The 144,179-nt window shown below is 34.6% G+C and overlaps 2 protein-coding genes and 3 long non-coding RNA genes across 5 annotated transcripts in view; 3 read left to right on the top strand and 2 right to left on the bottom strand.

Moving 5' to 3' along the window:
* The first annotated feature begins 6,749 nt into the window (after nucleotides 1–6,749).
* Nucleotides 6,750–80,460, top strand: LOC145269673 (uncharacterized). The gene is made up of 4 exons (XR_013865169.1): nucleotides 6,750–6,971; nucleotides 22,380–22,652; nucleotides 65,060–65,148; nucleotides 78,663–80,460. It is a non-coding gene; the product is annotated as an uncharacterized LOC145269673 (long non-coding RNA).
* On the top strand, nucleotides 22,970–31,922 carry LOC145269671 (uncharacterized). The gene has a single exon (XM_080125380.1). The coding sequence runs from the start codon at nucleotides 24,184–24,186 to the stop codon at nucleotides 24,895–24,897; it is 714 nt and encodes a 237-aa protein (XP_079981506.1). The 5' UTR covers nucleotides 22,970–24,183; the 3' UTR covers nucleotides 24,898–31,922.
* On the bottom strand, nucleotides 58,967–75,273 carry LOC145269672 (uncharacterized). Its single transcript, XM_080125381.1, has 2 exons — nucleotides 74,293–75,273; nucleotides 58,967–60,956 (listed from the first exon to the last, which is right to left on the bottom strand). Exon 2 carries the CDS (start codon nucleotides 60,872–60,874, stop codon nucleotides 60,329–60,331), a length of 546 nt encoding a protein of 181 aa, XP_079981507.1. The 5' UTR covers nucleotides 60,875–60,956; nucleotides 74,293–75,273; the 3' UTR covers nucleotides 58,967–60,328.
* A 37,226-nt stretch (nucleotides 80,461–117,686) lies between the features above and the next one.
* LOC145269691 (uncharacterized) lies at nucleotides 117,687–134,534 on the bottom strand. The gene is made up of 2 exons (XR_013865171.1): nucleotides 134,399–134,534; nucleotides 117,687–122,172 (listed from the first exon to the last, which is right to left on the bottom strand). It is a non-coding gene; the product is annotated as an uncharacterized LOC145269691 (long non-coding RNA).
* Nucleotides 134,535–134,965: 431 nt separating this feature from the next.
* The window catches only part of LOC145269690 (uncharacterized), a 35,647-nt gene continuing 26,433 nt past the window's right edge, over nucleotides 134,966–144,179 (top strand). The window contains exon 1 of the long non-coding RNA XR_013865170.1: nucleotides 134,966–135,103. This is a non-coding gene — a long non-coding RNA (uncharacterized LOC145269690). The remainder of the gene's footprint in view (nucleotides 135,104–144,179) is intronic.

Consider the following 144,179-nt stretch of genomic DNA (forward strand, 5'->3'; position numbering starts at 1 on the left):
CAACAATAGACTTTCTCCTTCTCACCAGTAAACAGCGAGAGACGAACACGGACATGAACACGTGTTGTACCCTTTTCTTTCACTTGTTTCTTCACGAAATAAATCCTAGTTCGTTTAATTCAAGTAAACGCGTTGTTCGTTCCTTCCTCAAAGCAATTCATTTTTCCTTTCCCAATTCAAATCATTTCTCATATTTCGTACGACTGGGGGATATATATAATATATCTGTAGCAGACACAAATGCACCCCTTTTCTTCTCGCGCATTCGCTTCCTCTGAGTGAGTGATGAGGCGCTAGACTGTCCAATCTGAGGACTTGCGCACGAATACAAATTGACCCCTAGGGACCAGACAGCTTCCGGTCCCAGAAGAAAACTCTCTCTTACGCTACCAGCCTTCGTCGGGGCTAGACGCCTGTTCTCTTCGCTGCTCCTACAAAAGGTATTGACGACAGCCGCGGGTTGTAACTACCTCGTAAGGCAGTGGAGACCCGACTCTACTTTCTTCCTTCAGTACGCTTTGCAAATAAACCTTTCCCTTGTTAAGTTGAAGAAGTTGTTTGTCATTGTTCATAGAATTGTGTTATTTTATTTTATTAGGGAAATTCCCTAAAAATGATGACTCCGTCGTGATAACACATTTCCGAACAGACACTTCTTTCGCTTTTTAACAGGGTAAGGCGCGCATTTTAAAAACCAGCACATGGTTTCCAACCACACACATAAACAGACAACGGATTCGGGAGAGCACATTTAAAACTTAAAAAAAAAAAAAAAAAAGACGTTATTTCCCTCTCTTCCTTATCGTTTTTTTCCCGTTATATATATATATATATATATATATATATATTATAAACTAAGGAGCATACAAAAAAAAAAAAAAACAAAAAAAAAAAAAACAAAGAAAAAACACCCTTTTCTTTCACAACGGCGGGCTACACATAAAAAAAAAGAACGCCAACCTACAAAAAGAGGTGACACTTTCTTGGTGTACGAAAAAGAAAAAACTCAACAAAAAAAAAAAAAAAAAAAAAAAAAAAAAAAGAACTTTCACGAAGTTTTTCCGCATTAGCACTCTTCGGCCAAAATGTAAGTACTTAAAGAGTTCATTTATCTTCAGGTTCACACACATTTATAAAAAAAAAAAAAAAAAAAAAAACCCATATTGTCCACATTTTTTTTTGCTTCACGGCTCTTCCTGATATAATTTTGTTTTAGCTTTATTTCATGGTAATTTTGTTTCTTTCTTCTCCTCCCCCATTAGCCTGTTAAAATTTTTTTTTGTATTGTCTCTGTTTAAAGATTTTCTCCATATTTCTCCTTTCTTCTCCACGTGGTCCATATTCGGCGTCCTTTCAGATTTCGGATACATTATATATATATATATTTTTTAAAAATGTTTGGTATCTACTTTCGGTAGTGACGATGACAACGTTGCCTGCCTTCGCTGGGGACGTCCGGGTCTGGTTTGCTCAACTCGAGTCTTATTTTGCGGCGAACAACGTGTCAGAGCAAACGAAGCTGCACATTTTATTCAGTGCCTTCCCCGCGTCATTGACTCCTGCGGTCAAGGACTTAATAACGGACACCCCGTTAAACTCCACTTACGATAGCATAAAACGGGAGGTGCTACTACGGACGTCCGTGTCGGCGGAAAAGCGTTTTCAAACGCTGGTCCATGACGAGCACTTAGGTGACCGCAGGCCGACGGAACTACTCCGTAGAATGAGGGAACTGGCAGAGGACGTCCCTCCTGACAGTGCCTTAATTAAGCAGCTCTTTTTCTCAAGGCTGCCGGCGCAGGTAAAGGCCATACTTGCGCCAATGTTTGAAAAACACACCGTCGATGTAGTAGCAGCATCGGCGGACAAGGTCATGGACTTTGTGAGGGGGCCTACCACCGCGGCGATTCCACAACAGCCTGCTGAGGTACCCGCAGGCACCGCAAATGTAAGACAGGATGCTACATCGGTGGCTATACTAACGGCCATCGAACGCCTCACTAGAGAGGTGAGCAAGCTCAATATGGGCAGGTCGCACTCACCCAGACGCCGCTACAAAAGCCGCTCATCTTCCCCGCACCACCGTCGCCGTGCAAACATGCCGGGACTATGTTTTTATCATAGTCGCTATGGCGCTGAAGCACAGAATTGTAAAATGCCCTGCACTTTTAACAACCAGGGAAACTAAATTGTGGAAAGACGAGCACGGCAAACTTTCCACAAAATGCAAATAACCGTGCCTATTTCGTCACTGACGTAAAATCTCAAGCACGTTGCTTGGTAGACACTGGCGCTGTTTGTAGTATATGGCCACTTAGGCTACTTAAAGAAAGGCCACCAGTGTCATTGATAACACTGCAAGCGGTGAACCATTCACCTATCCCCACGTACGGTCAAATTTCACGTTCTCTGGACTTGAATTTACGGAGAGACTTTACGTGGGTTTTCACTGTAGCAGATCTACCGTACCCCATACTAGGCGCGGATTTCTTGCATAATTTTAATTTAATGGTCGACGCGCAGACGCCGGCTGATAGACGCTAGCACGGAACTTTCCGTCTCTGGCTCGTTATCTAATGCCCCATCTATCAGCCCGGTATTTTTCATTGCCGCTGCGAATGACCCATACCATGAGGTGCTACACTCCTACCCGGAGTTAACCAATTTAAATTTTGTGGTGAGCAAACCCACGCACACCACAAAACATCATATTGAGACCACAGGTGCTCCTGTGTTCTCACGCCCTCGTCGCCTTCCTGTGGATAAACTTAAAGCAGCGAAGGCAGAATTTAATCATATGCTACAGTTGGGAATTATACGCCCCTCGTCCAGTCCTTGGGCTTCCCCTCTGCATATGGTTCCAAAACGAGACGGAGATTGGCGTCCAACTGGGGACTATAGACGACTCAATGCCATGACGGTACCTGATCGTTACCCAATCCCGCATATTCAGGACTTTGCTTCCTCTCTGCATGGCTGTAAGACTTTCTCTAAGCTAGATCTGGTTAAGGCTTACCATCAGATCCCGGTGAATCCGGCCGACATACCCAAGACTGCGGTTACAACCCCATTTGGAGCGTTTGAATTTCTTACTATGCCTTTCGGCCTACGTAACGCTGCCAGTACTTTTCAGCGCTTTATGGATGAAGTAGTGCGTGATTTAGATTTCGTCTATAACTATATAGATGACATTCTCGTGGCTAGTGCCTCACCTGAGGAACACGTCACTCACCTCCGCCTACTTTTTGAACGGTTTCAGCAATACCAAGTGAGGATTAACCCTGGTAAATGTGTTTTCGCTGTTACGTCACTAGTTTTCCTGGGCCACATTATCAGCCCAGACGGTATATCTCCGTTGCCGGAAAAGGTGAAGGCTCTACAAGACCTTCAACCGCCCACTTCACTTCGCCAACTTAGGCACTTCCTTGGTCTGTTGAATTACTACAGACGCTTTATCCCACACTGTGCGGATCTCTTAGCTCCTCTTTCCGACCTGTTACGTAACAGGAAGAAGAAAAACGAGCAGATCTCACTTAATGAGATCCAACTTAAAGCATTTGCGGAAGTGAAAAATAAACTAGCGACGACATCTTTGCTGGCACATCCTGTACCCGATGCCCAGTTTTCACTGGTCGTTGATGCATCGGGCACAGCTGTAGGTGCAGTGCTGCAACAGCAGCACCAACAACAGTTACAACCTCTAGCATACTTTTCGCGACAGCTGAAACCGGCCGAACAACGTTACAGCACGTTTGGCCGCGAACTACTGGCAATGTACCTCGCAGTGAAACACTTCCAACATTCACTCGAGGGCCGACAATTTGTGATCTACACCGATCACCGTCCGCTTACATACGCACTGCGTGCTAAGCCGGACAAATATTCTCCCCGCGAAACACGTCATTTGGACTTTGTTTCGCAGTTTACTAGTGATATCCGACATATCGCGGGTGAGCAGAACGCAGCAGCAGACGCATTGTCTCGCCTGCCCATCAATTCTCTGTCCTCACCATCGGATATCGATTTGCAACAGATGGCCTTGGACCAGCCAAGTCTGGACACGTTGGATCCATCGTCACCTGAATTCGGGACTTGCAAATTCGCATATCTGCCCGTGCCTACTTCTGACACGCAGATCATCTGTGACACCTCAACGGATTCACCTCGACCATTCGTTCCAACGACCCACCGTAGAGTTGTTTTCGACACTCTACACAACCTGGCACACCCCGGACGCAAAGCCACAGTAAAGCTGATTACAGCTAGATTTTTCTGGCCTAACATGAGGCGTGACATCATTGCTTGGTCACGTTCCTGTGTATCCTGCCAAAAATCAAAGGTGCACGAGCATATCCGCGCACCCCTTGGAACATTCAGCACCCCAGACGCTCGGTTTAGCCATGTTCACATTGACTTGGTTGGACCATGGCCGGTCAGTCAGGGATTCACTTATCTCCTGACCTGCATAGACCGTTTCACACGGTGGCCAGAAGCCATCCCACTTAGTGACATTTCGGCTGAATCTGTAGCGCGAGCCCTTATATCAGGCTGGATATCGCGCTACGGAGTTCCCACTACAATCACCACTGATCGTGGTGCACAATTCGAATCCCACCTATTCCGGGAACTGTCCAAGATCCTCGGGATCACTCGCATTCGGACAACAAGCTATCACCCTGCTTCAAATGGGATGATAGAACGCTTCCATCGCCAATTGAAAGCTGCATTACGCGCTTACCCTGATCAACAGCGATGGAGCGAGTACATACCGGTCATCCTTCTTGGCTGTCGGGCATCAATCAAGGAGGACCTGGGATATTCCGCAGCCGAACTGGTCTATGGAGCACCTCTATCGTTGCCAGGTCAGATGCTGACCCCGATAGAGGATATATCAACTGACACAGCTCTATATGTCAACAGACTACGAGCTTATCTCAGTAAGCTACCGCCGATGCACCCTAGGGAACAGACCATTAAATCTTTGGTTCCGAAGGACATAGCGACATGGACTCACGTGTTCCTTAGAAAGGACGCAGTAAAAGCCCCCCTAACTCCACCTTACACTGGCCCTTATCGCGTGCTTTCACGCACTGATAAAACTTTTATCCTAGACATTAGTGGTAAAAAAGAGACAGTATCGGTAGATAGGGTAAAAAGAGCCTTTCTGGACACATTAACACCTGAGCCACACATTCCTCCAACATACACACAGCATAATCATACACCTGAGGTAAATGTTCCACGTGAGAACAATTATGTGACCACTACACGTAGTGGTCGACGGGTACATTGGCCGAAGAGACTTTGCAAAACAGTGTATTTCTGTTGAAAAAGAACATTTTTTCTTCTCTCCTTTTTAGAGCAGAACGTTTTCTGCAAATATTCCATCTTTTCACAGAAAAGTAAGAACATTTTTTTTCTGCAAGAAAATAACCTAAAGAGACGGACATTTCTTATTGTATTTTTCTTTCTGCTATTTGTTATGCTACCTTTCTCTCTGTCGGCTTTCAGCCTAAGCAAGGGGTTATGTAGCAGACACAAATGGACCCCTTTTCTTCTCGCGCATTCGCTTCCTCTGAGTGAGTGATGAGGCGCTAGACTGTCCAATCTGAGGACTTGCGCACGAATACAAATTGACCCCTAGGGACCAGACAGCTTCCGGTCCCAGAAGAAAACTCTCTCTTACGCTACCAGTCTTCGTCGGGGCTAGACGCCTGTTCTCTTCGCTGCTCCTACAAAAGGTATTGACGACAGCCGCGGGTTGTAACTACCTCGTAAGGCAGTGGAGACCCGACTCTACTTTCTTCCTTCAGTACGCTTTGCAAATAAACCTTTCCCTTGTTAAGTTGAAGAAGTTGTTTGTCATTGTTCATAGAATTGTGTTATTTTATTTTATTAGGGAAATTCCCTAAATATCCACCAGTCCACTACAATCTTATCTTGCCTTTGGTAACATTTATTGGTTATTTGTTTTTTGAACATTTTTTTAAATCTATGTGTATAGAAACACAGACCCAATTTGCGATGTATTTTTTAAATAACTTTTTTAATTGTTTTCAAAACGTTTTGAAATTATTTTTTGGAATTGACATAAAATTTCTGAGAAATTGAAAACTTAATTACGTCCCGTTAACTCACCAATTCGAATCAGTAGGTTTGGAAACCAAATCGCTAGCTTTTTCAAATGTCCTTTTTATGACTAATTAATTTGTACCTTATCGTTTTTCGTAATTTTGGATATGCTACTATTTTAAACCTGATAATTGCATAGTTACCATTTGTTTTGAAATTCAATATTTTTTCGTTATTTATACTAGTGCTTTCAAATAGATAGTCTGTAATAATTAGTTATTATATTATTGCTTTCAAATAGATTATTTTTAAAACATTAAAGGAAAAGGTGCTAATGCAGAGAGTGCCGCGCTATTTTTTTTTAAATCGTATTTCCAAGTTTAATTAAAGTTTTATGATTTTTTTTTATTCAATTGTAAGGTTAAAGCACAGAATAGGTACACAACACCCTCCCCATGTTAAGAATGGCTTTTTAAATAACGTTATTATTTCAGCACGTATCATCACTCTCTGCATGAGTGCATGAGTAGTGACTAGTACCAAGAAAAGGCCGTAGTTAAGACTACTACGATATTTGAAGAGCAAACTGCTTTTAAAAATTATTATTACGCTTTTTTTTTTCTTTTTTTTTTTTTTTTTTGACAATTAATGTCAAATATTTTTGTAAAATAAGCAGAAAAAAGGCCAGAATTAAAGGCAAAATATATATTTTTGAAGATTAAAAAAAAAAAAAAGAAGCCAAAACCCTAGAAGGCTGCGAAGAACGGAAGTGGATTATGAATTATCTCCCCTGCCATTATGTCCGTTAACCGTTTTGGTGTGTTTTTCTTTACTACGAATGAACAAATAATCTTTTAGAAGTAAAAAAAAAAAAAGAAGAAAAAAAATTTAATGTAAAAGTAAGTATTTCTTTAATTTCATTTTTTTTTTAAACTCAAATAATAGAATTTAATTTCTATCTTTTGTAAAAAAAAGTTTTGATTGATTTGGCTATTTTGGGTGCTTGTAACAAAGGAAGGCGACAGATATTGTTACAACATCATGTTGTACCTATTTACAATGCCTCCCCACGGGGCAGAGTTAGACACCAGGGTCGTTTTTTAACGCGGAGAAAAGGTACAAAAATAAAAAATTGTCTCAGTCGTGAAGGATTTCTCCTCGACTGAAAGAGAACGAGAAATGGAAGTGTCGCATCTGAAGAACAGATACTACACTTTGATCTTTGCCAAAAGGCGACAGATGTATTAAAAATATTGCAGAAACAAGGGACATAGCCCAGATTGCTTATTTAAAAAAAAAAAAAATATTTGAGATTATTTTCAGTTTTTATTTGTTCGCTTTTCAATTAAATTACTTTTGTGGAGTTTGTTTTTTTTCAATCTACAGAGATTCGCAAAAAGTGGTCGAAAATTAAAAAATATAACAAATGTTATTACAGGCTAGGTACGGACAACAATGGAAGCATAAAGATTGGGGGTGGGAAATAGTTTTAAAAGTTGGGTTTTTGTAAGTTTCCGACTACTTTTTGATTGTATTTGAAAGACTTTTAGGGAGTTGAGTATTAAAGTCTAAAGTTACCCCCCCCAAAAAAAAATATTTGTACATGTGAAAAAAAAAAGAAGTTATAATGAAAAATGTGGGTTTGTATTACTGTACACATAGATTCGAAAAAGTTGTCAAAAAACAAATATATAACAAATAAATGTTATTAAAGGCAAGATAAGTTACTTTTCTACCAAACTGGATATAATTTTCGTGTTTTTATTCAATGTAACATGTTTATTCAGCTCAAAAACATGCAGTGTTTACCGATGTATTGGAAAATTCAAAATGGCGGCCGACTCTCTCTCTCGGAGAGGGTAAGTTTGGGAAAAGGTATTATAAATAATAAACTAGACAAAATACTATTAAAAAACAACCGAATATATGTCAACTTATGTCACGGTAACATATATTGAGCGAATTTCTAACAGTATTTTGTCTAGTTTATTATTTATTACACCTTTTTCCAAACTTACCCTCTCCGAGAGAGAGAGAGTCGGCCGCCATTTTGAATTTTCCAATACACATCGGTAAATACTGCATGTTTTTCGAGCTGAATAAATATGTTACATTGAATAAAAACACAAAAAATATATCCAGTTTGGTAGAAAAGTAACTTATCTTGCCTTTGATAACATTTATTTGTTATATATTTGTTTTTTGACAACTTTTTCGAATCTGTGTACAGTAATACAAACCCAAAGATAAATATTAGTATTCTGGCTCTCCCACTGATTACGGACACGCAATAACCCCCCCCCCCCGAGTGGCTTCCGGGTGAAGTGGTGATGTAAAAAAAAAAAAAAAATTAGTAAAGTTCTAAGATATTGAATTAAATAAAAAAAAAAACACCTTGTTTGTACAAAAAAACAATATCTTAATTATCCCCCCAAAGCGAGCGATTCTCTCTTCGTTCAACCAAAACAAAAACAAGTGTGAGAAAATAAAAATAAAATAACCGCCCCCTTAAGTAAACACTTCAGCAAATCTCCTCACTAAATTAATGTACTTGCAATAACCCTTATCCCTGAGTAGCTTCCGGGCCTTGATAAGTGGTGATCACTGTGTAAAAAAAAAAAAAAAAAAAAAAATACTGAAAAATTTCATTAAAATTGGTTGATTTCCTGATTTTTGGTGAATTTTTAAGTAAAGGGAGGAATCAAAATGTTTATGCATTTTAAACATCGGCATTAATTTTGCACATACCTATAATAGAAAAATTAAGTCTGTTATTGACGAGGATTCACAGAAAAAATAAGAATACATGAAAAGGAATTGATTTTATGGCGGGGAGGGGGACGACTCGTTCAGGTCCACCAAAAAATGTGTCAATTAACTTCTTTGGTTAATTTCCTGATTTTTGGTGAACTTTTAAGTAAAGGGAGGAATCAAAATGTTTATGTATTTTGAGCATTGGAATTCATTTTGCCCGTGTGTATTAAAGGCAAGATAAGTTACTATCTGGAAAAGTTTTAAGTGGTTTTATTCACTTTAAAACGTTTATTTGGTTTGAAAAACATTCGATAAAAATCATCCACTACTTGATTGATTTTTGTAAATTTTAGAATATGACATCTTTGTTCTGTAACGCGTATGTACATCATAGAGATTTTTCTGTATTTTCTTTATTTTTTATTGCCACCATAAGTGCGAGTCTGAATAAGCACTCGAAAATGTAATATTCTAAAAATTTTCCAAGGCGATAAAAAATGTGGGTGCTTATTTTGAATGACACTTATTTAAAAAAAAAAAAACGGAAAAATCACATAAATTTATCAAATAGTTTCTTTTTTTTTTGTTTTATTTTTAAGAAAATAAAAATTTTGAATTTTTAGCGATTTTTGATACTAGATGATTTTGTTCTCGATAGTTCAAATTGAGTTGTCTCCTCCATTTTTATTCATCATGGCCAATCAAATTACTACGCCTTGCTTAATTATAAAATTTGTTTTTCTTTATTTTTTTATTGTGGACTATTATCCTCATCTTTTCTTAGTTATTGTTTCATGACGTTTCGGCCAACTATTTCTCTGGCCTTCGTCAGGTGGTAACCGCAACAGGATAGGAACTCTGAATCTCCTGACTGCATTCTCAGCAGTAACTACTTTCCATAGTTGTCGTCTCACCACGATTTGGCCAAGTAAGCCTCTGGCCGACTTTGGGTAGGATTGAAACTGTTATCTTCAAACAATTCTCATCTGGAACCGTAGAGATTCAATGTCTCTATCAACTGTGCCACGGGCCCCGAAGCGCGATCAAGGTTGGGTTTTTAGGTCTTATAAATCCACGTTTATTTATTATCTGATCTTCCATGGTTGGGTCCGTATGGAATGGTATAAATATTATTTTAATTAGGATTCATTATTGAGATGAGTATTATTTATATTAATTTATTTATTACGGACTATTATTCTCATCTTTATTAGTTGTTGTTTCACAACTTTTCGGCCAACTATTCCTCAGGCCGTTGTCAGGTGGTAACCGCGACAGATAGGAATTTTGAATCTCCTAACTGCATTCTCAGCAATTACTGCCGTCTATGGTTCCAGGTGGGATTTGTCTGAAGATAGTTTCAATCCTACCCAAAGCTGATAAGAGGATAATAGTCTGCAAAATGATTCTCATCTCAATAATGAATTCCAATTAAATAATATAAAATATTAAATTATTCTATTTTTTTTTTTAGTTAAGAACCATTTGGAGTTAAAATCTGTTTAGTACTAGCAGGAAGATCCGACATTGTCCGGGATTGAATGATCAACAAATGTTCCACATTCCCATATTTTTATTGTCATCACAATCAGTGAAATCGACTATTTTTCAACCAAATTTTCCCCAATTCAGATACAAGCGAGTTGGGGACACACCGTGGTGCATTGGAAGGAAGCTTTGTAGGTTTTGTGAATACTTTCAAGAGACTAGATAGGCCTACAAAACTTAATACACTTGGTTTTTATCTGTTCATGTACTCCCTTATACTAGAAGGATGATTAAAGTTGATCAGATTCTTTCTTCAAGTTCACCAGGATCAGGAAAAGACCTCAATACGCTTCAGCAGTTATGCAGAACATGAACCGCACTGGAACAATGGTGTTATGTAGAAATCCATTCTTTACTGTTCTGTATCTTCATCGTTAATAAACTAACGCACAACAAAAATTGGATCCAACTTGAAAAATTAAATCCCCCCCCCCCAAATGTATGATATAACGAGCCGACTTACCAGAGTATAGCTGCCCGGGGAGGGGGGGGGGTGACGATGCTCTTCTAATTTCCAAAACGAACGATTACTTTCTTGCTATGCTAATAGATGGCGGTTCTTTTATTTATTTTTTTATGGCGGCTTCAAATAACCAGAAGTTTTGGACCAATCCGAAAACAGGTTAATTATTCTATTTTTTTTTAAAGCTTATTATCATTTATATATAGATACATTTTTATTTTTAGTTTATATTTAATAAAAATATCAGAAATACGACACCACAGCTTCACCTGCCTCCCTGTAGTGACTCTACATTGTTATGTTGAAAATGTATTTTTTTTTTTTTTTTTTTTACACAGTGATCACCACTTATCAAGGCCCGGAAGCCACTCAGGGATAAGGGTTATTGCAAGTACATTACGTTAGTGTGGAGATTTGATGAAATGTTTACTAAAGGGGGGCGGTTCATTAGGAATTTGTTAACATTAGACTTGAAGACATCCAAGTTGTAGTCCAGAGGGAAGAAGGCAGACGGAACAGAGTTCCGCAGGCGTGCAGTTCTAAGAAAGAAGCTTTGTTCATGGAATCCACGTTTTGATTTAGGCACAGATATAGAGTGGGGGAAATTTTTCATAGTGGATTCAGCTAGACGGGTGTTTTTCGTGAAAGATGTTGATTTTATAAAAAAAATTTATATAATGGCTTGAATTAAAGTTTAAAATGCAAAAGTCAAGTATCATACTTCAATTGTGCTCTAAACAGAAACATTTTTTTCGAACACACCCCTGTTTTTTCAAAGAACCTACTGATGATTTTATATGCGTGACCTTACTGCTGTGTGGTAATAAAACTTCTCAAATTCACTTGTGATGTTATAAGGGTGTACTAATGGTTCTATAATCCAATCCTAACTGGCCCTTTCTCTGCAGCATTTTTTTCATATATTAAGGTTGGCTGATCTCAAAAATCTTCGTAGAATTGTTAGACATATTTCCTTTGTCTTAGACATTCACTCTAACATAATACTTATCGCATCAGAATGGACCTTTTCCTTTCATATGGAGCTGGCTTTATTGCCTGTACAGGATGGAAAGAAAAGACCACCTGATTCCATTTCCATTTGATAAAAAACAGTTTTCTTTTTTGTTGCTGTAGACCATCTACTAGTCGTCAAGTTGTGTACAAATCCCGAGAGCGATAGAAACCTATCATATCTGAAAGTGACACAATGTTCAACGAGCAAGATCAGAGATGCGCCACTGTACAACTCATGCTCTCTACTGATCCAAGTTATTACAACAGGACCATTGCCAGCACCCTCAAAATGCATCACTGGGTTGCCACAAATAACAGGGACGTACCCAGGGTGATGAAAAAGATTCTGGCCACAGTTATTGCCTTTGGTGTGGTTTTAAGTGATGGTCACATCATGCCACCTCACATCTTCTAAGGCTGGCATAAAAGTCAACACCAAAGTGTACCTTGATGTGCTGAAGAGTGTAGTGATCCCCTGATAAAATCGGGTGGCCACTGGCAGACCCTGGGTGTGGCAGCATGACTTTGCACTGGCCCATGAGTCCAAAGAGATCCCAGCTTGGCTTTAGAAGGAGTCATACGACTTTATACCCTTCTTTTAATAGCCACCAATCCTCCTCCGGCCTGAACCTGCTGGACTATTTCGTTTGGTCATACATCAAAAACATCACCAACATGACCTCCCACAGCACCAAAGCCAGCCTGATCGTCACCACCTGCTAAGTATTCACCAAGCTCCTGCCAGTGCTTGTGGAAAAGACATGCTTCCAGTTCCAGATCAGTGTTGAGGTGTTGATTGAGGCTGAAGGCGGTTACATTAAATAGATGTCAGCTCTACTACATAATCAAGTTACCTGAATTGATTTTTTTCAATGCTTAAAATAGAGCTGTAATGTTGTTTGCTTTAAGGCGACACTTTTAGCATTCCACTCTGTAATATTGGCGTTCCACCTGTAATATTAGCGTTCCACCCTGTAATGTTAGCGTTCCACCCTGAAATGTTAGCGTTCCACCCTGAAATGTTAGCGTTCCACCCTGAAATGTTAGTGTTCAACCCTGTAATGTTAGCGTTCCACCCTGAAATGTTAGCGTTCCACCCTGAAATGTTAGCATTCAACCCTGTAATGTTAGCGTTCCACCCTGTAATGTTAGCATTCCACCCTGAAATGTTAGCGTTCCACCCTGTAATGTTAGCGTTCCACCTTTTAATGTTAGCGTTCCACCCTGTAATATTAGCGTTCCATCCTGTAATATTAGCTTTCCACCCTGTAATGTTAGCGTTCTATCCTGAAATATTAGCATTCCACCCTAAAATATTAACGTTCCACCCTGTAATGTAAGCGTTCCACCCTGTAATGTTAGCATTCCACCCTGTAATATTAGCGTTCCACCTTTTAATGTTAGCGTTCCACCCTGAAATATTAACGTTCCACCCTGAAATATTAGCGTTCCACCCTGTAATATTAGCATTCAACCCTGAAATATTAATGTTCCACCTTGAAATGTTAGCGTTCCACCCTGAAATGTTTGCGTTCCACCCTGTAATGTTAGCGTTCCACCCTGTAATGTTAGCATTCCACCCTGTAATGTTAGCGTTCAACCCTGAAATGTTAGCGTTCCACCCTGTAATATTAGCATTCCACCCTGTAATATTAGCGTTCCACCCTGAAATGTAAGCGTTCCACCCTGTAATGTTAGCGTTCCACCCTGAAATGTTAGCGTTCCACCCTGAAATGTTAGCGTTCCACCCTGAAATGTTAGTGTTCAACCCTGTAATGTTAGCGTTCCACCCTGAAATGTTAGCGTTCCACCCTGAAATGTTAGCGTTCAACCCTGTAATGTTAGCGTTCCACCCTGTAATGTTAGCATTCCACCCTGAAATGTTAGCGTTCCACCCTGTAATATTAGCGTTCCATCCTGTAATATTAGCTTTCCACCCTGTAATGTTAGCGTTCTATCCTGAAATATTAGCATTCCACCCTAAAATATTAACGTTCCACCCTGTAATGTTAGCGTTCCACCTTTTAATGTTAGCGTTCCACCCTGAAATATTAACGTTCCATCCTGTAATATTAGCTTTCCACCCTGTAATGTTAGCGTTCTATCCTGAAATATTAGCATTCCACCCTAAAATATTAACGTTCCACCCTGTAATGTTAGCGTTCCACCCTGTAATGTTAGCATTCCACCCTGTAATATTAACGTTCCACCCTGTAATATTAGCGTTCCACCCTGTAATATTAGCGTTCCACCTTTTAATGTTAGCGTTCCACCCTGAAATATTAACGTTCCACCCTGAAATATTAGCGTTCCACCCTGTAATGTTAGCGTTTCACCCTGAAATATTAGCGTTCCACCCTGAAATATTAGCGTTCCACCCTGTAATATTAGCGTTCCACCCTGAAATATTAGCGTTCCACCCTGTAATGTTAGCGTTCCACCCTGAAATATTAGCGTTCCACCCTGAAATATTAGCGTTCCACCCTGTAATATTAGCGTTCCACCCTGTAATATTAACGTTCCACCCTGAAATATTATTGTTCCACCCTGAAATATTAGCGTTCCACCCTGTAATATTAACGTTCCACCCTGAAATATTAGCGTTCCACCCTGAAATATTAGCGTTCCACCCTGTAATATTAGCGTTCCACCCTGTAATATTAACGTTCCACCCTGTAATATTAACGTTCCACCCTGAAATATTAGCGTTCCACCTTTTAATATTAGCATTCAACCCTGAAATATTAATGTTCCACCTTGAAATGTTAGCGTTCCACCCTGAAATGTTTGCGTTCCACCCTGTAATGTTAGCGTTCCACCCTGTAATGTTAGCATTCCACCCTGTAATGTTAGCGTTCCACCCTGAAATGTTAGCGTTCCACCCTGTAATGTTAGCGTTCCACCCTGAAATGTTAGCGTTCCGCCCTGAAATGTTAGTGTTCAACTCTGTAATATTAGCGTTCCACCCTGTAATATTAGAATTCTACCCTGTAATATTAGCGTTCCACCCTGAAATGTAAGCGTTCCACCCTGAAATGTTAGCGTTCCACCCTGTAATGTTAGCGTTCCACCCTGAAACGTTAGCGTTCCACCCTGAAACGTTAGCGTTCCACCCTGAAATGTTAGCGTTCCACCCTGAAATGTTAGCGTTCACCCCTGTAATGTTAGCGTTCCACCCTGTAATGTTAGCGTTCCACCCTGAAATATTAGCATTCAACCCTGTAATATTAATGTTCCACCTTGAAATATTAGCGTTCCACCCTGTAATATTAGCGTTCCACCCTGTAATATTAGCGTTCCACCCTGAAATGTTAGCGTTCCACCCTGTTATATTAGCGTTCCACCTTGTAATGTTAGCATTCTATCATGAAATATTAGCATTCCACCCTGAAATATTAGCATTCCACCCTGAAATATTAGCGTTCCACCCTGTAATATTAGCGTTCCACCCTGTAATATTAGCGTTCAACCCTGTAATGTTAGCGTTCCACCCTGTAATATTAGCATTCAACCCTGTAATATTAATGTTCCACCTTGAAATATTAGCGTTCCACCCTGTAATATTAGCGTTCCACCCTGTAATATTAGCGTTCCACCCTGAAATGTTAGCGTTCCACCCTGTTATATTAGCGTTCCACCTTGTAATGTTAGCATTCTATCATGAAATATTAGCGTTCCACCCTGAAATATTAGCATTCCACCCTGAAATATTAGCGTTCCACCCTGTAATATTAGCGTTCCACCCTGCAATATTAGCGTTCCACCCTGTAATATTAGCGTTCCACCCTGTAATATTAGCGTTCCACCCTGTAATATTAGCGTTCCACCCTGTAATGTTAGCGTTTCACCCTGTAATGTTAGCGTTCCACCCTGTAATATTAGCGTTCCACCCTGAAATATTAGCGTTCCACCCTGTAATATTAGCGTTCAACCCTGTAATGTTAGCGTTCCACCCTGTAATATTAGCGTTCCACCCTGTAATATTAGCGTTCCACCCTGTAATATTAGCGTTCCACCCTGTAATGTTAGCGTTTCACCCTGTAATGTTAGCGTTCCACCCTGTAATGTTAGCGTTCAACCCTGTAATGTTAGCGTTCCACCCTGTAATATTAGCGTTCCACCCTGTAATGTTAGCGTTCAACCCTGTAATATTAGCGTTCCACCCTGTAATATTAGCGTTCCACCCTGAAATATTAGCGTTCCACCCTGTAATATTAGCGTTCAACCCTGTAATGTTAGCGTTCCACCCTGAAATGTTAGCGTTCCACCCTGTAATATTAGCGTTCAACCCTGTAATGTAAGCGTTCCACCCTGTAATATTAGCGTTCAACCCTGTAATGTTAGCGTTCCACCCTGAAATGTTAGCGTTCCACCCTGTAATATTAGCGTTCAACCCTGTAATGTTAGCGTTCCACCCTGAAATATTAGCGTTCCACCCTGTAATGTTAGTGTTCCACCCTGTAATATTAGCGTTCCACCCTGTAATATTAGCGTTCCACCCTGAAATATTAGCGTTCCACCCTGTAATATTAGCGTTCAACCCTGTAATATTAACGTTCCACCCTGAAATATTATTGTTCCACCCTGAAATATTAGCGTTCCACTTTGTAATGTTAGCGTTCCACCCTGTAATATTAGCGTTCAACCCTGTAATGTTAGCGTTCCACCCTGAAATATTAGCGTTCCACCCTGTAATGTTAGCGTTCCACCCTGTAATGTTAGCGTTCCACCCTGTAATATTAGCGTTCCACCCTGTAATATTAGCGTTCCACCCTGAAATATTAGCGTTCCACCCTGTAATGTTAGCGTTCCACCCTGTAATATTAGCGTTCCACCCTGAAATATTAGCGTTCCACCCTGTAATATTAGCATTCCACCCTGTAATATTAGCATTCCACCCTGAAATATTAGCGTTCCACCCTGTAATATTAGCGTTCCACCCTGAAATATTAGCGTTCCACCCTGTAATGTTAGCGTTCCACCCTGTAATATTAGCGTTCCACCCTGAAATATTAGCGTTCCACCCTGAAATATTAGCGTTCCACCCTGAAATATTAGCGTTCCACCCTGTAATGTTAGCGTTCCACCCTGAAATATTAGCGTTCCACCCTGTAATGTTAGCGTTCCACCCTGTAATATTAGCGTTCCACCCTGTAATATTAGCGTTCCACCCTGTAATATTAGCGTTCCACCCTGAAATATTAGCGTTCCACCCTGTAATATTAGCGTTCCACCCTGTAATATTAACGTTCCACCCTGAAATATTATTGTTCCACCCTGAAATATTAGCGTTCCACCCTGTAATGTTAGCGTTCCACCCTGTAATATTAGCGTTCAACCCTGTAATGTGAGCGTTCCACCCTGAAATATTAGCGTTCCACCCTGTAATGTTAGCGTTCCACCCTGTAATATTAGCGTTCCACCCTGTAATATTAGCGTTCCACCCTGTAATATTAGCGTTCCACCCTGTAATGTTAGCGTTCCACCCTGTAATATTAGCGTTCCACCCTGTAATGTTAGCGTTCCACCCTGTAATGTTAGCGTTTCACCCTGTAATGTTAGCGTTCCACCCTGTAATGTTAGCGTTCAACCCTGTAATGTTAGCGTTCCACCCTGTAATATTAGCGTTCCACCCTGTAATATTAGCGTTCCACCCTGTAATGTTAGCGTTTCACCCTGTAATGTTAGCGTTCAACCCTGTAATATTAGCGTTCAACCCTGTAATATTAACGTTCCACCCTGAAATATTATTGTTCCACCCTGAAATATTAGCGTTCCACCCTGTAATGTTAGCGTTCCACCCTGTAATATTAGCGTTCAACCCTGTAATGTTAGCGTTCCACCCTGAAATATTAGCGTTCCACCCTGTAATGTTAGCGTTCCACCCTGTAATGTTAGCGTTCCACCCTGTAATATTAGCGTTCCACCCTGTAATATTAGCGTTCCACCCTGTAATATTAGCGTTCCACCCTGAAATATTAGCTTTCCACCCTGTAATGTTAGCATTCCACCCTGTAATATTAGCGTTCCACCCTGAAATATTAGCGTTCCACCCTGTAATATTAGCATTCCACCCTGTAATATTAGCGTTCCACCCTGAAATATTAGCGTTCCACCCTGTAATATTAGCGTTCCACCCTGAAATATTAGCGTTCCACCCTGTAATGTTAGCGTTCCACCCTGTAATATTAGCATTCCACCCTGAAATATTAGCGTTCCACCCTGTAATATTAGCGTTCCACCCTGAAATATTAGCGTTCCACCCTGTAATGTTAGCGTTCCACCCTGTAATATTAGCGTTCCACCCTGTAATATTAGCGTTCCACCCTGTAATATTAGCGTTCCACCCTGAAATATTAGCGTTCCACCCTGAAATATTAGCGTTCCACCCTGAAATATTAGCGTTCCACCCTGTAATATTAACGTTCCACCCTGAAATATTATTGTTCCACCCTGAAATATTAGCGTTCCACCCTGTAATGTTAGCGTTCCACCCTGTAATATTAGCGTTCAACCCTGTAATGTTAGCGTTCCACCCTGAAATATTAGCGTTCCACCCTGTAATGTTAGCGTTCCACCCTGTAATATTAGCGTTCCACCCTGTAATATTAGCGTTCCACCCTGTAATGTTAGCGTTCCACCCTGTAATATTAGCGTTCCACCCTGTAATGTTAGCGTTCCACCCTGTAATGTTAGCGTTTCACCCTGTAATGTTAGCGTTCCACCCTGTAATGTTAGCGTTCAACCCTGTAATGTTAGCGTTCCACCCTGTAATGTTAGCGTTCCACCCTGTAATATTAGCGTTCCACCCTGTAATGTTAGCGTTTCACCCTGTAATGTTAGCGTTCAACCCTGTAATGTTAGCGTTCAACCCTGTAATATTAGCGTTCCACCCTGTAATGTTAGCGTTTCACCCTGTAATGTTAGCGTTCCACCCTGTAATATTAGCGTTCCACCCTGTAATATTAGCGTTCAACCCTGTAATGTTAGCGTTCCACCCTGTAATATTAGCGTTCCACCCTGTAATGTTAGCGTTCAACCCTGTAATGTTAGCGTTCAACCCTGTAATGTTAGCGTTCCACCCTGTAATATTAGCGTTCCACCCTGTAATATTAGCGTTCCACCCTGTAATGTTAGCGTTCCACCCTGTAATGTTAGCGTTTCACCCTGTAATGTTAGCGTTTCACCCTGTAATGTTAGCGTTCAACCCTGTAATGTTAGCGTTCCACCCTGTAATATTAGCGTTCCACCCTGTAATATTAGCGTTTCACCCTGAAATGTTAGCGTTCCACCCTGAAATGTTAGCGTTCCACCCTGTAATATTAGCGTTCAACCCTGTAATGTTAGCGTTCCACCCTGAAATATTAGCGTTCCACCCTGTAATGTTAGCGTTCCACCCTGTAATATTAGCGTTCCACCCTGTAATATTAGCGTTCCACCCTGTAATATTAGCGTTCCACCCTGAAATATTAGCGTTCCACCCTGTAATATTAGCGTTCAACCCTGTAATGTTAGCGTTCCACCCTGAAATATTAGCGTTCCACCCTGTAATATTAGCGTTCAACCCTGTAATATTAGCGTTCAACCCTGTAATATTAGTCTTCAACCCTGTAATATTAGCGTTCCACCCTGTAATATTAGCGTTCCACCCTGTAATATTAGCGTTCCACCCTGTAATATTAGCGTTCCACCCTGTAATGTTAGCGTTCCACCCTGTAATATTAGCGTTCCACCCTGTAATATTAGCGTTCCACCCTGAAATATTAGCGTTCCACCCTGTAATGTTAGCGTTCCACCCTGTAATGTTAGCGTTTCACCCTGTAATGTTAGCGTTCCACCCTGTAATGTTAGCGTTCAACCCTGTAATGTTAGCGTTCCACCCTGTAATGTTAGCGTTCCACCCTGTAATATTAGCGTTCCACCCTGTAATGTTAGCGTTTCACCCTGTAATGTTAGCGTTCAACCCTGTAATGTTAGCGTTCAACCCTGTAATATTAGCGTTCCACCCTGTAATGTTAGCGTTTCACCCTGTAATGTTAGCGTTCCACCCTGTAATATTAGCGTTCCACCCTGTAATATTAGCGTTCAACCCTGTAATGTTAGCGTTCCACCCTGTAATATTAGCGTTCCACCCTGTAATGTTAGCGTTCAACCCTGTAATGTTAGCGTTCAACCCTGTAATGTTAGCGTTCCACCCTGTAATATTAGCGTTCCACCCTGTAATATTAGCGTTCCACCCTGTAATGTTAGCGTTCCACCCTGTAATGTTAGCGTTTCACCCTGTAATGTTAGCGTTTCACCCTGTAATGTTAGCGTTCAACCCTGTAATGTTAGCGTTCCACCCTGTAATATTAGCGTTCCACCCTGTAATATTAGCGTTTCACCCTGAAATGTTAGCGTTCCACCCTGAAATGTTAGCGTTCCACCCTGTAATATTAGCGTTCAACCCTGTAATGTTAGCGTTCCACCCTGAAATATTAGCGTTCCACCCTGTAATGTTAGCGTTCCACCCTGTAATATTAGCGTTCCACCCTGTAATATTAGCGTTCCACCCTGAAATATTAGCGTTCCACCCTGTAATATTAGCGTTCAACCCTGTAATGTTAGCGTTCCACCCTGAAATATTAGCGTTCCACCCTGTAATATTAGCGTTCAACCCTGTAATATTAGCGTTCAACCCTGTAATATTAGTCTTCAACCCTGTAATATTAGCGTTCCACCCTGTAATATTAGCGTTCCACCCTGTAATATTAGCGTTCCACCCTGTAATATTAGCGTTCCACCCTGTAATGTTAGCGTTCCACCCTGTAATATTAGCGTTCCACCCTGTAATATTAGCGTTCCACCCTGTAATATTAGCGTTTCACCCTGAAATGTTAGCGTTCCACCCTGAAATGTTAGCGTTCCACCCTGTAATATTAGCGTTCAACCCTGTAATGTTAGCGTTCCACCCTGTAATGTTAGCGTTCCACCCTGTAATGTTAGCGTTCCACCCTGTAATATTAGCGTTCCACCCTGTAATATTAGCGTTCCACCCTGTAATATTAGTCTTCAACCCTGTAATATTAGCGTTCCACCCTGTAATATTAGCGTTCAACCCTGTAATGTTAGCGTTCCACCCTGTAATATTAGCGTTCCACCCTGTAATATTAGCGTTCCACCCTGAAATGTTAGCGTTCCACCCTGAAATGTTAGCGTTCCACCCTGTAATGTTAGCGTTCCACCCTGTAATATTAGCATTCAACCCTGTAATATTAGCGTTCCACCCTTAAATGTTAGTGTGCCACCCTGTAATATTACCGTTCCACCTTGTAATGTTAGCATAAGGGTTATTGCAAGTATATTACGTTAGTGTGGAGATTTGATTAAGTGTTTACTTAAGGGGGCGGTTCATTAGGAATTTGTTAACATTGGACTTGAACACATCCAAGTTGTAGTCCGGAGGGAAGCAGGCAGACGGAACAGAGTTCTACAGGCGTGCAGATCTAAGACTAAGTTCGTAGACTCTTGAAAATTCAGTATGTTATTTGCTATACAGATTACTGACTAATTTTTTATTTCAGCTTCAAATGAACAGCTATAGCAGGACTTGGAATGCACTCTACTAAAGCCTGATCATCACAGTTGGTGAATTTCAAAAATGCAGCCTGGACATGAAAACCCTATAGAAGAACAATATGCAATAAAATTCTGTTTTAAACTTGGAAAAATATGCCACACAAACGTATGGAATGGTTCAGACTGCTTTTGTACTGTCTTGCATGAATCGAGCATTAGTTTTTTTCAGTGGCATAAGAAATTCGAGGAAGGCAGGGAGTCTGTGAGGGATGATGAGAGGTGTGGAAGGAATAAAGAAGTCAAAACATCGGAATTGACTGGCCGAATAAAGAATTTCATGGATAAGAGCTGTTGTGTGTCTATAGAGACAATAAGTGCACAGTTTGATGTCAGTGTGAAAGCTGTATACCCAATTATTCACGAGGAACTAAAGATGTGGAAAATTTGCGCAAAGTTTGTCTGAAGGGTGCTCTATCCTTGTCACAGACTATTTCATCAAAATGGGCATCTAGACAGTTTCTTACTCTCCTTATAGTCCAGACCTTGCTCCTTGTGACTTTTGGTTATTCCCTAAGCTCAAGGAAAACCTTAGAGGCTGTCGTTATTAGACAATTGAGATGGAAGGGGCTGTGCTGAGGGTCATTGATATGCTTACACAAGAGGACTTCCATAGGTCATTCCAGAAGTTGTTGGAATGGTACAAAAAGTGCATTGCAGCCAAAGGAGATTACTTCAGTTTCATGTGTGTGTACTATCAATAAAAGTTCCCATACGAAAAAGTCTGGAAACTTATTGAAGGCACTTTGCATGTTTTGTTATGGATAAATATTGAAATAGTGAAAAAGCATTTGAAAACTTGGAAAATGAAACGTTTTCCTAAAATAAATGGGATAAATGTATGCATTAAATGATTATATTTGCGGACATTTCAAGATTGCATATCTAAAGTTTATTTTCTGTCTTTTTACAGATAACCAAGAAAGAAAGAAATGTATGGTCGAAACATATAAAAAGGATTTCAAACAAAAATAACAAGCAAATGGAAAACTTTAAAGATTGAAATATTCATAAACTTGTGAATGTGAAAAGGAAATTTAATTTGAAGGCAATAACAAGAGTCCATATGCATCTGTGAATTTTGAAAAAAAAAACTGCTTTGCATCAAAACAAAAAGTAATTTGGATGAAAATCATGTCTTGCATTTTTAATATGTAGTAGTGAATCCTTGCAATTGCTCTTTTATGTAAGTATATTCAATATAGTTTATGTAAGTATATTTAATATAGTTTATGTAAGTATATTCAATATAGTTTATGTAAGTATATTCAATATAGTTTATGTAAGTATATTCAATATAGTTTATGTAAGTATATTCAATATAGTTTATGTAAGTATATTCAATATAGTTTATGTAAGTATATTCAATATAGTTTATGTAAGTATATTCAATATAGTTTATGTAAGTATATTCAATATAGTTTATGTAAGTATATTCAATATAGTTTATGTAAGTATATTCAATATAGTTTATGTAAGTATATTCAATATAGTTTATGTAAGTATATTCAATATAGTTTATGTAAGTATATTCAATATAGTTTATGTAAGTATATTCAATATAGTTTATGTAAGTATATTCAATATAGTTTATGTAAGTATATTTAATATAGTTTATGTAAGTATATTTAATATAATTTCTGTTCAACACACTAAGGAAAAAAGTTATAATGATTAGTGAAATATCCAAACTATAGCATATCAAATGGCAGATGGAGAAGATGGTATCAGATCTACGTATGAGAAAATATATGCACATTTAAGATGTGTTTTACAGTAATCCAGACAAAATAAGCATTTTTTTTTAATTACGTTTTTAGAGATTAATAAAGAATTAGAATCAGAATTGACAATTGTATTTGAATTGAGAAAAAATAATAGAATCGACCAATCACTAATATATATATATATATATATATATTTCAGTTAAAATTATATTCAAATTTCTTGAACTAGTGAAGCGTCTCGTGTGTAAAAAAGAAATATACGTTTTTAACTTAAGAACGGGCTAAAATAAATGTACAACGGTTTCAAACCTGATTTACAAAATGGTATAGAATTTACAGTTTTTTTTATATAATTATAACTTTACAACATATATATAGATATATATATATGTAACTATATATGTATATATACACACACATATATGTATATATATGATGGACTCTCCTGTCGATTTCGACATATGAGTTCTGCTACAACTAGTAAGTTGCTCAGAAATCTGCACAGATGATTTTTTTATAGTGGTGAAGGCTTTGTGTGGAACCAGCCACACATTTCGGTATTACTATAACCTTTGTCAGTGCAGATGACTGCCACAGGATAACGTATACAGTAGATTGCAGGTTTTTACATCAATTTCTTTCTCTTAGATGCATGTCTTAACGAAGACTGGGGTACATCTCTCCCAGTGAATTAACGTGCCCTCAGATACTAACCTGAAAATTTCTACAACTCATTTGAAAGTTTTTACAACTTTTAAAACTATATATGTCCATTGTATATCATTTTTTATGTATGTCTAACATTGTTTCTGTTCGACGCACTTAGAAAAAAGTGAGGGAACTTGTGAAAGCGAGTAAATGATCTAAATTCTACCCAACCTACACCTTTGGCGATCATTAACCCTTATCCTCGAGTGGCCTTTGGGCCTTGATAAGTGGTTACTCTCGAGTAAAAGACAAACACAAAAAAAAAACATACATTACACTAAAATGTCTGAACTCGAACATATTGGAGCGCAAACAAGGAAGACATTTCCATGTGAGATATGTGGAAAGTCATTTTCTCATAAAGGTGGCTTGAACCGACACTACCGAACTCACACAGGTGAGCGCCCATATTCGTGCAACATGTGCGGCAAGTCCTTCACACAGAATGCGCCACTACAGGTGCACCTGCGATCGCACTCTGGAGTCGAGATCGTGAAGCCGTTTTCGTGTGACATATGCGGAAAGACATTCTCGCGAAAAGCCGATTCGCAGCGACATGTGCGAACACACTCGGGCGAACGCCCATATATGTGCGAAGTGTGCAACAAGTCGTTCACACAGAAGGGACCATTGAAAATTCATTTGCGATCACACACTGGAGAAAAACCATATTCCTGCCAGTTGTGCGAAGCCTCATTCTCGCGGCTGTCGAGCTTGAAAATTCATCTGAGGACGCATAGTGGAGAGAAACCATTCGCTTGCGAAATGTGCGACAGATCGTTCTCGGAAAATCGGATTTTAAACGAACACGTCAGAACACACACCGGGGAAAAACCATATTCCTGCATATTTTGTGAATCTTCATTTGCACAGAAGTCGTCACTGAAAAATCATCTGAGAATACACACTGGAGAGAAACCATATACATGTCAAGTTTGTGGCACTTCATTTCGACATAACGGCACGTTGAAGGATCATATGAAAAGGCATACTTGAGAAAGACGATATTTTTTGTGAAATCTCTCAGACATCCTTTACATAAAAATCGCATGTCAAAGACCATATGAGTTAAATGTAATGTAAACCAACATCTTGTTAATCTTTCTTAGGCATCGTCTCAAATAGTTCCCTTACATCCAAGTAGCGATATGTCTTGTTAGGGGTGAATGTGAGTAAAAAACAATGGAGAATTTGAATGCCTACTAGACACTATCTCTGATTGTCTAAGGTCGTTCTGTACAAGTGTTTGTCAGGACAAGCTGGCATGAGGAAATTTTTTTGTGACCTCATATCAGGTTGTCCTTACAAATATTGTCTAGTAGGCATTTAAGTTCTCTCCTGTTGGCATTCAAGTTCTCCCCAAAGAGAGAAGCCATATTTTTTTTGCAGAAAAGTAATTTAAGTAAATATACAAAATTAGACTTACAAACACATTGTTTTGCTGCCCAGCGTGTGTATTTGTGTGTGTATGTGGAACGACACTAACCCTTTTTGGGTTTAACCATCCAAGATCACATAGTATTCGCAGCCAAAATAAGATCGCAATATGCCTATTTAAAGATCATATGTGTGAAATCTCTCTGACATCCTTTATGCAGAAATCGCACATCAAAGACAGTATGAGTATATACAATATAGACATTATCTGCCTACTAGACACTATTCTTGAGTATTTAAGGTCTCTGTACAAGGGTTTATAAGGAGAACCTGACCTGAGGTTACTTTTCCTTACAAATAAACGCCGACTAAATATTCAAAATCACATCGTATTCGCAGCCCAAATAAGATCTAGATATGACTATCTACACAGTTTTTTTTATAAGAGGAACGAGTGCACCTTTCCAAGTGATGTTACCTCAAGTAGCAAGACAAAGCTGGATATTCCACCAGACTATATCAATTTTTGTACTGGAACCCAGTAAGACTAAGAGACCAAAAAATAAAGTTATACTATAACATATTAAAATAGTTGGGGAGAGCAAAATTAAGTTTTCAAATTCTTTACTAACTCTGTGTTTGCGAGATAAATAACGTTAACGTAATATTTGAATATCTATGTATCTCGTATAGAGTTCAAATGTCAGTTACTCTTGATTTCTGAGAACTTCGCCTGAAGGAAAATGCAATGTGACTAAGAATGGAAAGTTTGATTGTAGGGAAAAAGTATCCTCACATCAGGTTCTCCTGACAAACTCCGAGGACAGTGTCTGCTAAGCATTCCAGTTGTCTTTATTTTTTAAATTTTCTTATCAGTTTTTTCAAGCTGATAATGGGGCATCCTACCCGATGCCAAACATTCAATTGCTCTAAATTCCAACCCGGACATCTTTTTAAGATTCTGACCATCCATTTAAGTGCAATTATTTGAATCTCTCTTGCACTTGGTTCATCGGGTATATTTTCCAGGTAGTTTTTAAAATTATTTTTCATGAGTCTTGTTACTGGAATAATAGAAATCTTAAGATTCCATTTTTTTCTTCTCCCTAATTGACCATTTAAATGTGTTATATCTTTGTTTGTGATCGTTTATTCTTACCAAATTCCAGGGCAAGAATTCATCTAGTCTGGTGGAGTGTCCAGCTTTGTGTTATTACTCGAGGTAACATCACTTGGAGAAAGTGCACCATTCTTTAATGATGATCCATACCGAGGAGATCTTATTTGAGTCGCAAATTCTAAGCGAGTTGAAATATTTAGTGTTTGCGAGATAAATAACGTTAATGTAATATCCGAATATCTATGCATCTCGTATAGCATTCAAGTGTTATTTCCCCTTGATTTCTGATAACTTTGACTGAAGGAAAATGAAATGTGACAAAGAGAATGGAAGGTTTACTTTAGGGAAAAAGTATCCTCATATCAGGTAGTCCTTACAAACCCTTGTACAGAGGGACCTGATACACACAAGGACATTGTCTAGTAGGCATTTAAGTTCTCTCCTGGAGGCATTCAAGTTCTCCCCAAAGAGAGAAGCCATATTTTTTTGCAGAAAAGTAATTTAAGTAAATATACAAAATTAGACGTACAAACACAGTGTTTTGCTACCCAACGTGTGTGTGTGTGTGTGGAACAGCACTAACCCTATTTGGGTTTAACCATCTTCCTCCAAAGGAGGAAGTTCCATGGGAGTATGAAATTCACAATCGGTCCCCAGTTGCATGTATATCTCCATTAGGAGAGATAACAACGTTAGGTTATTTGCAACTTGCAGGGAAGTGTCTGTGTCCTCCTACATACAGTGTCTGGTATTCCCCAAAATTGGTCACCCATTTTAGTAATGACCAGGCTCAATGTTGCTTAACTTCAGTGATCTGTTGGGAACGGGTGTGTCCATGTGCTTATGTTACCCAGTGATTAAGGCCAGAATCACCTAATATCTGGATGCCAGACGCTATTGATAGATGTCCTCACTTGCACGCAAAGGAACAGTTAGACTCTTAGAAAGAAAACTGGTATTTTTGTACAGTAAATTTTAGAGTTTCCATATGGAGTCACTGAAATAGTAGGTGAATATCTAGAATCCGGATGAACGCCCCATTCCCAGCAAAACCAAAATGATAAAGAAATTAAAATAAAGAGAGAAAATTCATATTTTATTTTAGTAAATGATTTGGTAAATTGTTTCATCTAAACAAAAAACCAATACAAAGTCATGTTGAAGAGAAACATGTTGTCAAGTTAAGTAAACAAATGTTCCTAAAAGAACAACACTTGCGATAATAATTTTACAAATATAAGTAACCTCCACCCCTGAATCACATTTCTATAATACATATATACGGGGTGATCCGAAAGTAACTCACTATTCTAAAATAACTATAATATAAGAATTACGTATATAAATGAATACAGTTACAAGGCTAGACAATACATTTCTTTTTATATAAACAAATTTATTTGCTTAAATCAAATCAGATTTCAATGCTAAACATTCTTAAGTGCATGCCTGTCGAACTCTTTTCCGTTTGCCTGCTTCCCACCTGACTACAACCTGGACGTCTTCAAGTCCAACATAAACAAATTCCTGATGAACTGCCCCCTTAAGTAAGACACTCTATCAAATCTCCAATACTAACGATTACTACAATACTATCCCATTGATTACTGTACACGCAATAACCCTTATCCCTGAGTGGCTTCTGGGCCTTGATAAGTGGTGACTACCTTATAAAAAAAAAAGAATGAAGAGTCTATTTTTTCTCCTTTTCTAGTTTGCATAGTGTTATTCTACAAGCGATGGTGTTAGTCCATGGGTCTTGGTAATGGTTTGATTTAAAAAAAAAAAAAAGTAAAAGTCATCAGCAGAATATCACATTATCTGCGCAAATTGAATTAATGAAAATTGTAACTTGCATATCATTCAAAATAATTCAAAATAAGAATTGCATATGTAAATAAATACACTTAGAAAGACAACGCATTTTTTTTTTAATACAAATTTGTTTGCTTAAATCAAATCAGATATATTTGATTTGATTTAAGCAAATAAATTTGTTGATTCCCCCGACAAAAGGAGGGTGAACCTCTAAATTCACCCTTGTGCATTCACCCGTTCGTCTGTCCACACTTTTCTCAATAACTTTGCCTTGGAATTTTTTAAAATTTCGCACAAACATTAAACATGATATGAGTAAAAAAAAGTAACAGAACAGATTTTCCGGGAAAACTTTGGTTGCTCGCCTAGAGGTGCCTTTCAGGTTAAAATGGCTAAAATTGATACTTTTGTGCTTATTTAAAAAAATGGATGCCTTGGATTTTTATAAAACTTTCTTAAAAGTTGTAACTAACTGATTTCTATATAATTTTGTTTGTCTATACTTTGCGATAACTCTTGGGTGTGCCCCAGGAGCTCTTTTAGGGCTAATAAAAACACTCCATTTCTGGGACTATTTTCCCATATATGTCCAAAATTTTCTGTGTATGTCTATTTAGCAGTTTTGCATGGTGCTGAACTCAAATTTGAATATGTTAAGGCCTTAGGGACTTTTAGGGCTAAATGGGAGGGGGCAAATGATGGATTTAGTCATTCTTTTTTTTTTTTTGCATGGTGCAGAACTCAAATTTACATATGTTAAGGCCTAAGACTGCACCATTTATTCATTTTCACCAGAATTTGATGTTCCCTGGGAACTTTTGAGGCTAAATGTGGGGGGGGGGATGCTGAACTTAGTCATTTTTTTATGCCTCGTTCACTGTGCACTCACTGTGCTCCACTTGTTTCTATCAAAAAAACAATGTTGTCTAGCCTTCCAAACATATTCGTTTACATATGTAATTCTTATTTTCAACTATAGTATATTTTTGAAGTATAATTTCTCCAATTAATGAATATAAGGAGAAAGTAAATTACATGGACATTTATTTAAAATTCAATATGGCCACCATCATTCGCTACCAGCTTTTCAAGTCGATCATGAACCGCATCAACTGATTTCACAAGAAGCTCTTGCGAGATGAAACTAATAACTTCACGTATTCTCCTTTCAAGATTTAAAAACCAAATTTATATAACAGATCTGAAAAGAAAAGAAAAACGCAGATTTAAGTACCACACATTAATTAAGTAACCTGCACACAAAAACTGAGAAACATTACTGCATTTGATTAAATTATAGTTATTTTAGAATAGGGAGTTATTTTAGAATAGGGAGTTATTTTAGAATAGGGAGTTATTTTAGAATAGGGAGTTATTTTAGAATAGGGAGTTATTTTAGAATAGGGAGTTATTTTAGAATAGGGAGTTATTTTAGAATCACCCTGTATATTAGAAGGAAAGTTGAAAATGTTGTAAATTAGAATTTGCAACATTTTTAATTTTGACAAAACGGATAAAGGTTAAAAATTGAAATGTCCTTATTCCATAGTTTCAAAGAATGGCTCTCATATCCTTAGAGGAAAAAAGGTTTAAGTAATTAAAATTTATTTACAAACAAACAAAAAACAAAATTAAAGTATATATTAAGCTTTTTAATTAAATAAAAAATTTTGTGAATAAATATATTTTCATACACACTTTAAGGCACTTGTGCATTTTAACACTTTTGTTTTTATTTTAGGATAGTGTCGTCTGCAACAAGGACTTTCTTACTCCTATCACCCTATGTTAAGAGTTATCTTACATTTTGAAGTTTTCAACTGACAACACAGACTCATTATCTGAAAGTACTTCTTTTAAACTCCTCGGCCTAACGTTCACAGGAACCATGAGTTGGAACAATTACATTGAGAGTATTGCCAGGACTGCTGTGAAGAAATAGGCTCTCTCTACCGTGCTAGAAAGCTATTAATGCCCAAAAGTATCCTGTACCTCTATAAGGCTACCATTCGCCCATGTATCGAGTATTGTTGTCTTATTTGGGCTGGTGCATCTGCTACTAGTATCTCGCTCCTAGACAAGGTTCAAAAGAGAGTCACCAACCTAATAGGTCCTGAACTGTCATCTAAGCTTCAACCTCTGTCCCATCGACGAAATGTTGCATCCCTCTGCCTGTTATAGAAGTATTATAATGGTGTATGCTCCGATGAACAGCAAGCACTTGTACCCCCTCGACTTAAATATCCCCAACAAACCCGACAAGCAGCTAAATCCCACCCCTTCACAGTAGAAATCCCTAGATGTAAGAGAGCTTTCTACTCCAGTAGTTTCTTCCCCAGAACTACTAGACTTTGGAATTCCCTTCCGGGTCCCTGCTTCCCCAACTGTACTGACATGCAGAAGTTCAAATGTAAGGTGAACCAACATTTGCTGCCCAACTCCTTACATAGTACCCCTGTAGCTTAGGTCCCTGATAGTAGCCCCTACATCAAAGTGGCAATGTGCCTTGTTTGGGGTGAAAATGTAATAAAAAAAAATTATTTTGCTAATTATTTTTTCCAGCTGAGGATAAGAGTTGTTTGATCTCCATGGAATAATAAAATTTTAATATTCGACTTGTATTTCTTGTGTTGAGCAATAGATGTTGTAAATTCTACTTTACAAAATGTTTGATTTTTTTTTTCTGATGTCTGTGCTTTATCTCGAATATTAAGCTTTTTCATCTGGTTAGAATTGTCCTGTAAATATTATTTATATACCCACTTTAAGTTTTCAAATTTATTCCTTTTGTAAACTTTAATTTTTGAAATATATGTATATTATAATTCAACAATAATTATTTTTATACCTCTGAAACACTACTGTCTCAGTTCTTATGCAATCAGCAGTGTAGAAGGTGACAATTCCTGCCAGTCATGAGATTTGAACCCAGCCACAAAATCACCTTTTGCTCCATTTGCTAAGCTTTTACCTCAGGGCTGTCAAACAATTTCCACACAGAATTATTAAATGCCAAATTATATATATATATATGTGTGTGTGTGTGTGTGTGTGTGTGTTGTTTTATTATTTCAACCTCTGGTGTATTAACTTAATTCATTATAAGTTTCAATAGGCAGAATAAAAATTATCTGCCTATATCGTCAGATGATTTAAGTAAAAAAAATCTTTTTTAACTATCTCGTGTATTGAAACAACTTGTAATGAATTAAGTTAATACACCCGAGGTTGAAATAATAAAAAACATTTAGCTCTACTAACATATTGAGCACTTCTGTTTTTTTAGCAAATATACCTGTTATATATATATACATATATATATATTGTGTGTGTGTGTGTGAAATTTTTAAAAAACGGCACCAAACTTCTTAAACAAGAATTTTATCCAAACGATCACAGTTTTTTTCTGCATAAAAAGCAAACCTTTCTTTTTGCAGGAATTTGAAAGTTTTTAAACTGGCGGTAAATTGTTTGGTCTAGAGAATTGTCCTCCGGCATATTTTATTTTATTTTTTTAAACATTGGAATTGCTTTTCTCATTTTTTTTGTATTATTTCATTTGCTGAAAATGTCAGAATTGTTTGGAAAGCAATCGTTTTGTCTGTTTGTACACGTTGTGGTAGTTGTTTCTGAGCACATTTAATCGCTCGCATAGAAATCATGTTTCAGATTTATTCCAATAAATTCATGTTTTTTTTGCTACTTTACAACATCTTTTTAGTTGTTTTTTCTACACTTGCCATTTTTTATTATTTTAAATGTGAGTCCTTTTTTTTGTGTGTGTTTTTTCTTTGTTGTTTTCTATGGACGAGGATAAAATTCGACACTTGTACAGTTTAATCAAGACATTAAAAAATGAAATGGAAATATTGAAAAATATTATATCGTACGTACTTGTTATAGAATTAAGTTCTCATAAAAAAAAACACTCAATTTGATCAAGTATTTTTTTTTCGGAGGAAAATCAAATTTTAATGAAATCAATTGTCTCGTGGCCATTTTTGATTGAAAAGCAAAAGGTTGTATAATGATGACGAAACATACCGATATATATTAGTGAAAGAATGTAGATTTATTTACATAAATTTAGATGAGAAATAATAAGGATATAGATCGAAAGAATAAGAGTTTGTTTAGAAAGGAGTAACGTTACTTGCGGTTAATCAGGAGAGTTGGTTGGGTGGCCATGCCAACCAGGAGCGGGCTCTGTCACATCTTGGTGTGTTGAGAGTTCAGCGGAAAAGAGGGAGGGATATAAGAAACAGGAAGTCCCATGTGTCGCTCTCCGGTTATCAGAGTTAAAGGGAAACAATCGAGTTAACCTGGGAATTTCAATTCCCACATAATCAACTATGGTATGAATTCAAAGTTGAATGAGACCAACTACTGTATAAAACCAATGTATATGTGTGCTTTGTAGATTCAATGATGTACATGCTAGATGAAACTTCAAGTTTTCATGGAAAACAATTATTATGAAAGTTACTCGGCAAAATTAGGGATAAATTTACAAAATTGGTGGAAAAAAAAATGAAACAATTACTTTTTTTTTACATGGAGTTCACCACTTATCAAGGCCCAATGGCCACTCGGGGATAAGGGTTATTGTGTGTACAGTAATCAATGGGATAGTGTAGCAATAGTATTGGAGAATTGATAAGGTGTCATTACTTAGAGGGGCAGTTCATCAGGAATTTGTTTGTGTTGGACTTGAAGTCATCCAGGTTATAATCAGGAGGGAAACAGGCAGACGGAACAGAGTTCCACAGGCGTGCAGTTCTAAGAAAGAAGCTTTGTTCATGAAATCTACGTTTTGATTTAGGCACAGATAAAGAGTGGGGAAAATTTTTGACAGTGGTTTCAGCTAGTCGGGTGTTTTTTGAAAAAGATTGGCGAGGGGGAACCAGTGCTTCCTGATTTTTAGCACACTATAGAGAACATGCCTACTGGAGAGAACTTGAATGCCTTCTAAACACTGTCCTCGAGTATCTAAGGTCTCTCTGTACAGGGGTTTGTCAGAATAACCTGACATGAGGATAATTTTCCCTAGAAGTAAACTCTGACCAAATATTCAAAATCACATAGTATTTGCTGGCCAAATAAGATCTTGTTTCTATAGCTAACCCACATTTGCTTTTACGAGGAATCGTGCACCTTATCTAAGTAATAGCACAAAGCTGGATACTCCACCAGACTAGATAAATTCTTGTCATGGAATCAAGTAAGACCAAGAAACCAAAATAAAACATATACCACAACGTATGTAAATGGTTAATTGGGGAGAGGAAAATTATGTTCTCAATTTCTTTACTAACTCGGTGTTTGAGATATAAAGAACTTAAATTGAACATTCGAATATCTATGTATCTCATATAGACTTCAAGTGTTAGCTCCAGGTAGTGGGACTCTTGATTTCTGAGAACTTCGACTGAAGTAAAATAAAGCAAAAAAATTAGGATGAAATTTTGTAGTTGATATACAGAGTTTTCAAAAAAATTTTTTTTTTATCAATTCTAATTCTTCTTTTTCTTTGCTTCTAAGTATTCTTTACAGCTTGGTTTACCAGGGATTGCTTCTAAGTATTCCTTACAGCTTGGTCTTCCAGGGATTGCTTCTAAGTATTCCTTACAGTTTGGTCTTCCAGGGATTGCTTCTAAATATTCCTTACAGTTTGGTCTTCCAGGGATTGCTTCTAAATATTCCTTACAGCTTGGTCTTCTAAGGATTGCTTCTAAGTATTCCTTACAGTTTGGTCTTCAAGGGATTGCTTCTAAATATTCCTTACAGCTTGGTCTTCCAGGGATTGCTTCTAAGTATTCCTTACAGCTTGGTCTTCCAGGGATTGCTTCTAAGTATTCCTTACAGCTTGGTCTTCCAGGGATTGCTTCTAAGTATTCCTTACAGCTTGGTCTTCTAAGGATTGCTTCTAAGTATTCCTTACAGCTTAGTCTTCTAAGAATTGCTTCTAAGTATTCCTTACAGCTTGGTCTTCCAGGGATTGCTTCTAAGTATTCCTTACAGCTTGGTTTACCAGGGATTGCTTCTAAGTATTCCTTACAGCTTGGTTTACCAGGGATTGCTTCTAAGTATTCCTTACAGCATGGTTTACCAGGGATTGCTTCTAAGTATTCCTTACAGCTTGGTTTACCAGGGATTGCTTCTAAGTATTCCTTACAGCTTGGTTTACCAGGGATTGCTTCTAAGTATTCCTTACAGCTTGGTCTTCCAGGGATTGCTTCTAAGTATTCCTTACAGTTTGGTCTTCCAGGGATTGCTTCTAAATATTCCTTACAGTTTGGTCTTCCAGGGATTGCTTCTAAATATTCCTTACAGTTTGGTCTTCCAGGGATTGCTTCTAAGTATTCCTTACAGCTTGGTCTTCTAAGGATTGCTTCTAAGTATTCCTTACAGTTTGGTCTTCCAGGGATTGCTTCTAAATATTCCTTACAGCTTGGTCTTCCAGGGATTGCTTCTAAGTATTCCTTACAGCTTGGTCTTCCAGGGATTGCTTCTAAGTATTCCTTACAGCTTGGTCTTGCAGGGATTGCTTCTAAGTATTCCTTACAGCTTGGTCTTGCAGGGATTGCTTCTAAGTATTCCTTACAGCTTGGTCTTCTAAGGATTGCATCTAAGTATTCCTTACAGTTTGGTCTTCCAGGGATTGCTTCTAAGTATTCCTTACAGCTTGGTCTTCTAAGGATTGCTTCTAAGTATTCCTTACAGCTTGGTCTTCTAAGGATTGCTTCTAAGTATTCCTTACAGCTTGGTCTTCCAGGGATTGCTTCTAAGTATTCCTTACAGCTTGGTTTACCAGGGATTGCTTCTAAGTATTCCTTACAGCTTGGTTTACCAGGGATTGCTTCTAAGTATTCCTTACAGTTGGGCTTCCAGGGATTGCTTCTAAGTATTCCTTACAGCTTGGTCTTCCAGGGATTGCTTCTAAGTATTCCTTACAGCTTGGTCTTCCAGGGATTGCTTCTAAGTATTCCTTACAGCTTGGTCTTCCAGGGATTGCTTCTAAGTATTCCTTACAGCTTGGTCTTCCAGGGATTGCTTCTAAGTATTCCTTACAGCTTGGTTTACCAGGGATTGCTTCTAAGTATTCCTTACAGCTTGGTTTACCAGGGATTGCTTCTAAGTATTCCTTACAGCTTGGTTTACCAGGGATTGCTTCTAAGTATACCTTACAGCTTGGTTTACCAGGGATTGCTTCTAAGTATTCCTTACAGCTTGGTTTACCAGGGATTGCTTCTAAGTATTCCTTACAGCTTGGTTTACCAGGGATTGCTTCTAAGTATTCCTTACAGCTTGGTTTACCAGGGATTGCTTCTAAGTATTCCTTACAGCTTGGTTTACCAGGGATTGCTTCTAAGTATTCCTTACAGCTTGGTCTTCCAGGGATTGCTTCTAAGTATTCCTTACAGCTTGGTTTACCAGGGATTGCTTCTAAGTATTCCTTACAGCTTGGTTTACCAAGGAGTGCTTCTAAGTATTCCTTACAGCTTGGTTTACCAGTGATTGCTTCTACGTATTCCTTACAGCTTGGTCTTCCAGGGATTGCTTCTAAGTATTCCTTACAGCTTGGTTTACCAGGGATTGCTTCTAAGTATTCCTTACAGTTTGGTCTTCCAGGGATTGCTTCTAAGTATTTCTGAAGGTTCTTTTTTATTAGGCTAGTTGCTCCCATCACAACCGGTATAATGTTTATTTCTTTGAGAGACCATGTCGTTTTTAGATTATTTCTTAGGTTCTGATATTTTGTTATCTTTTCCCGTTCAGCTCTATTAAGGCCAAAGTCATTGTGAACTGTGGTGTTGATAATGAGTGTAGTTCTTTCAGGCTTCAGTGTGGCTGATTCAGTGTCGCCGTACAGCTTGACTGATTTTGATGGTGTGACCGATGCGGCAGAGACACAATTCAGCATCGACCATGGCAATCACATCTTTATAAAGATTTTATACTTTTTTCTTGTCTTTTTATATTAGATCTGCCTCCACAATTTTCCTTAAAATTTTATAAGGTTAATACGAAAATCACATTGTAATTTTGCAGAGACAAGTTTTTATCAAGATATAAAAAACCGCATTGTATTCTTTGGCGGCCATATTTTTTACAGACGTCTGTGCTCGCCATAAACAAATCTACCTCTCTATGACTGACACTGCCACCTAGCGTAAAAACATGGCCGGACACCAGGGTCGTTTTTTTATGTGGGAGAAAGGAACAAAATTAAAAATTGTCTCAGTTATGAAGGATATCTCCTCCACTGATAGAGAACAAGAACTTGAAGTGTAGCATCTGAAGAACAGATATTACACTTTGATCTTGGCCCAAATATAATCTCATTGTTGACGACCGTGTGTTGTCTGGGGTTTTTTGTGTTTAAAATAAACGCGGTTATTTTCTAAGTTCTTTTTATTTAGATCAAATTAATTTTTTTCTTTTAATAATTTTGGTTTCAATTTTATGCAAAGAAAAACATGTCTTCGTTTACTGAATTGATAAAAAAAATATTTTTAAAAACCTTGGCTAATTTGATGCCGAATTGTGCCCTGCCGAAATGTGTACAAGCCTTTTCCAAGTCTCACACAAAACACACATTCATATTTCAAGCTGTCATATACATACGCGCACACAAACATACGCGCCCACGTCCACACATGTACACATATTCACGTTCGCGTACATACACTCACATTCATGTATATATACACACACGCTTACGTATACACATGTACTCACACACGCGAACACGAACACACACATGGACGACGTCACTTCCGCTTTCTAAGGAAATACACATGCGCAAAAGACACTCTGGAAACGAGTATAAAACAAGGAGACAAGCTGTTTCTAATCCTCTTTTTAGGACTAGCTCTCGGCTAGAGAGGTTGGGTGAACAAGCCGCTGCCGTTTCGGTGCACGCACGCGCACCTCACGCCCACTTCCTACTATGTATGGGGCACGAGCTAATGACAGTATGTATACATTCTCCCTCTTTCTCTCTCCATCTACGACTGGCCACTAAGAACACCTTCGCGTAGCTGACTACTAACTGATGACAACTCTAATATCCTCTTCCTTGCCTACACGCTGGATTCTCATTTCCACTACAACACTCACTTCAATTCCCACGCGCGAACAAACAATAATGACCCGAACTTGAGATGAAAACACATTTCCTATTCTTGCTACAACACCAGTCCTGCAACGGACATTGGTTACATACGCGCGGACATGTTATAACTAAAATGTTCATTTCTTTCAACAGCAAATAAACGACATTTATCTTATCCATTAATTGAGTCTTTGTTTCCTTCAATTCCCATTCGTTTCATTATTCTTTTGTAATGGGATTGGGGTATTTATATATCCTAGTCCCCTACAAATGTACCAAACCCTAAAACTGCATATCAACTAAAATCTGTGCTATGAAATATAGTCGTGCAAATGTTTTTAAGAATTGCCAATGAAGAAAATAATTTTCATGCACTTCATTAAGTCTATTGTCCTTATTCCATTTGAAAAGATGAATGAATTCTAATCTGACACTCTGAGTCGGACAGAATATCTTCGATTTCAATATTCAGCCATGAAAATTTCCTCTTATGAATATGATAAAGAATTTTAAAATTTACTTGTTTGACTTAAGAGAACATTGGTGGATCCAGAATTGTGGTTGCTTGTCAAAAAAAATAAAAATAAAAAATCACAAAATTAAGAGACTCAAAAAACACAATAGATTTTTCTATGTATATGTATGTATTCTATTTGAATAAAAATATTTGCAAAAAATAAATTATTTCATTTTTTTTTTCTTGTTTAGAATAATGTTCAGTCATTCAAGTGGTGTCCTGCCTGGAGCAAATTGACAGCTATGACTATCCATCTATCTCTCTTCTTCAAGGCATTCATGAATTCATTGTTGCTCATCATTTTTTATGGTGCTCAGGTGTTCAGACCCTGAACATATGCTTCTCACTGTCGTCCTCTGCTTTTTCTACCCGCGATCTTTCTCAGCAAGCTAATGAGTTCTATTCCGCTTTTTCTGTAGAAATGGCCCATGAACCTTATTTGCCTTTTTCGTACTGTTCTTATTAGAGCCCTTTCTGTGTTTGCCATTTCTAATACCTCTTGGTTTGTTTGATTTTTTTTTCTATCTAGGATATCTTCAAAATTCTCCTCAGATATCAAGTTTCAGTTGTCCTCTAGTCTCTTCCTTGTGATGCTGGTGATTGTCCAGCACTCAAAACTGTACAAAAAAAAAAAAAAAAAAAAAAAAACCCAGACCATACATACTTTAGACTAGTCTGAATTTGATGTCTATTTTAATGTTTCTGTTGATCATCACTAGGGCTATGACAACAGAATATTCCCATCACCTGTTTGACTCTTGAGTATATATCTGACACAGTTAGACACAGATAACCACAACACTGTATACAAAAACATATCAATGAATATTTTACTCGAGAGTCAAAAACAATGAAAAGAATATTCTTGTCATACTCTGGTAACAAGTTTACCGAATTTCTATTACTAATGATTATTATATCGTCCAATTGACTACTGTACACTCTTTAACCATTATCTTTGAGTGGCCTCTGGGCCTTTATAAGTGGTGATGTCTAATGGAAAAAAAAAGCCCTAGTCATGACTGATGACAGTTTCTTCAAAGCGATATTGGTTATGGCTTTGCGACTTTGTATTTCTTTTTTTTCTTTCTTTTTTTGAATTACATTTTCACCCCAAACAAGGCAAATTGCCACTTTGGTGTAGGGGGCTACTATCAGGGGCAACAACTACTGGGGTACTATGTAGGTATTTGGGCAGCAAGATGTCAGTTCACATTACACTTGAACTTCTGCACGTCAGTACTCTTGGGGAAGCAGGGACCTGGAATGGAATTCCAAAATCTAGCGGTTCTGGGGAAGAAACTATTGGAATAGAAAGATCTTTTACATCTAGGGATCTCTACAGTGTGGGGGTGGGATTTAGCAGCCTGTCGGGTTTGTCGAGGGTGCTCACGTTGTGGGGGCACAAGTGATTGCAGTTCGTCAGAGCATTCACCACTAAAATACTTGTAGCTTCCATAAGATGTGAACCAATGTTGTATTTTTTTTTTCTTCCTTTGAAGATTGTAATGCTGGGTATGAGGCAGCCAAACCAGCTGCCAACATTCCCCTGCTTTTTATTAAAACCAACCGAGAGCTCTTTTTAGTATCCTTGCTGTTCCCTTAAGTGCAATTGTCTGGATCTCTTTTGCACTTGGTTCACAAGGAATATTAGTTAGATAGGAATTTAGGTTCTTCTTCATAAGCCCTGTGGCACCTATAATAAATGATATGGTTGATATCTCCTTAAGATTCCAGTTTCTTTTCATATCATACATGAGACGTTGATATTTGGTCTATTTCTCCCTTTCAGCTCTGTTCAGACCTCCATCATTAGAGACACTCACTTAAACCAAGGTTACAACTCTCTCTGACTTATTCCATATAACCATGTCAGGTTTGACCGCAGCATTTTCCAGCTGTGTTAGTGTTGAATTGTACTTGTGTGTGTATGTGGTGCTAAATAAATGTTTGTTGTATTCTTATCATAATGGAACATATGTATATATATATATATATATATATATATATATATATATATATATATATATATGTACGTTGTGTTTGTGATATATAACAGACTGTTGTCCTCATGTCCTTAATGTCTATCTTAACGGCCCATGACTTGTTTAGTGTTGTCTGTGCATATTAACATATATCAAAGATATAACAAAGACGACATAACTATCTGCTGTTAGTCACTTCAGGGGGATTCTTTAACCATCTTGGGGAGCCAGATCTGCTTTAAGGAAGATGCTTCACAAGACAGAGACGAAGACGTTTTAAGATTTTGTATATCTTATTCACTCCGAGGTATTCGTCATAGCAGAAGTGAAGTGATCGATGAACTCTCGGCTTGGGTTTTTTTCTATGTTTCCCTTCTGAGACTGTCTCTTCCTTCATGAAGAGACCTGTTTTAGCCTGTCTTTCTCGGTGTCTTGGACTCAACTCAAACTATGTTTGCACAAATAGGAACACATGACATGTTACACGTCATGTCCGGTACCCACTTGCATACTTCCAGTGCAACCCATGGGGTCAATGAGTTTGATACGTTGTCGAAACATGACGATTCAAATCTGTGTTTTCCACTCATTGATAGATAGATAAATACTTATATAGGCAGATAGATAATTATATAGTGTACGAGCCTTTTTAAAGTCTCACACAAAAACACACACTCACATTTCAAACTATGTCATATACATACGCGCACACAAACATACACGCCTACGTCCACACATGTACACATATTCACGTTCGTGTACATACACTCACATTCACGTGTATAGACACACGCGCTAACGCACACATATGTACTCACACACGTGCACACGAACGCACACATGGACGACGTCACTTCCGCTTTCTAAGGAAATATACACATGCGCAAATGACCACCGGAAAGAAGTATAAAACAAAGAACAACAACCGGCTTCTTCCTTTTTGAGACTAGCCTCCTAGGTGGCTGGTCGGCGCGCTAGCCGGCGTTGTTTCGGCGTGCGCACACGCATACCTCACGCCCACTTACTACTATGTATGGGGCACAAGCTAAAGACTGTATGTACACATTCTCACTTTTTCTCTCCCTATCTACTACTGTTCCCTGAGAACACCTTCGCGTAGCTGACTACTAACTGATGTCAACTCTCATATCCTCTTCTTTGTCTACACGCTGGACTATCATTCTCATTTTCACTACAACACTCATTTCTCTTCCCATGCGCGAACAAACGATAGTGATCCGACCTTGAGATGAACACACATTTCCTTTTCTTCTACAACACCAGTCCCGCAACGAACATTGGTTACATATGCACGGACATGAACACATGTTATAACTAAAACGTTCATTCTTTCAACAGCAAATAAACGACGTTTATCTTATCCATCAATTGAGTCTTTGTTTCCTTCAATTCCATTCGTTTCATTATTTTCTTGTGGCGAGCTAGGGTAGTATACCCTGGTCCGCTACATCAATAGATAGATAATTATATTGACAAATAGATAGATAGATAATTATATTGACAAATAGATAGATAGAAAGATAATTATATAGACAGATAGTTCTATCTTTCTATCTATCTATCTATGTGTACTCGGCTATTACCTAACATCGTTATCCCAGATATTTGAATTTATTAATTTATTTAACTGGTACGCCACAACTTTGTAGCTTGCATGTTTAAGCTTGGGTATTCTTGGATACTGTCATGAATAATGTCAATAGTTATAGCTATAAATATATATAAAAAAAATTTTTTTTTTTCGTTTACTTTATTTAATCAAGTGTTTTACGTCAAATTCATTTAATATAATTTTCTTTAAGATCAAATTCCTAATGATTCGTAATATCACGATTTGACGGTGTAACATCTGATATGATCTTCTAGACGGGCCTAACTGCAAATCTGCCCATATTCAATGGGGTTCTATCATTTTGTTTTATTTTTAATTTTTAATTCATTGTCAAAACTTCAAAGATACAAAGAGACTTCGCAACCATTTTTTTCTTCTTTGCACGTAGCGTTTAATACTACTTGTTTTTTGAACCGAATAAACATTTTTACATTAAATAAAAACACTAAGAACTTATCCAGTTAAGTAGAAAAGTAATTTATTTGTTATATATTTGTTTTGGGGTTTGTTTTTTGTTTTTTTTGTTTTTTGTACATCTGTTGATTGTAAACTAAACTCCAAGGATTTCTCTTTTACTGACTGAGGAGAGAAAAGGTGAAGAAAAACCGATACTACACTTTGTCCCTAGTCAAAAAGCCCAGAACACATGTTACTAGACATTCTGTGTTAACGAGTTGTCTCCCTTGTAAAAAAATCTCGCAGAAAACGTGAATAAACGAGGCCGGTAGTCAGCCATCTTCGTCTTACATAAGAAATCCAACAAAACATTCAAATAGATGTAGATATGGAAAAGACGTATTTTATAAGAAGAGTCAATAAAATAAAAAGAGAAAGGGAATCATTGGAAAATAAATATGGCAGCTTTGTCGTTTAGTTGTACAAATAGCCTCCAACTCTAGTATCACAAAAAGGGACACGTTGTGTCGACACCGGTATATAGCGCTTAATGTATATATTTACAATGCCTCCCCACGGGACAGAGTAAGACACCAGGGTCGTTTTTTAACGTGGAGAAAAGGTACAAAAAAAAAAATGGTCTCAATCGTGAAGGAGTAAAGACTGCTCCTCCACCGAAAGAGAACAAGAAATTGAAGTGCAGACTGCAGTGCAGCATTGCAGCAGCATCTTAAGAACAGATACTACACTTTGATCTTGGCCAAAATAGCGCCTAATGTAAACCACGTTGTTTAACAAAAAAAAAAAAAAAAAAAGAAAAAGAGGAATAATGAAAGATAAAGTTTTAAAATGATTGAATGTGCTTTATTTTATAAATTTAAAATTTTATTTTATTAGGTACGGGCAAAATGAATGCCGATGCTCAAAATGTATAAACATTTTAACCCCTCCCTTAATTCAATATAACTTGTGCCAGTTGGCACAGTTTAATATTCAAATTTAAAATCGTTAAATACAATTTAGGCGCGCAGTGCAATTGATTGTTTCGGCGCGTTAAAAAAATGAAAAATGACACCCACGCAAATTCCGGCGTGACCTTTATATACCAAAGGTGCGTACGTAGTTGATGTCTTCCGTCCAATGGAATTCCTCCTCGGACACATTTTAAAACTGATTTTCTAGAGCTCGTTTGGAGCGAATCAAACCAAATATAAACATGCACAAACACAAAATCTATCTCTTTAGTCTCTTAGCCTTTCGAGCATTCTTTCGTCTCTTTAAACTCTTCCGACTCATTCAACGCTTTCTCATTAGGACTTACCACGCGTGCAAACATCAATTATTTCATTTCCACTGCTCCGCGCATTAATACTCTCTTTTAACAGACGAACATTAATATTGTCTATGTTACATATTTGAACATTCAAAGAACACAAAAAAGAGACTCTCCACCTTTCATATGAACTAAAAAAAAAAAGAACTCTGAAATATTGAGAACTATGTTTTAACTTGTTATTATTTGTTATTTCTATTCCGGAAATAAACCTCCGTTTGTGTTGCACATAAGATTTCTTATTTTTATTTTTATTATTTGTGGAGGAAGTCAGTTCCCAAAAAAAGGCCAGGCGACCCCCACAAACTCGAAGAAAAATTAATTTCTCGAACTACCGATATTACCATTGAATTAAGCATTGTTTATTTAATATTTTTACACAAATAGCAAAAATATTTTTACTTTTTTTTTAATTACAGATTTCTCATATTGCAACATAATTTTCTTGCTCGCAAGAACGTGAAACTTTCGGCGTAACATAATTTTTTTTATATAATCTTGAACAGTAATTAAAAAAAAAAAAATTAAAAACGAGAACATAAAAAATAATTAAATTAAAAAATGGTAAAAATTTATACAAACTTTCAGAATATGAATGTATAGATGCACGTCTGGGGGGAGGGGGAAAAAGAAATCTGACACCCCTACTTCCTTTTACTATCATGACTTCATTTTGAAATATCGTTTTGATTGGCTGAAATTTTGCGCTTCCGTATATTCGTGTTTACAAACTTTTATCGGTTGCGTTTTCCCGAATGGCATAATTACTTGTTTTTTCTTTTTTTTTTTATGGCTAATTGGGCTGTATTTTGTATAAACAAGATGTTGTTTTTTTTTATAATTTAATTCAATATCTTAGGATTTTAATTTACTAGTTGTCTTATTAGACCCAGAAAACTAATATTTATCTTTTAAAGGATTTTTACAATGAATTTATTTAACTTCAAAATTTAGCTGAATTCATTAGCTCGCCGCGAAAACATTTCATAACTTTTTTTTTTTTTTTTTTTTCACGTGTACAAATATTTTTTCCCTCTCTGTAAGAAATTAAGTTTAGTCCTTAATCTTTCAAATGCAATCAAAAAGTGGTCGGAAACCTACAAAAAATTATTATAAATCGGCTTTCAAAACTAGGTCCCCCATTTTTTTGCTTGCCCATTTTTCCCCTACCTAATTTTATCATTTAAAACATTGAACAATACAAATAATATTTGTTTTTTGACAACTTTTTCGAATCTATGTGTACAGTAATACAAACCCAATATTTTTTTTGTTTAATGTTTTTTTTTTTTTTTTAAATAAAATCGATTTTCTAAGTGTCCGCTTTCTACCTAACTGGCTAAGTTCTTAGTGGTTTCACTTATTTTAAAGCGTTTATTATGTTCATAAACGAGACCGCATTTTTTTTTTTTTTTTAATATTAATATAAAAAAGAATTTTCTTATTTACTGTTGTTTAATTTATTTGGAATCGTTTATTCGGTAAAGAAAAAAAAAACAGAAAACAAACAAAAGTGTTACGTGAGGACGAGAAATAATGTCCGGTATATCACATCTTAGGGGTCTTGATAATCGCTAAAAAATAGAAAATTAAAGAAATTACTAAGGGAGATTTGGTTTTAAAAAGAAAATTTTATTATTTTTTAAAATATAATTTTGAGAGGGGGGGGGTAAAAACTATATCTCCCTCCGAAAAACAACCAACAAAAAATGAAATTAAAAAGATTCTTGATAAACGATAGCGGAGTTTTCAATAAAATTGATTAATAAATTTATTTAGTGATTACTTTTTCTCTTAATGATTGATTTTAGAATATTGAAGTAAAAATTAAAAATGAGTTAACGAGAGATTGTTCTAGCAGTATCAGAATTTTTGTAGGAATTTTTGACACCCCTAACACGAAACTGCGAATACAATATAAAAATCTCGTAATTTCTCTGTTAAAAGTGGGTTATTTATTTTCTTTATGGATTATACTTCCAAAATAAACTATTACAGTTGTTTTAAAAGTAATAGAAATTTTTTTTTTTTTTAAGCAGTAATGAATTTTCCGAACTCAATATTTTTCAATTTTTAAACTTTAAAAATCTATCAAAATTTTTCTATTGATTCTATTTTTACGATATTTTCAGGGTCAATGTGAAATTTTATGTTCTTTCCAATAAACCGAATATAATATTTTAGACAAACGTTTTTTTTTAAATTCACGCCCCCCCCCCAAGTGTCACCCATTTTGAAATGTCTATTAAAAAGTAAATAATTAATTTATGTCGGGGAGTTTTATATATCACAAATTGAAGAGAAAAGTCAATAAATAATATATTCAAATTTAAAACAAAAAAAAAATCGCTTTTTTAGAAATTTACCTGTAAAGTCCGACGTTTAAAACCTTATTTTATAAGAACACATTGTTTTTTTTTTGTCTTTTTTTTTTAATGAAACCTTGGTCCTTGCTCTTTTAATTGAAAAAAAAATTAGGGCTTGAATTACATTTTTCGAGGAGTTATAAGCTTGGAAAGACAGGGGGTCGAATAATTCACGCCTCTCATTTTGAAATGTCTATTAAAAAGTAAATAATTAATTTATGTCGGAGAGTTTTATATATCACAAATTGAAGAGAAAAGATCAATAAATGATATATTCAAATGTAAAACAACAACAAAAAAATCGCTTGTTTAGAAATTTACCTGTAAAATCCGAAGTTTAAAACCTTTTTTTTAAAAAAAAACACATTGTTTTTTTTTGTTTTTTTTTTTAATAAAACCTTGGTCCTTGCTCCTTTAATTGAAAAAAAAATTAGGGCTTGAATTACATTTTTCGAGGAGTTATAAGCTTGGAAAGATGGGGTGGAATTATTCACTATTTTCACGAAATTTCTTACACTGATGGCATCTCTCGCGCCAAAAAAATATTTCGCTTTTAATTTATTAGTTAATTTTTGCAAAATTTGACAGGACGACAATAAATGTTGATAATTGATAAAATTATAATTTTAAATAACGCATGAGTGCATTTGGTATGAGAGAAAACAAAAACATAACAACAAAAAAACTATCATAATTAAAAAACCAAAACAAAAAAGTAACGAAGAATCGAATAATCGCTCCCTGTTTTTTAATTTTTTTTTTTTTTTATTATTGTTTTTATGACTCCAAAAAACATCGTTAAAATAAGAACAAAAAAATTTGTAATTAACTTTGTATGAACATAATAAACGCTTTAAAATAAGTGAAACCACTAAGAACTTAGCCAGTTAGGTAGAAAATGGACACTTAGAAAATCAATTTTATTTAAAAAAAAAAAAAAATTAAACAAGTAAAAATATTTTTTTTTAAATATTATGGGGGGCTATAGTCTATTTTATAAAACAATATCTCCTTCAAGAACGATCATAAAATGTGTTTTCAATCGATATTTATTCAATACGGGACCAGTTTTCCTACCTAGCGAAAGGGGACGAGTTTTCCGGAGACGAGTTTTCCCGAGACGGGTTTTCCCGAGACGAGTTTTCCCGGCACCAAAAAAAAAGGGTACTTGTAAAGTTTAGTCAAGGCATTAAAAAATGAAAATATCGAAAAAAGTTTAAATTGTATGTATACGTTATGGAACGAAGTTCTCTGAAAAATAAAATTTACTTAATTCCATCAAGTAGTTTTTTTTTTTTTTTTTTTTTTTTTTACAGCGAAAAAACAATTTGTTATGATACCGAGCAAAATGTTCGACTTTTAGGAAGAAAAGCTAGTATTAAAGATGGGAAGGGGTGTCAGCGCTTTAACTGGAGTTATCTCCCTTTGTCATTTCTAAAATTCAAACAAATTTTTTTAAATCCAAGATGGCCGCTTTCAACGCGCTCTCATAAAAACGTGTTTTTCCGCTGTAAAAAAAAAAAGAAAGAACTACTTGATGAAATTAAGTGAAATTTTTTTCCCGGAGAATTTCGTTCTATAACGGATACAATTTAAACTTTTTTCGATATTTTTATTTTTTAATGTCTTGACTAAACTGTACAAGTACCGAATAAGTGTTACCAAAGGCAAGATAAGTTACTTTTCTACCTAAGCGAATGATTTTTTTTATTGTTTTTATTTAATGTAACATTAAGCTCGAAAAACATACAGTGTTTACTGATGTCTTGGAACATTAAAAATGCCGCCGAACGGTAAGTGTGGGAAAATGAATTAAAAATAAAAAAAATGAAAAAATACAAAATACTGTTAAAAAACCCACCGAATATAAGTCACGGTCACATATATTGAGCGAGTTTCTTACAGTATTTTGTATATTTTTTTCTATTTTTAACTCATTTTCCCAAACTTACCGTGGTTCAGCAGAGAGTTCGGCGGCTCAGCAGCGCCATTTTAAATTTCCCAATACATCGGTAACGACGGTAAACACTGTTTTTCAAGCTGAATAAACATGTTACATTAAATAAATAAAAAAACACTAAAAACTTATCCAGTTAGGTAAAAAAGGTAAATTATTTTGCCTTTGATATATTTATTTGTAATATATTTGTTTTTTGACAACTTTTTCGAATCTATGTGTACAGTAATACAAACCCGAAATGTGTTTTTGTTATTAAATATTATGACATGAGGAGTCATTTCGACTTAAAAATTATTTTAAGTGGAGAAAATCACATTTTAAATATGTCCAAAGTTCGTGATCCAAAGCCAAGATTCGGCCCTGTCGGTGGGGCATTAGAATACGCCGACTGCCCCCCTGCAGAGGGTAAAAGTCCCTCAATGGGGGTCCTGGATATGACCTTAAACTATATCCAGTTGTGAGGCCCCAGCTTGTGGGCTTTTTGGGAGTGTGGAGCCACCCTTTAATACCATTGCTCCCAGGTCCACTCTGACCCAGAGTGGTAGTACCTGTTAGGGTTCCAACTATGGGTTGAATAGAAACCGACTTGAAAACAACAAATATATTCTATTAAAAAAAATTTCTTTGGATTCGGCATTAAATAACCTGAAAAGGGTTGATATGCCGTAAAACAAAACCAACCAACCAAAGCCAAGATTGCTGTCGGTTATGAAACCTTGAACTTCATGAAAAGCCTTGACCTTGCTAACCAAAAAAGCGAAACATTGTCAGCAGAACAAAAATGAAAAACTTTTTTGTATATAAAATATTTTAATAAAAACATACAGGGCGAGTCACGGGAAACGGATGTTTTTAGAACGCTCCTTGCTCTCCTTGAGTATAGGATAGTGAGTAAGAAAGGTATTCGCAGAGTTTTGTTTTTCTTAAACCGTTTCCTGTGACGAAAAAAATTATTAAAAATTAAAATGACAGTTGTTTTTTCTAAATTAATTATTTTTTTATTAACACATTGTTTTAAATAAAATAATTGGTGCTAAAGCACCAATTATTTTATTTAAAACAATGTTGCTTCTACAGAATTGGGACGAGATTTTCGGAAATCGTAAAACTGAATTTCACATGAAAACAATGATATCTACGTATTCATCGCAGTTTTAAGATGATTATATCAAAAAAATTGCGAAAATTGATAACGTAGAAAATTATTTATTAAAGAAAATAAAAAGTAGAATTTAATGAAAACGATCATAAAACACATGAGAATTAAAAAAAAGAAGGTAATTTTCTGTTTTGGTTTAAACAAGATGGCGGCAATTTTCCACCTGCTAACACGATTAAAGTTGTTTTGTTAATTCATTAATATTCAGGTAATTTTGGAATTGCATTGTCTTCCTCTTGTTCTGCGATCTTCAAAATGAAACCAAAAAGGTTGTTCTATGACAGTAATAATGCACAAATACCATTTCAAAATCTGTTGATTGTAAAACTATAAGTAGACTGATCAATTTTTTTAATTTGTCGTTTTAAGTAAAAATGATATTATATACTTTATTGCCATATCGAAAAAAATTGATATATCCAAAAATTACGATAATTCATCGAGTAGGACAACTGCTACTGAGTTTTTTGTAAAAAGAAGTCTGTGGCTATCAAGGAAACATAACGATGGTCATTAAGAACAGGATAAACTGGTAGAAAGGGAGATTAGGCAGGTCAGTTTAGGCGGAAAGGGAGATAAAGCAGTATACAAGTTTTTCAGCTATTAAAATTCTCTCCTGATCATTATGGAGTGATTCTCCTGCAGCCAGTCTATAGGGCCTTCTATTATCCTGGATTAATTCATTCAGAAAATATTTGGCATGCTGTTGGTTGGCCCATTCTTCCAGTGTTTGCAATGAAAATTCTTGGTGTATTTTTGTCGACTCCTGTAGGCTACTTCTGGGGTTTGTATTACTATACACATAGATTCGAAAAAGTTGTCGATGCGCAGTTGGAAAATAGTAAAGTGTGAAAAAAAAAAAACAGGTGCGCGTTTTTGATTGATGTGACGGCGATAGGTATTTAGCAGTTAGCATTTTGTGCGGGACAGTTTTTAATGAGGTCAATAAAAACCCGCTCCCTCGTCTCGAAATGAAAGCTACCGTCTGATATGACGAAGTCGACATTGACCAAACGTTACTTAGCTCTCTAGAGACCACTGGCTCTGGGCCTGTGATTAGAGTCGAGTTTCGCTTTTTGTTTATACCGAAAACCGAATGTAACGCGTGCCGATGCGGGAAATGTGGAATAATTAATGTTTGAAAGTCAATAAAATTAAATAGACAGGCGAGCTCTGTGGTTAACTGCGAGATATTACAATTTATAGATGATATAAAAAGTTTTAAGTTGTGAAGCGAGTGAGCGCTTCTCTGAAAGAAGCCTTTTGTGGACATCGAGAAAAAGCGTACATACATACATACATACATACATTTTCGCTTTTATATATATAGATGAAAATTGTTTTTTTTCATTTTTGGCTTTGCAAAGCATGATTGAAATTTTTTAAATGGAAAGAAAAATACGGCATCGCAGTTACATTAATTTTCTTTTTGAATATTATATTTATTTTAATATTATATATTTTTTTTAATATATTTTTTTAATATATATTTTTTTAATATTATATTTTTTTTAATATTATATATATTTTTTTAATATTATATTTTTTTTGAGTATTATATATTTTGGAATATTATATATTTTTTTGAATATTATATTTTTTTTGGAATATTATTTTTTTTTAATATCATATTTTTTGAATATTATATTTTTTGAATATTATATTTTTTGAATATTATATTTTTTTAATATTATATTTTTTTAATATTATATTTTTTTTTAATATTATATATATTTTTTTAATATTATATATATGTTTTTTTTTTTTAATATTATATTTTTTGAATATCATATTTTTTCATTTTGGGCTTTGCAAAGCATGATTGAGTTTTTTGAAATGGAAAGAAAAATATGGCATCGCAGTTACATTAATTTTCTTTTTCATAGCTTTTCAATTTTTTAGTCAAATAAATAGAAGGCTTTATTTTTGGAATGATTCTTGTATTATTTTTTTAAATATTACAGGTTTGAAATGGTATGCTTATTTTTTCTTTTTTTTTTTTTTTTCTTTTTCTTTTTACTTCAAACTAAGTTCTCAGAAATCTAGGGACCCCCTTTCCGGGGATAACATTTGATCTCTTGGACTTCATTTCTTGAACATTCGAGACACATGGATACTCGAATATTCCATCAAAAAAATATCCTTTACATCTCAAACATCGAGTTAGTAAACAAGTTGGGAAGATAATTTTCATTTCCTAAATTAACCATTTAAATATGTTATAGTGTTCATTTCTTATGGTCTCTTCATGTCTTCCAGGACAAGAATTCATCTAGTCTGGTGGAGTATCCAGATTCTTGCTCTTACTTGAAGTAACATCACTTGGAGAAAGTGTACAATTCTTCGTCAAAGCTAGTGATGGCTAGTCATACCAAAGAAATCTTATTACAGTTATATCACATAGGATTAGTGCATCTCTTGACAAAAGCTTCCTTTCTAGGGCAATTGCTCTTGACATATCAAAAGCCTTCGATAAGGTATAGTATAAAGGCCTACTTTACAAAATTTCCATCTACGGTATAACTGGAAATGTTTTCTCAATTATTAAATCATTTCTCTCTAATAGGTTCACAAGAGTAGTGGTTGATGGGCAGAAATCAGAGGCCCACAGTATTAATGCTGGAGTCCCTCAGGGGTCCATCCTGGGTCCAACTCTCTTCCTGATCTACATCAATGATCTCCCAAAACACATACTTAAATCATTTGTTGACATCTATGACAACACATCAAAGGCCGTAAATGACAAAGTTCTCTCTAATTCTCTCTCCTCTGATCTTGAGCACGTGGTACAGTGGGGGAGGAGGTGGCTGGTTACTTTCAATGCAGCTAAAACCAAGCTTCTATCTTTACATCAACGCTCTGATCTCCATCTGACATCAATTGAAATGGATGGCTCTCGTCTTGGGGAGGCTCCATATTTTGACAAATTCTGAGATTGACCTTTAATCCTGATCTGAAATGGAACACGTACATCAAGTCTGTTGCCAAGGTCGTTGGAAAAATGGTAGGATTCTTCTACTGCTCCAGAAGATATCTCACTGCTGATGCAATTCTCTATCTATATAAAAGCCAAGTACGTCCAAGGATGGAGTACTGCTGCCACATATGGGCAGGCGCTGCTAAAAACAGCCTATCCTGCCTTGACAGAATACAAAATAGACTTCGTAGCCTAGTGGGGGATGCCTTTTTCTCTTCCCAGCAACCTCTCTCCAACAGAAGACATGTTGTGAGCCTGTCTTTGTTTTATCGTTACTTCCATAGCAAGTGCTCGTCTGAGCTTCAATCTCTGGTCCTCCCCTCGTCAATCTTTCACAATAAAGACCCATCTAGCAGAAATCACTATCAATAATTTCCTCCGCTCTTTATCTAAACCTAAACGTAGATTCCATGAACAAAGTTTCTTTCTTAGAAATGCACGCCCGTGGAACTCTCTTCCATTTGCCTGTTTCCCACCTGACTACAACTTGAATGTCTTCAAGTCCAACATAAACAAATTCCTGATGAACCGCCCCCTTAATAAGACACTTTATCAAATCTCCAATATTAACGATTACTACGATACTATCCCATTGATTATTGTACATGCAATAACCCTTATCCACAAGTTCTCTCCAGTAGACATTCAAATTATATTATTAAATTATAAAATATATTATTAAATTATAAAATACAGGCGGGAACACTTGAAAAACGTAACATGCTGTCTCTGTAAATATTCTCAATAAACTTCTCTGTTTCTTTATTACTTCAGAACCTCTTTATCCATTTATTTCCCTGGTGGAATACCTTTCTTGAATATCCTTTATTTACGGCCACCCACCGCAGGATATATCATTTGAAAAGTATATTATTACATTGTAAATAATTTATCAAAAATTTAAAAATATATTTCTATATAGTAAAAATATATAGTATAAAAATATTATGAAAAAATATACTATTAAATTGATAAAAATGTTTAACTAAATTATAAAAATACTTATTGAAAATAAAAAGAAATTATATTAAATAAAAAAGTATTTTTATGATAATAAAAAAATTTATTATCAAATAATAAAAAATATAAAATTACAAAACATTATTAAATTATCAAAAATAATAATATATCATATAATTGTTATTTAATTATGAAAATAATTGCATCATTTCAATTATAAAAAGAATTTAGCATAAAATTTTTAAAAATCTATATTTTTTATTTATAAATTATAATATTAATTTTTAAAAAATATATTTTAATTATAAAACATTGCATTATTACATGAAAATATATATATATATATTTAAAATGATGAAAAAATATATTATTAAATACAAAATATATATTTTTTAAATTAAAAAAAATATGAAATTAAATGAATATATACATTTTTAAACTATAAAAAATTATATAAACTTTTAAAAATATGTTTAATTATAAAAAATTATTATCAAATAAATAAATATATATATATATATATATTTACGTTGTCAAATATATTATTAAAATGTTTTTAATTAAAAAAATTATATAAAAGTAAAAAATAGATATAATAAATTATAAAAAAGTATATCATTGAATTAATAACTATATTTTAAAAATTATAAAAATTATGTTATATGCTTAAAAATATACAAATTATAATTTTTTTTAAATATATATACATCTTACTGAATAAAAAATATACATTTTTTAATTATAAAAGATATGTTGTTAAATTTAAAAAAATTAATTATGAATTAAAAAATATATCATTATAAGTTATAAAAAGACTATATTCTAAAATAAAAAACGTATTTTAAAATTATAAAAAGTTATATTATAAATTTAAAAAATACATATATTTAAAATTATGAAATATATATACATATTATTGAATTAAACAATATATATTTTTTAATCGTAAAAAATAATATTAATCAATTTAAAAATATGTTTTTATTATGAAAAATATATACACATATTTTAAACTAAAAAATATATACATATTAAATTAAAAAAATATATTCTAAAGTTAAAAAAGTATTTTTTAAATTATAAAAGAATGAATGTAATATTCAATAAAAATATATATGCATATTAAATAAATATATATATGTATATATATATATATATAATATATATTATTAAATAAAAACTATTTTTAAATATAAATAATAAATACAAAATATTATTAAATAAAATATGTATATTATTAAATTACAAATATCCATATATTATTCATGTAAAAAATTCCAAAATTAAAAATATATATTTAATTAAAAAAATATATGTTATTAAATTTTAAAAATACATATATTATTAAACTTAAAAATACATAGGTTATTCAATAAAATATATATATTTAATAAAAAAGTATGTATAATATTAAATTAAAAATACGTATATTATTAAATAAAAATATGTATATCAAATTAATATATATATACATATATGTATATATTATTAAATAAAAAGTGCACATATAAAATTAAAAAATATCTATATTATTATATTTAAAAAAATATATATTATATATTATTAAATTACAAAGAATATATTTTTAATTAGAAAAGTTTCTAGATTATTATTATTATTATTATTATTATTATTATTATTATTATTATTATTATTATGGAGAAAAAAAGAAAGAAAACTACCCTGATTTTTAAATTGCGCAGCCAAGCACAACCTTTCCTGCATTACAAAAACAACACCGCAGTTAACATAACTTGGACTCTTTCCTCGACTTTTTTCGACTTAACATCATTGTGAGGAAAAAGAGAAAAGTTATAAGACCGATGAGAGATTTTTACTCCGAAATATATAAAAAAAATAAACAATTGTTTATTTTAATAACTTCGTGTTTTAATTTTGACATCAATCGTATAACATACATATTGTATTTTAAAATAATATATACTATTACATTAAAAAATATATATTGTTAAATAAAAAATATATTATATTAAATATATATATATATTAGTGTGTGTGTCTTAGAAAAATAAAATAAAAAAACAGCACAATAGTCAAAGTTCTTATATTTAAAAAAATTAATTTATTAAATAAAGATATTTTTTGAATAAAATCAAAATAAAAATTATTAAAAGAAAAAAAATAATTTGATTTGAAAACACTTTAAAAATAACTGTGTTCATTTAAAACACAACACAAAAACAAACAACACTGCACATGAATAAAAACACAAAATTAACATTATAGATGAATGAGTTGTTAGTACGTGCCAAAACAAAATGGCTGTTTCACGTTCGCTTTATTGACAAATGCACCGTAAAAGACTGTTACGCCCTCTAGTGATAAAGGGCATCAATAGTTTCATTGGAGTGTAAGGGAGATAACCCTGTCCAATATATTACATCCCTTCAATCTTACTCCGGATCACAAATATAGTCTTCAAATTATTTTGGGTGGTCTCCGAATATGTCCTGACTCACGAGAGGGTGGTGATGCCGATTTTCCTACCACTGCTGAAGTCCCTACAACTTCTTCCATATGCCTGCTCTCAAGTATTAAACTTTCCTCATGAACTTTAGGCATGCTGGAAACTTCTGGTGTGCTGAAATTCTCAAGATTCTCTGCAGCGTTATCTGCTTGTATCTCAGGTGTAAGTCCCACTGCTCCCAGTGATGGGAGTTTCACAAGCTGGTCCGCATGTCTCCTTACTAGCCCTCTATCAGTTTCCACTTCAAAACTCACTGCTCCCAACTGTCTGGTAATGGTACCTTCAATCCATTGTTGAGTAGATCCATAGTTACGCACAAGTACAGGATCGGCTACTTTAAATTCACGGAGCAGTACCATTACTTTGCTCCCCCTTTCCATTTTATTTTTCACATCCTGAGCGCTGTATGTGTCTGGCTTTGCCAAATGAAACGCCATTCTTAACTGTCGTTGGAACATCAGTTCGGCAGGAGAAACCCCAGTTGATGAGTTGGGAGTTATCCTATAAGTGAATAAAAATCTGTTTACGTTGGTTTCAAGTGTTGCCTTGTGGTCTTTTTCCATCCTTTTAAGCGCTTCCTTGAAAGTGCGCACACTGCGTTCAGCTTGTCCATTTGAGGAAGGATGGTAAGGAGCTGTGAAAATGTGCCGAATTCCATTGGCATTCATGAATGCTTTGAATTCATCACTTGTAAAACAGGGAACGAGATTATATATTTTCCTAAATACTTTTAAGTTTTTGCTCCTTAAAAAATTAGGCTGACGTAAACGAGTGAGACCCTTCTAGCGAAATAAACATCAGCTCCGATGTTGTATGCAGTTCGTTCGAGGAAGCATTCATTATTCTGAAAAGGAAAGAAGTTTGGCGTGTGTGGCCTTGTTTTATTATTATTATTATTTTTTTTTTTGCTTGAACTTTGTGCTTTTCAGATTATTTTGTTATATACTTTTTTGGAGGGATGGATATTTGGGGGGGGGCGTGTTTTTTTTTTATTTTGATGGATATTTTTTGTTTGCCCATGTTTTTTTTTATTATTAACAGGAAAATTGGTGCACGTCTAGATCAGCATTTGTGACGATAATAAACAAAAACCTTTATGATTATCTTTTCTTTTCTTGAATAATAAAAAAAACTTACTTGGCGAAAACACAACTGTTTTTTTTTTTTTTTTTTTAATAATTATTTTCGTCCAAACATAAAAAATGAAAAATTCAATTTGGCTTGAATTTTGGGATTTCCGGATCATTTTTTTTTTTAAGCTGGTTTTAACAAACAAACAAAATGTAAGCAAAAAAATTATGGTGCTTATGCACTTATGTTACCGTGATTTTTTTATCGTTTAAGTGCCTCTCACAATATTTGAGGTGTTTCTAATGTTTTTAAATGTTTGGAACTTGTGCCCTTACCCCCCCCCACACACACACCGTTAAATCCGGTTAAAAAAATACAATAACAAAATAATCCGAAAATCGCAAGGTTCAAGCCAAATTGAAATTTTTATCCCCACCCCCAAAAAAAACAACAACATGGCCAAACAAAAAATATCCATCTACAAAAAACAAAAAAAAAACGGCAAGATAAAAAATATCCATCCAAACAAAAAAGCACGGTAAAAACAAAAAATATCCATCCTCAAAACAAAACAAAAAACACGGTAAGGAAAAAATATCCAATAAAAAAGCATAATATCGAAAAAAAAGAAAAAAAAAAAGGCCACACACGCCAAAATTTCTTTCCTTTTCAAAATAATGAATACTCCCTCAAACGAACTAGTACTGCAGTGACTGCACCGATGTGTATTTTGCTATAGGGGCCTCACTTGTCTATGTTCTACAAAAATTGGTTATAAAATAATTAACTAAAAAGAGTTTTGCAAAAATAGTTTGGGGGTTTATATTACTATACACACAGATGCGGAAAAAGTTGTTAAAAAACAAATATATAACAAATAAATGTTATCAAAGGCAAGATAAGTTACTTGTCTACCTAACGGAGAAAGCTTTTAGTGTTTTTATTTAATGTAAAATGCTTTTTTGTTTTATTTTAGTTCAGTCGAAGTTCTCAGAAATCAAGGGGCCCCCAACCTGGGGCTAACACTCAAACTCTATATGAGATACATAGATATTCGAATGTTCTATTAAAGTTCTTTATCTCTCAAACACTGAATTTTTTATTTTATTGTTTTTACGTAGGAGTCACCACTTATCAAGGTCCAGAGGCCACTCGAGGATAAGGGTTAAAGAGTGTACAGTAGTCAATGGGACAATATCATTAATCGTTAGTAGTGTAAATTTGGTAAATTGGATAACTTAAGAGGAACGGTTAATACAGTTAGTAAAGAGATTGAGAACGTAATCTTCCTCTCCCCAACTAACCATTTTCATATGTTGTAGTATATCTTTTATTTTGGTCTCTTGGTCTTACTGGATTCCAGGACAAGAATTTATCTAGTCTGGTGTAGTATCCAGCTTTGTGCTATTACTTGAGGTAACATCACTTGGAGAAGGTGCACCATTTCTTGTAAAAGCTAATGTGGGTTAGCCATAGAAAGGAGATCTTATTTGGGCTGCGAATACTATGTGATTTTGCATATTTTGTCAGGGTTTACTTCTATGAAAAAGTATCCTCGTGCCAGATTGTTCTGGCAAACCCCTGTACAGAGAGACCTTAGACACTCGAGGATAGTGTCTAGTAGGCATTCAAGTTCTCTCACTTTTTTTTTCATTTTTCTTCATCTTTTTCTTCTGGGGCGTGAAACATCCAACCAGATGTCTGACATTTACCCCTATTTTAGTGAGTCCAAACAAGAGTTCTTTTTAGGATTCTAGCTGTCCCTTTCAGTGCAATCGTTTGTATATCACTTGCACTTGGTTCACTGGATATACTTGCTATGTACTTTTTAAAGTTCTTTTTCATAAGCCCAGTTGCTTCTATGATGACTGGTATAATTGAAACGTCTTTTAATTTCCAATTTCGTTTCATATCATACATAAGTCCTTGATACTTTGTCTATTCCCTCTCAGCTCTGTTAAGCCCTGTATCATTGGGTACACTGACTTCTATTATGGTCGCTTTTTTATTTGCTCTGTCCCAAATCATTATATCTGGTTTAACAGCTGCGTTTTCTAGATATGTACCAGTAGGGATTATGTAGTCATAGTGAATTGTGTAGTTTTCATTCCCAACTGTTTGCTTGGGTATATGTTCCAAGGATTTTTTACTGCATTGAAAGTTTAGTTTCTTACATATCTTCCAATGAAAGTATTTGCAAACTCCATTATAGTGATTTGTATAATAGCCATCTCCAAGTAAGACTTTGCAACTAGAGATCAAGTAGCCCACACTCTCAATGTCAGTGCTGCAGAACTTGCATTTATTATTATTGCTTAGACCACTCATCTTTTTGAAGGCGTTCGTCATGAATATCAACCTCTCTTATCCAATATCAGCCAATATCAACCTCTCTTAGTTGTAATGGAGAGATCCTCTTTTGGGCCAGTCCAGGGAACCATCCCTATGAATAGATCCTTGGGATAGTTCAGTCGGTAGGTATTTTGCCCGTTTATGGTTGGCCCATTCTTCTGTTTTAACACTATGGAATTGGCTAGTGTATTTTTCCAGCTTTTTGGGGCCAGTGTGCCTTAATATGTGTTGTTTCAGGTTGATATTATCAGATTATGCAGCAGCACATATTATTATATTATTTTTAAACGATTAGTGTTTGGAAATGTTATTCTCTCGTGTGTGCCTTTGCATGTGTCATGCATAAGTGTAGAAGACCAGGATATAAATACTCTAACTCGCTACAAGAAAAAATAATGAAATGAATTGAATGAAGGAAACAAAGAACTCAAATACTGGAATAAAATAAACATGTCGTTTATTTTCTGTTGAGAAATGAAAGTCTTGGGTGTACATGTGTTCATTCGGCCGTTAACGACTACACGCGTGGAAGGAAAGGGGAATACAATAGAGAAATGCGAAGTGGCAAGCCGGCCTGTAGAAAGAGAGGGTTAAGCTCAGTAGAGCATCGCGCACATGTCTGTTTTGATGGACCAAAGCCGAAAGGGGAGATAGAGTGAGAAAGTCAATCCAGGTTATGGAGATAGAAAGCGTATAAAGTGTACGTACTGTCTGTTAGCTTTTTGTCCCACATAGTAGCAAGTGGTGTGAGGCACGCTGTCGGTCCATAGACCCTACAGCTCGAAAGCTGGTCCTAAAAAGGGAGAAGCTGCTTTTTGCTCTTTCTTTTATAGATGTTTCCACTGGTCTTTTGTGCATGTGTGGATTTCCTTTGAAAGGGGAAGTGACTTTGTCCGTCTGTGCATACATGTGCGTGCGTTAGCGTGTGTGTGTATACACGTGAATGTGAGTGTATGTACACAAACGTTAATATATCTACTTGTGTGTACATGTGCGCGTATGTTTGTGTGTGCGTATATATATATGACAAGTAATATAGCTTGAGATGTGAACGCGTGTTTTTGTGTGAGACTAGAAAAGGCTCGCGCATAAGTAGCACTGTATAAGAATGCCCCACAAAAACTTGCACAGAGAAATGAAAGACATTTCAGGATAGTGTCTGGTAGTTTAATCACTTTTTTTCACTTTCTGTATTCATTTGTTCTAGCTGTGGATGTAGCATTCTATTGGATGCCAGACATTCACCAGCTATCTCATATATGTCAACCGAGAGATCTTTTTAAGATTCTAAAACTGTGTGGGTCACAATACATTGCAGTCTACATTGCACTGTAGAGAACCTACTATTGATTTTATAAAATTATTTTTGATATATAATGGCTTGAATTAAAGTTTAAAATGTATCATTAGCCATGGCTATCAGTGGTTGAGTAGGTTTCCTGTAATTATTAAAGGAAGGTACAGTCTTTAGAAATGCTATTCTCCCACATGTGCTGTTGCACGTGGCACAAAAATTGTGCTGTTTAAAAATGCCAAACCACACATTTCACACAAAGAGTTGATTGCCCTCAAAAAGAATTTCATGAATAAGGACCGTCATGTGTCTATATGTGTATTTTTTTAAATGGTTAGTCTTCCGAAATGCTATTCTCCTGCATGTGCTTTTACGTGTGTTACACAAAAATTGCACTGTTTAAAAATACCAAACCACACACTTCACATGAAAAGTTGATTGGTCAAATAAGGAATTTCATGGATAAGCACTGTCATGTGTCTATATGTGTATTTTTTAAATGGTTACTCTTTCGCAATGCTATTCTCCTGCGTATGCCTTTGCATGTGTCGAGTGAAAGTTGCACTGTATAAAAATGCTGAACCGCATATGTCACATGAATAAGGTTTCTCTCCAGTGTGTGTTCGCAGATGTCGATTGAAACAAGAATTATTTGAGAACGACGCCCCACATATGTTGCAAGAATAAGGTTTTTCTCCAGTATGTGTTCGCATGTGTCGTTGTAAAAGGTATTTTTCTGAGAAAGCGCAACCGCACACTTCACATAAATAAGCTTTCTCTCCAGTGTGGCGTAACATGTGGCGTTTCAGGTTGAAATTTTCAGAGAACGCAGCTGCACATACTTTGCAGGAAAATGGTTTCTCACCTGTGTGCGTTTTTATGTGCATCTTCAGGTGTGAACTGCGCGTGAATGACGACCCGCAAACTGCACACGTATGCGGCTTTTCACCGCTATGAATCTGCGAGTGTATTTTGAAATTGGAATTGTATAGAAATGTCCGGCCACACACTTCGCAGGAGTAGGGTTTCTCTTTGGAACCCGATTCCATGCTTTCTAGATATCGACAAATAAAAAGTTAAAAAGGATTTCCCTTGTAATTGAATCGCAATCTTCTCCACTCTCACTGGTATCTGAAAAAAAACAAAAAAAAAACATATGAAGCAGTGCTCTTAGATATGGATAAATAAAAATTTCAAAACATTGAATTAAGTTAAATGAATTACTATCTTCTCCACTTTCACCACAATCTGAAAATAAAGAAAAAAAAAAGCTATGAACAAAATAAAAAGTTTTTAAAAATTTCACCAGAATCTGAAAATAAAAATAATTTTTTAAATAAACTAAGCATCTGAAGCAATGCTCTTTGATATCGACTTCACCGGAATCTGAAAATAAAGAAAAAATAGCGATCAACAATAAAAAGGTTTTAAAAGTTTCACCAGAATTAAAAAATAAAAAAATTTTTTTTAGATAAACAAAGCATCTGAAGTAATGCTCTTAGATATTTAGATATTTTGGAGCTAAACTCCATCCTCAGTATGTTTTCTTCTTTTCTTTCTTTCTTTTTCTTCTTCCTTGCCATGTTGTAAATTTGGAGACAGAAAAGTCTGTAAAGAGATGCGTGTTGTATCTCAGCGGTTGTATTTTGAAATGTTGGAACTGTGCGTAGACAATGCGAGAATAATATCAAGGGTGTGAGTTCCATTATAGAAACGTTGGTTTAATTTGAATAAAATAAAATATGCATCAAATCTGAAAATAAAGAAAAAAAGTTTTCAAGAAAAAAAGTTTTAAAAAGTTTCACTCTGAATTTGAAAATAAAAAAATGTTAAAAAAAATAAACAAAGCATTTGAAGCAATACTCTTAGATATCCACAAATAAATAGTTCAAAAGATTGAATTAATTCAATTAAATTACTATCTTCTCCTCTTTCACCGGTATCGAAAAATAAAGAAAAAAAGCCATCAAAAAAAATTTTTTTTAACTTCATCAATATCTGAAAATAAGAAAAAAATGAGCAAAGCATATTAAAAATATTTAGTACATTAACGTCAAGGGCGTGAGTTCCATTATAGAAACGTTGATTTAATTTGAATAAAATAAAATACACATCGAGTGCACTTGAAAGCCAAATCACAACGTAATATTAGGAAAACAAATAATATTTTACTTGTTTGAAATTTATGACATAAATATATTTCGAAGCTAAACTCCATCCTCAGTATGTTGTCATCTTTCTTTTTCTTCTTCCTTGCCATGTTGTAAATTTGGATAAAGAAAACTTGTTTGTAAAGAGTCGCGCATTGTATCTCAGCAGTTGTATTTTGAAATGTTGGAACTGTGCGTAGGCAACGCGAGAATAACGTCAAGGGTGTAAGTTCCATATAGAAACGTTGATTTAATTTGAATGAAATAAAATACGCATCAAATGCGTTTGAAAGCCAAATCACAACGTAATATTAGGAAAATAAACAAATATTTGACTTGTTTGAAATTTATAACATAAATATATTTCAGAGATAGACTCCATCTTCAGTGTGTTGCAATCCCGTGGTCATTCGGGCGGAATATAAAAATAAGAGACATTACTTTTAGAACGTCCCTAGTACATTTTACACATCTTTTCTATAAAATAAAATATGCGTTTGAAAGCCAAATTACAATGTAATATTAGGAAAATGAACAAATATTTTACTTGTTTGAAATTTATAACATAAATACATTTTGGAGCCAAACTCCATCCTCAGTATGTTGTTTTCTTTCTTTCTTTTTCTTTTCTTCTTTCTTGCCATGTTGTAAAGTTGGAGAAAGAAAAGTCTGTTTGTAAAGAGCTGCGCGTTGTCTCTCAGTGGTTGTATTTTGAAATGTAAATATGCATCAAGTGTGCTTGAAAGCCAAATCAAAATAATCAAATTGAAATATATTTATGTTATAAATTTCAAACAAGTAAAATATTTGTTTATTTTTCTAATATTACGCTGTGCTTTGTCTATCAAGCGCACTTGTTACATATTATATTTTATTTAGTACACTTTTTAGATCAATTCTTTTGCTTAGACTTAATAACTCCTGCATCCTACAGTCAAGGTATTCCATTGTTTTCGATTTGAACCCAGATCTCTAGCAGCCCTCCAGTTTCTTCCTGTTGCAATCAAATCTCTCTCGATTGTCTGTTTCATGTTTATGTATTTTGAAACTGGAACCGTATAAAGATGTCCGGCCACGCACATTTGCAGGAGTAAGACTTCTCTTTGAAATCTGATTCCATGCTCTTAGATATCAGCAAACAAAACGTTAAAGATTTCACTGGAATCTAAAATAAAAAAAGTAAATAAATCATTTTCAAAATATTTAGTACATCATTTAGATCAATTCATCAACTTAGACTTAGGAACTTCTGCATCATGTGACGCATGAGGCAGTCAAAGTGTACCATCGTTTTATAGGGTCAACACTTGATTTTTATGTACAGTAAATACTTTGGATTTTTCTTTAAACTTTGAGCTTTAGTTTTTATTTTAATATATATTGCATGTTTAATAGCCCAAGAATCAAACGCATAATAATGAGATACTTAGATATACAAGTGTTCAATCAAGATCCTCTCTCAAAAGTTGAGTTAGAAAAGAAGATAATTTTCTTTTAATCTCTTCCTCAGACTTTTACAGAAATGCCTTTGTACATGTCATACGAAAGTCGAACTATAAGAATATGGTTTCTCTTTTTTTCTGATCAGTTTGTTCAAGCTGGGGATGGAGCATCCTACCGGATATATATATATATATATATATATATATATATATATATATATATTGAACTGTAATTAATTTATGGTATATGTTACAACACATACAGCAACTAATATATATATATATATATATATATATATATATAGTTGCTGAAAAGAAGATAATTTTCTTTTAATCTCTTGTTCTTACCAGATTGCAGAACAAAAAAATCATCTGATCTGGTGGAATACCCAGTTCAATGTTATTTAAGTTTACATCAATTTTCTTTACAAGTCCTTATACTGAGAAACCAAAGACACCCCAAGATGGTGTCTGTAAGGTTCATCTTTTTTTTTTTACAATTTTCTTATTACTTTCTTCTAGCTGTGGATGGGGTATCCTACTGGATGCCAAACATTCACCAGATATCTCATACATTCCAACAGAGAGATATTTGTAAGATTCTAAAACTCTGTGTTCACATGTGTATTTTTTTAAATAAGTTTTTAGAAATGCTATTCTCTCGCTTGTGTGCCTTTGTACATGTCATACGAAAGTCGAACTGCATAAGAATATGGTTTCTCTTTTTTTCTTATCAGTTTGTTCAAGCTGGGGATGAAGCATCCTGACTGATGCCATACATTCACCCACTAACTCAGATATTCCAACTGAGAGATCGTTTAAAGATTCTGACCGTCCCTTTAAGTGCAATTGTTTGAATCTCTCTTGCACTTGGTTCACCAGGTATATTTGCTAGTTAGTTTTTGTAAATTCTTTTTCATGAGTCAAGTTGCTCTTATGATAACTGGAATGATAGAGATCTTAAGATTCCAGTTTCTTTTCATGTCAAATGTAAGACTTTGATATTCGTTATCTTTTCCCATTCAGCTTTAATCCAGCATCATTGGGGACACTGACTTCCACTAAGGTTGCTTCTTTCTCCTTCTTGTTCCATATCACTATGTCAGGTTTTATGGCTGTAGAAATTGGATAGTTATATTGGATGGCGTATGACTTATTTCCAACTGTTATTTCTGGTAAACATGTTCCCAAGAAGTATCATTACTTCCATGGCAAGTGCTCGTCTCAGCTCCAATCCCTGGTCCCCCCCCTCACCAATCTTTCACGATAAACACCTGTCTAGCTGAATCCACTGTCAAAAACTTTTCCCACTCTTTATCTGTGCCAAAACCAAAACGTAGATTCCATGAACAAAGCTTCTTTCTTAGAAGTGCCCGCCTGTGGAACTCTGTTCAGTTTGCCTGTTTCCCACCTGACTACAACCTGGATGCCTTCAAGTCCAACATAAACAAATTCCTGATGAACCGCCCCCTTAAGTAAGACACTTTATCAAATCTCAACACTAACATACTAACCCTTATCCCCGAGTGGCTTCCGGGCCTTGATAAGTGGTGACCACCTTGTAAAAAAAAAAAAAAAAAAGGACTTGCTGCTACATTCAATATTCAACTTTTTATGGTTTCTCTTTTTTTTTTCTCCTCAGTTTGTTCAAGCTAAGGATTGGTCTTACCAGATTGCAGAACAAGAATTCATCTAATCTGGTGGAGTATCCAGTTTGGTGCCATTACTCAAGTAAACATCACTTAATTCCTCATTTACTTAGACTTTTGAACTCCTGTAATGCATGACACAGTCAAATTATATCAGTCCTTCGGTCTCTTCCATTGCAATAAAATCTCAGTTGTTTGTTTCACGTTCATTTTTGATCTTCCTATCCTTTTTCCATCAGGGGTCTATTGGAGGAATTCACTCCGGGGTCAATCATGGGGGTCAATCTTGGGGGTCAATCTTGGGTTATGTCACGTTTCGCTTACAGTGTACATGTTATCTTTGAAATTGATTCGTTTACTTATATGGCACAACTGGTGAGAACCCTTCGGTGGAGCTCTGACTCCCCACATTTTGGGTCTTTTTAGCAGATGTGTACTGTTTTCATGGGGAAAGCATATGCAAACTCAGCGAGTGCACAATTTTAAATGTTGATGCTATCAGTGTGGGTGACTGACAATCGAATTGTTGTCATATTTGTGCCAGTGCATTTGCTACTAGTCTCTCACTCCTAGACAAGGTTCAAAAGAGTCGCCAACCTAATACGTCCTGAACTGTCATCCAAGTTTCAACCTCTGTCCCATCGACGAAATGTAGCATCCCTCTGCCTGTTCTACAGGTACTTTAACGGTGAATGTTCCGACGAACTGCAAGCACTTGTACCCCTTCTATGTAAATACCCTGACAAACCCAACAAGCAGCAAAACCCCACCCCTTCACAGTTGAGATCCCTAGATGTAAGAAAACCTTCTACTCCAGTAGTTTCTTCCCCAGAATCGCTAGAGTTTGGAATTCCCTTCCAAGTTCCTGCTTCCCCAACTATACTGACATGCAGAAGTTCAAGTGTAACGTGAACCGACATCTTGCTGCCCAACTCCCCACCTAGTACCCCTGTAGCCTGTGTCCCTAATAGTAGCCCCCTACATCAAAGTGGCAATGTGCCTTGTTTGGGGTGAAAATGTAATAAAAAAAATTTTTTAAGTTTAAAACAATGTTCAAATGTATGCGTTTCTGTCTCTCTGAAGAAAAGAGAACTGAATTGTATTGTAAAATACAGTCAAAACTAAGATTAAATTTTATAATAAACATACATATCTACAATTTATAACTGATAAATAGTTGAAAATATTTAAAAAATAGATAAAATAAAAATTATATTCAAATGATAGATAAACAGAAGAAATAAACAGCTGGATATTGTTAGAATGAAAAGGTAATTTGAAAATTTGCATATGCAGTGATTAATATTATTATTATACAAAAATACTTAACTATTTAAAAATCATTATGGTTTGTTTTTCGTTCGATCAATACTCCAGGTGCCTTCCTTTACATACCAATTTAATTAATAAATTAAATTAATAATAAAGTAAATTAATACCTCCACTTTATATATATACTAGCAGTTTAGCCCGGCTTTGCTCGGCCCTATGTACTGTTCATAACTATGTGCATATGTATATATATATATATACATTAAAAAGTTTGACTCATGTCATATATATATATATATATATATATATGTGTGTGTGCTGTATGTGCTCTCCGCTTATCTCAGCATTTGTTTCCAGTCGTACACTTCACTTGCCACTGTTATTTAACAATGTCAACTCAAGAGAGGTGTGGTTGGAGATTGCGCACCTCCTGCCACAAAAATTTCACATGCAGTCACCCGTAGTATCCGTAGTCTGTCTATATATATACATATATAAGAAATAGTCACACATTTTAGAAAACAATTGTTGTATTTGTTGTTGTTGTATTTGTTGTTGTTGTTGAATGTTTTTTTATGTTGTTGTTGTTGTTACGTCCCAATTTTCGTCGATAACTTGGCTTTATCAGGGAGAGGATTAGGCCTTGATAAAGCCAGGTTATTAACGAAAATTCGGACTTTAACAACAACAACAAAAAAAATAAATAAAAATGATTTTATCATTTCATAACATTTTCAGGTTTTGAAATTTTCTCATTTAAATTTATATATATGTGTGTGTGTGTGTGTGTCCTGTGGCAGTCATCTGCACCGACAAAGGTTAGCAGTAATACCAAAAAGTGTGGTTGGTTCTACACAAAGCATTCACCACTGTAAACAAATCATTCGTATGGATTTCTGAGCCACTTAGTTATTGTGGCAGAAGCTCATACGTTGAAATCGATGGAAGAGTTCATCATGTGTGTGTATGTGTGCGTGTGTATGTGTGTATGTGTGTGTGCTTTTACCATTTTTATTGGGGACAACACAACATAACATACTATGCATTACCACGGTAATGTCATCAAAAAAGTTTTGTCATATATCACTTCCTGGTGGCTGAGCATTCGACACTTCAACTCTCCCAGAACCGTCTCCAAGCCTTGTATGTGCATCATGGCAGAGACACGTACAAAGAAAAGAAAAAAAAATCACAATATTTTAGAGGTTCATTTGCTAAGAGAATCTGACAGAAGATGTTACTGAGATCAGTTGTGATAATCCTGGCTTATCTTCAAAGTGTTATCAACATTAAACATGCTTAACTAATAGTAAACAATGCTGGAGAATGCCGTGATGGATTCCCCTAAACTTGTTAAGTAGGAAGTAGTTTGCATATTTGATGTGCTGCACAGTTGTGGATATTCAGTTTGAAAGTTTGGATCTCATCGTCAAGTTCGAGCCCCTCATCTCCATGTCCATGTTTTATGTCGTGACCCTAGAATGGTCACGACATAAAACATGGACACTGAGACGAGTCAGAAATGGTAAAATATATTGAAACAAAAACATACAAAGCCGTCATAGTAAGTACTGCCAAGTTGACAGATTACGAAATTAAATTGACCCTATCGAGAGTCAATCTATTTCTACCATTAGGAAGAATTCATCTTTAGTCTGCGAGTGAGTACCCACAACAATACTCCACGGCTATTCTCACAAATTCAGACAAACACATCAGTTGTGATAAGCTCGATTTTCTCAGGCCGAAAAAAATCAGTATTTTCTGTTTTTTTTTTTTGTTTTTTTTTACACAGTGATCACCACTTACCAAGGCCCGGAAGCCACTCAGGGATAAGGGTTATAACTATAGTGAACCGTTACAATGTACTCAATACGTTTTTGTGTCTTGATCGGACACACAGACACAAAGCAAGCTATGCACAGTAGCACACACATGCAGAATAAGGCAACTGACACCATGACATGACAAATTTATATGTATGCATTTCCTGTGACCTCTGACCTAGCTTTCCGTTTTCCTTCTCTTTTTTCTCTCTCTCTCTCTCTCTATCTTGACTGGCATCAAGCGGTGCCCGTGTATAATTCGCACACTCCATAATCAGAGAGCAGCAAACAGACTTATGAGATAAGGCGGTCTGATCCTTCACAAACATTAATACCAACCAAAAACAATCACACATAATGTTTTACGAAGAACAACCAATTATTCCTAAAATTCAACTTTTATAAACAGTCAGTACATGGATTTTTATTTCTTTACCGATTGATATGCACCGATTCCAAAATGGTTGAATGATCCAGATGTGACAGTGATCTCAGCTAATGGAAAGAGAATAGAATTATTCGGCTGAAAAAATTAAAACGGAAATGAAAATTGAATTATCTCTATTCATCATTTCTCATTCTATTAGCTAGACCAGGGTACAGCAAACTATTCGGTCCACAATGTCAATTCGTTCAGCCCACCAACGGTACTTGAATTTGCTGGATAAAACGTATGGAACACAAAACTGTGATAAAATTTCAATTTGAATATTATGTTTAGAATACTAGATTTTTATACTTGTGGAAACCTCCTCCTGATTGGTTTGTTCGTTAAATTTGGCATTTCATTTCTCCCTTCTCTCTCCTACCTTTAACGGGCCCTGTTGGTGGGGCATTAGAATACACGACTGCCTCCCTGCAGAGGTTAAAAGTCCCTCAATGGGGGTCCTGGATATGACCTTAAACTATATCCAGTGGTGAGGCCCCAGCTTGCGGGCTTTGGGGAGTGTGGAGCCACCCTTTAATTACCATTGCTCCCAGGTCCACTCTGACCCGGAGTGGTAGTACCTGTTAGGGTTCCAACTATGGGTTGAATAGAAACCGACTTGAAAACAACAAATATATTCTATTAAAATTTTTTTCTTCAAAATCTTTGGATTTGGCATTAAATAACCTGAAAAGGGTTGATATGCCGTAAAACAAAAACAACCAACCAACCAACCAACCTACCTTTAGTGAGCCGTAGCTTCACCAGTGACCCCTAAATCAAGAACAATCAATTATTCCTAAAATACAACAGGACTAATTAACTTTCATAAACATTCAGTATCTTCACCTGTTCGCGTACACGAACAAATGTTTTCATGTTATCCTGCTTTGTATGAATAATTGTTTCTTGCATATTTTTGTAACTCGGTATTTGGTTATAATTATTAACGTTGGAATTATTAAACATGTTCTTATTTCTGTAAAGATCGGTATACACGGATCCCAACATCACAAACTGAAGAGAATCGAGTTTATCAAAGTTGCGATTCGAACATGCCATGATGTGTGTCCAAACGTTTGTATAAATAACAAAACTTTATTATATAATTAACTTCGTGGCTTAGTGGGGGATGCCCTTTTCTCTACTCTGCAACCTCTCTCCCACAGAAGAGACGTTGCGAGCCTGTCTTTGTTTTATCGTTATTTCCATGGCAGTTGCACGTCTGAACTCCAATCTCTGGTCCCCTCTCGCCAATCTTTTACGAAAAACACCCATCTAGCTGAATCCACTGTCAAAAATTTTCCCCACTCTTTATCTGTGCCTAAATCAAAACGTAGATTCCATGAACAAAGCTTCTTTCTTAGAACTGCACGCCTGTGGAACTCTGTTCCGTCTGCCTGCTTCCCACCTGACTACAACCTGGATGTCTTCAAGTCCAACGTAAACAAATTCCTGATGAACCGCCCCCTTAAGTAAACACTTCATCAAATCTCCACAGTAACGTACTGTACTTGCAATAACCCTTATCCCTGAGTGACTTCCGGGCCTTGATAAGTGGTGACCACCGTGTAAAAAAACCCAAAAAAAACTCTATATTATACAGTATTATATAAAAGCAGTACATATTTTTCAGCTACAAATCCTACCTGGATTAGAAGCATGCAAGCACACACACACACACACACACACACACACACACATATATATATATATATATATATATATGGGTTTGTATTACTGTACACATAGATTCGAAAAAGTTGTCAAAAAACAAATATATAACAAATAAATATTATCAAAGGCAAAATAAGTTACTTTTCTACCCAACTGGATATATTTTTTGTGTTTATATTTAATGTAACATTTATTCAGCTCGAAAAACATACCGATGTATTGGAAAATTCAAGATGGCGCCTGACTCTCTTTAACACGGTAAGTTTGGGAAACGGTGTTATAAATAAAAAAAAACTAGACAAAATACTGTTAAAAATCGACCGAATATATGTCAACCTATGTCACGGTAACATATATTGAGCAAGTTTTTAACAGTATTTGTCTAGTTTTTTATTTTTAAATATATATGCTGGTGCTACCAGATCAGGCTGTCTGAAGATATTGGCTTCCTGGGACAAAATGCACCTAACATTGATGCTTTTTGTTTTTCTACTTTTTTTTTTTTGCAAAACTTAATTATTTTCTGCAAAACCAAAAATAAAAATAACAATCCACCTTTTCCCTCTTTTCCTTCTTCCCATTTCTCTTTCTATCTCCCCCACTTCCATTTCTAACTTAAAATGTACCAAACATTAGTACTGTAACTCTTCTCCCTCTCCCATTGCTAAACTCATTCATTTTCTGCAGGTCAGGGAACAAAAAACGATAAAATCCACTATAAAAAAAACCAAACCAAACCAAACCAAACACAACAAACTAGCGATTGAAGATACAAAAAAGTTTGAAGAATAAAAACTTTCTACAAAATAACTAGATGCAACATGAATACTATTTCCAAAATAACTGGATTCGGCATTAAATAACCTGAAAAGGGTTGCTACACTATAAAACAACCAAATCAAGCCAAACTATATATATATACTAGTAAAAGTACCCGTCGTTGACTGGGTTCAAAAACAGCCTACAGAAAATGGACTCTGATTTATGAAAGTATGATAGGTTATGAAAAGGAAGGGCTGTAAATTTGGGGGTATCAAAACCAAAGCAAAATATGATGAAAGTAAAAATAAAATAGATAAACCCCATAATTTATTATACCATACCTGTTCACACTGAAACACTTATCACAATATTCTGTGGATCTATATTAAAAAACCTTGTTAAACTTTGTGACATATTTCCATTCTATGGAGGTCAGGTGCGAACGAACACCTCATAATTTTATTATACCATATTTCTTCAAACAGAAACATAATTATCAAAGTATACTTACACAAATAGATATGAAAAGTCTTTATTAAAGTTTGTGCCTATTTCCATTCTATGGAGGCCAGGTGCGAACGCAGACCCCACAATTTTATTATACCATCCCTATTTAAGTTAAAACATACTTATCAAAGTATTCTTATGTACATCTATATCAAAAACACTTGTAAACGTGTTTTTTTTTATTTTTTATTTCCATACTTCGTGTACCAGGCACGAACGCAGACCCCTTAATTTTAATGAACCACTGTTCTGCCAGATCAAGCATATCCATTCCTGTATCTCGATACATCTTCTATAATTATATGTAATCAGGTTTTTAATAAAGTCAAACATATAGGAGCCTATTCGTGACCAGACACACACACACACACACACACACACACACACACACACATTCAGCTTTATATTATATATAAATATATATATATATATATATATATATATATATATATATATATATATATATGGTACTCATGCAGAGAGTGATCCGTGCTGAAATAATAACGTTATTATTTAAAAAGCCATTCTTAACATAGGGAGGGGAGGGTGTTTTGTACCTATTCTGTACTTTAACCTTACAATTGATTAAAAAACATATCATAAAACTTTAATTAAATGTGGAAATACGATTTAAAAAATAGCGCAGATCACTCTCTACATTAGCACCATATATATATATATATATATATATATATATATATATATATATATATATAAGGGGCTCCTTCAGTCTTTGACAGACTATGAATACCCACAAAGGGGTGCCTGCACGTGAAATTATTATAGCATGAGATGCACAATCTCCAACCACACCTCTAACCCTAACCCAACCACACCTCTCTTGAGTCGACATTGTTAAATACCAGTGGCAAGTGAAGTGTATGTACAGGACAACTGGAAACAAATGTTAGTATAAGCGGAGAGCACATACAGTGCCCAGAATTCCCAAATAATCCCCCATCTGGTACTAACCAGGCTCATTGTTGCTTAACTTCGGTGATCTGACGAAAACCAGTGTGTCAAAATGATTATGCTGTATGTGTGTGTGTATATATATATATATATATATATATATATATATATATATATATACTTGGGTTTTTTATTCAAAAGTAATAGACTAGTGAATTCAACGAGGTTGTTAGATAGTGCTCAATAAAAAGAGCTGATAATACTTGTTTATTGTTAAATAAACATACTCACATCCCGCTGCTACAAACAGTCATTTGTTTCAATCAAACAACAGATATCATCAGGCAGCGACTTGACTATTCAATATCTGTTGTTTGATTGAAACAAATGACTGTTTGTAGCAGCAGGATGTAAACATGTTTATTTAACAATAAACAAGTATATAATATATATATATATATATATATATATATATATATATATATATATATATATATATACTGTATTAACAAAACCAAGACTTCAAAAACAGAATTGATAGCAACAAAAAGTGTATTTCATTGTTAGTTACAATTGTTTCAAGACTAATTGGACAAATTCAAACATTATGGTGTTTGAAAATTTTCACATAACCAGCCTTTCTTCAGACTTCTTGAATAAAAAAACACTTTAACTATAGAACATTATGTAAAGACATTTTCCTTAAAGGAAATAAAGCATGCGAAAACATTTTCAAATGCCATAATGTTTGAATTTGTCCAATTAGTCTTGAAACAATTGTAACTAACAATGAAATACACTTTTTGTTGCTATCAATTCTTTTTTTTTTAGTCTGGGTTTTTGTTAATACAGTATATGAATGTTCAATTATGAAATATAATTTTGTAGCTTACAATTTAAATCATCTCTCTTTGGCTTAAAATTTATTGGTATATGAAAATTTACTGAATTATGCAAACCCAGTAACATTCGGTATATTACAAACAAGTCTCTCTCTCTCTCTCTCTCTCTCTCTCTCTCTCTCTCTCTCTCTGTCTCTCTCTCTCTGTCTCTCTCTCTCTCTCTCTCTCTATATATATATATATAGTGAAAGGCCCTAGTCTAGTTGCACTGATGAGGCGCGGTACAACAAAACAGTACTATGTGGATGACTACATATTTAAAATCCCCCCTTTTTGGTTAGAGCACTGTCGTAAATATATCTCACCCACTACTTAATTGGCTATAAAGCGATGCTCGCTGTTTGTTTATATAGAAACAAGCAACTCAAGCACTGTAAAAGCAGTGGGCGAGTGTTTATTTAAATGGACATTTGTTGAGGTCATTTACGAGCACCGATCTCATGGGCCGGTGGATAGAACTGCCAACTATCAACGTGATGGTTGTAAGGTCAATCCCTGGCAAGAGAAAGGTGCTAGTCTAGCCACACTGATGAATTCCAATACAATGAAACAGTACTATATATATATATATATATATATATATATATATATATATATATATATATATATATAGTGTGTGTGTGTGTGACTGAAATACTGAAGTGCAGTAAATATACAGGTGGTTGGTATAATGATATAAATAGGAAGTTTAAATAGATATTGACGCTCAATATTACTTGTTTTTCGAACCGAATAAACATTTTACATTAAATAAAAACACTAAAAGCTTATTTCGTTTGGTAGGAAAGTAACTTACCTTGCCTTTGATTACTTTTATTTGTAATATATTTGTTTTTTGACAACTTTTTCTAACATCTGTGGGTTGTAATACAAGCCCCTTTTTTTCTTTTTTTTTTTTTTTTCTTAAACGAATAGACTAATAAAAAATAAATGATACTTACGAATTTTTCAAGTAATTTGTCTTCTAAAAAAAAAAGAAAGAAAGAAAAATATTTTCTGAAACAACTTGAAAATTAAAGAATAAGAATTCCGGCGTTAAACGTTTTAAACAATGCCGGTCATTGGTCAAGGTTGCTTGTCGCGTCTGCTTTACGTTAAAAGCAAATTTAATGTAATATGTGTCTTTCTTCATTTTCTCCGTTAAATTAATAAACTATTGAGATACAAAAATAATATTTTTTTTTCCTTCAATTATCAAAAGATATCGTTCTGCTTTTTAAATTTTATTCATTCATTTTAATTTTGCTTTTTTTTTAAATTTTATTTACTGCGAACCTCATTTCTCGTCGCCATTTTGAATTTAATAACTTATCCTCTTGAAAAGAGGACGAGTGTTGTCACTTTTAAAATAATATTTTCGTTGGCGTTGCTTCCTCTAAGACATATAGCCGATTCATTTGAAAGTGGGTAAGTATTATTTGAATTTCTGTTTTTTTGCGAATTTGAAAAACGCCTGTTTTGAGGTTGATAAACGTCGTATCACATCTTCGTCCGCAATCCATCCTGATTCCTGCGGATGTATTTAAATAGTTTTTAATTTATTTTAAATTGATATTCAAATCAGCTATCAAACTGTTCTGTTTATTTCACGTTAGCGAAATTATGCAGAACACGATAGAATGAAACTAAATTTGGTATAAACCTTGAGATAATCATCAGGACTGGCGGAGTGGCGGTATGGTTTGGTTCGCTGCTACTACTACTACTACTACTACTACTGATTTTCTAAACACGGCTAAGGGCGAAATTGAGGTGCTTGTTAAGATAGAGTCGACAGTTTTTTTTGTTTTTTTTTTTAAATATGTCCTATTAAGCAAAAAACAATAACATATACTTGCGGACTTGCCATGTCGAAAATAGTAATATATCCAAAAATTACGAAAATTCATCAAATAAAAAGTTATTTATAGTAAATAATTTTAAGTAATTTATAGTAAGTAATTTTAACGGAAAATTAGGTAAAATTGCATTTTTTTCTTAGATGTTGTAAAGTAAACGCTGAAGAGTTCATACGCAGGGCACATTCTCCGAACGGATATTTTCGATTACTTGTTCATGGCGTGCAATATGTGTTGCCACTGTTGCCTGTAGTGATTGATTTTTTTTTTTTTTTTTTACTAAAACACAATAGTAGTTCTACTCGATGAATTTTCGTAATTTTTGGATATATCATTATTTTCGACATGACAATTAAGTACGTAATAGTGTTTCTGCTTAAAACGACATATTAATAAATAATAATAAAAAAACGTCAATCTATCCATTCTATCTTAACAAGCACACACAAAAAAAGGGCGGCAATCTCTAACAATTGTGCTTTCAAAACCAAGATGGTGGAAATGGATACAGTTGATGTAAATACGAAATTGAAGTCATCAAGCATGGAACGAAACACGAAATTAACCAGAAACAGCCCATCTAAAAAAGAAAAGAAAAAAAATCCCAATTGTTATTCCTTTTTATAAACTTATGTCAAGTGGGTTTGTTTTTTTTTCTGTGAAACAACTAATTGTCTTATATACATTCGTCAAGAAGTTGAAACTATTTAACAGATTAAATAGACGACATGGTTAAAATCTAAAGAACTACAGTATAACGTAACAATTTGAATAAAATACGCATCAGGTACGCTTGAAAGCCAAATCACAATGCAATATTATGAAAATAAATATTTTACTTGTTTAATTTTAATATTTCGGAGTCAATCTCCATCCTCAATATTTTGTACATTTTTTTTCTTTTTTTTTTACTTCTTTCTTGCCATGTTGTAAAGTTGGAAAAAGAAAAATCTGTTTGTAAAGATCCGTGTGTTGTCTCTCAATGGTTGTATTTTGAAATTTGATTTGGCTTTCAAACGCACTTGATGCATATTTTATTTTATTCAGATTAAATCTATAATGGAACTCACACCCCTGACGTTTAACTTGTGTAGCCAATTCACCATTCCAACATTTCAACATACAACCACTGAGAGACAACATGCATATCTTTACTAAAAGACTTTCTCCAATTTTACAACATGGCAAAAAAGAAAAAAGATCTACAAAATACTGAGGATGGCGTTTTACTCCGAAATATATTTAAATTATAAATCTCAAACAAGTAAAATATTTGTTTATTTTCATAATATTGCGTTGTGATTTGGCTTTCAAGCGCACCTGTTGCATATTTTATTTTATCATGATTTTTCTTTTAATAAAAAATGACTTCAGGTGAACTCACATGGAAAAGAAAAAGATTTCAAAAATATCTGTGTTTTTTTTTTGTTTTTCTTTTAATTAATAATAATAAATCTTAATATTAAAAATGAAAATCGTGCCAGTCATGCAAAAGTGAGAAAAAGCAGAAAGACTTATTTCAGAGTTTTCACCGGTTACTCTGACAGGTGTTGGAGGATTTTGCTTGAATTTAATCAGAAATAAATAAGAAAAATGGCGCAAAATGAACATGGTCACAAAATAAGTTTTAGTTTAAAGTTTTACTGTTAAATGCAGATATACTATTTTGGCCATTGTTTCCAAGAGAGAGAGAGAGAGAGAGAAAAGAGGAAGTGCAAAAAAAATAGTCAACAAATAACTGATACCAAAGGCAAGAAAAGTCATTTTGAAGTTTGTCCAGAGTTTCCCATATGAAAAAAAAAATAAATAAATGAATAAACAAATCTGTAGCCATGATAGAAAGAAAATATCATACACCAAAAATCACATAAATTGATCAAATAGTTTTATTTTTAAAATAAGAAAATCAAATTTTATCAGTGAAATACGAGTGACAATTTTGCACGACTTGAAAACAGATTAAAATATCAATTCAGTTATTGTCAATTAACATTCTCCCTCATTTTCTGCCGAGCATTACAGAAGCGGTGACAAGTAAAGTGGTTCATTCCATGTCAATTCACCAGGCCATTACACATAGGAAAAAAATTATAAACTTGGCAGGCCCATATCTTCTAAAGCAGGCTAGAAACCCTCACAAAATATTTTGAGAACTTAAACAATCATAGTAGATGCTATAAAAAAAATATTATAAAAATTGAAGAGGACATATTTTTTCTAGACTGACCGTAAGCTACATACATACATGATGAATTGGGGGACATGCTTTTGGGTGGGCAAAATTTTATTTTCTACCAGGTATGGGGTTAAAATAATTAAATATTCGAATTCTACAGTCTCTAAATGCCCTTCCTACCAAATTTTAGAAATATTGAATATGTGGAAGTATTTTTTTAAATTTTTATAAAACACTGAAATTCCATGACTTTTCATGGCATAAATCTAGAAGCAAAGTATGCAAATTTTATACACACCTTCTAAAATCCGAACGGTAAAGTTTGGCAAATTTTCCTAACTCGTGAAGGGGAATATTTGTGCCAAATTTCAAGTAATTCGGTGTCGATGGGTACAGACTTCAACTTTTTGCTAATGTTTTAACATGGGAATGACCCAAATGAGTTCCTTTACTTTTATTCTTCAATATTTCCATCATGAAACGATTTATTGAAATAAAATATAAAAGGACATTATTGAAAATATACAAAAAAAAAATTAACACAATTATACAGATAAAAATAACAATTAGTCTTTGTTTGCACTTTTGATAACAAAATTTAAAAAATAAAAGTTTTTATTTGAAATTTTATAAGAAATAGATGTTTATGAAACTATAAAAATAAAAGTTTTTTATTTAAAAAATAAGTTTTTTATATGAATTTATATAATAAATTTACCAAAGAACCTCGGGATACGGTAGCCCTAGGATACTTTTTTTCATGTTACGATGTGGAATACAATGTTTTTCCGGACCCTGGTTACGTTATTTGGCCCGCCTTACAGTGTTATTTATATTATTACGTGTAATCTATACTGTGCTGTATTTTGTTACTAGGTTTTAATGCTGTATCCCGCAGTTCTATTGTATGTTTATGAAAGTATTCAAATAAAATTATTGACGTCAAAATAACAAATAATTTTTAGGTGTGAGAGAAAATAAGCGAAGGATAGTGCTACGCTGGAAATTTTTTTTTTACATGGAAGTCACCGCTTATCAAGGCCTGGAGGCCACTCGGGGATAAGGGTTACTGCATGTACAGTAATCAATGGGACAATATCGTAGTAATCGTTAGTAATGGAGGCCACTCGGGGATAAGGGTTATTGCATGTACAGTAATCAATGGGACAATATCGTAGTAATCGTTAGTAATGGAGATTTTTACGTAATTACTGACTTATTTTCAGAAAATCTTTAAACTGCTTGTAATAAATATTTTTTTAAAATTTTACTGATTATATCTCCTCTTTGTTTACAGATTCAAATTATTATGGAAAATGGAGATTTTCGAATTGGACATATCAAGAATGAAATGCTTTGAGTTTTTACTTAATTGCTGACATACTTTGCTATACAACATTTTGTTCTGGGGTTTTCAGAAATTTTTCTAAACCATGCAGAAATCTGCTGCCGAAAAGTCATACTTTTGCGACGTGTGTGAATCTGCTTTTTCACTGAAATCATCGTTGACAAAACACATGCGCGTGCACAGTGGCGAAAAGCCGTGTTCGTGCAATGTGTGTGGTTCGACGTTTGCCCAGACGGTCAACCTTGAAAAGCACGTTCGAATACACACGGGTGAGAAGCCGTTCACGTGCAAAGTGTGTGAGGCGGCTTTCACGCAGAACTCGCATCTCAAGACGCACATGCAGATGCACACGGGACAGAAACCGTTCCGCTGCGACATCTGTGGCTCAACTTTCTCGCAGAACATCCACCTGAAAAATCACTGGAGAATTCATACCGGGGAAAAGCCGTATTCTTGTAACGTTTGTGGATCTTCATTCTCAGAGAATTCCACGTTAAAACGACACATGCGTATACACACCGGGCGGAAGCCATATTCGTGCAAAGTCTGCACATCATCATTCTCGCAGAATTCCACGCTAAAGACTCATATGCGCACGCACTCTGGAGAGAAACCATACTCGTGCAACGTTTGTGGTTCGTCTTTTTCGCAAAATTCCACGCTTAAAAAACACATGAGAATACATATTGTATAGATTGGCAGATATACCTGGTGAACCAAGTGCAAACAAGATACAAACAATTGTACTTACAAGGGACAATTAGAAGCTGGAAAAAACTCTCAGTTGGAATGTATGGCATAGCGGGTGAATGTCTGGCATCTGCAGAATGCTCCATTCCCAGCTAGATCAAAATGATAAGAAAGTTGAAGGTATATATGGGTGTATATATACACTTATATATATATATATATATATATATATATATATATATTCAATTTTTTATCATCATGTAAAGGCAGAGATTCTTTTCATTTGTGCATTTGCTTTTTGGGAGGAGTGTGGTTCAGATAGATGCGATTTGGGAAAAAAGTGCATGTGACTACACTGAAAAGGAAAACTTTATGAATTATGCAGAAGGCAATTTGGTAGGGAGTCTATATATAGAGAGAGATCCCCTCCAAAAAACCAATGCACAAATTGCCGTCTACATATATACATATATATGTGTGTGCGTGATCCACAGACTGTTTTACTGTATCGCAGCTCTTTAGTGTAAGTAGATCTGTACCTATCTGAATCCTGAGATTGCACCTACAACCATCGAGTTGATAGTAGCTCTATCCATTAAGGTGCTGGGACAGGCACTGTTGGTGATGATAACTAACAATGCTTTATACAAACATTGACTGCAAATTATATATATATATATATATATATAAGTTTCAATTTGTGCATTTGTTTTGGAGCTAGAACCAAATGATAATAAAATTGAAACAATATTTATGAAACAGATTCTTTTCAATTTGTCCATTTTTTTTAAAAATATTTTTTGGGGCTGGAAACCATTTGCAAAAAAGGACATGTAAATACGCTGAAGTTTTTGGACAGCTCATTTAACAGTATATATATATATATATATATATATATATATGCAGGAATGATTTTGCAAGAATGTATACCAGAAGAAAACTTCTATAAACTTTTCCATGCATTTTGATTTGGCTTTTTTGTTATGTGCATGACATTAATGTTGTGTTTCGATTCACTATGCTATTAAGGATAAATTATTAAAAAACTGAATAATGATTACATGTTCCAATTCCTTTTTGAAATATTTATAATAAGAACTAGATTTTCCTCAGTATTTACCAGGTTTGTTCATCCATAAATTCATGTTTTTTCCATTTCTGTTTATATGTATTTTGAAAAAAGGGCATTTGAATACACCAAAGAGAAAAGAAAATTTCTTGATAAACTATGTAAATCAATTTATATTTGTATTATTATATTATATTATTCAGAATATTGTTTTTATCTTGGGTGTTCTCGTTATGGTTTTGGTGATTTAACCTCTAACCTTTGTAGAAAGCAGATTCTTTTCAATTTGTTTTGCTTTTAGTTTTTTTTAATGCTATTTAAAAAAAATAAAACATTTTATCAAAACAATATATTACTGCTCCTCAAGTTGAGCTGATTACAGTTGATTTAAATCCTTTAAAATGTTTACAAAGGAAGAAATCACATTCTCACCTAACAAACATAGCAATTCAAAATCATAAATAATACACGATGAACATGATTTAAGCTGTGAACTTTTGTGAACAAAATCAAGTGGAAGGTCAAACATCATCATCATCATCATCATCCCTGGGAAGAAGACCAAGCATAGCCAAGTGCGAATCCTCTGGAGCACAATACAACGTCGGATCAACTATCTTCAGATAATACATGAACCAAAAAACATTTACATGTTATTATACAGAAGAATTATGTAAATCTGTTTTTGAACATTTCATTTGACAATATATATATATATATGTTCATTTGACAATATATATATGTTCATTTGACAATATACATATGTTCATTTGACAATATACATATGTTCATTTGACAATATACATATGTTCATTTGACAATATATACATATGTTCATTTGACAATATATACATATGTTCATTTGACAATATATATATATGTTCATTTGACAATATACATATGTTCATTTGACAATATATATATGTTCATTTGACAATATATACATATGTTCATTTGACAATATATATATATGCTCATTTGACAATATACATATGTTCATTTGACAATATATATATATGTTCATTTGACAATATACATATGTTCATTTGACAATATATACATATGTTCATTTGACAATATACATATGTTCATTTGACAATATACATATGTTCATTTGACAATATACATATGTTCATTTGACAATATACATATGTTCATTTGACAATATACATATGTTCATTTGACAATATATACATATGTTCATTTGACAATATATACATATGTTCATTTGACAATATATACATATGTTCATTTGACAATATATACATATGTTCATTTGACAATATATACATATGTTCATTTGACAATATATACATATGTTCATTTGACAATATATACATATGTTCATTTGACAATATATATATATATATGTTCATTTGACAATATATATATATATGTTCATTTGACAATATATATATATATGTTCATTTGACAATATATACATATGTTCATTTGACAATATATACATATGTTCATTTGACAATATATACATATGTTCATTTGACAATATATATACATATGTTCATTTGACAATATATATACATATGTTCATTTGACAATATATATATATGTTCATTTGACAATATATATATATGTTCTATTTGACAATATACATATGTTCATTTGACAATATATACATATGTTCATTTGACAATATATACATATGTTCATTTGACAATATATATATATATGTTCATTTGACAATATATATATATGTTCATTTGACAATATATATATATGTTCATTTGACAATATATACATATGTTCTATTTGACAATATACATATGTTCATTTGACAATATATATATATGTTCATTTGACAATATACATATGTTCATTTGACAATATACATATGTTCATTTGACAATATACATATGTTCATTTGACAATATACATATATTCATTTGACAATATACATATGTTCATTTGACAATATATATATATGTTCATTTGACAATATATATATGTTCATTTGACAATATATATATGTTCATTTGACAATATATATATGTTCATTTGACAATATATATGTTCATTTGACAATATATATGTTCATTTGACAATATATATGTTCATTTGACAATATATATGTTCATTTGACAATATATATGTTCATTTGACAATATATATGTTCATTTGACAATATATATGTTCATTTGACAATATATACGTGTTCATTTGACAATATATATATGTGTTCATTTGACAATATACATGCGTTTATTTAACAATATATATATGTTCATTTGACAATATATGTTCATTTGACAATATACATGTGTTCATTTTACAATATATATATGTTCATTTGACAATATATATATATGTTCATTTGACAATATATATATATGTTCATTTGACAATATATATATATGTTCATTTGACAATATATATATGTTCATTTGACAATATATATATATATGTTCATTTGACAATATATATATATGTTCATTTGACAATATATATATATGTTCATTTGACAATATATATATGGACAATATATATATGTTCATTTGACAATATATATATGGACAATATATATATGTTCATTTGACAATATATATATGGACAATATATATATATGTTCATTTGACAATATATATATATGTTCATTTGACAATATATATATATGTTCATTTGACAATATATATATATATGTTCATTTGACAATATATATATATATGTTCATTTGACAATATATATATATGTTCATTTGACAATATATATATGTTCATTTGACAATATATATATATGTTCATTTGACAATATATATATGTTCATTTGACAATATATATATATGTTCATTTGACAATATATATATGGACAATATATATATATGTTCATTTGACAATATACATATGTTAATTTTACAATATATATATGCAGGAAAGAAACCATTATTATTGTAAATCTTGTATCTCTGTATTTTATTGTTTCGTTTTGAAACTGATATTGAAAGAGAGAAACTTCCAATATTATAATGTCATAATGTACAATCGTTATTGCGTAAGATGGTGGATGTTTTCAAAATGATTTACTGGAGAGATATCAGAGAAAAAAGGAAGTTGATTTGGCTTTCTGTATATTTCTGACAATGATATCTAGCTATGCTTTAGACAAACACACACACACACACACACACACACACACACACGTGTGTGTGTGTGTGTGTGTATAAATTTGGAATTAGATTCTGTAAATTAAAAATTTACAACAAATTTATTATTCAACAAAGATTTAAAGTTCTTTCCTTATTCCATGGAGTTTTAATGAATGGCTCTTCTCTGCTGAGGAACCATAATTAGCAAAATAATATTTATAAGTAGTGTCTAAATTTTGATGGTTAGCACATAAATTGGAAACTAAAGTTTTTAGCAAAATTTATAAGAAGCTAAAATTAGAAAGGATATTTCAATATGCAGTCCAGGTTCAATGTAGAAAAAGCACAATAGTGCAAAGAAAGCTATGGTGGTATAATCCAAGGCAAAGAAAAACAATGTTGATGTTCATATTTATATATGCAATAGTATATATATGATATAGTCCAAAAGAAAATGTAAAATCCAATGCAAAATGTAACATCGCAACAAATTTGCTATAATGAACAATTTTCTGCAAAACTAATTAGACGATATTTATTGAAAATTAATTATAAATTAATATATTAAAAATAATAAAATGTTGATCCCCTAAGAAAGAAAAAATGTAAACTTACATCAAAGATTAAAACAAACTGCAATTTTCAGTTTGTTTTGGCGGGGGGGGGGGGGTCAACTAGAACCAAAAGATTTTTTTCAATTTTTTTCATTTTTTTTTAAATTATTTATTCATTTGAAAAAAAAAATGACATGTAGTTTTTTTTGGAGAGCTCATTTGACAGGATATGTGCAGTAATGATTTACTGGGGATGCATCAGAAAAACTTCGATTTGCTTTCTGCATATTTGTTATGCACTCTCGTTAATGTTGTCTGTGTTTTCATTTTATTTTGTATTAAGAATTGATTCAAAACTGAACAATGATTGCATGTTGCAATTCGTTTTTGAAATATGGTTTTACCAACATTTGCTATATTTGTTCACCTGTAAATTCGTGCTTCTTATGTAAAATGTAATTTATTTTATTTTTTATTATTATTTATTTTATTATTTTTTATTATTTATTTTATTATTTTTTATTATTATTTATTTTATATATTATTATCATTCATTTTATTATATATTTTATTATCATTACAAATTTATCTTTTAACGAAACTGATCAAATTTTAATTGATATTACAAATTTATCTTCAAATAAAACTGATCAAATGTTAGTTGAAATTATTTCAATTTTATCTTCAAACGGAACTGATACTATGTTAGTTGAAATTATTTCAATTTTATCTTCACACTAAACTGATCAAATTTTAATTGATATTATTTCATTTTTAGCATCAAACGAAACTGATCAAAGTTTAATTAATACAAAATAAATTTAATATTTTTGCGGACTTGCAATTTATTGCTAATAAATTTACAATTTATCATTTTTATTACTTGATTATTTAAGACTATATTCGATTAAGCTTTTTCAAATTATGATTTTAATTTTGTAATATGAAATTTTATCTCTGATATTTTACCTGGTCTTTCGCCCCAAAATCTGTTTACAAATGTCTTATTGTAATTTTGAACTAACAAGTCCGTTTGAATTTAACTTCCATAATGAACAAAAGTTTTTTTAAAGTATTTACAATTGTGTAATCAACCGGAAATTATTTTTCAATAACCAACATTTTAATGTGAGTTTCCAAAGAATATGAAGAAATAAAAAATGTTGAACGATTTTTCCAGTTGTTTAGTTGTTGTTTATTTGACGACGAATTATGAAGATGATATTTTAACCTCACAATTTATAAATAGGATTGAATGTCAACACCAGAGTGTACCTGGATGTGCTGAAAAGGTCTATAAGATCACACCTTATTCTAATACACCATCAGCAGTATACCTAGTGGAGAATATGTTTCAGTGTATTTGAAAAACTGTTTCTAAAGCAAACAAAATTGTGTATCGGAAAACAAAAAACCCTATATTTTCAATTCAGGAGAAAACGTTTTCTAAAAAAAACTTACAAATGCAACACGTTTTTCTGAGAACTTATTATAATGTACAAAACAAGTGAAGCATACATGGTCCCATATGGGTGAACAGTTAATGAGGCATAAAAAATGACTAAGTTCAGCATTTGTCCCCCCCCCCATTTAGCCCCAAAAGTCCCCAGGGGACGTCAAATCCTGGTAAAAATGAACAAACGATGCAGTTTTAGTCCCTCATTTGCGCCGCCCGCTTACCGATTTAGTCCCAAAAGTCACCAAGGCTCTAATATATTTACATTTAAGTTCAGCATCATGCAAAACTGCTAGATGGAGATACACAGAAAATTTTGGACAAATATGGTAAAATAGTCACAAAAATGGAGCCTAAAAGAGCCTGTGGGACACACCCGAAGTATAGACAAACAAAATTATATAGAAATCAGTTAGTTACAACTTTTCAGAAAGTTTTATAAAAATCCTAGGCATCAATTTTTTTTTAAATAAGTACACTGATTGGGAAGAAGATTACTATCGATCTAAAAAAGAAAAAAGTTTTAGTACCCTTTGCAGAGTAAAGGCTTGGCAGGAGGTGTTATGGGGCTTACCCATTCAATAATAATGAACTTTTCCAATCTTTATAAAACCCAGAGTAAGATACTCTTGTGGGAAATTATTGTGACATAATGCGTCATATTCCAGATGATGTTAGACAATTCTAATGACACAGGTGTAAGATAGTACAACCCTCCCTTAAAACGGAGGAAATGGAAAGTCCGAATTGCTATAAGTGAAGCGAAAGAAAACCTAGCTTTCAAAGAAGTCACTGGGCTCACTCAGACAGGGAAATCTGGACTGGGAATGACCAGCATTCAAAGATGGTCTATGGCTACAACCAAAGAGCGCTGATATCTGGTCATTCAGGATATAAGGAGTAAAGCAAAAGGTTCGTAAAAGGCGTTGAACGGTCACAGCAGGGATAATGGACAAACTGGGAAGAAGTTACGTGGAATGACATCTGGCATATGTTGCCGCTAAGATTGAGTTTCATAATACGTTCAACTTACGACGTATTGTTATATATAGGTTTCATTGAGAGAGTTTTATTAAGAGAGTTTTAGAGAGTCTTAGTGAGAGTTTGTCTTATTACAAGTGATGTTGTATCTTAGAGAGAGAGAGATGTCGTAGATTCTTCGTTTTATGACGATTCATATATATTAAAAGTTCATTACTTAGATGTGTTGAAGAAGGAACTCTTAAAGTGAGGAGATAGTGTTCAGACAGTCTTAGTGTAGATATGTAAGATGTAGAGTTCACATTGTAGATATGAGATGTGTATGTTTAGACATTTTATAACACAGATATACAGACATATAATGCAATTTTCACTTTACCTTTTTAGCAGAATCACAACACAAAGACGACATCTACAAAAACACATGATGGTTTATTTCTTTTCACGACCGGCCGTAGTTTTCTCATCAAGAATTCAAAGCTTCACATATTAAGTTTCAAAGTGACCGTCTCGCTTCTAGACGTTCGAATCCTCAGACTCTCTCTGACTCTCTGTTTCTCCTTAGTTTCTAACTATATCTAGAACTTTCTATTTTCCATGACGTCATACACATGTGTTCTGGACATACGTGTCCAAAACTTTTCCTTTTTTTACAAAAGGAATTTTAACCTATACTCAGTAACCTATATTTCCAATATGTTAAAACCATGTTTATTAAATTATCTTGTAGCTGCATTCTTTCAATTGAATTTTCATAACAAAATTGACAGTGCACATTCTTTTTGAAAACTATTTTATCTCTATTCTAAACAATCGTTTGTTTTACATTCCTTTCTCTAATTCTAATTTCTAATACATTTCTAATCTCTAACTCTAATTCTAATTCTCACACGTAATCTATTTCTAAACCTAAATTACGAGGTTCGAATTTCGTCTATGCTATATCATCTTCATTTTAACTAAATCTCTCTATTTTTATACTTACATGAAAAGGGGACAGCCCTTATCATGTAACAGTATTCCCATAAATGACTAACCTTGTCAAATGTTAGAAGAGGAATTATTTAACATGTCCTTTATACAAAGAAAACCCCCAGACTATGTTACATGTTCTTAGTTCCTGCAGAGTGGCCTTTGCTAATGACCGATATATGTGGCGGCACAACAGGGTATTGGAAGAACTGACCACAACAATAAGTAATCATATGGAGCCCGAAGCAGCTAACATTCACAAGTTTTTTGCTGAGGGAGGAAAAATGAGGATCAGATCAAAATGTATAACTAGCCATTGCTAGTACAGAGCCAAAATATTCTTGAATTCGGTGATGATTGGATAGTCATCACAGATTTCCCTGGCTGGCAAAATAATTACCCAAAAAGTATAATAGGAAAGGGTTAACGGCCAGACATTGTTCTCTTGTCAAGAGCAAGGAAAAGACTCAGCTTGATTGAATTGACAGTACCTTATGAGAGCCAGGTAGAAGAGCAACATCAATAGCAGATAAAAAAAAATATGAAGACCTAAAAAGAGAACTGACCCGTGAAGGTTACGTTACAATCCTTCGAGCTGTTGAGATTGGAGCAAGAGGTTTCATTGCAGACTCTTTATATCGACTTTTAGGACAGCTTGGAATTAAAGGCTGAAAAAGAAGCGAAGCTAGTAAACGCCTCATAAAGGTAACTGAACAATGTGCAACGTGGCTCTGGGTAAAAAGGAATACTGCATGAATGGTAACAAGTGTCCACAGTGTAGTTATTTTTGTGATTAAATTTATTTATTTAATGAGTTTCTCTTTTGTTTGTTTAATTTATTTTTTTAGTTTTATTTATATATTTTCTTTTTTTTTCTCTTTCCTATTTTTCTATTCTTTTCAATATGAGCGCGCCTTAACAAATATGTTAGACGCAGCCTTTGAAAATTTAAACATCATGCCCACAAAGCCATTGCTCAGTAAAGGAAACACTAAATTATTAACCATTTTTTTTATTGTATTGAGAAGTTTGTTCAAATGCAATTCAGATAATTAAGCCTTGCATCAGCGAAGGTGACCGATACACGAAAAAGCCGTAACAAGGAAAAAACTCATCTTGATTGGATTTACAATATCTTATAATAGCCGGGTAGAAAACAAGATCAATACAAGGTAGAGAAACATGAAAATCTAAAAAGAGAGCTGACCTGTAAAGGTTACATTACAATCTGAAAAAGGTAGCAAGTGTCTATAGTGTAGTTATCTCTGTTAGTAGATTTATTTATTCCTTTAATATTTTTAATTTATTTATGTATATATATATATATCTTTTAATGTTAAATATATACATTTTTGTTTATTTATATACATTTAATTTTATTATTGTTGTTATCATTATTGTTTACCATCATCATCATCATTATTATTATTTTCTTTGATATGAGTGCGTCTTAACAAATATGACAGACATAGTCTTTGAACATTGAAAGACATGCGCAAAGCTATTGCTCATAACAGGAACTGCTTTTTTTCATTGTATCAAGCAGTTTATTCGCATGTAATTGAGATAATTTGACCTCACATCAGTGATATATGAACAAGCTGTAAAGAGGAAGGCCCTGAAACGATGCATATTCTCCCCTGATGACCTGATATTATCTTTAAGATGAAATACACCTACAAAAAACATGACTATGAAAGTTTACGAGTGAATAAACTAAGAAATGAAATACCCCAAAAAACGATGAACACCATTTTATGCATGTTAAGATAAAAGAAACTAAGATGATGAATGCCCTAGAAAGGCGCGTTTTTTCTCTTGACAAACGGCATTAACTTTATTCGAAATGGATTACTTCACAAGTGAAAACAGATGATAAACATCATTATATACAAGCATAGGCTAGTTATTAAAGGAAAGAAGCTTAGTCTTAGCAGCATTAAACATGAGCATCCATTTTTGTTGCCATTCAACTACAGACTGGAGCTCTTCATGTAGGGTTTCCGTTGTTGCCTTTGATATGTGTTCATTTGTTTTGCCCTTGCGTCTGTTATAGAGTGTGCTGTCACCAGCAAATATACCCATTTCAGGGAGGTCATTTTTTGTTTGTGGTACAAAAACAAAAAGATCTAACAATTGCAGTCTGAAAAGTATATCAAGGTGTTCTGTCGTCGATGCCATTATTTAGTCTCAAAAGACAAAGGATACCCCCTGTAGGGGCAGCTAATTTTGAGGCAATGGCTGCGCAATCTCCAACCATATTTCTCCTGAATCAGCACTGTTTGAGTCCAGTGGCAAGGAGAAGTCCAGGACGACTGGAAAGTATGTCAAGATAAGCGGAGAGCACATACAGCACCTGGAAATCCCAAATGGTCACCCATGTAGTACTGACCAGGTTCAACGTGATTATATAAAAGTTTACGAGTAAATAAACTAAGAAAGGCAATGAAATACTACCCACTCCCCAAAATAAACAACGATAAACACCATTCTATGCATGTTAAGATAAAAAAAATTAAGATGGAGAAGAAAACCCTAGAAAGGCGCGTTTTCTCTCTTGACAACCGACATTTACTTTATCCGAAATGGATTACTTCACAAGTGAAAACAGCTGATAAACATCATTATATACAAGCCTATATGTTGGAAATTCCCCCCTTCGATAGGTAGGCACAAACAATGGCCAACATCCGGGCGTTTACATACTCATAGTTCGGCCATTGGTGAACACTTATTAAAGTGTCAAGTCTGCACTGGAGGCTATTCGGATGGAGCATTCTCCATTTTACACAGAGCCCGCTCGAGAATACATTTGAAAATTCTCAAAGCGGTTACAATTATTCTACGGAAGCCAACTCTGTGTAGGCAAAAAGAACACACCCATAATCTTGAACTTATGGGTGTGGTTTGAGAATGCTTCTCTGTTTCTCCAATCCTCATTTATTTCACCCCCTCATTCGCTAATTTTAGTCTTTAGACCTCGATATATATTTTTTTTTATTTTTGGTCTCAAATTGCCAATGTTACTGTTGAAAAGGATCGGCCGAAAGACGTCTTCCGTTTATTAAATTCTTTTTAGCCCCCCCCTTTTTTCATACGTTTTTTCCCCCTTCATTCAGTTCAAATAATTTTGAACTACATGTTTTGGAGATTGATTTTAGACTTTGTAGTGTTTCTTGATTAAACGTTAAAAAAAAAAAAGTCCTCAATTTTAATAATGGCATTTGCCCCAGTGCTATTTAAATCCGTTATAAAATTTTGTACCCATATAAATCTTTATATATATATATATATATATATATATATATATATATATATATATATAGCTCTTATGTGCAGATCATATAATGATTTGATCACTCTGACTGACATTAAAAACATTTAATAATAGAATAAATGTTTAAAATTCAACAACATTCCTCATGGTTAATGGTAGCCGGATGGATATGGTCCTTACTAATAAAGCCAGAGATGGCTTCTGTCGCCGGGTTCGAATCGTTCGACTGGTAGTATCTATACAAAGATGATGTTACAGAGTCTTAGCTTTGTACGACAGCTAAGTCTCTCTCTCGGTTCAAAATGTTGAGATCCAGCAACGACAGCCCCTTTAAGAAATTCGTTTCTTATCGTTGAGCACTTTCAGTTGAATTAAAAGTCGGTCAATTTAGCTCTTATGCGTAGATCATCGTATAACGATTTGATCACTGTCTGTCTGACGTAATGAACATTTAAATTAAAATGTTTAAAATTCAACGCTATTTCACACGGTTAATGGTAGCCGAATGGATACGGCCTCCGCTAATCGAGTCAGAGATGTCTCGTGTCGCGGGGTTCGAATCGTTCGACTGGTAGTAATCGTGACACCCTGCACTGAAGAATCCCGAAAGGATGAAAGACTAGTGTCTGTAGGTATTTAATTATTATAAAATTATTAGTAAATAATTATGTCAGCCCCTTTAAGAAACTCGTTTCTTATCGTTGAGCACTTTCAGCTGAATTAAAAAGTCGGTCAATTTAGCTTTTTTTTTGCGCAGATCATCATATAATGATTAGATCACTCTGACAGACGTTTAAAAAACATTTATAAAAAAGATGTTTAAATTTCAACAGTATTTTTCGCGATTAACGGTGGCCAAATGGATGAGATCCTTGCTAATGAAGCCAGGAATGGCTTCTGTTACTGGGTTCGAAACTATCTTTCTGTGTGCAATTCGTAACACCTTGCACTGATGATTCCCAAAAGGATGAAACACTAATGTCTGTAGGTATTTAATAATTATTATAGTAAATAATTATATATATATATATATATATATATATATCTATATATATATATTATTTTTAAAATTTAATTATCCACTGACACGTGTTTCGTCATCTACGACTCATCAGAGTGGCTCTATCTAGCAAGATTCGAAATCGGGACCCAACGGTAATGAGCCTAAACCCTTACCCCTGGACCATCTCGCCGACTGACTGGATATATCGCGATTTACTTAGATGTTGTTTTGTTTTGGTTTTAGCGATATGTTTTGAATGAATTGAATTATTTGCGAAAGTGCATTTTTACCTAAATGCGAGTTGGGAATAATTTCCCTTTTAACCGATTTGGTATCCCCACATGGGGAGCGGTATATATATATATTATTTTTAAAATGTAATTATATATATATATATATATATATATATATATATATATATATATATATATATATATATATATATATATGTTCAAAAATAAAAAACACAGAATGGAAACAACACTAGCAAACAAATACTGGGAAGTCAAAGAAAGCAGACGTTTGCTGGTAGTTGAATGGAAAATAGTAAGACAAGCAAACACGTAGAGACCTAGACGATCCATGTAGATTATGCCTTCATGAAAAATTTGCTATCCTATACTTTAAAGAACCCCAACATCTATTAAACTGTAGGAAAGAAATAGCGAACAACTGTGTACACAGGTTAAACTTTACTCTAGGATAGCAATACAAAATAATTTTAAAATTAACAATAACAATAATTATTGATAGTCTGGGATGTAGAGATGAATTCTTGAATCGTTTTAAAAGGCTATGGTATGAACAATATCTCTTGGGTCTGAGGGAGTTGTCGCAGGATCTTTACCAATCTGATTTTGAAAATATGATTAAACTGGGTGATGTCGTTTTGATAAAAACCCTATGAAGCCTCGTCCTTATTGATCCTTGGGAAGGGTGGTTAATCTAACTTCTGGGTCGGATAGTTTAGTTCGGTCAGCTTTAATCAGAAGGAGTGATGGCAGCATTCAGGAACATTCCTTAAGGAACTTGTGTCCTTTAGAACTTTCCATAACCCACTCTCGCCAAGCTTCTAATGATGGAGAGGGCAATTCTCTGAGCTCGGGGACTAGTCGGGACAGGGAAAACTTTCAGTCTAGGCCTGTAAGGTCTGTTAAATCTCTAAATGAAAGAAATCCAGAATACGTTTGGTATTAGATTGTTGTTTGAGGATTTTTTCTTTTTGTCTTTTTTCTTTTTAGGGAGAGTGTGGAAATTATCTTCCACCATCTTTCTTTCCTTTTTCTTTCCTTCTTTTTGCTGCTCTGTTCTTCCTTCCTTTCTTCTTAACCCCTTTCCTACCCCCTTCCCTAGCTTCCCCCTTTTTTTATGTCACCTGACTCCCTTATGCCCGTTGATTGGATGAGACGTTTTCGTGCTAAATTGACGCACGTGTGTGATATTTTTGAGTTAAGTGGTCAGTTGTGAACAAGGCGTCGTGGAGACCAGAACTGTCGAAGGTATTCCCTGTCGGTCTCGGATAAAAAGGGACGCCTGGAATTTACTAAGGCGTTGAACAAATCTGTCTTGACGAGACATTAAAGTCGTTGAAAAGAAGAACCAAGTTTTCTAAGACACTTGAAAACTAAAATAATTATCGAGAAAAAGGGACGCCTGGAATTTACTAAGGCGTTGAACAACTCTGTCTTGACGAGACATTAAAGTCGTTGAAAAGAAGAACCAAGTTTTCTAAGACACTTGAAAACTAAAATAATTATCGAGAAAAAGGGACGCCTGGAATTTACTAAGGCGTTGAACAAATCTGTCTTGACGAGACATTAAAGTCGTTGAAAAGAAGAACCAAGTTTTCTAAGACACTTGAAAACTAAAATAATTATCGAGAAAAAGGGACGCCTGGAATTTACTAAGGCGTTGAACAACTCTGTCTTGACGAGACATTAAAGTCGTTGAAAAGAAGAACCTAGTTTTCTAAGACACTTGAAAACTAATACTATAATCGAGAAAAGATAATAGAAGTTTGAACAGAAAATTCGCCGCAGGGAAGTTTTCGAAGATACCTGAAAACACCAGAATATTCAGCCTCAAGAAATTCCTACCTTGCTGAAAGGACTACGAAAACGAATTTCCAGGAAAAAGAAAGAAAAGGGAACTTTTAAACAACACAAACTCAAAAAATAAAACCCACAAGGAACGAACTTTCTAAATGTTCCATTCGTGAAAGGGCGCCCAGAAGCTTCCAGTAAGTGCTCCCCTCCTTTGTTCCCTCCTTCTTCCTCCTTCTCTATCTCTCTTTCCTTCTATTTCCCTTCACTCTCTCCCCCTTTTTGGTTACTACTACAAGGACACTTGTAAGCCAGATGGACATTTTTGGCAGCCCATAGAGGTCACAAACCTTTCCTTTAGATATCTTTGTTAATAAATTCTATTTCTCCTATTTTTCTCTTTTTGTTTGTAATTTTTTCCTTCAGTTTCAGAGTTAGTAGTAACGATTAATTGTTTAAGAAGAATTAACTTCCACGGGAAAAAGTGGATAATAAAATTTCTTCAACAGCGCCGTTTACCTTTGATGTTACTAAGGCAGACGAAAGCCTACAAATGGAACTGTTAGAAATGCAGTCAGATTTTTTACTCAGAGCAAAGAATTTTCGAGTGGGAATACCTGATTTCTTTTCATACCTTGCGAAAAGGTTTATAAGTCACAGAAAGTTTGTCACACGGATTGTGGCAATGTTTTGTTCAACCTATTTGTGCGAACAATTATTTTCGGTGCAAGTCTATAAATGGGCCACAAGTAATCTTTTATACTATAAAAATCTGAAAAAAAAAGTCTTTATAATGTACGTACTTGTCACTGCATGAAAATGTCATATTCCAAAAATCACGTAAATCAATCAAGTAGTTTTTTTATTTTTTTATTTAAGAAAATCAAATATTATGAGAAATTTTATCGAAGAAAAACTTCCCACCATCTTGTTTTTGAATGGTACACTGCTAGCGACACCTTGGGAATATAAGATCTGCAAGGGGGCAGACAATCGACTTTCCATACTATAGAAAAAACAACTTGGAAAATTAAGACATTTTTGAGGATGTTGAAAACGAAAATAACGTTTAAAATTCAAGCAAACGAGTAGTTTCCAAGATATGAAGAATTTTACGTAAATGGAGCACCCACACGTGTAAAACTTGAATTTAAGCCGCTGAAATACACATTTGCCGAATTTTCGTTGGAGGAGCGTCAACGTGTGGGTGCTCAAGTTACGTAAAATTCTTCATATCTTGAAAACTACTCGTTTGCTGGAATCTTAAACTTTATTTTCGTTTTCAACATCCTCCAAAACTTATAAATGTCTTAATTTTCCAAGTTGTTTTTTCTATAGTGTGGAAAGTCGATTGTCTGCCCCTTTGCCGATCTTATATTCCCAATAGGTGTCATTCAAAAACAAGATGGTGGGAAGTTTTTCTTCGATAAAATTTCTCATAATATGTGATTTTCTTAAATAAAAAAATAAAAAAAACTACTTGATCGATTTACGTGATTTTTGGAATATGACATTTTCATGCAGTGACAAGTTCGTATATTATAAAGACTTTTTTCAGATTTTCGGAAATACACAGAAACTTCAGCCAGACATACCAAAGCTTGCCACGAACAAGAGGTTTCAAACCTCAGAACAAAACACGACACATGTTTGAGTACTTGATAATAAATGTTCATTTTGAATTATAATTTATGTGCATTTGTTGCATTCAAATACATGTTGGCTATGTGTGTTGCTTTTCAAATTTTCGTTTTATCGAAATAAAGAATAGATTTATATGGCATGCTAATTTCCTTTGTTATATTCTTTTGTTAAACTACAAATACTTTTAACTTGCATTCTTGAATTTGACCAAACTATTGCATGTTTCTAAATTACCGGCAAAAGAAACATATTCAGCAATGATTTTTATTCAACCACTTTGATTAATATTGTAGGGGGTGCACGTGCAGTAGTGGCGTATCTAGGGTATGGCAGGCATGGCTCGTGCCATGGGCGCCACTCTGACATGGGCGCAAAAATTGCTTGACAAAAATTAAAATTAGTAGTTAGGTATATCTAAGGTATAAATTATTAAGAAGGGGCGCACATTCAAACTTTGCCATGGGCGCCATTTTACATAGGTACGCCACTGAGGGAGTGAGGGGGTGCCAACACAAACTGATTCCTGTGGCCCCAAGGGGCTTTGAGTTTGACATGCCTGAGCCTGCAGTAGTGCAGTAGATGATATTGCCGAGTTATTTTTAAATCGCTAAACATAAAATATATTTGAAAATTTTATCCATTTTGTGCTTCCATACCTCAATTGAGAGACGTGAAACTATTGATTGATAAAAAACAGTTTACGTATTTTTATATATTTTATTATAAGGGGGTAAAAAAATAAATAAATAAACATAAAATATATTTGAAAATTTTATCCATCTTGTGCTTCCATATCTCAATTCAAAGACGCGGGTATCAGCTTCCGGTGTGTTTAAAAGTTAGGCTCTTCCTTTATGCACAGTTAACAAACTAATTGTATTATTTTTATCTGTAAAATTTTGTTAATTTTTATTATATATTTTTCAATAATGTCCTTTTCTTATATTTTAAATCGCTTCACAACAGAAAATACTGAAGAACAATAAAAATGAACGAACTGATTTGCCTTGTCACCGCTTCCGGTAGCAGACACACCGGAAGTTAGGAAGTACGCTAGTTGACTATAATCGTTATCGTCTCCTAGTAGAATTACTGTCTTGTGTTCTGTTCATTACTTAGTGTAACTTTCAAAACAATCCTCATTCTACTGCGTTTGAGCTTCTGCCATTTCCCATAATTTTTTTTAATCAGAGATAATTCTGATGCTAAATAATAATGATAAAAAAAAAAATACTGACTCATCGGGAGTTATATCCAAAAGTTCAGTACGCAAATTTAAGACGCCGGAAATGGACTCGGTTTACGTAAAATATGGAATGGAAGTCACCAAGCATGAAACGAAAAACGAAACCTTATGAAACCACTTGTTATATCATGAAACAATAAAAAAAAAAACTAAACTTTTATTTTTACATTTTTATAAAAAATTTTGTTTAATATTTAAAATATGGAAATATTTTATATATTAAAAAAAAAAGTATTTTAAATTTTCATTGTTTACATTTCTTTAAATAATTTTCTAAAGGAAATATAAAATTTTTATAAATTTTATCACATAATTTTGTTGTAAGTTATCTATAATATGAATCTCACCTGTCTGTTTGTATGTATGTATGTATGTATGCCTAACACTTTTGACAGAGGCGATGGATTTTCACGAGATTGGTATCATTTTGAAGCTCAACCCTTTGGACGACAAATATCGAAAAATTGGCTAAAAATATTAATTCCTTCACCCTCAACTGGGCACTTTTCTATAAGGAGGGGTCGCTTTCTTGGCCGATATTTTCGAAAGTCATCTCCTCTTTTCGATTTACTAGCTTTAATTTAAACCTTCACCACTTCCGGGTTGGCAATGGACGCAACGACAAAAACATCACGTTTTTTCTTTTCTTTTTTCACGTTCTTTTCCTCCTTAGCGGTACAGGTTCGAGCCTACGTGCCTAATACCACTTTCCTTTTTCTTTTTTTTTTTTTGCTCAACACACACCTCCAAACACCTGGGCAACGCCGGCCACTCAGGCTAGTAAGTAACATATCATAAAACAAAGTAGCTTCAATTGAATTACGAAGACAAAACACACCCACGCTAACGTACACACATGTACTCACATACGCACACACATGGACAACGTCACTTCCCCTTTCAAAGGAAATCCACACATGCGCAAAAGACCATTGGAAACAAGTATAAAAGCAAGAGACAAGCTGTTTCCAGCCTTTTTCGGACCAGCTTCCAAGCTGGGCGGTCTACGGACCGACAGCGTGCCTCACGCCACTTGCTACTATGAGGGACAAAAAGCTAACAGACCGTACGTACACTTTATACGCTTTCTCTCTCCATGAACTGGATTGACGTTCTCACTTTTTCTCTCTATATATGTACAACTTGTGCCTGAGAATACCTTCGCGTAGTTGACTGCTAACATGGTGCGCAGTTTAACTGATGTCAACCCTCTATCTTTTTCTTTGTTTACACGCTGGACTATCATTCCCATTTCCACTACATTACTCACTTCTCTTCCCATGCACGAACAAACGATAGTGACCCGAACGTGAGATGAACACACATTTCTCTTTCCTTCTATACTACCAGTCCCGCAACAAAAAATGGTTACACCCGCGCGGACATGAACACATGTTATACCTAAAACATTCATTCTTTCAACAGTAAATAAACGACACGTTTATCTATTCCAGCAATTGAGTCTTTGTTTCCTTCATTCCATTCGTTTCATTATTTTCTTTTGTAACAGGATTGGGATATATATATATATATATATATATATATATATATATATATATATATATATATATATATCCTAGTCCTCTACACTATTAATAAAAATGAAAAAGTGAAAGTTTACTAATTTTTATTAATTCATGATAGCACAAGAAGTGTTAAAACTAATTTCATTGTCACTAGGTGGTCAGAAAGTGGGTACTTATTTTACGTTAAATTTATATAGAAAAGTGATTGCCCACATTTTGAAAAAGTAATTTCTTCATATCATGGAGACTATTTTTCTGCGCCACTTTTAAATGTTATATTCGTTTTCAGCATAACTGAAAACCTATAAAAGTCGTCATTGTAAAATTTTTGGGGGGGGGTGAAAAGAATCTAGACATTGACCAACATGTTTTTTTCATTTTTTGAAAATTTTAGTTTCTAAAAAAAAAAAAAAAATTTTTTTAAATACACGTTATGCTAATAAATTACTGTTTGTCTTTAAATCGTATGTTTAGGTTTTTTTTTTTTTTTCTACATTATAAAAGAAAAAAATTGAAATGAAAGTCGGTTGTCTGCCCTTGATTTTACTATGACCACTGCTTTCTCTCTCACATCAACATGAAGTAAAATTTGATTTTCTTGAATAATTAAAAAAAAATAAAAACTACTTGATCAAATTATGTGATTTTCGGAATATTTCATCTTTGTTCCGTGACTGGGGATTTAAGTCATTAGTGTCCTGGTTATGAGCGTCCCGGACATAAATGCCCTCCTAGGGCTTTATTGTACCTTTTCATTTGTGTACCAGTAATGTGTTTTGTTGTTTTGACCTCACCTTAGGACAGAATAGTGGCTCCCCAGCTAGAACTAAAAAGTTCATACTGGCCACAAATACAATCAAAACGGTTCCAACCCAAGCTTTCAACCAATAAAATTTATATCTTCATCAAAAAAAAATAAGTATGTGCAAATTGTTTTTTTATGTATTTATTTTGATGGCGATATAACATGTAATGTAAATGTTAATTATAATAAATGCTAATTATAATAAATATAAATTATAATAAATGGGACTAAGTTTCCTCTCATATTTTTCCCCCTTAGCAAAATAGTCGTGGTTGGTATGAACTGTTTATTTCACTTAAGACCTACTGTAGTATTGGGAATCCCAGTTTAATTGCTATATAGGTAGTTTTAGAAATAGAAAGATATATAAACATATTTTGATTTCCGATCAGCGAGTTAGCAGGCATCAAACCCAAGTCACCTTGAATGACCGTCGGGTTAGAATGTACCGGGAATTAAAGGGTGACACAGAATTGTGATCATACGCACTTCCGGTTGACGATCACATGAAAACATGAGAGTTTGGTTTAGGCAGCAGAGAAATGCAGACGGGAGATTTCAGATCTCTCCTGACGACCAGGGTCCGAGATGTTAGGCTTGCCTTGTGTAAAAAGTTTTTGACTTGTAATGGGGGTATGAGACGAATGGATGTGCCAATCATTTTTATAACCAACGGCTGTGCTAAACAACCAATCAAAACATCGCAAAATAATTATAAAAATCGTTGAATTTTGGATTCAATCAGTTCACCATTTGCTACGTCACGGACCGCATTTAATTCTTCGCCGCCATCTTGGTTACTGATCTGAACTACGCCGCCATCTTGGTTACTGATCTGAACTACGCCGCTATCTTTGTTCAAAATAATATCTCAGAACTTAAGAGGTTAACTATGCGACGGACCGCATTTGATTCTTGGTCGCCATCTTGGTTACTGATCCGCCATCTTTGTTCAACACAAATGTCTAAAAACTTAACACCTTGAATAAAAAAGATTGAAGCTTCAATTCCATCCTGTTGTTCATTCCCAGCAAGATTTGGAAGACCAGCGACCAAGAAGATGCCAAGCGCTGGCCAAGGCAAACCAGGTACCTCCGTATTATATTGTTGTACATACACGTCTTAGAAACTCCCTAAGGCAAGAAGAAACTGTAGAAGAATAGCAAATACACACCCACACACACATATAACAGTGAACTGACACACATTTATACGTAAGGACACACACACCCACACGTATATGTAAGAACATTGAAAAGAACACACAGACCCGTAACAGTAAACGTTAACAATAATAAATAGTAATAAATAATAAATAAATAGCACATCTTTATAAGGTAACACTACCACATTTGTGACCGGGACACTAATGACCAAGCAGGACACTAATGACCAAGCAAGACACTAATAACTAAGCAAGACACTAATGACCAAGCAGGACACTAATAACCAAGTAAGACACTAATAACTAAGCAAGACACTAATGACCAAGCAAGACACTAATGACCAAGCAAGACACTAATGACCAAGCAAGACACTAATGACCAAGCAAGACACTAATAACCAAGCAGGACACTAATGACCAAGCAGGACACTAATGACCAAGCAGGACACTAATGACCAAGCAGGACACTAATAACCAAGCAAGACACTAATAACCAAGCAAGACACTAATGACCAAGGAGGACACTAATGACCAAGCAGGACACTAATGACCGGTCACCGTGACTGGTATGTACATCATACAGAGCTTCCTGTATTTTCTTTACTTTTAATTGCCGCCATTGTGACGAGCATGCGTGGAAGCGCTAAAGGATTGTATGCTAATGTCTAAGTCGGGCCTACCTACAGCGAAAATGAGTTCATTCGAAGGCTATAAAAAAAAACAGTACACAAGTCATTCGCAGAGTAACTGTCAATGTTGTTCTTGTAATGTGTCATGTTGAGTCATTTTGTTGAGGATCATGTCGAATCGTCAGAGTGTTCGCATTCAAATCAACAGAGTCGTTTGAGATCGTGTAGTATTGAATCATTGGAGGTGTTTGCATTTGAATCGATAGGGTTGTTCGGGATCGTGTAGTGTTGAATCGATTGGAGGTGTTCACATTCGAATCGACAGAGTTGTCCGGGATCATGTAGTGTGGGATCGTCAGAGGTGTTCAAGTTTGAATTGATGGTGTTGTTTGGGATCATGCCATGTTGAATAAACGGGGGTGTTCAGGTTCAAATCACATGGACGAAATTGTTCGGGACTGTGCATATGATATGTTTTGTTCTCTCTTTCCTTGTAAAGCAACAGCCATAAGTGCCAATAAAAAGCAAGTCGCAAAAAAGAAACAAGTCGCAAAAAAAAGATAATAAAAACACTAAAATGATCTATTATATTTATTTGCAATATATAAGTAAATGAACATTAATCGGAATTGTTATGGACGAGGATGGTAATCATTCAATTGCTGCATTGTTAGACTTTTTGATCTTCATAACTGAAGAGTACAATGAGTTCAACTGTTAAATTTTTGCTGTTTATGTGAAAGCTATATATATTTTTTTTTACTTGGGAGTCACCAGTTATCAAGGCCTGAAGGCCGCTCGAGGATAAGTGTTAATGAATGTAAGTTGATAGTGTAGTAATCGTTAATGGTGTAAATTGGGTAGAATTTGATTATTTATGGGAACGGCTGAACAAGAATTTGTTTACATTAGATTTGAAGGCTACTATGTTGTATTCGGTCGGGAAGCAGACCAACAGAACAGTTCAGGCAGTTCTGGGGAAAAAAAAGCTTTGTTCATGGAATCTGCATTTAGATTTAGGCACAGATAGAGAGTGTGGGGGGGCCATAGATTCAGTTGAGCACTTGCCATGAAACTAAAGATAAATAAAAGATAAAGCAGAGAGAGGCGTGCAGCATCACTTCTGTGGAAAAGAGGTTGCAGAGAAGAAGGATGTCACCACTAGGAGGCTGTATTAGGTAAACATGACCTGTGACAAGAAATCAAGCTCAGTGCAAATATAAAAATCAAATTTGGAATAAAATTCTGATTTCTAAACTACTTTCACAATTATGTTTCATTCAAGGAACAATGGTGGGAAAAGGTTGTCATTTGAAGGATGACGAATATTATAGGAGGATTGAAACGAGCAATGGGGGAGGGGGTTAAACTCATCTGAAGTGTCGGTTACTTTTGTTGTTGTAATTGTCATGCTCTGGAATTTGTGTTGAGACAAGTTTTAATAAAGGATTATCATCTCAGAAAAGATCGTATATCTCAACTTTTGTATATGCTGAATTACAAAAGCTCATATAAATGAATGTCGCAAATTTTGTTTATTTTTTTAAATTGTGAGTGAATTGTATGAATAAGTGTTGTTCGACTTGAACAATGTTGAACAGTTGGTGTTGCGCTCAGACAGCAGGCATATGTAGTAGTCACAGAGAACTATTTTCTCTGGTGAATCAATGCCCCCCCCCTCTGAGTTCTCTGGCCACATGCTTACCAATCAGCTAATAGGGTGCATTGATTCATCTGCTCCCTAAAATGTCTTGAGGGAATGTCAGTCGGTCAGGACCGGGCCTTCAGTCGAGCAACACCTATCTTCTCTCGTCACTGGACATCTTGTTTTAGCATTGACAACCTCCACCTGGAGGCAACTGCTATCCAGCTGGAGACGACACAGTACTGACTGGCTGACCGGCGACGACCTGAAAAGAACTTTCTTTTCTTCCTTTTTCGCAGTCCGACCTGCCAGTTCCTGCTACAAATAAAATATTCTTTGTTGTTATTGTTAAAAAGAAGTTTGTGTTTCTTTTGTGCCTTGCTCTTTTAATATAATTTATTAGGAAGGTAAAACAATTACCTATCGTAAACATACTAGAAATTGGCAGAAATGAATAGCATCTACTAGCAGATGTACCCAGCAGATGTACCCAGCAGATGTACCCGGCAGATGTACCCAGCAGATGTACCTAGCAGATGTACCCAGCAGATGTAGCCAGCAAATGTACCCAGCAGATGTAGCCAGCAGATGTACCTAGCAGATGTACCCAGCAGATGTACCCAGCAAATGTACCCAGCAGATGTAGCCAGCAAATGTAGCCAGCAGATGTACCCAGCAGATGTAGCCAGCAGATGTACCCAGCAGATGTACCCAGCAAATGTACCCAGCAAATGTAGCCAGCAAATGTAGCCAGCAGATGTACCCAGCAGATGTAGCCAGCAGATGTACCTAGCAGATGTACCCAGCAGATGTAGCCAGCAAATGTACCCAGCAAATGTACCCAGCAGATGTAGCCAGCAAATGTACCCAGCAGATGTACCCAGCAGATGTACCCAGCAGATGTACCCAGCAGATGTACCCAGCAGATGTACCCAGCAGATGTACCCAGCATTGCCTGGTATTAAACATAACATTAAATTTCTTTGAAAAAATATGAAGTAAAAAATTTTTTTTAAAAATGGAAAGAAACTGAGACATGCGCACGTGAGTATAATGTTTTTATCTACACAGTTCATTTCTTGTACGTAAAAAAAAAAATCTCGAGCTGAGACCGAAAGCAAAACCTAAAGACAGTGTGTCAAGTACAATAACCATTAGGCCAGCTGGACACGCTTTAAAAAAGGTTTTCAAATCTACTTATTCTTAACATAATGTGCACAACTTGCGTATGCACAGTCGTGAAACAGTTGATAAACCGATAAAAATCAGATTAGCATTTCCTAAGTATCAATTTTTCAATTTAGACACCTTAGCAGCCCTTTTTTCCGAATTAAAACCGAGTAAAAAGTTGGGCACTTCTGTATGACAGTGACATATTAACAACCGAGACGAGTTATCGCCCCCTGTTCTTCAAAAGAGAAATGATATCTAGCGGCCATTATGTGGACCTGAAATAGAAACATGCGTTTATGAAAACGCAAAAATATATAATAACAGAATAAATAACACAAAAATATATGAAAACCGAAACATTTATTGAATAAAAAAATTTATCAAAACATAATTTTAATGTATTTTTACCCCTAATAAAAAATATTTAATAAACACAGCACAAAATGAATAACAAACTTCTTTTTAACAATAATAACACAGAATAGGGTTTTATTGGCAGCAGGAACTTGAATGTTGAACTGAGATAAAGGAAGAAGGTTCTTTTTGAGATCGTTGTCAGTCAGTACATTTCTTATATCATCCCCAGCTAATAGCAGTTGTCTCCAGTGGAGACCATCGATGCTAGATCAAGATGTCCAGTGGACAGGGTACAAGAGAGGATAGGTGCTAAGCGAGACGAAGTTTATTGAATTAAAATAAAATTAAGAAAATTTGGCGATTCTACAGAATTAGGTCGAGATTTTGTAGTCGATAAATGGAGTTTTCAAATAAAAATCAATGGCTTCAACTGATTTTTTTTTTTTTTTGTCAATTTTAATAAATTACAAATGGTAGCTTCCTAATTATGCAGTCGAAATTACCTGAATTTTACTGACTTATTAAAAAGAACAACTTTAATCATGTTTGCAGGTGAAAATTTTCCGCCATCTTGTTTTAAACCAAAACGGAAAATTACCCCCCTTTTGAACTCTCCTGTGTTTTACGATCGTTTTCATCAAATTCTATTTTTTATTTTCTTTAATAAATAATTTTCTATCGTATCGATTTTCGTAATTTTTGGATATGATCATCTTAAAAATACGAGGAATACGTAGATATCATTGTTTTCATGTGATTTTGCCTGCTACAAGATTGGTGACTTCGCCCTCTATAAAGTGGTGACCTCGACATGATTCGAACATGCAACCTGAAGGTCGAACTGAGATAAAGGAAAAAGGTTCTTTTTGAGGTCGTTGTCAGTCAGTACATTTCCTGTGTCTCCCCCCAGCTAATAGCAGTTGTCTCCAGTGGAGACCGTCAATGCTAGAGCAAGGTGTCTAGTGGACAGGGGACGAGAGAGGATAGATGTTGCTTGGCTGAAGGTCCAGTCCTGACTGACTGATGTTCCCTCAAGTCTTTTTATGGAGCAGATGAATCAATGCGCCCTGTTAACTGATAGGTCAGCCTGTGGCCGAAGAACTCAGAGAGGGGGGGGGTGCATTGATTCACAAGAGAAAATAGTTCTCTGTAACTGATACACATCTCTTAGAGTACCATGGTACTCTCGTTTAAATTACACACGTCAGTAGCTATAACCACAGGCATATGCCACTCAGATGAAATCTGATAAAGTCAATTGCAACTTTTCCAAATAGAACCCTTTTGTTAGACTTGCCGTTTTTCAGCGGAATCTTTTCATTCCCGGTATTTTAAAGTGTTGTTTCTTTCTGATATACACTGCATTGCATCGTCGAAACTAGTATTTTTTTGTTCAGATGAATCAATGCACCATATTAGTCAGATGATTGTTCAGATGAATCAATGCACCGTATCGGTCAGCCTATGGCCGAAGAACTAGGGTGGGGGGACATTGATTCACTAAATAAAATAGTTCTCTGTAACTGATACATATTAATATAATTTCTTTTCAATGAGTGATTTAATGTGTCAAGATATGAATTTAGTTTGTCAATGTAGCAAAATAGGATTTTAAAAGCATGAAATGTTTATAGTAGTTTAAGAATAATTTTTTTTCACAATAAGATTGTATAAAAATATATCAAAATGCAAAAACATTTTTTTACACAAAGATAGCTTCTTTTTTTTCACAGTGAGATTGTATAAACATATGTCAAAATATAATTTTTATATAGAAGATTTTTATTTATTTATAAAAATTTATAGATTTTTTTTTTAAATAATATTGTTTTTTTTTGTTTTTCTTTTTTTTTTCAATGAGTGATTTTCATTGAAACCTTTTTGGAATATAGTGTTTTTTGCACAGTTACAAGGGATAGAGTCCCCTTATTTGTTCAAAAACCCCTTCCAAAAGATTGTCTTTGCTCAAACTTTTAGAAAGGTAGAGTTTGTAGCGGAAACAAATGGGACTTTTTTCTTCCTCGAATCAATGCCTCTCCCCTGTGCTATTCGGCCACATCTTGACCAGTCAGGGGTATGGCGCATTGATACTTCCTATCCCCAAAGGAAATCGGCCAGCATCCGGTTTGAAGAAGAATTCTTACGCAGAGAGACACCAAACAGAACGGACCTCCTTTTCTTCTCTCTCTCTCTCTCTCTCTCTCTCTCTCTCTCTGTTATCTCTACGGTATTGACGATTCCACTGGAATAACTACCGCGATAATACCAGGTGCCAGAGTCCAGCTTTCTACAAGGAAAATACCACATTCTCCTCAATAAACCTTTTCTGTGACCTTTTATGAAGTTGTTGCGTTTGTCATTTCAGAAGCTTGTATCGAATTATTTATTTTATTAGGGTGTGGCCTAAAAGCATTACAAACCCTAAAAGTTAACGACCCCTGTTCGGCTGACACACGCCCTTTATTGGCCGTTCTTGAAACTAAAATACACACATTCGCCTCATGTCACTGTCATGCAGAAGTGCCGAAAGATGGATCAAATAGGTTTCAAGGATCCCAGAAGTAAAATGCAAGAAATAACTTCCGGTTTCTTGCCTGTACACACTATAACACTATAAACAAATAAGTAATAAATCGACAATTTAGGACGCCTAGAGCATACACAACCCAAAAAATAGAATCTTCATTTTTGACAAATAGGGACAACGATTCGTTTGTTGGCAAATATGTAGTTTAGCGGCGTAAATTATTTGACAGACAAAAAATTATAAAAACTATTTATTTTTATATAAAACACATTATTAGACCCAAAGGTTGAAATAAAACCAGAAAAAAATTAATTTTTATTATTTTTTCATCATTTTTTATTAAACTAAATGTACGAAAATCGAGGCCTTTAAAATTTGGCCTTTCTAAGGTTTGACAGATTGGCCTTTTTAAGGCCAAATTTGGCTGTGTTTTACGTTCTTTTATGAACCCTGTTTTTGGCTGCCATATTTTTTGTAATGAAAGAGCGTAAAAAAAAAAGGCCAAATTTGGCCTTAAAAAAGACCAATTTGTCAAACCTTATAAAGACCAAATTTTAAAAGCAATACAGCGACTTCGATTCTCATACATTTAGTCTAATAAAAAATGATGAAAAAAAAAATAAATAAAAATGAAATCTTTTCTGGTTTTTGGGTCTAATAATGTGCTTTATATAAAAATAAATAGTTTTTATAAATTTTTGTTTGTCAAATAATTTACGCCGTTAAACTTCACATTTATCCGTTTGTTTATTAAAACATGTGGTAAATGTTTACTTTAACTACAACGGAACACTGACCAATAAAATTTGTTTTTTACAAGTTTTCGGAGTCGCTGACAACGAATCTGATATGCAAACCCGTCGCAAATTGTTTGCGTGGTATTAACCCCTGAACCCTCGCACTATTTTGTGCCATACTCACCGCCTTCGTTTATGCTATTTTTACATGATGCGTTCGCGCGTGCAGGCGCGTAGTAAACTGACTTGTCACATCGCGGAAGAATTTTTTAGCAGATATTTGAAATAAAAGTTTTCAAAAACAAAGAAATGTGATTCATTTTTCTGTGTTACGTAGTTTCTGATGCTTTGTAATTCTATCGTTTTTCCGTAAGTAACGCGCCGACATACACCAAGGCAGAAGAACTGTTTAATTTTTCACATTACTTACGGAAAAACGATAAATTAAACTGCAGAAGCACCTATTAAAATCCATACAAATTTTATAATTGAATACCCCCTCCCTCTTCAAAAAAAAAAACAAAAAAAAAAACGAAAAACAAATGTTTTTGTAAAGCACTCGTGAAAACTTACTGACATTATTTGGTAATCGTGAAGAAAGAGAGAGCCTGTTTCCTCCGTTTGACTATAGGTGGCGTTAATGTCTGTCCACCCAGTTACGGAAGCACAAAATGTATATAATGGCACCGTTGAAATAAAAATAAATGTTTAATTTTAAACATGTTTTTTTTTGTTTGTTTGTTTTTTGCAAACATATTTAAGTTTGTTTTTTTTTTTTTTTTTTCAAACATATTTACGTTTGTTTTTTTGTTGTTTTTGTTTTTGCAAACATATTTAAGTTTTATTTTTCCAAACATTTACGTTTTGTTGCTAGTTTATTTTCAAACATTTACGTTTTTTTTTTGTTTTTACGTTTTTTTTGTTGTTTTTTTTGCAGGCATAAACTAAATATTTTTGAAATATTTTTCTTTTAGAAAAGTTTGCTTATGCACTTATTGTACCGCGCTATTTTTTATTTTTATTTTTTATAGTAGTTTCAAGTAATATTCAGGTTTTACAATATCCATTTTCAAATATATATATAAATACTCGCGGAAAAAGTAAAATAAGTCCAGAAAAATTAAGAAAAAAGAGGGGGGGGTCAATAAAAAAAAAGATAAAAGAAAAAATGTTGACTTTTTTATTATAAGAACGTAAAAAATACTCGCAAAAAAACGGTTGTACCCATAAATATGTTTAAAAGAAAAATATAGCAAAAACATTTAATTTATGCTTGCAAAAAAAAAAAAAAAAAAATATTAAAATTAAAACAAAAATAACGTAAATGTTTGAAAATAAACCAGCAACAAAACGTAAATGTTTGGAAAAATAAAACTTAAATATGTTTGCGAAAACAAAATAAAATAAAACTTAAATATGTTTGCAAAAAAAAAAACAAAAAAACAACAACATGTTTAAAATTAAAATCTAATAAAAACATTTATTTTTATTTCAACGGTGCCATTATATACCTTTTGTGCTTCCGTAACTGGGTGGACAGACATTAACGCCACCTATAGGCAAACGGAGGAAACAGGCTCTCTCTTTCTTCATTATTTTTTACTATAAATGAGGTGAAAACTATTTTTTAAATTTTATTTCAATGAGATGAGTACTATTTTTTTAATTTTATGAAAAATATTTCCTGTCATTTAAAATATCCACCATGTATACATGCGCATTGTGAAAGATCACGTGACTACGCGCATGTACATTTAAATAAGAACTACTCACACGTAACGAATACGCAACCGAATGAATGGCGCAAAATAGTGCGAGGGTTCAGGGGGTCAATACCATGCAAACGGTAAACTTGCGACGGGTTTGAATATCACATTCGTTGTCAGCGACCCCGAAAACCTCATAAGAACCAAATTTTATTGGTCAGTATTCTGTTGTAGTTGAACTAAACACTTACCAAACATGTTGTTAAAAAAAAAAAAAATTTTAAATGATTATTTAGTATACCCGCCACCATTTTTTCTTAAAATAAATCTTTAAATGTTGACATTGTAACGGAAAACAAACAACACGGGTTCATGAACCGTTTGTTTGTAAGTCACTTGCATAGTTTCTGGGGCCGTGAAACCTAATTGATCCCATACACCCCGGACATTGTTATATGGAATAAAACTCTACGGCGCTTCTACACTATTGGGACGAAATTTCGGAAATCATGAAACTGAATTTCACATGAAAACAATGGTATCTACGTGTTCCTCGTATTTTTCAGATGATTATATCCAAAAATTACGAAAATCGATAAGGTAGAAAATTATTTATTAAAAGAAAATAAAAAAAAATAGAATTTGATGAAAACGATTGTAAAACACGGGAGAGTTCAAAAGAGAGGTAATTTTCCGTTTCGATTTAAACAAGATGGCCGCAAATTTTCACCTGCTAACACGATTAAAGTTTTGTTTGTTTGTTTGTTTGTTTGTTTTTGTTTTTTTTATATAATTCAGTAATATTCAGGTAATTTCGACTCCATAAATTTGGAAGCTACCAATTTGATTTATTAGAATTGACAAAAAAAAAAAAAAAAATCAGTTAAAACCATTGTTTTTTATCTGAAAACTCGGTACTTGTTTGTACAGTTTAATCAAGACATTCAAAAATGAAAATATCGAAAAAGGTTATATTGTACGTATCTGTTTTGGACTGAAGATCTTCGAAAAAATTTTTTATTTAATTTGATTAAGTAGTTTTTATTTTACAGCAGAAAAACACGTTTTTATGAAGTCAGCCATTATGAAATTTGTTGAATACGCCACGGAGAGATAACTCCAGTTATCTTTAATACTAGTTTTTCTTCCTAAAAATCGAACCTTTAGCTCGGTATTATAACAAATTGTTTTTTCGCTGTAAAATAAAAACTATTTGATGAAATTAAGTGGAAATTTTTTTTCGGAGAACTTTGTTCCATAACGGATACGTATAATATAACCTTTTTTCGATATTTTCATTTTTTAATGTCTTGATTAAACTGTACAAGTACCGAAAACTCCATTTATTGACTACAAAATTTTGTCCTACTAGTGTAGAAGCACCAACCTTACATATAGCAAAAATCATCGATGTCACAATTCCTAATGACTACGGACTAAATAGAGCAGAGAGAAAAAAATAACAAACTATGACGCTCTCAAAAATGACCTCAGAGCAACATGGAGGCTAAGCCAAATACATAATATCAGGACTCCTGGTCAGTGCAACAGATCTGATGAATAGAAACCTTGTAAACTACCTGGAATCCATCCCAGGCTCTCCAAGTGTCCATGAAGTGCAACTTGGGGCAATAAATGAAGGAGACAGTAATAATTCTAAAAAGAGCCTTTGGATACTCAGCAATTATAGGTTAGGCTGCAACTAAGACCCTGGTCTCGGGTTCGTTTTCACTATATAATCTTTGAAACAAGAAAAATAAAACAAAAAGGTAACAATGCTAACGTGCTTCTCATTTGTGAAAAGTCAAAAGAGCTGGATAAAGCCACAGCCACACCGATGAGTCTGCAAAAGATTAATTTATTTTCTGAAGCCTACGCCAGTAAATAAATATATATCACATGAAATAGTTTGAAGGAACGAAGAGACTTTATTCTCAAGCGTACAGAACGAAACTCAAAACAAAACTCAAAACGTAAACACAAAATGGAGGAGGCGGATAACAACTCAAAATAACACTGCTGGCGAATGGTTAAGGATACACTACCTGAAAGTACTTCCCTTCAGGGTGAAACGATAAAATTGTCGCGATAGAAAAACAACGATTCCATTTCCGTCTGATGAAATCTAGTAAGAGACGCTTCAGGCGGTCGGTCACCCAAAGATTTTGAAAAAAAAATTTTTTAATTGAATATATTTGTTGTTTTCACGTCGGTTTCTATTTAACCCATAGTTGGGACCCTAATAGGTTCTACCACTCCGGGTCAGAGTGGACCTGGGAGCAATGGCAATTAAAGGGTGGCTCCACACTCCCCAAAGCCCACAAGCTGGGGCCCTCACCACTGGATATAGTTAAAGGTCATATCCAGGACCCCCATTGAGGAACTTTTACCCTCTGCAGGGGGGGGGGGGCAGTCGGCGTATTCTACTGCCCCACCGACAGGACCTGCAACCTATGTCAATTTCTGAAACTACATTAGTAATCAAACCAAGCTACCTGTTCTAGTGCCCTCTGATGTCCAGTACGTCACCGATGTCCATCATTTTCCAGCATTAAATCCTTTTTTATAAAACTCGAATCAACATGAGGCACCTACCTCAGGGACATAAGAATTTCAACTCCCTGCAATCTTGATGCACCACCTCCGATCATCCTCCGTTCAGTCTCGAAAGATAACGGATAATCCTTGTAAGGGTAGCTGTGTATGTAACTCTGACGCAAGGGTTCCGATTTACAATGCCTCCCCACGGGACAGAGTTAGACACCAGGGTCGTTTTTTAACGCGGAGAAAAGGAACAAAAATAAAAATTGTCTCAGTCGTGAAGGATTTCTCCTCCACCGACAGAGAACAAGAAATTGAAGTGCAGCATCTGAAGAACAGATACTACACTTTGATCTTGTTTATATATTTTATTGCTTTTAAAATTTTGTAAATACAATTAAGTAAAAAAACAAAAGATTTTCAAACAACAAAATTAGGCACAAGGCCCTACAAGAAATTGGGGAGGGGAAGGGTTCAGGGTCTTTGTGACTAAAGTGATTAAAAAGTAATAAATGTAGACTTTGGAGTCTTACTCTTGACTGGCAACATTTACCAAAATACCTCATTCACTCTATGGATCTTAAACTAACTAATAAATCCCCAGCGTTTAAGAATCAAAACCATATTTACAATTTATAAACAGTTGTCTGTGTGTTTGTGTATGCATTTTTTTTTTTTTTAATATTAATTTGTCCCGAAGGCCCAAGTCTGACACAAGGGTGTGCAATCACCAACCACACCTCTACTGAATCGGCACTGCTTGAGCCCAGTGGCAAGGAGAAGACGGCTGGAAACAATGCTGAGATAATCTAAGAGTACATACAGCACCTGGAATTCCCAAATGGTCACCTGTTTAAATAATGACTAGGCTCAACGTTGCTTAACTTTGGTAATCTAATGGGAACTTATGTGCAAACGTGATGGTGCCATATATACACCATCATCTCCATTGTCATACAGTTCTAGTGTACGTTGATGTCCAGCTATTAGTTTCCAGCATCAGATTGCATCTATATAACTTGGATCAACCTGAGGCACATCATCCTCAGGGGCGCAAGAATTTCAACCCTGATACACGATCTTGTACGAGCCTTTTTCAAGTCTCACACAAAACACACATTCATATTTCAAGCTGTCATATACATACGCGCACACAAACATATGCGCCCACGTCCACACATGTACACTTATTCACGTTCGCGTACATACACTCACATTCACGTATATATACACACACACTTACGTATACACATGTACTCACACACGCGAACACGAACACAGCACATGGACGACGTCACTTCTGCTTTCTAAGGAAATACACATGCGCAAAATACACTCTGGAAACGAGTATAAAAACAAGGCGATAAGCTGTTTCTAATCCTCTTTAGAACACACTCTCAACAAGAGAGGTTGGGCTATGGAAGTAGCCAGCCATTGTTGATCCAAGTCTGCAGTTCTTCATACTATCCCTGAGCCTCATTGGAGGGGGGTACTCTGATAGTCGGTTCTGTAAGGATATTATTGGTTGATCTTCAGACCACTTCCAAGATGCTTTCCATGCATTGGTTTCCCTGTCGTACTCCGCATGAAAGTCAGGCTCATCCAGGGTAATCGTGGCGCAAACACGTTTCTCATGTCAGGAGAACTCTATCTTGCCGGTGCAGTCTACAGTGATTTCACCCAGCTGCGTAATCAAATCCATCCCTCGAAGTAAGTTGTATCCAAGCAGCTCCCCATCCACCACCATGGCTTGTATGGCTACTGCAGGCCTGTGCTGATGATGCTCACCCTGCAAGTGGTCAGCAACCCTCCACCCACGATTAGCACCAGAATTCTCTCCTTGTACCAAGTGTCGCAACATGCCTTGAGCACCAGGGTCTGAATGAACCCAGTCTCTACAAGGGTGAGGCATTCACGTCCGTTAATGTGCATGCTCACTGTGGCCAGCACCTTGTTCAGTGATGACATGGGGAGAAGACTGTCACTGTAGCTTTCCCCGCCTTGCCTGTTTCCCGGACAGGCATAGGCCAGGTGTCCCCGGTTTTTACACTTGTGGTACTAAGGCCCGCTAAGCTTTTGAGTCAGTGAGCGCGACAAGAGACAATCATGGGCCAAATGGTTCAGCTCACCACACTTGTAGCAACTTGTAACTGTGCACAGGTCCTGAGATCCACCTTGTGATAGGTGCATGGCTGCTGCACGATCTACAGTCTCTGGGCTCTTTTGTAATATACCCCGCGCCCTTGCTAATACTTCCGAGATGTTCATCTCGTCTACTTGGGATGAAACTCAGAGCAGATCTTCCACACTAGCAGGCAGTCCTGCAATAAATACACACACCAGGCTTTTGTCTGACTTTCCTCCGAACAGGACCGCAAGCTTCTTCAGTTCTGCCGGATAAACATCAACCGTCTCCCTGGAATGTAACTTGTGTGCCATAAACTCCTTCCATGCAGCAACTGGAGCTAATGCAAATGCTGTGTAGAGGACGTTTTTGATGCAGGTGAAATCTGCCTTCTTTTCGTCCATTAGTTGCTGGTATACAGTGTATGTGCCCCCACCGAGGCGCATTGGGACCACGCATTCCAGATGCTTCACACTGCTGATCTGGCATATCAATTCTGCCTTTTCCACTCATTCCTGTACTGACTGCTCAGCGCTGTTGCCATCAAACAGTGGAATCAGCTCGGGATCAAATCCTGATGTCATGCTAAAAATAGCTTGTAGAAATGGAACCTTCCTCACTCGTTCCAATGCACTGAGTAACCGTCTTGTAACGTCACCTGTTTAATGTCCGTTCAGTGAAAATGTCGGAATTTTATCTTGCTTCCAGATAAACTCGACGCTAAAGTAACTAACCTGAAAAAAAAGCATGCAACAAAAGGGGAGGGGGTAAAGAATAAAATATAAAGGTCTTGATTTGAAACAAAGAAGAAATTTTATTTACAATAAGTTGCAAATTTTTTGCTTTGCGGGCATTAAACTTATGAAACGCCAAGGTAACATATTATGAAAAAAAAAATAACACTGGTTCTTATAAAGAAGTTGTGTGTATTCATTAACGAATACAATAATAATATACAAAATAGTATCTCCTAATCACACTCGCATATGAAATTAATTTTAGGAGCGTACTCACAATTGAAAGCCAGTCAGGCACATGCCTTATTTTTTTTGTTGAAAGTGCTTTTAGAATGTTCCTTCCCTCCATGTATGCGTGCAAACCATAGACACACATGTATTACAGGAGCAAGACCTCGTCGCTTGTCCGGATAGGAAATTCCAAAATTCCTTGTCACGTAAAAAGGTATTTTCTTTACTAAAATACGTGCAAAACCATAGTCACGTAGTTAGTTTTCATAAGTATGTCTCATCACATACACGGGTATTCTTGCCGGGGTTTTCTTCTTTGAAGAAGGCTCGTCAAAATTCCATTCTCAGCGCCGGGCAATGAAACAACGTTCAATCTCCACGTCGGTGGAATTTCAAAAGAGAAAGAATCTTGCACTGGGCTCGTGACGTCATCACAGAGCTAGCATTTTCCTTTTCTCAAATTAAAGGGAGTTTCGTACAAATCCAAAATATACGAAACTAAAAATCATAAAGGATACAAAATACAAAAAATCATATAAGAACCAGATAAAAAATAATAAATGTAAACAGGGGGGGGGATGCACCATTATTGGTACAAAAAAAATTCCAACAAAACTCCTCTAATTCTTTTAAGCGACCTGCTTTCATATTACATTTATTCACGTGAATCTCGCATGAAATCACAAGACCGTTTCTGTTAAATATCGCAGACACGATCTTGGTTTCTCTTTTTCCTGTCCAACACGCATGACAGGCAGAAATGCGGGTGCTTCACAGGTAGGTCGTTTGTATTTCCGTTTCTATTTTCCCCACAGAATACAATCTCAGGAATTTAGTGAATTGACCATTGTGTTTAGAAATAACTAAATAACGATACAACTAATTAGGTCAGATATCGGACAATGTAAATTAAGGAATGCTTCTGTTTTGCCAACAAGCATGTTGGACATATGATATGTAAATCCACATGAGGAGAACACACGTTTGAGCAAGTTTCTGACATCACAAAGAAAGATAGATTTTCAATATATTTAGTTAAGATCAGAGAGAGCAGTAGAGATAGATCAGTCAGGGTCGAGTTCGGGAAAGAGGATAATTAGCTAAGCCCCTTTTGAAAGCGAAAGAAAGGCTGACAAGACAATGTAATTCTGAAAGGCAATTGAATTCTCATCTGGATGGAATAAAGACCATCATATTCATTTCTTTGTTTTGTCATCTTTCAATTTGAAAGGTAATGCAATTTTGTCTATCGTTTTTGTAAAATAATTTTTTATGAAACTCCCTCCTTCCACAGTGTAACCGAGTCCCTATCGTCAAGTGTTAACGGAATCTCCTCCTTCAATAATGAATTCTCATCGCATATGTGTTATAAATATGAATTGTGCGTAATCATCATAATTGACTCATCATCATCTCCATTATATGAATGTCTTGTCCTCGCTACATAAGTTATACCTTGCTTACGTTGGCATTGTTTAACTTTCGTCATAATACATATACTATATGAATTTTAGCAATATACAAAGTTTTCTTATAATGTCCAAAGAACACAGGAATAATCGACTTCCTTTTATTATATATATATATATGTACAAAAATAAAATAAAAATACCAGCGATGGTTGACGTTATGTTGTTTTTGAAAAAAAGAAAAACCGAATGAATTTATGAAAAGATCAACGTTTCGTCCCTATTGCAGAGGACATCTTCAGGATATTAAAAGGAAAAATGCAAAAAAAAAAAAAAAGAAAACGATCATAGACCATACAAAAATGAAAAGGAAACTGTTAGAATCCTACCCATATCGGGAAGGAAACTATGTGTGTGTATGGGAAGTTTGTGTTGTTCAATGTTATATATATATATATATATATATATATATATATATATACACACTTTTAAAAATATGTTAAATAAATATGTACACTTAACACATAAAAAAAGTGTACATATTTATTTAACGTATTTTTAAAAGTGTATATATAAACATTGAACGACCCAAACTTCCCATACACACACATAGTTTCCTTCCCGATATGGGTAGGATTCTAACACTGTTTCCTTTTTATTTTCGTATGGTCTATGATCGTTTTCTTTTTTTTTTTTTTTCAGTTTTCCTTTTAATATCCTGAAGATGTCCTCTGCAATAGGGACGAAATGTTGATCTTTTCATAAATTCATTCGGTTTTTCTTTTTTTCAAAAACAACATGGCGACATATACTTTTCCAGAACTGCCTGCATGTAGAACACTGTTCTGCTGATCTTCTTCCCAGTTGAATACAACATGACAGCCTTCACACTCGTCTGGTCTTTCTAACCGTTAAATCTTAATTTATTACTAGACTACCCGTGACCCGTTGAGTCAGTATGTTATTTTAGCTATGGAATTCATGTATGAGCGTGACACTTGTGACGTAAAGAAAATAGTTTTTTTTTTTTAACATAACAGAAACATTTCTATGAAAGTATATTAAAATGAAAAAAGAATAAAGATAGATTTCTACGAGTCGTTGTGTTTATTATTGTTTATTTTTGAAAAAAAAATTACAGTTACTGAATTATAAGTGGTTGGCCATACTTATAGGTAAATGTGCACTGAACAGATACCATAATACTTATTATAGTTAAATTCAAATTTTGATATATCTGCTTTTTTTTTTTTTACATCGTTCATTTCTGTATTACGTTTAAGTTATTTTAAACCCCACTCTTCCCATGTTAAATAATAATTTCGAAATAATAACGTAAATATTTCAGTGCGCAGGTCATGTGCACATGCGCAACTGGATGCCGTAAACCGGAAAGTGGGTTACATACATCGTTACAAGGTCATTTGAGTTTCATAATTATATAGATTGAGTGTTTTAAACAGTGAATTACTTTTTATTAAATACGCATTCGACAGACAAAAATAAAGAGCTGTAATCAGACAAAAATCATTTTAACTTAACTACAAACATTTCAAGTCATGCCAAAGATTATTACCATCATGGCAGAAAGAAAAAGAAAAAGAAAAAAGAAAAACAAAAGTCAAATTTCCTGAAGATGAATATCTTATTATTCAAAAATTTGAAAGAAAAAACAATTTCAATTTCATTTTTAATAAATTTTTATTAAAAATGATTTCACACTCATCCGGTCTTTCGAAGTTGATATATTCTGAATAAATATTAAATTCTACCTAATTTACAACATTAACAATTACTACACTGCCACCTAACATTTACTAACCTTTATCCTTGAATGGTATTTGAGCCTTGATAAGTAGCGACTCTTAGGTAAAAAAACCCATCATATATGACATCAAGGATGAGAGTTCATATAGAAACGTTGTTTTAATTTGAATAAAATAAAATACGCATCAAATGCGCTTGAAAGCCAAATCACAACGTAATATTAGGAAAATAAACAAATATTTTACTTGTTTGAAATTTATCACAAATATATTTTCGGAGCTAAACTCCATCCTCAGTATGTTGTTTTGTTTCTTTTCTTTTCTTTTCTTCTTTGCCATGTTGTAAATTTGGAGAAAGAAGTCTGTTTGTAAAGAGCCGCGCTTTTTATCTGGCGGTTGTATCCTTGATGCATATTTTATTCAAATTAAAACAACGTTTCTATTGAAATATATTATCGAAATATATTTGTGATAAATTTCAAACAAGTAAAATATTTGTTTATTTTCCTAATATTACGTTGTGATTTGGCTTTCAAGTGCACTTGATGCCTATTTTATTTTGATCATATATGACGTTTTGTGAACAAACAATAAACATATGACGTCATCATCTATGACGACATCTATGACGGCATATATGACAAATATTGTAAATGAACAGGAATACGAATTTAATATACATATAATAGATAAAATGAAAATGCTTTTTCTTGTCTAGAAAAAACATAATACAAACACAGACGGCACATATAAATTCGATAGAGTTACACCACCTGCCAATACCTATTATATATTTTGTGGATATTATCAATTCCTCAAATAGTTCTAAGGAAAGTTGCTCTCGACAACAAATCAAATCATATTTACAGATGAAAGCAGGATACTTACTCAGTTACTTAGGTGCCAACATAAATTTGGTATTTTTTTTATATTTTGCAGTAGAATATATAAATAAGGGTTTTCGGTATATTTAAAAAAAAAATCAGTTTGGGATACAATAGTAGGCACTGAAACCCTTTTGTATTCTATTTCATTTCAATTAGCTTGAATAGACCAAAGGGGACTCCATCACGGAGCTCGCACTCGAATTCATATCTGATAGCTCGTTTAAGAATAAACATTGTTCTCTTTATGGCTGCTATCTGTATTTGTTATTCCTTGCTTATCCCGGGATTGTTTCCAAGTATTTCTTAAGATGTTGTTTTTTTTAGCAGGTCAGTTGCTCCTATCACAACCAGCATGTTTTATCTTTCATATAACTTCGTCTGGTGGAGTATCCAATTTCATGCTGTTACTTTAGGTAATATCACTTGGAGAAAGGTGTGCCATTCCTTGTAAAAGCCAATGTTGGTTAGCCATACCGAGGAGATCTCATTTGGGCTGTGAATACCATGTGATTTTGCAGGAAAAGTACTATCATGCAAGGTTGACAAGGTGTTTATAGGCCTAGTTTAATTTTTTTATAAAAAATTATAAATTTTTTGCTTAAATTATTTTTCTGTGAAAAAAATATGTCTTTTCCCTATTATGACCTTTGACATACAATTTCTATGTAAAAAAAAAATTGACAGATTTCACAAAAAATACTCCCTTTTTACTTTGTCTGATGGAGTATCCAGCCGCATGATAATACTTGAAGTAACATCACTTTGTAAAAAAGTCAGTGTGAGTTAGCCATACCGATGAAATCTCATTTGGGCTGCGAATATTATGATTTTAATTATTTAGCGTTTATTTGTAGGGAAAATGACCCAGGTACCAGGATGTCATAAGATCTCTTCATAAAAGCCAGCTTGAAGTAACATCACTTCGTCAAAAAGTCAGTGTCGGTTAGCCATACCGATGAGATCTCATTTGGGCTGCGAATATTGTGATTTTAATTATTTAGCGTTTATTTGTAGGGAAAATGACCCAGGTACCAGGTTATCATAACATCGCTTCATAAAAGCCAGCCTGAAGTAACATCACTTCGTCAAAAAGTCAGTGTGAGTTAGCCATACCGATGAGATCTCATTTGGGCTGCAAATATTGTGATTTTAATTATTTAGCGTTTATTTGTAGGGAAAATGACCCAGGTACCATGTCATAACATCGCTTCATAAAAGCCAGTGTGGGTTATCCAGGTTGTCCTGATAAGCACATGCACAGAGCGAAACCTTAAACACTTGATGATAATGTCTAGTAAACATTTAAGCTCTCCCCAACGTGCCTTTTCATATGATCTTTCAACGTCCACTTATGTCTATAGGAATTCCCACAAACTTGACAAGCATGTGGCTTTTCTCCTGTGTGTATTTTCATATGATTTTTCAACGAAGAACTCTGTGCGAACGAAGATCCACACAATTCACAGGAATACGGCTTCTCACCCGTATGTGTTCGAACGTGTTCGTTTAAAATCCGATTTTCTGAAAACGATCTGCCGCACATTCCGCAAGTGAATGGTTTCTCTCCACTGTGCGTCCTCAGATGGACTTTCAAGCGTGACATTCGCGCAAACGAAGCCGAACATATTTCGCAAGAATAAGGTTTCTCTCCAGTGTGCGACCGCATGTGTGTTTTCAAGTGCACCTTTTGTGTAAATGACTTGCAACACACGTCACAAGAATATGGTTTCTCCCCGGTGTGTGTTCGGACATGTAGGTTCAAACCTGTTTGTTGCGGAAATGTTTTCCCACACAACTCACAAGAAAATGCCTTCCCAACTCTTGTCGGCTTCAATTTTGGCATTTTAACAGAATGGGAGTCCTCTTACATGAAAATCAACTTTTAACTTCGTTTAGCTTTATTTTTGCTCTTCATATGAACTTGTCTGCCCAGTTTAGAATCCACTAACACTCCATTCTCAGAGGTCCAATCTATATATCTATAAAAGTGAATGTGTCTGTGTATCTGTGTACGTACATTTTCCTATGCAATAACTCTGTCAATTTTAAGTCTACTCACTCAAATTTGATATACAGGGTATTGAGATTTGGGAAAATGTAATCCGTTTTCAGCCAGCAATTTGGCTGTTAAGGGGACCAAAGTTCAACGATTTGACCTTTGAGAACTCTACCAAACTCCTCCGCCAATTTTGGGTATAAACACTTGAAATTTTAGATATACGTTCCTTGGACATGGATCTAACAACTGGATTTGAACTCCAAACAATAAATATTAAGGAGTCATAATAGGGGTCAAAGTTAAAAAATTGACCGCTACTTTTTTCTTTTGCTCAACATACACCTCAACATACAAAACTATATATATATATATATATATATATATATATATATGGAATTCCCTTTCTATGGAACTAAATATAAGAAGTTTTCAAGTCTTGTTAATACATCTCCATAAATCTTATATATTATATTCTTTAGAATATTTTTTGTTCTTCATATAAAATTTCCCATTTGGGATCACCACTCTAGAAGATTCCATTTCTAGTGATCTAATATATATCAATGAACTACCTATGAAACTAAATATAACATGGTGGATGTTTTCAAATCTTGTTAATATCTCTCTATCCTTGTATTTCATGCATCTGTCCGTCTTTATATCTTTGAGTGACCTCTGAATCATTAAAATATAAAACAATTCAGTTAAACACAATTTAAAAAAAAAAAGTCGATATTAAACTGCTTGAAGGTTCCTGCAACCAGAATTTGCATGAGAATATGTAATATTTGATTTTGTTCTGAATATTAATTCAATGTTTATTTGTCCTGACAAACCCTTGTTCAGGAAGACCTTAGACACTTGAAGATAGTGTCTAGTAAGCATTCACATTATCTCCCGTAGGCATTTAAGTTCTCTCCTGTAGACATTCAATTTCTCTCATTTTCACTTTTTTCTCAATGTTTTTTATCAGGTCGTCCAAGCTAGGGAATGGGGCATCCTGCCAGATGCCAAACATTCACTTAGTATCTCATATATTCCAACAAAGAGATCTTTTTAAGATTCTGACTGTTCCTTTAAGTGCAGTTGTTTGAATCTCTCTTGCACTTGGTTCACTGGATATATTTGCCAGGTAGTTTTTCAAAGTGTAATCTCATATAGGTTTTCAACTACACCTTCTGTATAAACTTGTGACAACCTTGATGTGCTTTTTTCCATATATCTCACAAAAAATGGCTTAGGTGATTAGGCGTCCCCTGTCTTTGTTATAATCATCTTTCTTGTTAGCTCCTTACATTAAGTAGCTTCACATCTTGTCTGGATTGATTTCCATATTTTTTTTAATTTCATTTTATTTCCTTTTACATTCACTCTGAATATTTTTCATTTGTTATTTGAAACTAAAAATTGCCATTTCTTGGAATGTTTCAAGTATACTTTGTTAGTTCTTTCTTGGTTATCTGTAAAAAAAAACAAAAAAAACAGAAAATAAACATACTTTAAGATATGCAGTTTTCAAATGTTAATAAACTTATCTATCACTAGCAGGGGGGGGGCCCTGCTTTGCCCGGGAATAAAATACACTTAAATATGATATTTTAATTTGTCCAGATTTTGTACTAATCTCATATTAGCGGCACTTTTAACTTTATACCGAAACAGATACAGACAAAACCAAGTAAAGCAAACACCTTATTTACAAGATAAAAAAAAAACAAAAGAAAAACAAAAAAAAAACAACAAAACCCACCAAAGCTGCACCGGATGAACGAAAGCCTTCAGCATTCCATCCAACCATTTAAATACGTACATGACAAGTTAGAGAACAAATACTTCCATCTAGCAACTTGAAAACAGTAAAAATAAGAAAAGTATTTGGGTGCCATCATTCAAAGCTGGTAACATTACCGCTGTACCAACATGACACGCATATGAACTGATTAAACATTAAAAAATAAAAAATAAAAATTAAAACATAAAAATTAAAAAATAAAAATTAAAACATAAAAATTAAAACATAAAAATTAAAAATTCAAAAATAAAAAATAAAAAAATTTAATTTTTAGTTTTTATTTTTAATTTTTTAATTTTTATTTTTTATTTTTTAATTTTTAAAATCAAAATATAAAAATTAAAAAATAAAAATTATAAAATAAAAATTTAAAAAAAATTAAAAAATAAAAATTAAAAAATAAACTAAGATAAATGTACAAAATGTATAACTTTTTTTTTTCATTTTTGACCAATTCTGACTCGTTAAAAACTAAGACCCATAAAAGAACGATCCATAAAAAATCCAATCATTAGTGCTGCTCTATGACTTTTAGTTTCAGAGGAGACAGTTTGTAAGTATGGAAACAAACAGACAAACATATAGCCTTTTGTATATTAGATTTTATACACTTAGTACGTCCCAGGATGGAGTAGCATTGCTCCAACTGAGCACAAGCTACTTGAAGCACCTTATCCTGCCTGGACAGAGTTTAAAACTGACTTTGTATCTTAGTAGGTGATACCATTTTCTTTTCCCTGTAACGTCTTTCCCACAGAAGAAATTTTGCTAGTCTCTTTCTACTCTACCGTTATTTTCATGGCAAGTGCTTGGCTGAGCTCCAGCCTATGCCCTCCCCCACTAAACTTTCACAAAAATACTCATCTAATTAAAACCACTATCAACGATTTCACCCACTCTCTATCTGTGCCTAAACCTAAACGTGGATTCCATGAACAAAGTTTCTTTCCTGGAACTGCCTGCCAACCCGCTTTCCAGCTGACTACAATATGGTCGTCCTCAAGTCCAATATAAACAATTTTTTTGGTGACCTATTCTCTTAAATAATAAATTATACAAATTTTCACTACGCTATTGTCCCAATGACTGCCATACATTCATAAATCCTTATTCTTGAGTGGCTTTCAGGCCTTGAGAAGAGGTGACTCTTTTGTTAAAAAATCTGTGTACGGATTCATCTTATTTATTTTAGAAAAATATTTTAAATTTCCAAAGTTTGAAACTGCTCTTTTCTACAATATTTATCTAATACATACATTAACAAATACAAAGACAAATAAACCTGAATATTCAAAAACTAAATAAGATTTCCTCAGTTATTAACACTGGCTTTTATGAAGAATGGCGTACCTTCTCCAAGTGATATTACTTATTCAGGTGAAGCCGCCTTTAGTGATAGCACAAAACTGAATACTTCACCAGACTAGATGAATTCTTGTCCAAGAATCCAGTAAGACAAGTGATTAAATTGTAGCCCTAGAAAAGACATGATTCCATTTCCATTTATCGTAAACAAGTTCTTGATAACCCGTTCCTCTTAAGTAATCCAATTTACCAAATTTACACTACTAACTATTCCTATGATATTATCCCATTGACTACTGGACACTCTTTAACCCTTATCCCCGAGTGGCCTCTGGGCCTTCATAAGTGATGACTCCTATGTAAAAAAAAAATTTGATCAAAACCGGTTTTCTTTTATTGTTGCAAACCATCTACTAGTTGGCCAGTTGTATACAAATCCCAACAACAATAGGAGCCTTCTATCATGTCTGAAAGTGACACCATGTTCAATGAGTGAGATTGGAGATGTGCCGCTGTACAACTCATGCTCTCTACCAATCCAAGCTATGGCAACAGGACCATTGCCAGCACCCTCAAAATGCAAATCCGGAAAATAGGGGCATGCACAGGATGATGAAAAAGTTTCCAGCTACGGTTATAGTCTTTAAAGTGCAGTTTCATGTGAGGGCCACATCTTGCCTCCTGAAATCTTCGAAGTCAGCTTCGAAGTAAAAACCAAAGTGTATCTGGATGTGCTGAAGAGTGTAGTGATCTTCTGGTGCAGTCTGGTGACTACTAGCTAATCCTGAGTGTGGCAGCAGGACTCTGCACTGGTCCACAAGTCTAAAGAGACCCAGGCTTGGCTTCAGAAGGAGTGCTACAACTTTGCACCCTTCTCTCACTGCCTCCTCCTCCCCTGACCTGAATCCATTGGACTACTTCGTTTGGTCATATGTCTGAAACATCACCAACATAACCTCCTACAACACTAAAGCCAGCTTGATTGCCAAGCTCCCGCCAGCGCTTGTGGAAAAGGCATGCTCCCAGTTCCGGACCTGTATCGAGGCGTTGTTCAAGCTGCTACATTGAATAGATGTCATCTCTACTACATAATCAAGATGCCTGAATTGTTTTTTTTCAATAAAAGTTTTAAAATAAAGCTGTAGTGTTGTTTTCTTTAGGAGGGACAAATTTATCGTTCCACCCTGTGGATGGAGATAGATCAGAATTGATGTTCTGCTACTTTAGTGCCATTTTCAGTTTCTTTACCTTTTTTAATTTTTCCCCTGGGCTTTCATATGACAGAAAGGTAAACATTTAAGCAGTTTCCTTCTGCTGGAATTTTCTTTTCCAGATCGGTTTCCAGACTGGTCTTCAAGTTTGTCTCTATTTGAGGCAAAAGTCTCAACTGCATAAACCCATAAGTTGCAAAGTTTATTTCATTTGGGACAATCCTTGCGAGAAAATCATTCAACTTTCTGACAAGGCTTATTATCATTCTGTTTTATAATTCCAATATCCAACAGACATTGTGCCATCTCTATCTTTGTTAGAGAATAGCTGGGCAGAAGTAAATTATCTGCTTACATGTCTATCTATCTGTTTATCGAATTATTTATCTAGTTATCTATTTATCTATCTAACTGTCTATATAATTATCTGTCTATCTAGCGATGAGTAGACAGAGATTTGAAGTCATGTTTTGACAACATGTCAAACTTTGTGACCGGTCAAATTTGCTCCGGAAGAGGCGAACGGAGACTGAAAATTACATGTCACATATCACGTGTTCCAGTTTGCACAAGCACAGTGAGAGTTGGATTGGAGACACTGAGGAAGACCGGTGGACTAAAACCGGGTCCCCCATGAGGGAGAGAGGGTCTCAGAACAGAGACAGAAGAACCCCTCCAAGCCAAAGATCATCAATCACTCCCTTCTGCTATGAAGAATATCTGGGAGTGAATAAAATGCATAAAATCTCACATAGTCTTTGGGTTGTGTCTTGAAGCATTCCTTTAAACAGATTCCAGCTCTCCCAAGGACAGTTAACGAACCTCCAAGAAGAAACAGCAGTATGTATGTTACATATATGTTCCGACATGCACGCACCAACACCTAGACGAATCACGGGCTAAAATAGACATTAAGAATTTGAGGACAACAGTCTGTTACCCAACAAACACATCGTACATAGTTACATACATATGGTCCGTTATGATAAGAACACAACAGACATTTATTAGTGCCATGTACACATTGAAAACATATACATCACGAGCATTATATACAACATCAAGCTCTACCCCAGTTTCATCAGGTCTGTATCCAGTGTCACATGTCCAGGTGAGGCATTGCGGTGGCTTTTTTGCCCAGGATTGTATCAGTTGACTTCTTTTGGGACGTGACCCTTGATGAGATGTATTATTTACTAAGGGTTGTCTGAAAATCCATTTCCTCTGTTGATGATTTGGGTTTGATGGACTCACGTCAGGTAGCTGAGATGAGGGGGATTCTAATGTAATATCTTTGGGAAGAGGGATGTAGCTGCTTCATTGGGTAAACGTTGTCTTAGAAACAACTTCATTTTCTAGAAGAAACCCAGCTTCACAAAAAGACGCACCCTTGATCTTATACCCTGCAAAGTGATAATCTGTTCCAATTACAAACATAGTTGTTGATATGCATAGTAGAAAGATTAGGCACAGTTCATAGTAGGATACCTTAAGCTACAAAAAAGGGGCGATAATCTGGCTTCAAAAATGAATTTAGGTAATAATGATACAAATACAATGTCAGAAGTGAATTAATACAAAAAATGGCACAGGAAAAAATAGATTAAAATCACAGAATAAGTTTATCAACATATAGAATACATAAAGGAAATAAATATAAAACAAAAAACGGTGTTTACTTTTGCTTGTTAGCTTTAGCAAGAAACAGGAATTAAATTAATAAAAGTCAGGGTGAGGATTAGGGTTACTCTGGAATCCCACCCGTGAGAGATTTAATTTCATAAAGAACAATGAGAAAGTCAAAGCAAAAATAGAAAAATAAATCCATATTTAAAAGTAAAAAAATGTTAATGTTTAAAACCGACATCTAAATTAATCATTGGTTTTATTTAGTATGTTTGTCCCGTACTTATATACCCAACAACTAGTAATATATAATAACACATGTTCAACTAAACCGTGGCCACTCCTGGCTAAAATTAGTGGGAGTGCTGATCCAGGCAAACATTCTCGCCTTCATTTTCACACATCTTCGCAAGCCGACGACCCTACAGCTGCTGCTGATTTTGCCACACGTGCTCTATTACACAACTCCGGAAAAAAGTTGTCGGAGGTCTCCAGCTATCTTGGAAATTTGCTACGTAGAAAAGGGTATTGTTCTTTATGAAATTAAATCTCTCACGGGTGGGATTCCAGAGTAACCCTAATCCTCACCCTGACTTTTATTAATTTAATTCCTGTTTCTTGCTAAAGCTAACAAGCAAAAGTAAACACCGTTTTTTTGTTTTATATTTATTCAGCCTGAAAATTAAACATTAGCTTTCTCTTTTATCGGTGGGCAGGAATAGGTTTTCATTGTGCTCTGCTATGCTAGCCATAAGTGCTCAATATCCTAGAGAGAACAGTTAGCATTCCAAAAAGTTAGTTAACATGTTTTTAGTGGTACTCTGGATTCTAGATAGAACAGGTGTACTCTGTAATGATTTTCAGTGGTCGCCATTTTGGTTTTAACTTAAGGTTGGTTGGTTGGTTGGTTGGTTGTTTTTGTTTTACGTCATATCAACCCTTTTCAGGTTATTTAATGCCGAATCCAAAGATTTTGAAGAAAATTTTTTAATAGAATATATTTGTTGTTTTGAAGTCGGTTTCTATTTAACCAATAGTTGGGACCCTAACAGGTACTACCACTCCAGGTCAGAGTGGACCTGGGAGCAATGGCAATTAAGGGGTGGCTCCACACTCCCCAAAGCCCGCAAGCTGGGGCCTCACCACTGGATATAGTTTAAGGTCATATCCAGGACCGGTTTTAACTTAAGAGTTTTGGCTAGTTTTGTATCGTCTGCAATATAACTGATATGACGACCATTAGATAACACATTAGATAACAAATTGGATAAGACATTGAATAACAAATTGAATAACAAATTGGATAATAAATGTCTTAGTATCATAAAATCTACTTGTTGGCAACATTCAACAATTATTAGATAATTTGTTATTGTTCATCTAATGTTTACATATTTAAACTGTGTATTTCTCAATACAAAATGTGTATTTCTCAATAGATGTTAACTATACACAATTCCTTATATAATAAAGTGAACAAAAATAAATACAAGAAAAAAAACCCCCACATTTTCAATGCCTATACAGAATTTTTTTATCGCAATCCACTGACGCCATAATTTAGAGACTTTGTCATATGGGCATATTTAACATGTCTATATTTTATTAAAAAATAACCCCACAAGTTGAAAAACATTTCTGGCAATGTGCGCTAGAGTACCAACTAAAAAGTTGATTTTTAGAGGTCTTCAGGTTTGTTTTGAACAAATATCAAACTTAAAATTGTCGCCAACAAGTAGTTTTTATGATATTAAGACCTTTATTATCCAGTGTGTTCTCTAATGGTATTCAGTGGGCGCCATTTTGGTTTTTATTTAAGGCACTTTCCAAATGCGCAAAATAAATATTGACAATTGCTGAGTTTAATAAATATCATGTTTTGTTAAGGTTAGTATTAGGGTTAGGGTTAGTATAAGGCTAGTATTAATGTTAGAAAAGAAAAATCGAAACTCAAGGTGAAAAATATATTTAAAGAAAATTATTAAATACTGAAAGAATTGCTTGTATTCGTTTGGGTATCATTTGCAATAAAAGCAAAATGCGCATGCTCACTAGGTCGATTTGCAACTTTTTTCAGAAAATCAACATGGCGCTGATGATGATAGTTGGGATTTGATGTGATAAGAACATATACCAAAGATTAGATTCCCATCTTGAACAGAAAATTGAGCATTTAATTTTAAAAATCGTGTAGAAAAATGCTGAAAAATCCTTCATTTTCATTGTATTTTTCACAACACTGACTTTAAAATTTCAATATTTTTATAAAATATTCAATTAAAAATGATATTTTCATATGAGATACATTGAAAGAAAATATATGAACTATAATTTTAATTATGAATCACAACTAGCAAAATATCTCAACTTTTACTGCATTGATTAAACAAAAATAGTAAAAAAAGCTAATTAGCAACTAAGTCTTTTAAATTTCACAATTCAAAAAGATATATGGAGATGTATTACACAATATAACAATTTGATACAAGTTACAGAACCATTTATTTTAATTTTTTATTAGAGGAAATAATATAAACTTTTATAATAGAACTAAATTGTTCTGTATACTTTCCTTTCGAGGAAAATAAAGGTCTAATTTGCTGGCACGATGACTTTGTAATGTGTCTATGTCTTGCTTCCTTCCCATATAAAACTTTTGGAGAAAAATCAATCAAATTTGATCAGTGTGTGACTGCAAAATTGATAGCAGTAATATTTTTATTTTATTTTTTTTTTTTTGAGTTGTTCACTATTTCTGGAAAAAAAAAAACAACACAGAAAACAAGTATTTGAAAAGACTTATTTTTTTAAAAATATTTTTGCGATGTAATATGAATAAAACTAACTATTGTTTGAGTAAATTAAGAAAACTAATAAAATTTAATGGATAAATATTTATTTATCTAATGGATAAAATCGTTTGAATGCCCTGTTCTCTCACATCCAATTCATCTGAGTTTATCATCGATATTACATTTTCCGGAAGTAGTGCAAAAGCACTATATTTTGAACAGTTTAAAACAGTAATTTGGATTTCAGTTAACTGTTTTGTTCTCTGAATCATATTAAAATATACTGTTGTTGGTTAAAAACAAATATTGTCGGTTTTGATCTCAAACCAACTAACTGCATACACTTGGATGATAAATTTGACCAGAATGTTTAATTTATCATAGTGTTTGAGGATAGACAACTCTAGTCCATAAACACATTAATCTTGTGGCTTCTGTTAGCCATCTTCCTTAATTCAGTGGCCCAATTTTCTAAGTTAACTTCTCCACAAGAAATGCCAACAGCATACTCAAAAAATAGCCTCTGGTCTTCACACTTAAATTATTTGTTTCTTCTGCTGTCAGAAAATGATAATCAGGAGGGGCACTAATTTTTTAGAATTCTACTTGAGGCAAATCTTGATAATTATTGATACAAAGTTTCTCCAAAGGATCAGTAAATGTTGTTAAGCTTTTTGTTGTTCCATCAATTAATTTAAAAATTGCTGTAAATGGCAGTTCTTCTAGTGGAACCTGAAAATTGTTAACTTTTATAGATATACTAGCATTTCAGTATAATTTTAAATGTGATATTCGTTCAAAACACCCTATAATATTCAAGCAATTGTAAGAAAAAAATGGTGTTTGTATACACAGAGTAGACAGATCAATTTTTTAAAAATATTTCCTTTTCAGCAAAACAATACTACTTAAGTGTCATGTCGAAAATAGTAATATATCCAAAAATTACGAAAAATCATCAAATTATTTATGTTATTTATAGAAATTTTTACGGAAAATTGGGGAAAATTGCATTTTTCATAGATGTGAACACTGCAACAACGAAGATTGCAGAAACAGGGGGCATAACTCAGAAAGCGTATTTTAGATTACAGCATAATAGTGGACAACACGTTCAGGTGATAATGATAGACTTTTATTTACTAAATATCAACACCAGTCGATCTACTTGAGTAATTTTTGTGATATATTACTATTTTCGACATGAAAAGAAATATTGTTTCTTGCTTAAACAGACACAAAAGATTTTTAAAATCGATCTGTCGACTCTCGCTGTATAAGTACCAAAGACTAAAAAAAAAAAAGAAAAAAGGTACTTATCCTACCGCGCTGAAATAATAACGTTATTATTTAGAAAGCCATACTGATAAATGTGTAGCTAAGCAGCATAAATTATTTGACAGACAAAAAAATTATTTTAAAAAACTATTTTTATATAAAACATTATTAGACGCAAAGGCTGAAATATAGGCACCTCCATGGCGATGTGTAAAACGTCAGTATTATACACATTAATAGTGACGTCATCATTTATTTAGAAAGCCATACTGATGTGTAGCTAAGCAGTGTAAATTATTTGACAGACAAAAAAATTATTTAAAAAAAACTATATATTTTTTATATAAAACACATAATTAGACCCAAAGGCCGAAATATAGGCACTTCCACGGCGATGTGTAAAACGTCACTATTATACACATTAATAGTGACGTCATCATTTCATGTGTTTGTGTCAATTTTTATGGATAAGCGTTCGCATCATAATTGTTAATGAAAGTAATGTTATTTTTTTTGCTACGGATAAAAAATAATATAAAACTTACCTTTTGTAAAACAAATACATTTTATTAATGAACTACACAGACTAGAGTTAATAAAATAAAATTAATTTTAACGTATTCTATTGACACATGTATTTAAAAATAATGTTCTTTACAAGCCTCCGTACATTTTTGGAAAAAAGCGCCAAACATAAGGACCACCCTCTATCAATTTAAATAATGAAATCAAATTTTTTAGGCCGATTTTGGATTTACAATTTTTATTATCTCAATAGTCTTATATTCTTTTATATGAATATATTTTTTTATTATTGGAAACCTGTTATTAAAAAAATCCGTTTAAATTTCATATCACATAAAATTTGAATTTAATATCATTTAAAGCTTTTTAAAAATAATTATTTTTTAGAATTATTCTTTTTTGTTGTAATTCGAATAATTATATTACAGAGAAAAAAATTATCAAGAAAAAGTGTTATTTTATTTACAACTTTGAGGTAAGTGAAATAAATAACAGGATTATATATATATATATATATATATATATATATAAACTATTTTTTAATTATTTGATCTTTTCAGCTTTAAAAAATGTTGAAACTTATCGACTCACATTTATTTTATTTAGTTTTCAGATAATGAAATATAGGGGGGGTAGAACATCTAAAAATATTTCCTCTAATACATTTAACGAAACCTACTTTTATTATGTAAGTTTATTTTATTATGAATAAATATCGAAAATTTCAGGAAAATATGACTATTATTTGATTTTTGCTAGATTTTTAAAACATGGGTATGTCAACGGCTTCAAAAACGTCACTATTATGAACGTTGTTTTAAAGCGTTGATAATGTAAACACAATTTTTTCCCCACATTTTCATTATTTTTGTATGCTGTAAAAATTTTTTAAATATTAGTTTATTTGAAGCTTCTTTTAAATGGTAAAAAAGTTAGGATGATAATATTTAAATTAAATTACAATTACATCATGTTACATATAGGGGGATTAAAATTGTGGCGCGCATCGGAGGTACCTACTGAAATAAAACCAGAAAAAAATTCATTTTTATTATTTTTTTCAGTATTTTTTTTATTAAATTAAATGTATGGTATTCAAGGCCGCTGTATTGCTTTTAAAATTTGGCCTTTCTAAGGTTTGACACGTTGGCCTTTTTTAGGCCAATTTTGGCCTTGTTTACGTTCTTTCATTACAAAAAAAATATGGTGGCCAAAAACATGGTTTCGTGAAAGAGCATAAAAAGGGCCAAATTTAGCCTTAGAAAGGTCAAATTTTAAAAGTAATAAGGTGGTCTCGAATGTCGTACATTTAGTTTAATAAAAAAAAAAAAAAAAAAATGGTGAAAAAATTAATAAAAATGATATTTTTTCTGATTTTATTTCAGCCTTAGCGTCTAATAATGTGTTTTATATAAAAAATAGTTTTCATCATATTTTTTTGTCTGTCAAATAATTTACGCCACTAAACTACACATTTACCGCCATTTTTAACATCGAGGAGGGTAGGGTGTTTTGTAACTATTCTGTACATTCATCTAACAACATAATAAACAAAAATATCATAAACATTGAAGATACTTCTGCATTACACGGACGGCGCCATTTTTTTTTTTTTTTTTTTTTTTTTTTTTTTGGCGTTTCACTAAACTGTCGATAAGTGGCGCTCCGCTCTCCTCTCGGGTCGTCTTCCGTGTAATGGAGAAATGCTAAATCTAATTAAACTTGAAAATATTATTTAAAAAAAAAAAAAAAACGCGGTAACATAGATGCATCAGCACCAAAATGATTTTTCTTTCAACTACTTTAGTAAAATAGAGTTACCTCCCTTAGAATAATGAGTTAAACTTCCGCATTACCAACAAATGATACCGTAACAATTGAATTTAATTTGAAAACCATAGGTAAAATATTGGGCACTTCTACAGTTTATCGCCGAAAATGGAGACGCCATTTTTTTCGGGCACCTGTCATTAGAATCAGAGGGAGAAATCAGTATTTTCAACTATGGCCGAAATAGGAAATAAATAAATAAATAAATAAAAAATTGAAGATTAGATATTATATTCCGGAAAGAACTATGAAAAAAAGTAAATAAAGTGAAAGTAGAGAGAGACCATATACTCATAATTATTTAATTGGAAATGTTTCGATTTAATTAATGAAAACGGGAAAGTTTTTCATGAAACGTATATATTTTTATTATTAAAAACAGAAAATAAAAATGACATATTCATAATTGTTTAAACTGGGCACGAGCGCCATTTGAAAACCAAAAACATTTATTGCATAAAAATGTATCAAAATATAATTGTAAAAACATTTATTGAAAAGTTTGCGTAAGAAAATATAATTTTAATAAAACAACTTTTTAATTTTTTTGTTATTTATTTCCTCCACTTCGGCCATAGTTTTAAATATTGGTTACTCCCTCTGATTTTAAGAACAGGTATCCGAAAAAAAATGGAGTCTCCATTTTCGGCGATAAACTGTAGAAGTAACAAATATAGCATGGCCTGTATTGTGCATAAGTACCAAAGGTTTTACAGATCAAAATCCAATTCGTATTTGTATTACTGTACACATAAATTCGAAAAAGTTGTCAAAAAACAAATATATAACAAAGAAATGTTATCAAAGGCAAGATAAGTTACTTTTCTACCTAACTCGATAGTTTTTTTAGTGTTTTTATTTAATATAACGTGTTTATTTAAAATGGCGCCGGACTCTCTATTGAACACGGTGAGTTTGGGAAAATGTGTTAAAAATAAAAAAATATATACAAAATACTGTTTGAAACTCGTGTGACATAGGCTGACATATATTCGGTGGGCTTTTAACAGTATTTTGCATACTTTTTTATTTTTAACTCATTTTCTCAAACTTGCCGTGTTCAACAAAGAGTCCGGCGCCATTTTAAATTTTAAATACATCGGTAAACACTATGTTTTTCTAGCCGAATAAACACGTTACATTAAATAAAAACGCTAAAAAAAAAAGCTTATCCAGTTAGGTAGAAAAGTAACTTATCTTGCTTTTGATAACATTTATTTGTTATATATTTGTTTTTTGACAACTTTTTCAAATCTATGTGTACAGTAATACAAACCCTCGAATTCTATTGTGTTAAACAAGAAATTTCAAGAAATAATATACTTACGCTCAGATTTAGTTATTTTTTATATAAACGATTGCACTTCGTTTAAGCATTAAGTGTTCATTTGCAAGATGCACAAACAATTAAAGGTGGTTTTTAACAAAGAAAAAAAAAACGATAATAACAGGGGAGATAATTCATGATCAACTTCCGGTCTCCTCGGCCATCAAGGATCGCCAGATTGACAATTTTTTAAGCTAAATTTCACGATAAACAATTAAAAGTCAACATATCGAATGAATCCGAAGATTCTGTTGTTAGCATTGGTTTGCCAGATATTTTTCCAGTCAGAATTATTTTTAGAAAGACCTACGGTGGGGGGGGGGAGACCACATGAAGGTTGCCAACATCTTAAGTGAAAGTGATTTTTGATGAACGAACTGGATTCGAATTCGAGACACCTAGGTCGTCAGTCTGTGTCGTTAACACCTGAATAACCGCCCCCCCCTTTACCCCAATAATTAAAGGTGATTTTGAATAACAAAAATCGCGACCCAAAATAATGAGGTCGCAATAAGAGGGGATAATTCATGACCCATTTCCGGTTTTTAAAAAAAGGCATGAAATGAACTGAAAACGTTTTATTTGTAAGAATTTTATTTTAAATTGACAAATTAAATACTTTTTCTTTTCTTTTTTAAATATAGTCCTTCTCTTATATATATATGGATATTTTTTAAGTCAAATTATAACAAGATTTGCTGAAGGGTAAGTATTAATTCCCTCAATTTCTTTCTTGCTATTTTTTTTGTCTCTTTTGTAAGATATAGGTACTCAGCAATCGATTTTTGCGACAAAGAAAAGGCGACAGATCGATTAAAAAGATATCGCAGAAACAAGGGGACATAACTCAGATTGTTTATTTAAAAAAAACATTTTTGATTATTTTAAATTTTTGTTTTTCGTTTGTTATTTAATTAAATTATTCTTTTTTTATTTACAAAAAAAAAATAATAATTTTGATATAAATTTACGAAAACAACTAACTGGAAATTATTCAAATTTTAATCAATTTAATTAAAGTACAGTTTTTGGTGTTTGCTATTTAATTGTACCGCGCAGAAATAATAGCGTTATTATTTAGAAAGACATTCGGCGCTTCTACACTATTGGGACGAGATTTCGGTAATCGTAACACTGAATTTCACATGCAAACAATGGTATCTACGTATTCCTCGTATTTTTAAGATGATTATATCCAAAAATTACGAAAATCGGTAACGTAGAAAATTATTTATTCAAGAAAATAAAAAATAGAATTTGATGAAAATGATCGTAAGACACAGGAGAGTTAAAAAAATGAGGGTAATTTTCCGTTTCGATTTAAACAAGATGGCCGCAATTTTTCACCTGCTAACACGATTAAAGTCGATTAAAGTTGTTTTGTTTAATAATTCAGTAATATTCAGGTAATTTCGACTGCATAATTTGGAAGCTACCATTTAACTTATTAGAATTGACAAAAAGTCATTAGAAACCATTGCATTTTTTTTAAATCTGGAAACTCCATTTATCGATTACAAAATTTCGTCCCAATAGTGTAGAAGCGTAAGCCATTCTTAAGGGGAGGGAATGTGCTTTGTACTTTCACATAACAATTTAATGTAAAAAAAAATGCCCTCTCCCTTGCTTAACGATTTAAATGAAAAAAACTTTTTTTACATAGGCGTCACCACTTATCGAGAGGCCACTCAAGGATAAGGGTTAAAGAGTGTAGAGTAGTCAAAAGGACAATATAGTAATCGATAGTAATGTTCGGTAAATTTGTTAACTTATATGGAACGGCTCATCAGAAACTTGTTTACATTAGACTTGAAGACAACAATATTATAGACAGCTGGAAAGCAGGAAAACGGAAAACAATTCCACAGGCGTGCAGTTCTTAGAAAGAAGCTTTGTTCATGGAATCTATGTTTAGGTTTAGACACAGATAAAGAGTGGGGGGAATTATTGATAGTGTTTACAGCTAGACGAGTGTTTCTTGTGAAAGTTTTGCGAGGGGGGACCATAGATTTAAGCTCAGTTGAACACTTTCCATGAAAATAACGATAAAGCAGACACAAACTCGCAACATCTCTTCCGTGAGACAGAGGTTGCAGCGAAGAGAAAAGGACATCTCCTACGAGGCCACGAAGTCTATTTTGAACCCTATCAAGGCAGGACAAGTCTTTTCTAGCAGCTCCTGCCCAGATGTGGCAACAGTATTCCATCCTTGGACGTACCTGGCTCTTATATAGATAGAGAATTGCATCAGCAGTGAGATATCTATTGGATCGATAGAAGGATCCCACCATTTTTCCAGCGGCTTTGCAACAGATTTGATGTACGTATTCCATTTAAGATCAGGTGTAAAGGTCAAGCCCAGAAGCTTGTCAAAACTTGAGGCCTCCCCAAGACGAGAGCAATTCATTTTAATTGATGCCAGATGGGGATCAGAACGTTGATGATGCAAAGATAGAAGCTTGGTTTTAGATGCATTAAAAGTAACCAGCCACTTCTTTCCCCATTGTACAACGTGATCAAGATCAGAGGAGAGAGAATCGGAGGGAATTTGGTCGTTTACTGTCTTAGATGTGCTACCATAGATAGTAATGTCATCAGCAAAAATGTCTATTTCCCTTGTTTGTTCTGTCGCCTTTTTTTTTTTTTTTTTTTTTTTTTTTTTGTACAAGCACCTTGCCCCCTCCCTCTCCAATATTTTAATATTATGAAACTTGATATTAGTTTTTGGAGCATTTGAAATAATAATAACAATAATAATAATGGTACTCGTACAGTTTAATCAAGACATTCAAAAATGAAAATATTGAAAAAAAAAAAAAGGGTTATATTGTACGTATCTGTTCTGGACTGAAGATCTCTGAAAAAAATTTCATTTAATTTGATCGAGTAGTTTTTATTTTACAGCAGAAAAACACGTTTTTAGGAGAGAACGTTGAAGTCAGCCATTATGAAATTTGTTGAACATGCCACGGGGAGATAACTCCAGTTAAAACGCCGACGCTCCCTCCCCATCTTTATTACTAGCTTTTCTTCCTAAAAATCGAACCTTTTGTTTGGTATCATAACAAATCGTTTATTCGCTGTAAAATAAAAACTACTTAATGAAATTAAGTAAATTTTTTTTTTTTTTGGAAAACTTCGTTCCATAACGAATACATACAATATAACTTTTTTTTTCGATATTTTCATTTTTAATGTCTTGATTAAACTGTACAAGTACCATGTTAGATTTTTCTCCCAATTTCAGCATATGATAATTAGAAAATAAAACGATGTTTACATTTTAAAACATTAATGCATTTTCAGCGTAGTTATATTTTTATGCAGACTGGCTCATATGCTGGTGCTTCTACAGCATTTGAACCAAAAAACAAAAAACGATTGTTGTTTTTTTCCACCTTAGCATTCACCTTTAAAACGACAACATTTTTAGGTTTTCAGGTATGCTGAAAACAAATATCACATTCAAATTTGGCGCATACTAGTAGTTTTCTGGATATTAAGACTTTTATTATCAAATCTAATCCATTATGTTTTCCCTAGAGGCCATGTTTTTCCCAACTGTCATAGCTATTAGTGGTTGAGAAGGTTTCTTATAATTATTGAAGGAAACAAGCTTAGTTTTGGCAGCATTGAATGTGACCATCCATTTTTGTCCCCATTCCATTACAGATTGAAGGTCGTCCCCTCATGTTTCTGCCATTTCCTTAGATATGTGTTCATTTGTTTTCCCCTCGTGCCTGTTATAGAGAGTGGTGTCATCAACATATAAACCCATCTCAGAAACAATTTTATCACGGAGGTCATTTATGAATATTAGGAATAATAAAGGTCCAACGATAGGTTCTTGAGGTACACCCGCATTTATATCATATTGTTTAGGTATATGACCGTCGAGGACAACCTGGATTTTTCTCTTATTTGAGAATGATTTAATTATGTTAAGTATTCACCCAGTGATACCATATGATCTGATTTTCCTTAGAAGACCTTCATGCCATACCCTGTGAAAAGCCTTAAATATATCAAGGGCTACCACTCTACCCTCACCTGTTTTGTCCAGTGTATGGTATATATGTTTAGAGATTAAAGTTAGGATATCTGCTGAAGAATGGGCTTGTCTAAACCCATATTGTTGGTCAGTCAGAAGTTTAGCAGCTGTAAGGTGATGAACTAGAGCTTGGTTAATTATGGACTCAAATATTTTCGTGGGAGGGGGCTAATGGGGCAATAATTTAATGGACCAGTTCTTTCACCAGAATTCTTGTAAACTGGTACCGCAGAAGCAGTTTTTCAGCAGTCAGGAAAACAAAATTCGTTAAGGCATTTGTTGTATAGTTTGGAGAGGACTGGAGTAACCTCAGCAGAGCATTTTTTTAATAGCACAGCCGGGATGAGATCGGATCTACATGCTTTTGAGGTGTCAAGGTATTTTACGATATCATGCACCTGAGAAGGAGTAATTTTCAGATCATCTAGTGTAACGTCTGTCTGCAAAGGAAAGTCAGGGAGGGAGTGGTTTGCTGGGTTCAATGTGGCAACTGGCAAGTATGTTAGCCTTCTCAGTTGTTATGCAAACAATTGCATGATTTTTTGATAGTGGGTGAATTATTGATTACCCATTATTTACTACACTGTTGTAGATTTTCTAGAAATCACAGGTTCTTAATTTCTGTGCTTCAATGCGTTTTCTGATGGTTTTGATATATTCTCTCTTAGCTGTCGATATTTCTTTCTTACAATTATTTCCAGCTTCTATAAAATTTTGTCTGTTTGTACTGGACTTATGTTGGTTAAATCTGTGGTATGCATGCTGCCTTTGAGCAATGGCAACTGCACAAGTACAAGTAAACCATTGGGGAGAGTGCAGTTTGCTAACAAATTTCTGCATTGGAACATATGCTTCTGTATCAGAAGTTTTTGTCTAACGCAAAGCAACAAAACTTTTTAGCTAAAACGTCAAGCAGAGATTCGCTAGTCACAAGTTGAGTCAAGTAGAGTTCGTTGTTCACAACATGAGATACACGTCGACGTTCTCTATTCACATGTCTTAAACACTTCTCCCACTCCTCCCAACAACTCGCCTTTTATGTTTCAGGCACACCCAGTTTGCATATACCACACGAGACTGCTAGAGATCTACGCGTGACCGGAGGCTTTAAAAGACAACAGCCGCCATCTTGGGCCTCTTTTTTTTCTTTTTTTTTTCTGTCTTTCAGCCTGCTGCCGAAACAGATTCTCACCTGTTTCTGAGGTAGGTCGTCTCTATGTCTATCACAGCTTCAATTGCCATTTTAAACCACTTAGCAACTGCACCAGTACAAGCAAACCATTGGGGAGAGTCGGGTTTGCTAACAAATTTCTGCATTGGAACATATGCTTCAATTGCCGTTTTTAACCATTCAGTGGTATCATTTGTGCACTATTCAGTGGGAAGAGAAAAGATGTTTCCACATGGGGCATCTTTGATGAGATCCCTGATGGCTTCCCAGTCAACCTTCTTAAAATCCATTGTCATTTTGAGCAATGGCTCTTCAGTTTTGGGTCGAGTAGTCTTCAACACATTTGAGGATGTTATTTGTAAGGGTTTTAATTTTGTAGGTTTTGTGAATGTTAAGTCTTGGTAGCATTCAGGTGAAGTCCTGTACAGTTTGCTGTTGATTCAAGAGAAGATGGGAGTGCTTGGGCATGAGAAAGGTTGTGAAACAACAGCACAGTGTCATCAGCAAAATCACATCGGTGATGTAAAGTGCAGGATCACGTGAACTTCTTTGTTTATACATCAATCCATTGTCATTGATTGTATCCACAGAGATACGCCTGATGTAGGTTATTGCAATGATGAAAAGGAAAGGTGCAAGTGTATCACCTTGGAGAATATTTTTTTTTTTTTTTACACAGTGGTCACCACTTATCAAGGCCCGGAAACCACTCAGGGATAAGGGCTATTGCAAGTACAGTACGTTAGTGTGGAGATTTGATGAAGTGTTTACTTAAGGGGGCGGTTCATTAGGAATTTGTTAACGTTGGACTTGAAGACATCCAAGTTGTAGTCAGGTGGGAAGCAGGCAGACGGAACAGAGTTCCACAGGCGTGCAGTTCTAAGAAAGAAGCTTTGTTCATGGAATCCACGTTTTGATTTAGGCACAGATATAGAGTGGGGGAAATTTTTCACAATGGATTCAGCTAGACGGGTGTTTTACCAGCCAGAATGTCGAAAAGTTCTGTTTCACCATCTGGGGTCAGTACATTGGTCTGTGTGTTTCTATACTTTTGTTGCTTCAATGATTTCTACTGGTATGCCATAGAGTTCAAGAATTTCGAACATAGTCTCACAGTTGACGGAGTCAAAAGCTTTGCTGAAGTCTACAACAATGAGAGGTGCAGTTTTATTGCTGCATGTGATTTCCTCAGTTATTTTTTTTTTTTTTTTACATAGGCATCACCACATTATCAAGGCCAAGAGGCCACTCAAGGATAAGGGTTATAGAGTGTACAGTAGAAATTGGACATTATAGTTATCATTAGTAATGAAAATTTGGTAAAGTTGATAACTTATATGGAACGGCTCATCAAGAACTTATTTACGTTAGACTTGAACACAACCATATTGTAGTCAGCCGGAAAGCAGGAAAACGGAAGACAATTCCACAGGTGTGCAGTTCTAAGAAAAAAGCTTTGTTCATGGAATCTACGTTTAGGTTTAGGCACAGATAAAGAGTGGGGGGAATTATTGATAGTGTTTACAGCTAGACGAGTGTTTCTTGTGAAAGTTTTGCGAGGGGGGACCATAGATTGAAGCTCAGTCGAACACTTTCCATGAAAATAACGATACATCAGAGACATGAGATATAACTGCAATTTTCAGTTATTTTTCTCAATGTGAAGATTTGTCCAAGAGTGGAGTGACCTGGACAGAAACCATTTTAGTTTTTGCGTGGAATGAGCGCTACTTCAGGTCGAATATGATTTAGAAGCTTGTTATAGATTTTTGCTGCTATAGGAAGCAACGAAATACCGCGATAATTCATTGGTAATGTCAAATCACCCTTTTTGGGAGTGGGAATGATATGTGATCACAGCCAAATGGTTAGTGAAACGTGGCTGCTCTTTGCATAGTTAAACAGGTCGAAAAGTAATTGATGAAAGATAGGGTCCTTCCACAATATGGCTGGAATCTTGTCTGGACCAAGAGCTTTGTTCATTTTCTTCTTTAGAACCTATTTTAACTCTGCAATGGTATACTCTCGTGTTGGTACGTTCAAAGAACTATTGATTTGAACTTTTGGGAAGAACACATCGCCTGGCAGATTTGTGGGATTACCAAATGTGTTGAAGACTACAACTATCTAGGATCACTCATCAGGAACTCTGAGAAAGACTTTTACAATAGAAAGGGCATGGCATGGACTGCTTGTAACAAAATGAATAAGATCTGAAAATCCAATCTTGCTCGCAAATTGAAAATCCAAGTTTTCTGCATATTTATTGAGCCAATCTTACTCTATGCATTTAAAACTTGGACTCTTTCAGCAAAACAACAGCATCGTTTGGATGGATGTTACACACGTCTTTTGAGAAGAGTACTTAATCTCTCATGGCGAAACCACCCAACTCTAGAAATGATATATGGAAACTTACTGAGAGTATCAAACTCCGTTTGTAAGAGACGTGTTCAGTTTGCTGGACATTGTGCACGTGCCACAGATAAACTTGTTTCATCATTTGTATTGTGGAGGCACCCATCATCTCACAATCGATCATGAAAGTTAACCTTTCCAGAAAGGATACTGTTATGTTTGCAAATAACATATAAGGCAATACAAATGAAGACTCAACAAACAAAGGTAGATCAATAAGAAGTGTATTAGGAAAAGCATATTTACAGTATATTTACATAATGGTTGTCAGGTAAGAAAGTCTTGGCTGGAGAACATATCTGCTCTCGGCTCGGCCTTCGGTGGCTTCTGGTTAAAACACACTCAGACTAACCGAGTCTTGCTATTTATGTGTAATATTATCCACATATGTAAATGAGTGGGTGCCACCACAACAGATACAATGAGATATATTTATCTCCAAGGAAGATCTTTTGCATGCTATGACAGATAGGAAATACTATCTTGGCTGAGGCTGCAAGATGATGATGATGATGATGATGATTGGGTCGAGAATTAAGGGCGATTTCTATCATTATCTCAGCATGATCAGCATTCCCGCGTGGGCTATAGGCATTCGTTACACAATCATTGCGAACTGTGGTCAGAAATAGATCTAGAAGTGAGGCATGTTTATTTTGCTGATCTGAGAAACGTGTCAGGAACATAACCGTCTGTGATAGAGAATGAGATATAGAGAAGCTATGCGTTGTGCTATCAGCTGCGTCTTTGTAAGTAGGGAATCCAAGCCAATTACTGTGGTGGACAGTGAAGTCACCAAATACATGTACTTGTGTGTTAGTATCGAGGGAGAGTGTTGTATCTATGCTATTAGAGACTTGGTTGATTAGAGTACAATCCTGGGTTGAGGGAGAGCGGTAGAGAAAATATAAGTAGCTAATATTATTTTGCATGTTAAGTCTAAAACACATAAACGCTTTATCGTCTGATTCTAGTTTTGTTTCCCTAGTCAAGGATGAAGAGTTTTGAATATAAACTCCAAACCCGTACATATGTCTGTCTGAGTCCTTACAGGAAAGTGCGATATAAGCAGGCATGTTAAAGAGCTTAGAGAGGATGGAGAAGTGTAGGTTAGTTTCACTTAATGCTAAGATATCCGAGGTTTTTGCTAGGAGAAATGATTCAGCATCATCTAAATTAGTTCTAAGTCCGCAGATATTCATGAATGCGAGCCTCAAAGGAAGGAAGCAAATTGGTTTTGTTTGAGTTTAAACCTGGTTTAATCATAGTTTTTGATTGAACTGCCATTTTATTTTATTTAGAAGTTTCAGTTTAAGGGTGAGAGGTGCTGGACAAAGTGGCTGAGCAGAATACCAAACATGCAACAGAAGTAGACCATCAGCCGACTCCTCATCTACAGGATTGTGGCCTCGGGAAAGCGCACTGGAGATGGGTGCAGGGTCCCTTTTCCATGCACAACATGGCACTACAACCATCTTGATATTATGCAACTGTTGATGGAGCAGCAACTCTAAGCGCTACCAAACAGGGCTCCTGTTCTGTCAGTTGGAAACAGCAGCCAGCAAATCTGGTACCCTCAACCCATCAGACAAAAATCAACCCAATCCAACTGCATTGGCATATCTGGCACTCAGACACCCCCAAAATGCCCAGTTTTAGGGGATGGGATGTGATAGGAGTGGGGAATGGCATTCATTGCCCTAGTCTGGAAACAAGGTCCACCACCTGGTGTTTCTGTGGCGTCCCTGTGATCACACCTCTGTGCCTGGTTATATGCAAAGAAGGAGTACGAAAGCCGGGTGATAGACGAAGCCTATCTACTACTTAAGCAGCTTAGGTTTGCAAACCAGTAATTTGTTCGAGTTACCAGCTCTAGGAAGGTCGTCATCCAGAACCAAAGAGGCTTCCCTCCCCTAAGGTTTAACTTCAGAGTTTTCCTTCTCCTAGATGGATAACCTGAGAAGGTCTACGGGCCCATCAGCACCAAGAGGGTTAGCCCCACGCTTGGGTCCTAAACCAGGTATTTCTGTGTTCCAGCATGGGTAGTTAATGTTAATGAATTAGTTATTTAGAGTTATATATCTACTGAATAGATACACTCTGCAAATAAATTAGAAAGGACATTACTATGCTTTCCATTT

Source organism: Euprymna scolopes, chromosome 45 (assembly GCF_053919585.1).
Source record: "Euprymna scolopes isolate OS-2025 chromosome 45, ASM5391958v1, whole genome shotgun sequence".
In the NCBI taxonomy this organism is placed as follows: Eukaryota; Metazoa; Mollusca; class Cephalopoda; order Sepiida; family Sepiolidae; genus Euprymna; species Euprymna scolopes.

Coding starts and splice junctions, on each gene's coding strand:
- LOC145269671 (XM_080125380.1), top strand. CDS start 24,184: ATGTCTGAACTCGAACATATTGGAGCGCAAACAAGGAAGACATTTCCA.
- LOC145269672 (XM_080125381.1), bottom strand. CDS start 60,874: ATGGAATCGGGTTCCAAAGAGAAACCCTACTCCTGCGAAGTGTGTGGC.